Here is a 108582-nt window from a genome sequence, read left to right on the forward strand (position 1 = left end):
ACACACGACATCGCTTGGACAGTTATTGTAATTCATTTCATTTCTATTTTTGTCTTAATCCGAAAATTTCTCTATTCGTTTTCTTATTTGGTTATTTTACGACGCTTTATCAACTGCTCTGGTTAGCTAGCATCTTAGTTAGATGAATGTGATGATGCTAGAGAGATGAGTCCAGGGCCCAACGCCGAAAGTTACCCAGCATTTGTTCTTAAGGGGTAAGTACAGCTGACAGCAGTAAAATTTTGGAAATATTCAACATGAAAATTAGTACTGTCCTTCTGCTATATGATAAAAATATTTTGACGACTTAAAAACATATTTACATGTTTATTTTCAAAATTCATATTGGTGGCAGTTCACTGTGCAGTGATGAAGCGTTCTTCTCATAACTAAAAAACTATTCAACATTCTGTAATGAAATTTTTTGTGTGCATTTATGTATATCATATCTACTACATGATACGAAATCACTTGTCTACCTTTGATAGATCGATAAGAAATAAACTTAAAAATGATCAAATATCAGTATTTTTTTCTAACACAAAATAAAAAAAAAAATTATTAAGGAATGTAGTTGAAAGAGCATGATATTGTAAACATGAGTTTCAGCAATAAAATAAAATATCTTTTTTAAATCGTAAAAATACATTTTTCTTACAGCAGAAGGGCAGTCAGTGGTTTACACGTACCAATTTTCATTATTGTACAAGATACAGTAATGGAGGGAAAAAAAAATGTTGAATATTTCCAAAAATTTTACTGCTGTAAGCTGTACCTAATCCCTTAATGGGTTGTGGGAAAACCCCGAAAAAATTTCAACCAGGTAACTTGTCCCAACCATGAATTGAACCCGGACCCACGGTCAGACGTACTAACCGTTACTCCACAACGATAAACGAACTATTCTTGATAGTATATTAATATTTATATATATCGCTGTAAAATAGAATGGTGGTAAACGAAAAATAACCTACATAATTGAGCCGTTCAGAGCAGAAGTGGTGTAAGTCAATTTTGCTCTGAACGGCTCAAATAAATAATATACAAAATACAATTCCTACTCTCTCTTTGTTTTTTTTTTCTCTCTCAATCTCTCTGTTCTTCGTATATACATTTACGGGCAAAATATATATTCATGTCATTTAAATTTGTATGATAACGACCGAATCATTAGCCTAGTTTATATGAGCCGTTCAGAGCAAAAGTGGTGTAAGTCAAAATTGACTTACACCACTTCTGCTCTGAACGGCTCAATTAATAAAAAAGACTTTTCTCAAAAGTATCACAACACTGAACATTGTCGTCTGCGATCGAACACGTTAACACAGAGCTAACAGATTGCGAGGATAATAATTATCATGAATTGTATTCGGCTAGATATCCCCAATGCGATCAACTGTAATTCTGAACTAGACATTTTCAGTTCATTATTATTTGAATAGTATTACAGGAAGGTATTGTCGTAATCGGGGTTGTTGTATTGGTCATGTTTGTTACATAAAAACTTTCAGGTAATAAATTGATCTTATTTTCAGATTAATTTTGATCTTCTTGCATTAGTTGTGAAATATCTTCCTGTAATACTATTGAAATAATACTGAACTGAAAAAGTCTAGTTGTTCAGAATTACAGTTGTTCGCATTGGGGTTATCTAGCCGAATACATTTCGTGATAACAATATTATTATTCTCGAGTAATTTTCAGGTCCTAGATTTGTGCTCGTATTATTTTTTTCTTAACACTTTAGCTAAAATGAATGTTGATAGGAATATGTGGAATTTCTCTTCATAATATCGTTAGGCTACATGTTTAGAATAAGAAATCATTTATATAACTCAATTTCGTAAAAAAAAAAAAAAAATGGACATGTGGGGTTTCTCAATATTGTGATTCAATTATTTCTCGATCTCCGTTCTCGAAATAATTATCATAATTAGAGTCCGGATGTTTAGGCATTTATTTTGGTTAAAATAGGCAGGAATATAGGCACTAAAATAGTAAAAATAGGCAGTGAAATAGGCATTTATTAATCATGGAAACAGACAAAAATAGACAAATACTTAATAAACTATCCCATACGGTACTCACTTTCCTTTGTTACATGTCACAACAGGATGTTTTTTTAAGTTGTCAACTGTCATAGTGAGCCGCCTATCAGGAAGAACGTTTTTCATGGTGGAAAAAGATCTTTCTACTTCTACTGAAGTGATTGGAGCAAACTTAAAACAACTTATTTCAGAAGGACTGTCTCTACTTTCTTTTAGAGATCGAGAAAAACCGACTGTGTACTGTGTCAAAAAGAGGGGTGTGAGAAGGGATTAGAGACTTCAAAGTACGCGTGACTTGCGCGTGCAAGCGACAACAGTAACGGGACCTGGAGACTTGCTTTTAATACTTCCCTCATCTCCTTTTTTTGCTTGTAAACCCCGAAGTGACCTGAGCACTGAGGGTTATACTGTTCAAATATATATATTTTTTAAGGGGAGAGGATGGCATTTTTTTTAACTTTTTCCTTATTTGGTGTAAAATATTAATTTTTTTGTATGTAGAGAGCTCATAGCTGTGGCAACTGAACCAAATAAAAATATTTTGAAAAAAAAAATTATTGGGGGCGCAAATTTTAAAAAATTATACCCAATGCAGGATTGTACTAAAACCGATACATCTAAACCGTTTTTAAAGATACGAGTAGATTCAAACAGTTTTTTGCAATGTATTTGCAAAATCATGTTCTACAAACTGTCTGTAACAGAATTTTGATATTAGTCCCTTACTTACAAATGGCTTTTAAAGAACCCGAAGGTTCATTGCCGCCCTCACATAAGCCCTCCATCGGTCCCTGTCCTGTGCAAGATTAATCCAGTCTCTATCATCATATCCCACCTCCCTCAAATCCATTTTAATATTATCCTCCCATCTACGTCTCGGCCTCCCTAAAGCTCTTTTTCCCTCCGGTCTCCCAACTAACACTCTATATGTATTTCTGGATTCGCCCACACGTGCTACATGCCCTGCCCATCTCAAACGTTTGGATTTAATGTTCCTAATTATGTCAAGTGAAGAATACAATGCGTGCAGTTCTGCGTTGTGTAACTTTCTCCATTCTCCTGTAACTTCATCCCGCTTAGCCCCAAATATTTTCCTAAGCACCTTATTCTCAAACACCCTTAATCTCTGTTCCTCTCTCAAAGTGAGAGTCCACGTTTCACAGCCATACAGAAGAACCGGTAATATAACTGTTTTATAAATTCTAACTTTCAGATTTTTTGACAGCAGACTAGATGACAAAATCTTCTCAACCGAATAATAACACGAATTTCCCATATTTATTCTGCGTTTAATTTCCTCCCGAGTGTCATTTATATTTGTTACTGTTGCTCCAAGATATTTGATTTTTTCCAACTCTTCGAAGGATAAATCTCCAATTTTTATATTTCCATTTCATACAATATTCTGGTCACGAGACATAATCATATACTTTGTCTTTTCGGGATCGCTTTACTTGCTTCAAGTAAAATTTCCGTCTTTTCCCTAATCGTTTGTATATTTTCTCCTAACATATTCACGTCATCCGCATAGACAAGAAGCTGATGTAACCCGTTCAATTCCAAACCCTGCCTGTTATCCTGAACTTTCCTAATGGCATATGCTAAAGCGAAGTTAAAAAGTAAAGGTGATAGTGTATCTCCCTGCTTTAGCCCGCAGTGAATTGGAAAAGCATCAGGTAGAAACTGACCTATACGGACTTTGCTGTATGTTTCACTGAGACACATTTTAATTAATCGAACTAGTTTCTTGGGAATACCAAATTCAATAAGAATATCATATAATACTTCCCTCTTAACCGAGTCATATGCCTTTTTGAAATCTATGAATAACTGATGTACTGTACCTTTATTCTCCCATTTTTCTCCATTAGGCTATCTGTCGAATACAAAAAATCTGATCAATAGTCGATCTATTACGCGGAAAACAGCACTGATGATCCCCAATAATTTCATCTACGTACGGAGTTAATCTTCTCAGATATTAGTCCCTACGTTTGTAAAATAAACAATTAAAATTTAATAACAATTTTCTGTCTTCCTTTCTTGCAAACAAACGGACGTATTTTTTTAATGAAATCAATTTACAAAATTCTATTACAGAGAAAAGTTTCCTAATAGTCTAAAGATTGTGTGTTCTACATTTCATGCATGTATCTTTAATAGTTCAGAAATTATATCCATTTTTGTCTGGCAATGTAGCAAAAAAAAAATGGAGTTACTGGAAACCCGATAAAAGCGGGCGTGTGATTTAAAAAACCATAGCGCAGGAAGTTTAAAAATGACGTCTCGACATCCGATAAGGGCGCAAATATCCACAAAATATAATGCAAGGCATTCCATACATATCAAAGAGTATTTAAAAAAAATTCTTTTGAAAATTTAATTTACCGGAAACAACAATAAAAGTGGGCGAGTGATTTAAAAATCCATAACGTAGGAAGTTTAAAAATGGCGACTCAACATCCCATAAGGGCACAAGTACCCACAAAGTGTTATGCTATGCATTCCACACATATCACAGAGTATTTTAAAGAATTTTTTTGTTGGAAATTTACACGTTTTTCACCAAAAAATACCATCATCTCCCCTTAAGTGTCATAAAAGATGGAATCGGTAGGGGAGAAGAGTTTGCGACTTCTTGGAAACATATATATTGTTGGAGAATAAGATTCTCAGCAAATATTTGTGTGAGGTGAATATATATTTTTAATTTCTACAATTGTTCTTCGATATATAGTCCACATCTGTGGAGTAACTGTCAGCGCGTCTGGCCGCGAAACCAGGTGACCCGGGTTCGAATCCCGGTCGGGGCAAGTTACCTGGTTGAGGTTTTTCCCGGGGTTTTCCCTCAATCCAATACGAGCAAATGCTGGGTAACTTTCGGTGCTGGATCCCGGACTCTTTTCACCGGTATTATCACCTTCATTTCATTCAGACGCTAAATAACATAGATGTTGATAAAGCGTCATAAAATAACCGAATAAAATATAAAATAAAATAAAAATCTTCGATATAATTTATGTGCGGTTTATTTTAAATGCATTAAAAATATAGAAAATGTACAATAACGACGTAAAAAGGCTAAAAAAAAAAAAAGGCATTTAACCTTAAAATAGGCAACGAGAGCTAACATAGGCAAAAAAGGCAAAATGAAAATTTGGCCTATCGTCCACAAATGTGTGGAAACGTGTTTATCTCTAATAGATCTTTCAAACTATCAGCTCTCACTGTATTATAGAAGATAATTCAAGCAATATTTTCCTCTTTTAAATTTTATGTGGAAAGCTACATATCTTGTGAACAAAGCTCGTTTTCACAGTACAGTATTCACAAGTGAACAAACTTCTAAGGTGTTTTTCGTCTTGGTGTTGTGGTAAGTTCCCTAATGGCGTGTCAACCACTCGACCATTGTGAAAAGCTGAGAGTTGCTTATACCCGTTTCAAATTGAGAACTTGAGTTGCTTTTGCACTAACAGGTGTAGCTGCAACTCTCTGAACTTTGAATAACTATTCTAGTCGAAGTTTGCTCTCGTGCTTCTACAAGTTTCTTCTCACTTAACACACACAGCAGGCTTGTATTAAGGGTTGCATCTGCGACTACTTCAGCCCAGATAAACATCATTACAGCTTCTGTTTAGATCGGGTGCAGCGAGAGGTATACGATTGCATTCCTTGCAGCTCGCAGTTGCATGTAAGGACTATCTTAATTATTTCCGCTGCAGCTCAAGTGGTAGCAGTTCTAGATATATACCAGCAGATCGGAGTTCGAGTGCCGGAAGATAAGTGGAAATTAATTTCCCCTCTCATCCTGACAGGGAGTATGTCTTCACCCTGCGATATCTTGCGCTGAGGTCTGGCAGCATAAATTATGGTTAAACAATGGGAATGGTTGGAAGAAGCTAAGTTTGAGCCTGGGATCGAATCCCGCTGTTTACCTGTCGTCAGTAAAGGCTAGCTTAAAGAACGATATTACGTTACACAGCTGCTTTTCACTTGAATGCGCATGCGTGAAATGTAGTGGTGACACTGAGTTACGACACTATAAAGTTTCAGTTGCTTCCAACTTTTCGTTAAACGAAATTAGAGGAGAAAAATTCGCTCCGGTATGTATGTATATATGTATGTAGGCCTATGTATGTATGTATTTATGTGTAATTTATTTATTTATTTAATCTGGCAGAGCTAAGGCCAGTAGGCCTTCTCTTCCGCCCTGCCAGATTCTAGATGTATGTATATATGTGTGTATGTATGTATGTATGTATGTATGTATGTATGTATGTATGTATGTATAATTTATTTATTTATTTAATCTGGCAGAGCTAAGGCTAGTAGGCCTTCTCTTCCGCCCTGCCAGACTCTAGATGTATGTATGTATGTATGTATGTATGTATGTATGTATGTATGTATGTATGTATGTATGTATGTATGTATTATTTATTTATTTATTTATTTAATCTGGCAGAGCTAAGGCCAGTAGGCCTTCTCTTCCGCCCTGCCAGACTCTAGATGTATGTATGTATGTATGTATGTATGTATGTATGTATGTATGTATGTATGTATGTATGTATGTATGTATGTATAACTTATTTATTTATTTAATCTGGCAGAGCTAAGGCCAGTAGGCCTTCTCTTCCGCCCTGCCAGACTCTAGATGTGTGTATGTATGTATGTATATATGTATATATGTATGTATGTATGTGTATGCATGCATGTTTGTGCGTACGTATGTAAACGTATACGTGTATACGTAAATATAGCCTATATGTAGACTATATACGGCATGTTTTTGTGAATCCACGCGTAATTCCCCTGTTTTTTCCTGGCAATTTTTTTCTCTGTATTTGTGTAAAATGGCGGAAATATAACCTATATAAAAGAATACAACGTTTCTTCTTTATAATCCAAAAGCTAACCACGATTTCCTTCATTATACGTAAAACTTCCTTTCTCAGTAAGAATTTCATCATCGGCGTCTATTGTGTTTTACGTAGTGCTGCTCTCCAACAGTTACATTTATACTATTTGTTTAAGCGTGCAGATACTGTTTCAGGAATTTTATAAGTGTGAGCATCTTTGTGATAATAATTTTATCTGTAACCATATACTGTAAGTGTTACCAGTAAACAGATACATTAAATTCTCTATTCTTCTTTCAAACTAGTTTTCCAGTGCGTCAGAGTAAATGTCGTGACGTCATGTAGTTAATCTTACAGCGTACTCTTCGCTGAAGTGTGTATAACCAAGTAAATTGAAGTTCTAGTGTTTTCTATACCTCGGAGGTGCATGAAAATAATGAGGGCGGATTCACTCTTCGTCCAACTTTTACTCTTGAGAATGAATTAGTCCTTTAGAAGACTGAGTGGTTCTCTCAGACTTTATTGGAGTTAAGGATTAATGAGAGAAATAATAATAATTATTATTATTATGTGGTTAGAAACCTAATTAATTCTTGTGTTACAGTTTATGTACGGAGCTCAGTTTGGTGTATCTTTAATAGTATGGAAGGAGATTCAGCATGGATGAGAAGGAAAGGAAATAGCTTTTCTGAAGATTCAGATATAGGTAATTATAAAACAGATTAATTAGAAATTGAAATAACTGAAATTCAGATATATAGATATATATATATATATATATATATATATATATATATATATATATATATATATATATATATATGCATACATACAGACATAAGTGTTCCACCCAAGGGCAGGTCTTTCACTGCAAACCCAGCATTATCCAATCCTCCTATTCTCTGCCTTACTTTTAGTCTCCGCATATGATGCATGTATCTTAATGTGTTTCATTTGATATCTTCTTTTACCTCTGAACTCTTCTCCCGTTCACCATTCCTTCCAGTGTATCCTTCGGTACGCAGTTACAATAATTATACGAATTTAATACATTTAGTATTATAATTTTAGTAGGACGGACATTAAGCCAATCAGTCAGTGTATTTATTACTGTTGTAACATGTTATTAAGAGACAATGGGACTGAGATTTGAAACTTCTTAAGTTTTTTATCAATTGCTTTAAAATTCGGTGGACTTGTTGTATCTTTACATTTAAATAATAGCACCAAATTTAATGAAATTTCATGCATTAGTTCCTTAGATATTAATTTTCACTTATTTTAATGACAGTAAATTATGCATAAATTCAAAATATCCCTGACAGCATCAGAATTGTTATTGTGTATTAAAATGTTTTGTGTAGGACTTATATTTAATTATTAAAAAAACTAAATTCGAGCATTGGTTAATAAGATTTGTTATAGAAATCCTAAATATACGTGATAGTTTTATTTCATTTTTAAAAGTTAAAAATTCATATTATGAAAAGTTTTCATATACAGCTCATTTCATATACAGGCTTGTGTATTTGAATATGCTGAGTATTCGTGTAAAGTTTCATTCAAATCGGAACAAATGTAAGCCGCTGGGGACCATTTTATTGAGCAAAAACGTAGTTTTGAGAAAACGCAATTTTTAGTGGGTGTGTCAAGTTTAAAAGAGCTGCGCGTAGCATTTTAAAATTTCCCGCCAGTTCTCTCAAAATGGAGGGCGGAGGCTAAATATAGGAGAAATGTTAAATAAATTTATAAGGTAACTATTTACTTAAAAAGAAGAAACATATTTATTTCCGCTATTTTGGCCAAAATCTCAGTCCTAATGTTCCTTAAAAGTCACTCTGACCGTATTCTGGACAAACATTTTTCCGCTGAAGAAGATTTCAATATAGTAAATGTATTCTTTCTACGTTACAATAAATTGCCATTAACTCTTCTGGGCTACTTCGTATGTCTAGTTCACTTAAGCATGAACTGAGACCAAAGGAATGCGATTTTCTTTCCTCAGATAATCGTCACTGAAAAACAATATATCGCCTCCTTAAAAACTTCGAATTCAAATGAACAGAAATATAAAAAGAAGTGCAAAGACATACATGTCGGACAATTCTAAATTATAGACTATGTGCTTCACCACACTCTCAAAATCATGTACGGTAATGTTATCGAGAAAAGGAATAATCTACAAATTAGAGCACTACATCATTATTTCAACTGCTGGTCTCTTATCAAAAATCGATTAGTCTTTTTTGGTATTATTTGTGCTATTATTTGTAATACCAATGTTATAATACTCCTTGCATAAAATGTTTTATAAAAAACAGATTTCAATGGCCAATAACTCGGAACAGGTTTTTGGCGCTTGGTCTCTTATTGCGTAACTCCGTCCAAATGTCTGTCAAATTTAAGTATTTAAATATTTCAATGAAAAATATAATATACAAATAACGAGATTATAACGGAAAAAATGTTAAATACATAATAATGGTAATATATGCAAAGTATTTTTGAATTTAGAGAGCGAAGAGTGTGTTATTCATCTCATTTTAAGCCACTTAACCTAGCCCTTAGTGAGGCGCTCTATATTTTGTAACTCAAATGGTAGCGCGTCGGTCTTTTTGCCGCCTTTATGCCAAAAATCTTTGTTATAACTTACCCAAGCTTAAATGAATCATAGAAATAAGCGAACTGTATTTAGGCAACCTAAATGTAATATTTATCTAGCAAGGAAAAAATTTTCAATGTTCTGTACGAATATGAGAAACTACGTTGCAGCTTCTGGTTTTGACCTTTTCATTCAACGGTATATTCGTCTAAGTAGTCAGTTTATATTTACATAAAATATGGTCTCTGTCAGCATGTGAAAAATAATTCGATGTAATCACTTTCTCATGAGAAATATTATTTTATAAGTACGTGTCATGGTCCGGTTCACCAAAACATCTTACTCTCCCGTTTTATCTCTACCAATTTCATATTCGTCAATTACTTCATTAACTCTTACAATTTGTTGCCGATTGGTAAGATAAAATAGCTCACCGATCCATAAACAAAATTTATGTTGTACATTTTGGAATTGCAATAATAATTTATGAATTGCTACAAAAATCCCACTTAATTGAAAGATTAGCTACGGTCTAAAAGACCGACTGTAAATTGTTGAGCGCTTAACAGAAAAAAAATATATTATAGATATATTAATTTGTCCTACAGAATGTATCTGTAATATTGACACTTAATATTTTAGGAGAAAAATTCGCTCCGACGCCGGGGATCGAACCCGGGTCCTTGGTTCTACGTACCAAGAGCTCTGACCACTGAGCTACGCCGAATTCAATCCACATCACCGGATCGAACCTTTCTCCTTCGATGTTTCCCTTTGTGGCCTGACTCCAAGTTAGGCGTATATATGTTGTCGTGTATCCGATGTCAACATATTATACAATGAATTCTACGATTTTCATCAAACAGCATTTAACATGCTATTTTATGTCTTACAGGAAGTCCGATGGACTCCTTTCATTCTGCTTGGTGAGTACTGTATGTGATAATTTTGAAAGTAGGTGTTAACATATTTGATGAACATTAAGTTAGTTTCAGTTTCTATTTGCTGGAAAGAACGCAAACAATATTTAAATATATATTTCTCAGCAATATATATATATATATATAATGTATATTTTATTGCAATTATCATTATTATTATTATTATTATTATTATTATTATTACTTACTTACTTACTTAAAAATGGCTTTTAAGGAACACGCAGGTTCGTTGTCGCCCTCAAATAAGCCCGCCATCGGTCCCTATCCTGTGCAAGATTAATCCAGTCTCTATCATCACATCCCACTTCTCTCAAATCCATTTTAATATTATCCTCCCATCTACGTCTTGGCTTCCCCAAAGGTATTTTTCCCTCCGGTCACTCAACTAACACACTATATGCATTTCTGGATTCGCCCATTATTATTATTATTATTATTATTATTATTATTATTATTATTATTATTATTATTATTATTATCATCATTATTATTATTGTTACTATTTTTATTATTATCATCATCATCATCATGGTTATTCATATCATAGCAACATCGCCCTATTCAAACTCAATATTCCATCCTCTCATTAGTCTTCCGGGTTCTCATCTTCTTATATCGTGGCTGTCTGTTATTGTCCATAAGTAGAACATGATTTCATTTTTTCTTGTGTACATTTATTTTGTCTAAGATTGCGGTACTTTTCATTTTCTATCTTATTATTATTTCATCTTCATTTCTGTCTTATTTTGTACATCCCTTGGTAGCTTTCAGTAACTTTATTTCAGCCGTGAGTCCTAGGCAGGATACTTTAGACCACGACGTCACGGCGCGGGATAATACATACATGTACTAATGCGATTTAAATATATTTATTTCGTAATATTAAGATATATTTTGAAAAATGTGTGCTATAGAATAACATTTCTTGCTTATATTTCCTTCAAAAGAAACAGTTTCATCTACTTTGACACCATTCCAATAATTTTGCAGTTTTTGTAATTTCGTAACAATAATAATTTTGGTGTGAAGATCGTTATTAGTGGCATCTGTTGGCTAATATGGGAAACTATTAAGGAGCATTATGCGGGGATCGCGAAAGAATATGATGATATTAATAAGGAAGTAACTTACATTTTTCATTATTATAGAAGTGAACTAAAATAAATAACATTGCAGGGTTACAAAATTCATAGACTCTAGAAATCTTTGCTGCATAACCTACCCTAAAATACATTAGGATGAAAGAGACAAACATAACCTAATTCGGTGAAAGACTAAGATAACCAGCTGCTTCATGTTATAACATAGTACAGTGGAAGCTCTTAAGTTCGACATCCTATAGCTCGACTGCTTACGTAGGAGAATTAGACACGCCCCTATATGGGCACTAAGAAATGAGTTTGCCATTTGAATGGGAATTGATTCTGTGTCTTTTTTTCCCTGGGTTATTTTACGACGCTGTATCAACATCTAGGTTATTTAGCGTCTGAATGATATGAAGATGATAATGCCGGTGAAATGAGTCCGGGGTCCAGCACCGAAAGTTAACCAGCATTTGCCCGTATTGGGTTGAGGGAAAACCCCGGAAAAAACCTCAACCAGGTAACTTGCCCCGACCGGGATTCGAGCCCGGGCCACCTGGTTTCGCGGCCAGACGCGCTGACCGTTACTCCACAGGTGTGGACTTCTGTGTCTTGTAGTGATATTTTTGTTGAAGGAAAACAGAATATCTTATTTATTAGGACATCCATATTTAATCACTCATTTTAAATTAACGAACTCTTCTTCTTCTATTTGATCATTTTGCCTTTTGTGAGACAGAACTGTTGAAACCCACTGTGGTACTAGAAGAGCATACACAAGTCTCGGGGTGGGCAGGAAATGCAAGTACAGTACTGTATTCGTTGATGGATAACCAATACGAATTTGTATTCATTTCACCTGAGACATCCACTATCCTTATAGGACTGAACTTTCAATTCTGTTCAGTCCAACTTAAGAGAGTCCACTGTATCTTTATTCGTGGCTAACGTTGTTTATTGATATGACGACAATAGTAGCGATTCATTGGTAATGTACAACATATTTTAATTCTTTCGTAAAACAGAAAGATACAACTCCATACTTCATAAATCTTTCATCAGTAATTTGTAATGTACAACATCATACCTTTGTGAAATAGGCTCCTGGATATCATATGCATCTAAAGTTGGTTGGAGTTGAAGGAAAAAAAAAATTCCATTTCATTGATTTGTAAATATTCATATGTTTTCAATTGCAGTTTGACTCATCCTGAATCCACTGCAGATCAACCTGGAGTCCCGCCTAATTTTCTCAGCGAAGCTGACCACGGCAGTGTCCCTTTGCAATCAAAAACTTCCTCCAGCAATTTCCCTTTGTTATCACGTTGGAGATCACAAGAACAGAAAGGACCTAAGGGAAATAAAACTTTTAAAGAGAAATTTTACAATTTCAAGACTGAAGAATCTCAGAAAATGAGAGTGGATAACACTGAGAGACAACCCCAGGACCTCAGGAGGAACACAATGTCTGTCTGGAAGAAGGAACGACATCGCAATCAAAGCCACTGTGATCATAACCACAGCTATCAAGTTGTGGACAGTTCTGAAAGTGAGAGTGATGATGAATCAAATTCGTCCTCTGCAGACTCTTCAGATTATCAAAATACTAGTGACCTGTAGCAGCAAAAGCTGCTTGTCTCTTAGGTGACAATTACAAAAATTAAAACAAAATCATTACACCTAAGAAGTAATAATAATAACTTTTGTTTGCCTTATAAAAAACTAAGACAATGAATCTTGTTACAACGGTATGTCTTAATAAAGAATGGTGTTTTGTAATAAAATTAACTTTTTTTAATTATTTGTATTTTTCAACCATTTTCACTTAAGAGGTTAGGTACAGCTTACAACAGTAAAATTTTGTAAATATTCAACATTTTTTTCCTCCATTACTGTATCATGTACAAATAATGAAAATTAGTACGTGCAAAACTCTGTCCTTCTGCTATATGAAAAAATATTTTTACAATTAAAAGAATTGTTTACATTTTTTTTTCAAAATTCAGTTCACTGTGCAGTGATGAAGCGTTTTCCACATAACTAAAAAACTGTCCAATATTCTGTGATGAAATTTTTTGTGTGTATTTATGCATGTCATATCTACAATATGATGCAAGGTCACTTCTCTATATTTGACAAAATTGTCTGATAAAAATAAATTCTTTAAAAAATTGGTCAAATACTAGTATTTTCTTCTAACAAAAAATAAAATAAATATATTATTCCTTAAGGAATGTAGCTGAAAGTGCATGATATAGTTCAAATTTTCATTTTTTTATTTCAAATTTCAAATTTATTCACAATTTACATTTGAAATAATACATATGAATAGATAACCGAAATGAGCATATGCTCGTGCTCGGGTACAGTCCAGTAGTCTACATAAATTTTACAGAGATCAATAATAATGTTGATGATATAAATAATAGTAATAATAATAATAATAATAATAATAATAATAGTAATAAATTGTAAAGATGAGTTTCAGCAATAAAATAAAAGAGAGAGATCATGAAGAAGTTAACAAGTTTATGAGTTATGAGGGAAACACTTCATCACTGCATAGTAAACTGCTACCGTTTTGAATTTTGAAAAAAAAAATACAAATAACTTCTTTTAAATCATAAATTATTTTCCATATAGCAGAAGGACAGTGTTTTACACATACCGATTTTCATTGCTGTACAAGATACAGTAGGCCTAATGAAGGAAAAAAATATTGGATATTTCCAAGAATTTTACTGCTTTAAGCTGTACTTAATCCCTTAATAACGAATCGAATAAGACATTTGGTATATCATTAAGCTCCCATTGTGTCATAGTTGTACAACAATTCTGCGTAAGCAACGAGATTATGTACAGTATGTACACACAGATCTATTTCTCGTAGTAAATTTTTTTTGCATATTAAACACATTACATCGCCTCCACGTTTTATGTATAAGAAATCAGCAGCCCAATCGGACTAGAATTAACTGTACGAATTTTTGCTTGCCTCTATCGTGACTGTATGTTATGAATGTGTTCAACCCTTACTTTCCTCATTCTCCAATCTCCACTACAAATGGCGTACTCCACGTGCGATTTAAACGCAAGGCGTGTTGTCAGGCACGTATGCACGGTGAATGACATCCATATTCTAGAAGAAATAGTACAGGGTTACCGAGAATGAATGGTGGGTTTTACGAGTTCATTGTTAAACATGTATTATGTGTAATAGATTAAAAGTGCTTGTAATTAGTTCAGTAACTTAAACAGTTTGCTTTCACGTCATTGTTGTATTGGAGGATTTATAATAATTCTGCATTCAGAGTCCTCAGAAGTCCGTTCCGGTCTACAGTTAGGTGGTCTTAAGTCAACATGCACGACGTCATGCGGAAGAGATTGAAATTACATCCCTATAAAATTCGACTCTTGCATGAAATAAAACCACAGAATAAGTTTCTTAGGGCTGAATTCGCTGCTACCTTGCTACAAAGAATTGATGATGCACTAGAATTTCTAGAGAATAGCCTCTTCTCCGATGAGACCACGTTTCATGTAAATGGTTGTGTTAATCGGCACAATTCTGTAATTTGGGGCTCGGAAAGCCACATGTGATACACGAACACAATCGAGATTCTCCTGAGGTCAGCGTTTGGTGCGGCCTAATGCACAATAAGATTTTTGGTCCATTCTTTTTTGTTGAAAATACATTAGCTCCATTTCATACATGGACATGTTACAGAATTTCCTATTTTCTCAAATCGAGCAAATGCAAATGGAGTTGCAAATAATCCTTCAACACCGTCCCATTTCGCAAACCATGTCCGAGAAGAGTTAAATCATCGATTTCCAGATCGATGGATTGGCAGAGATGGACCCATTCTATGGCCAGCTAGGAGTCCGGATCTTACTCCATTGGACTTCTATCTTTGGGACTATGTCAAGAATGTAGTCTACAGTGAAAGAATTGAGAATCTTAATCACCTGAAACGAAGAATCAGACAAGTAATCACAAGCATTACGCCAGATGTTCTTGTCAGAGTGTGGGCTGAAATTGAATTTTGCTTAGACGTCTGTCGTACTGGTAATAGTAACCATATTGAAATTTGCTAATGTATTTGGAAACTGTTTGAGTTACTGAACTAATTACAAGCACTTTCAATCCATTACACATTATACATGCTTCACAGAGATATCGTAAAACCACACCATTCATTCTCGGAAGTCCTGTATTATTCCATTGAATGGTCCCGCGCCGTGGCGTCGTAGTCTAAGGAATCCTGCCTAGGACTCGCGTTACGGAATGCGCGCTGGTTCGAGTCATCATGAGGGAAGAAATTTTCTCATGAAATTTTGGCCAGTGTAAGGGACCGGTGCCTCGTGATGCACTTCAGGAGCTACGATAGATAGACAAATTCGGTTACGAAAACCAGCTATAACGGCTGGAGAGAACATCGTGCTAACCACACGATACCTCCATTATGGTTGGATGATCGTACATCTCTGCTGCGGCATGTGGACTGAGGCCAGCAGCTGGTTGGTTGGTCATGGTCCTTCATGGGCTGTCGTGGCTCGCATTATTGTTATTATTATTATTATTATTATTATTATTATTATTATTATTATTATTATTCCATTTAATGACGCATGCAACTGTGGTATTCATTCAACGTCGAAGTTCAAGATGGGCGAATAATTTCAGACAAATTTTGTCCAAAGCCTTCTGTCAGAGACAGGGTTCTTCAAGGTGCTGTAAATATATGACAATGGACCCGCAACTTTGCTTAATTTCCAATGACAGCCATGATAAAGTTTTAAACTTCTTTGGTCACGTTTAAGCCCAAGAATCTCAATTACAAAATTATTTATAGCGTAATATACGCTAGAGCGCAAGATCACTGACAAGGGAAGGGTTTCGGCTCGAACAGGAATTTTTGGGTTAAAAATGTGTACAGAAGCTTACCACACAATGGTGATGAAGACCGTAAAAGCATTCATTTGTCTAACTCTCCGTTTGGTTGGTATTGGTCAATACACTTCTTTACAAATGTACATGAGGATTCTCTATAAAATGCATGAAACAGCATGGAGCAGAGCAATAAGCACAACACGCAAAAGCAACACCTGAACAATCTTCTGAACCACACTCCAGTGCTGAAAAATCAAATGCCACCTGAATTACATTTTTGAAGTCCGAGACTTGTTCAAGATTCACGTGAGCTGACTGCCAGGAATACTGAAGCATAGGACGGTATACTGGAGCAGAAAACTGGTTATAAATGAAAAACAGAGCGCATTTTCATTATAAACACTCGATTTCCCAAATTAAGTTCTGGATTCTCAACAAGAGTCCTTATGTAATATGTTATCTTCCGAGCATATATTTTGTATTGTCTAAGGAAATAGATATTCAGAGACTGGATATATTTAATTTTTTTAGGTGGAATGATCATACATTTTATGTCCTAGCCTTGGAATGATTCATTTATTAAGGTTGCGTCCTTGTGCGCATTCAATGACTCACACAACAGTATATACTTTTGATTAGCTGCAATATTTGCAGACAGAACGTTGGAGAAAAATGTTCTTAAATGGGCTCTAGACATTTTACCACTCGCACTAGCTTCTAGGCTAGGCTAGGCTTACGGGTAAGGTGTCCCATCCCCTTAACTTGTGCAGTGCTCTCCCCACCCCTCAACTTGTACAGTGCTCTAACAGACAAACCATACATTACACAAACGAATGCTTTTGGGAGCTTTACAGAGATGTAATGATGGGCCTGTATACAAATTTTGAAGGTTAGTTTATAGTTCTAATTAAAATTATTAAAATCTATAAATCTACAAATTTTGTTCCCTAGTAGGTACAGTACATAGGTGTGGATATGCAGCATCTTTAATGTGGATAATTTTACTATGTACCACTGACTGGGGGAAAAAATTAACAAAAATTACAACATTGCACCTTATAAGAGACGCGTCGATGCCACCCGCAATGCATTGCAGTTTAAGAACCTAATTAGTTCGTTCATGATCTACGTCATGTTTCTACTACAGTATTGAATAAATGGAATGCTCTATATATATTTCTAAATTATAGACATCAGCTCAAAGAATTTGAGTGGCCACAAGGGTCCTGAATACAATAAACATGTACAATATAATGTGATGTGATGCATTAAAGAAAAGAGAAAGTTAATTGTTGAAGGCAAATATAAGTGGATTAATTGAAATAGAGATGATGATGTAATATTTGAAGAGAATCCTTGATAATATTTATAAGAATAGACATTACATAATCAAAAGGAATGTGAAGTTCCTTAAGATAATTCCATGTGAATTTTGTAATTGAACCTCTACTGCCAAACAGCAAACCAATGACAGACCATTGTTTAAGAGGGACGTTGTACTTTTGAGAAAGATAAGGCAGATAAGGTTCATATATAGACTTCTTCTCGATATCAACTTCGGTGGCCTGATTTATGTTTCTTTCGAAACGGATAGTAGGGTCAAGAACAAGAGTCAGTTTTAATCGTCCGTTAATAGCAACAATGTCTGCCCGTCTAAAAGAACCACCTGATGTTACATAATGTAGGAGAGACTGTTGTACCTTTAGCATAGTGTACCTTTGAACATTTTTTGTTTTTTGTTTTTTGCTACTACCTAGAGGGCTCAAACTGAAGTAGATTGTAGGGAAAGCCACTAAGTAGCTCTGATCGTAGTTATGGTTTGACTTATTGCAAAGTGTGAGTTCTGTGAACGAAAGAATATTTTTAGTACCAAAAGTAAACATTTCGTTCATTGATATATGTTATCTAACATAAAACCAGATTGTATTTGTTACCATCCATTAAGTAAAATGTGTTCCGTATCATCTGGTGAGTAATAACACATTTTAATTTCCATGATTTATTCGAATCTCTAGTTTTGGTAGTCCCATTTGTTTAAACGTGCATCCTCTTGTACCTCTGAACACAAAACATATTGTACCACGGAACATGTTCCAAAGTACATAATACTATTGGTTTTTGTTTTTCTTTTATTTTAAGATCATGTCACGAAGTAAGTCTGGAGTTAAGATGCCCCCAATTGATCCGGATGCCTTGAAGAAAGCTGTTGAAGCAGTTATTGCTTCTCCAGGAAATAAAATCTCAATCAGAGCAGCCTTCTCTGGTTTATGATTGCGAATACATTTTAAAAATGATTGTCAGTTCTTACAACTATATTCCCACTTATATTACATGTGTTCCAACTTAAAAGAGGGTATGTTCTCAGGTACATGAACCTGTTGTACCTTTGACCATATTACATTTAATTTTTTCCATCCTTAATAGACGTGTAGAACAGCAAAATATATACACGAAGTTGTAAAGAAATCTTCAATAATTATTTAAAGTATTTTTTAATTTAAAAAATATCATTTCCCAAAATTAAAAAAAAAATAAAATGTGAAAAGTGTTTAAAGGTACAACAGTCTTCCCTACTTCTTCATGAATCTCCCAATTTAAAGTTTTTAACGATGTCGCCAAAGCATGTCGTACACGATGATGTCTAGCATTGATCAGCAGCTCGCCTTTAGGGCATTGTCCAAGCACGTGTCCAAGTGTTTCAAGCTCACTACAGTCTGGTTGACGGCAGCGGGTTTTGCTTAGAGTTCTGCCCGGTATTGCGCCAACCGCCGAAATATTGCTTGACATTTTTAAAGCATTGGTCCATTCTGAGGAAGATAGGCCCTTTCGATTGCTTACCCATGAGTTAGCCTTGGGGAGATCCTCATTTATTTTTATGTGTTTAGGAAATTACGTGCATCACAGCACATCCTGAAAGAAGCCACCCAGCCATCCGGGATGTCGTCTGTTTATAACGCCGATTTCAACAATAACAATGACGTATTAATTTAAAAATAATGTTTCTTAATGCGTCTTTATTTCGGCTATCCATCTCTATACAAGGGAGAAAGTGTTAAACTAGTGGATCTCAATTCCAGTATGAAATGGACTTGGGAAAAGATTCCCGTTTAAAAATTTTTTAACTTGTAGAATCTTAACGAAATATTTAACTTAATTTTAATTTAATAAAAATAATTCGCGGGTGCTCGTGTAAAGGGGGTTAAGTCAAATTGCAAGGTATGTAAACTTCTCTCCTTTGGTACTGAACAAAACCCCTTTGTCACAAAATATGGAGCACTGTAACTGCGTCATAGATGGAAGAATGACTTAACCCCTTTAACACAAGAGAAAAGTAATAGTGGATAGTTCAAATCTGTACTTATTCCAGTGTAGCCAAATCAACTTAACCCCCTTTACACGAGCACCCGCGAATTATTTGTACAATAAATGAAGTGATTAATAAATTCGGGGTGTATGAGGACCGAATGAGTTAACTTAATACAGTCTAATTCTAAAATACTTAACTGTGATATTAATTTCCAAATGAATCTAATTTTTGTAATGAAATATTATTGTTTATTACAATATCTTCTTTCACAATAGCCCTGCCCTGCCCTGCCAAGACTCTGGAATTCGCTACCTGCTAGCATCAGGGACTGTCGAAATAAAATTGAATTCAAACGAAAACTTACTAGGCACTTGGTCAGTAATTGATTACTTGTAAATAGTTTCTTTAATCTATCACAAAATATTTCAATATTCAGTAATTTCATCACTATACAATTTTGTTATTCTAGATTTAATTTGTAATTCAGTAAATATAAAATATTCTTTGTTTCTCTATGATAAATTATCTAGCTTTAATTATTCAGGTAATCTTTTCGTACTTTGATTTTATTGTAATTGTAAATTTAATACTAATTGTAATATTATTTGTAATTGTAATTGTAAATTTAATACTAATTGTAATTTTATTGTTGATATTGTAGTTGGAATCTCCTGGTAGAGGGGCAGAGAAGGCCTGACGGCCTTATCTCTACCAGGTTAAATAAATAAATACTAAATACTAAATACTAAATATCAAACAACCCATTGGTGTCAATTTATGTGTGAATCGTTCCGACTATCAATTCCACTGTTGTCGCGAGACTAGGCCTCAAGGTAATTAGAAAGCAATTATAAAGTAATTAATTAAATTAAAATGAGGGGAGTATGAAGACAAAAATAAAAAAATAGCACACTTTTATTTCAGAAGCAAAATATCATTGCAATTCCAACCATGCTCACAGTAACAGTCAACAGCAGCATAAATGTTTCAAGCAATTCTGTATAGAGATTCTATATTATGCTCTGTTACTTTTTTTAATTTCCTGCAATATGGAAATCAGAGGTAAATGTTCTCCATCTGTGTCACTCATTTTTATAATGTTGCAAAAAATATACCAGAAAATGGAGAATAACTATCTACAATCTTCATAGCGACCTTTTACCATAACTAATGTAAATTCAGTTGTTATTATCGCATTATAAACAAAATACTGTCGTCTTTCTCCATTGTAGATTGTCATATCTAACAAAACGTTTAACCAGAGTCTAGTACATAGAGTCACGAAGCTCAATACGTAGTAAATATGCATCCATAGATAGCTGCTAACCACTAGGATCGCTAATATCGCTTCATTACAGACAATGCGAAATAGTACCGGCACAGCGTATTGTTCCTAGCACCCTCACAACTCAAGCTTCGTGACTGTGTATACTAGACTATGGTTTAACTTCGGATTAACAGTAGTGACATTTCAAGGTGGATAATAGTTATTTATGCAACAGATCGAGAATCTTGATGATTATGGCACGACTGAATGTTTGTCGCATGACGATAGTGAATGCTACAATATTCACGAGTGTCATAATATTATCCATGACATTTTATGCCATCTTAGCATTATAACTTGCAGGGAAACTATTAAAGAAACTCGGGTTCATAGGAGTTGACAATTTGCGTTCATAAGTTAGTATCGATTAATTGCTCCTGGACATTGAGTAAAGAAGAATGAATGACTTGGAGGTTATGTTACAAAATGTTCCTTTATTTTGTTAATTTGGTTTCTCTGAAGCACAAAACTGTTTTATGTGATACAAAATTGTTGAAGATTGGAAATAATTAATGATATGTTACCTTGTATCCTGCATTTCATTTCTTGTTACACGGCGCGTAGAAGATATTCAGACGAGATGCATGCATCGCGAATCAAGCGTTGCGGTATTAGACCAACGTCATAGTACACACGTCATTGTTATTATGGCACGCGTGTCATAATAAGCTAATTATGAACGATATCCGATGTAGTAACAACCTGTTTACAATGCTAGCATGGCAGAAAACATTTTACAACTTGCGCATCGTAACATCATATTATTAACTCAATGGGTTATACAATCCTTTCCTTTGGCCTCGTTTGACGATTTTCATTTTCCCACCTCGTATTGTAATATGATACATTACGATACATACTAACAGAATATTACGATACAAGGTTGGGAAGTGATTTTTACTAAATCCAGAAAAAGTTAGAAAAATAGCACAACGAGTTTTTGAATTTCCGAGATTTTGTAATGCACTTCACAAACATATATTGTACAGGAGTGGCAAAAGAAACCGGACCGAACCTTGTAGTTGATACAAAAGAATCCTGTGCTGTGTATTGTGTCGAACTGTGGTAATTTCAATATGGATAGTGAAGCCAGAGATATGTACTGCTATTTAATGTAAAAATACGCAGTTATCTTTGCCGAATAGAGGTAGAAATGTAATATTGATGCCAGATGAAAATAAAACTCTCAAAGTATTTTTCGTCTATAAGTTTGAGGCACTGAAGGGAACAAAAGACGGTAAGAATCGAACAAATGCAATAAATTTCATTGTTACAATTAATTATACAAGATGGATGTGTTTTGTGACAAGCAAAATTTGAATCTGTTACTCTAAAATCAGCTACAAGGGTCGGTCCGGTTTTTATTTGCCACTACTGCACAACATTTTTGGGGGATCCAATTTTTAAAATTGCAAATACAATATATTTTGAACTGAAAATTTAGAGCAATATTATTCCAAAGCCTTCGGAAAACTGCACTACAATAATAATAATAATAATAATAATAATAATAATAATAATAATAATAATAATAATAATAATAACAATAATAATTTATTTTAGCCGGCAGAGTTAAGGCCGTAAGGCCTTCTCTTCCACTCAACCAGCAAAAAGTATACATACTATGTATCAACTTACAAAGAATTCAACAATTTGATTTAGATAAGAGCTACATGTATACAAGAGTTATTTACGAATTAAACAACAAAATACTATTAACTATTAATTAAACACTGAAATACAAACTATGTAGCAGAATTAAGCTAAAATACATAGATTGTTAATATATTTCAAATAATGTTAGACAATAGAAAGAGATTATTATGAGACAATTTTGAAAATACAGCACTATCAGGATGCATGTCTAAAGGAAGGAGTAACAATGTAGACAGTGATAGTTTAAGTCAGTATGATTGGAGTGAAATGCTAATAAGGTTATCTTTTAAGCTGTTTTTAAAAGTGTTTATTGTCTCGCAGCCCTAATACTTTGTGACAGGGAATTCCATTGTAGCGAGGTGGATAATGTAAAAGATGATGAATAACGAGATGCTCTATGAAGAGGTATACTTAGCGCGCCACAGATAAGTGATCTGGTATTTACGTCGTGATTAGAGTATAGATAAGAGAAACGAGACGAAACGTAATTTGGTGTTGAAGTGTGCAGAATTCGATAGAGCAATGACAAGGAGTGTAAAGTTCTACGTTATTTAAGTCGGAGCCACGAAAGGCTTGCGAAGGACGGTGATATGTGATCATATCGTCGGATGTTGCACACGTATCTGACGCACATATTCTGAACTCACTGTAACTTGACTGACAGTTCAGAACTTAGGTCACTTAACAAACGTCACAATAAATGGTAACTAAGTAACAATGGGCCTAAGTCTGGGTTTATTTCAGTATAGTTTTATGTTACGAAGAATTGTTTCCCTAGCAACAAGTTTCTGTGTGGGAATTCTAACTTTCAGTGTCTAACAGCAACAGCTGTAAATACAGAAAAAAATGACGATTGTGGAAAAAAGTAAATACCATCACCTAATTTATACAATATTCATGCAACACACTTTATTTCTTCGCACATTACACAAGTTACATTAGTTTGTATATTTTATTATGTTAAACTCTGTCTTCTACCGGATAGAACAATTATCATCACAGAAAATGATCGTTATACACGAACTGACGTAACTAGAACATGTTTAAAGAAAAACTAGTGTATGTAGGCTAGATGGAATTCCGTCTACTGTTAACTGTTGTTTCACCTCTCATATTTTGTACACATTGCGGGGTCAGAATGACAAGGTTCTATCTGACATTTTTAACAAAATTGAGATTTTTGTTGCATTTAATTCTGCTAATTCACAGCTATCTACCATACAAATATATGTTGATATCTCACTTATTGTTCGTGATAAAGTTAGTTTGAAAAGGTTCTTATCTGCATTGATTTTATTAACAACCAAACTTTTAAAATGCTCTCCTGTAAAATTTACGAAACACTAGATAGAACCTTGTCATTCTGAACCCTCGACATATTGAATTTATTGAGTATAATTACAGTCACTGAGCACAAATATTTGCAATCGATAAAGTCAATAGGAAACATAATACAATAAAAATATAAAATAAACAAGCAAAAGCCATAAAAGACGGTAAAATGTTATCAAAATACTAAACAACATTAGCATTGTAAAACTCATTAATATCATAAAAAGGTTTATGCTCGACCATGCCGAAATATAGTAATTATACACCTGGTAGCAGTCCTTTAATGCATGTAATTAAAGTACAGCTACTCATTAAAGTTCAGGTGATCAGCCAATGACAAGTCAGCTTTGTACCGTTATATCGATTATTCTCGGATATGCAATCGAAAGACAATTAGCGAAAAGTCACGGAGGCTGGAAATCCAATACTGTCGCAGAAGGGTATGTTCTGTTACTATAATAATTAGCGTTAATTGTAAATAATATTCAAACAAATTCAATTTGTCATCTCGTTTTTCAATTCTAAATCAATTTCCAGGTTATATCAGAGTAATCTTCATCTTATTCTCTGCCAAGGTCAATGACATTCGGCCTCGGAAAAAATCAATACTTTCGCGTCTGCGCACATCTCACAATTCAGGTCAGTTCGCACATAACCATAAGAAGACCTAATTTTAAATAATTTCAAGTTAGAAATATGGTTGAGCATAAAAAGTCGTATGAAACTTGCGTCTCAATTACTACCATTATAGGATCGTTGCATAATGTACTATTTTTCATCAACCAATCAGAGACAAGTCTGTTAAAAGCCTCCTATACAGATTGAAGACATAAGACGGAAATTTATTTGTATATTTTAAGGACATAATAAAATAATTATTCATTGTTTTGATTAGCCTACATTTAGTTATGCTAAAAAGGTCACGGTTTCTGGTGCCCTATAGATGTGGTACATTATTCCTGTGTCAAAATGTGTGAATTATCTTTGACAATATTTAGGGCTTGATAATATACTTTCATGTTATAATCATTAGTTTTTTATTCACGGATAGCGGTGTGCATTATGCGTCGTTGATAAATTTTTTATAATTCTAATAGCCTTTTTTGTAACATAAGAACGTAATTAATAGGAATACCGTACTATTGTCTCATAAAAGTAGTCCATCAGGAAACATGCTATGAAAATGAGAAAAATAGGCAACTCTAATATATTATTTCGGAACATACATTTTTTTGTATTCCAATGGATACCATCCCATTGTGGAATCCTGAGAAACGAGAATACGGATGCTTTAGCAAAGAAGGGCAACACTGCTACTTACAGACCTGTTACTAAATCTACGTATTACTCTGTGAAAAGATTTATTAAATCTACATACTTAGACTTCAACAAACAAAATTTGATAACACAATCTCAAGGGAAAAAATGGAACTCTCTACATCATAATCCACAGTTAATTCGCGATTTACCGCGAAAATCGCCTGTAGCTGCATTTAGATTGGCAACAGGCCATGATTGTTTGGCCAAACACCTGCAAAGAATTGGAATATATCAGTCCCCTAACTGCCCATTGTGCAACTCGAACCGAGAAATGGATTCAGAACACCTCAAAATCTGTGCGTCAGTGGCTGGCCATGATAATATCTTTGAAAAATATTGGAGTGCAAGAGGTCAAATGACTTTATTGTCAAACGCCTGGCATTAGAAAACAACAACATTTTTTAATTACGCAGAAGATGTATTATTCTTGACAATTTTTTGAAAACAAAATGAATAGGTAAGTATCTCCTAGCGTTCCGGACCAGTCCTATGTTTTATGAAGAAGCCGGTAATAACTGTAAAGACGATCCAGTTGCTATGAGTTGTGTGGGCAAAAGGAGATTTTAAATGAAAATTACTGGTACGTAATTCGGTTTGTATAATTAAATAAGTTCAATAAAGGTTATATTTGTGGGATTGTCAACATTAATGCTAGCATTACAGCAGGGAAAATTGAAGGCAATTAAAATAATGGTTGTTAAAATAACTTAAATACAGCAAACAAATAAATTCTCAATTTACTCAAAAAAGGAAAAAAAAACACAGAATTTTCCTCTTAAAATGGGCAGCAAGAACTTAAATAAGCAAAATAAAAATTGGTCTTATCGCTCATAAATAATACGAAATGCATTTATGTCAAACCAGTAATAATAGTAATATGCGTTACAAGAGCGGTATGTTGAAGTTTTCATGTTCGAGGAAAAGTTTGAAAAAGCGAAACGTAGTTGAGCTTTTTTAATTTCCGAGAATTGAAAGAAAACATACCGCTCGTGTATCGTACATTATTTTATGCGAAGATCGTTTATTACATACCTGAAAGAGGAATTTCTAACTAGTTGCAATGAAATCTCCATCTTGGTTTCTGTTCAATGACGGCAAATTTGCAAAACAAAAATATCTATCTTCAACATTGTTGCTTTAAAATGTTTTCTGTGTTTACTATACTCCAGCAGGCCGTGATATACGTCTGTCTTTTTTTCCCCCAGTCTATGATGAGTCTTGATTTTTTTCACGGGTTCTTTAATGTTACTTGCATCACGAATTCAGTAACTTTAGTGGAGTTGTAGAGTTTACTTAATTTTTGCAAATATTTAAAAACAATAATTAACAGTCCAATTTAGGTGAAATTGCAGTGGTAAGTTTCGAATTTATAATTATTACTATATTGAACGTCTCTAAAAATAATATGTTAAAAGCCTAAAGCAGTAAAATCAATATGTCACTTAGGCGGTAAGAAGAGGGAAATTGTTATGTGTGTTAGGTTGGGAATACTGAATATGGAATTTAAGACTTTCCGCGGATTGGTTTTGTGCGGAAACCAGCAAATACGCACGATCTCGCACAAAATATATTTCGCAATGCATCGGGGATCTAATGATGACAACGATAAGAAGACAGAGATTTGTGAATTAATTCCACGAAAAGTTGAGGAAAAAGCGTATATTATTTAAAAAGTTATATAATACCACGTAATGTATAATATTTAAAGTTATATCACGCCACGTTTTAAAATAAATGGAACACATACGTAACGATGGAAATATTTCTCTTTACGTCATATTGTGCAAACAATTAATTGAGTTCATATTCATATACACAACGATTAATAAGGGGAAATTTTTAAGATAAGCGCCTAACATACCACATCTGTACATATGCGGCTTCCTGATTGTTAACAGCAATGAAACATTGCACCACTTTCCTTGTACTCGTGACCACATCATTCTATTAGTCACGTTACGTTTGCAATTTTAAAACCCCGATACCAAATCAGAATCTGACCAAATTGTAGTGTGCAAGGCTGAGTCAAACATCTCCTCTTCATCTACTGACGGAAATTCAGTAAGTACGATTAGATTATTAGAAAAATGATTGTCACAATATTGGTTAAAATATTCAGATTTTGTACACACATTTGTTAGAGATTTTTACTACAAAAAGTACTATTTATATCACGGTTTCTTTTACTAGAAGGATAAAAAAGTATATTTATATTTGAAGGACGTATTTATGTTTGTACGAGAAAGCATGTTAAAAGCAGGATTTATTTTAGTAAATTACATACTAACAACAAGATATTTAAATCAATACAAAATACGTCCGATCTAGAATTACTACAAATTGATATCAACAATATTTATCAATGGCTTTTAAATAATGGGTTAAACTTTAATACAAAAAAAATGTTGTTATGTGACTTATACAAGGACTACATCTTATTTAAGAGGTAATTATACATTGAACGATGAACCATTACAACGAATATATTGTGTAAAAGATCTCGGTGTAACTATTAATCATAATTTGACTTTTCATAATCACATATTTAATATAACAAATAATGCTTTCAAAAATCTGGGTTTTATTATAAGAAATTCAAAAACTTTACAGAACACTTCGACTTTGACACTTCTTTTTAATTGTCATGTTCGCGCTAAATTGGAATATGCCTCTGTAATTTGGTCACCCACTTGCAAATCACATAGTAATCAAATTGAAAAGATTCAAAAACGATTCTCTAGATATCTGTATTTTAGAAGATATCATTGTTCAGCCCTCCATAACAAAATTTCGTACAACAATCTACTTGCTGAATTTAATATAATGTCTCTTGCCAGTCGTAGATTACTTTCTGAACAACTTTTATTATATAAAATATTCAACGGTCTACTGAATAATAGCGAAATATTATCACAAATTCAGATTAACGCTAGAACATCACATTTTAGAAATCGTCAATTGTTGTATTATAAAAAATCAAACACTTCAGCACATAAAAATTCACCAGTGTTAAAAATGTGTTCAAATTTCAATGAAATATGTAAAACATGAGATATAGATTTCTGCATTTCTTACATGGAATACAAACATTTTCTTATTAATATACTGAAGGTAGTTGATTTTACATAATATTGCTATTTGTTACTCTGCAATTTGTCAATTATAGCTACATTTTACATTTTTGGCTATGATATCTATATTTAACTATTTTTCATTTAATTTATTTTGTATTTTTCATTTATATCTATATCTGTATCTCTTATTTAGGTAGTATCTATTTGTCTGTTCTTTTTTGTTCTTTCCTTTTCTCATTTTCCATTTTAATTTGTATTTACACTTGTATCTGTTTCATCTCTTTTTTTCATGTTATCTATGTTTTTTTTTTTTGTAAACGAATATCTGTACTGTCTATTATAATTGGGGCTTGCCCTGGTATACGCATAAATAAATAAATAAATAAATAAATAAATAAATAAAAATAAAAACGTCTGTCCCCTGTATGTCTGCAGCTAATTCAGACATATTCTGAATATGAGTAAATATTCCGCATAATAGATTAGATTATTTTCTACATTTCATTACATGAGGTAATTGTATTTCATATTGTAATAGAACATATAAGAATAACAATAATATACAACTCCTAGTTCTTTCTAAAGCGCATAATATATATATATATATTTGCCTAGAATTTATGAACTATCTACAGAAAAGTGCTACTACTTAATAAAAAAAATACGTTTACAGGATAAAGTATGTGAACATACATGTTCTAAAGAACAGATTTAAACTGATTTTTATTATCTTTTAATTATTTTATTTCTAAGGAATGAAGACTTAAAAACTTTCATTGAGTCATACAATGATTGATTTATTCATTCATTTATTCATTAATTCACTCATCATTAATTCATTAATTAACTCATTCATTCACTATTCACTCATTCATTAACTCACTGACTCATTCACTAACTCAATCAATAATTCGTTAACTCACTCCATTTATTCATTCACCCACTCATCCACTCGCTCACTCTCATTCACTCTCTCACTCGCTCATACACTCTCTCACTCGCTCATTCACTCTCACTCACTCGCTCATTTATTCTCATTCACTCACTCACGCATTCATTCACTCACTCACGCATTCATTCACTCACTCACTCACACATTCACTCACTCATCCACTCGCTTACTCATGCATTCATTAATTTATTCACTCACATTCATTCACTGACTCATATATTCACTCTTTCATTAATTCACTCATTAATTCACTCAACAACTGAGTTACTCATTCATTCTTTAATTCACACATTCATTCACTCAACAACTCATTTATTTATTCATTCTTTAATTCACACATTCATTCACTCAACAACTCATTTACTCATTCATTCTTTAACTCACACATTCATTCACTCAACAACTCATTTACTCATTCATTCTTTAATCCACACATCCATTCACTCAACAACTGAGTTATTCATTCATTCTTTAATTCACACATTCATTCACTCAACAACTCATTTACTCATTCATTCTTTAATTCACACATTCATTCACTCAACATCTCATTTACTCATTCATTCTTTAATTCACACATTCATTCACTCAACAACTCATTTACTCATTCATTCTTTAATTCACACATTCATTCCCCCAACAACTCATTTACTCATTCATTAATTCACACATTCATTCACTCAACAACTCATTTACTCATTCATTCATTCATTCATTCACATCTTCATTTGCTCAACAACTCATTTACTCATTCATTCTTTAATCCACACATTCATTCACTCAACAACTCATTTACTCATTCATTCATTCACTCAACAACTCATTTACTCATTCATCCATTCACACATTCATTCACTCAACAACTCATTTACTCATTCATTCTTTAATTCACACATTCATTCACTCAACAACTCATTTACTCATTCATTCTTTAATCCACACATTCATTCACTCAACAACTCATTAGTCATTCATTCATTCACTCAACAACTCATTTACTCATTCATTCATTCACACAACAACTCATTTACTCATTCATTCATTCACTCAACAACTCACTCATTCATTCATTCATTCACTCAACAACTCATTTACTCATTCATTCATTCACACATTCATTCACTCAACAACTCATTTACTCATTCATTCTTTAATCCACACATTCATTCACTCAACAACTCATTTACTCATTCATTCTTTAATCCACACATTCATTCACTCAACAACTGAGTTATTCATTCATTCTTTAATTCACACATTCATTCACTCAACAACTCATTTACTCATTCATTCTTTAATCCACACATTCATTCACTCAACAACTGAGTTATTCATTCATTCTTTAATTCACACATTCATTCACTCAACAACTCATTTACTCATTCATTCTTTAATTCACACATTCATTCACTCAACATCTCATTTAATCATTCATTCTTCAATTCACACATTCATTCACCCAACAACTCATTTACTCATTCATTCTTTAATTCACACATTCATTCCCCCAACAACTCATTTACTCATTCATTCATTAATTCACACATTCATTCACTCAACAACTCATTTACTCATTCATTCATTCATTAATTCACACATTCATTCCCTCAACAACTCATTTACTCATTCATTCTTTAATCCACACATTCATTCACTCAACAACTCATTTACTCATTCATTCATTCACTCAACAACTCATTTACTCATTCATCCATTCACACATTCATTCACTCAACAACTCATTTACTCATTCATTCTTTAATCCACACATTCATTCACTCAACAACTCATTTACTCATTCATTCTTTAATTCACACGTTCATTCACTCAACAACTCATTTACTCATTCATTCTTTAATCCACACATTCATTCACTCAACAACTCATTTACTCATTCATTCATTCACTCAACAACTCATTTACTCATTCATTCATTCACACAACTCATTTACTCATTCATTCATTCACTCAACAACTCATTTACTCATTCATTCATTCACACATTCATTCACTCAACAACTCATTTACTCATTCATTCTTTAATCCACACATTCATTCACTCAACAACTCATTTACTCATTCATTCTTTAATCCACACATTCATTCACTCAACAACTCATTTACTCATTCATTCTTTAATTCACACATTCATTCACTCAACAACTCATTTACTCATTCATTCTTTCATCCACACATTCATTCACTCAACAACTCATTTACTCATTCATTCATTCACTCAACAACTCATTTACTCATTCATTCATTCACACATTCATTCACTCAACAACTCATTTACTCATTCATTCATTCATTCATACATTCATTCACTCAACAACTCATTTACTCATTGATTCATTAATTCACACATTCAATCACGCTCCCCGCCGGTGCAAGTACGACACGCAGGAAAGTGTACGCTGGGGTTCCTCTGTAATCTAGTTTCCTCGTAAAATGATAGCACTGTAGTGTAACACGTAGAAAATCTAACAAAGTCACTCAGCGCGTTATATAAATAGTCGTACTATCAGTGATGCTATGGCCAATACAGAACCGGGTCTCATAGGCGGTCGAATTAACTTCGACGCTGGATGATAGCATACTTACCGACGGTCGATCTTATTTCGACTCTGGCATGATAGACCTTATTTCGACACAGGCTAATAGTAGACCTCTCACACAGGACAAAGACCACAAGTAGAAAACATAAAATCGTCAGAAATTCAAAAGAATCAATGAAGTAGCCTGTGGCAGCTAACCTCGAAACTCCGAAAGAACCAAGAATCAAAGCCCTGCGCTCTAGCGAGCGGGAAAAGCGTTGGCGTAAGTCTCGAGCCCCTCGATAAAGTGAAGAGGACCACGTATACCGCTGTGGAGTAACGGTTAGTGCGTCTGGCCGTGAAAATATGGTTGAGACAAGTTTGGGGGTTTTTCGGGGTATTCCTTCTAGCAATCGAAACAAAATTACTGGATAACTTCCGGCGTTGGACCTCGGACTCATTTCGCCATCATTAATTCACATATTATCATCCATACAATAGTCCAGGTTAAGTTCACGGTGCGGCGCGCTGTACTTGTACAAGAGCGCGGTCGATCGCCTACTTAATTATTCACAGAATAGGAATGGTAAGCACAATAAGCCTCAGGCTGCAGTACAAACTTTCGTATCCCTCCTCAGTACAAGGTAATAAAAAGGATTACAACTGTCCTCTCTTGAGGAAATAAAAATAAATGAAAGCAGAAATAAATTAAGATATTCATGATCCTTTTGAATAAAAGTCTTCAATTGTTGAGCAATCTTTTTCAAACTTGTACTGATTCATTGATGGACCAATACAAGTTTCTGTGAGGGAAATTAAAAAAAAAAAAGAATATATGTATTTGGAGAGCAGGACAAAAATAATTTTACAAAATAAATTTACATTTTTTCAGAAAATTCCAACTTCTTAATAATACTTTAAATTAATTTTCTTTGATACATAACATTCCTAAAAATGTGTTGAATTTGCAATATACAAATGTATGTAATATACATTTTAAAATCTGAATTTTTTTTCCTTTCTTTTAGCGAAGGTGAAATTTTTTCAATATTTCTTATTTGTTTCACAACATTTTTGATTATGCAGTTTTCTAAATTTTATTCGTTTCAGAGCACAGAGTATTTAATTCCCTTATTGATGGATGTTATTATTTTTGGAAATTAAACAAATGTATATAAATCAATAAATGAGAAAACGAGAAACGAACTTTGAATAGATAAAGGACATTGCCATCTAGTGTAAGAAATAATAACTTTATAGTATGAAAAATATTTCTTCCAAATAAATAGCACCAAATTTAACTTATTTGTCACAGAAAAAACCTGAAAATGACAATCGTGCACTTGCAGACAGTTATTTCCGATCGAAGGAATGACTGATTTATTTATTTAAATATTTAACTATTTATTTAACTATTTATTCAATTATTTATTTAACTATTTAACTATTTATTTAACAATTTATTTAACTATGTAACTATTTATTTCACTATTTAACTATTTATTTATTTATTTATTTATTTATTTATTTATTTATTTAAGGAGAAATAACAAGGAATACCAAAATTGAAAAATCCAAAATTTTGACCAAAAAAGTAATTTAAAGAGCCATGAATACCTTAAAATAAATGAAAGTAAATAAAAAATAAAGAAATAAATAAAACTGAAATAGAAGAAAAGGATGAAAGAAAAACGAGAAAAGAAAACCTGGCCGGAGAAGCAAACGCCACAACGTTTACAAATTTAGCAATATAAACTTTATATAAGGTAAAAGGTAAAAGGTAAAGGTATCCCCGTAACATGCCATGAAGGCACTTGGGGAGCATGGAGGTAGAGCCCCATGCTTTCCATGACCCCGGCACTAGAATGAGGTGGTGTGGTCGGCACCACTCTCTGACCGCCTTTTACCCCCGGGAAAGACCCGGTACTCAATTTTATAGGAGGCTGAGTGAACCTCGGGGCCGTTCTGAAAGTTTGGCAACGAGAAAAAAATCCTGTCACCACCTGGGATCGAACCCCGGACCTTCCAGTCCGTAGCCAGCTACTAAGGAACAACATTTTTAACGATGCTGAACTCATAGCTCGTGTCTTGACAGCCCCAAGTCTGCATAAAACGAGAGGAAAAACGTTCTTTACATAGCACAAACGCCCACTACTACAGTAACATACTTAGCCCCGGACGTAGGCCTACTGTCTAGACTAGACTCACCCAAAATTCACTGTACGTGTTTTAGGGAATTCACCCCAAACGTTCTACGTCCGGGAAGGCGTATTATTATTGAGGAAAATAGGAGCTATGCTTGCAAATTGGGTGTCAAGGACAAATTAATGTCAATAATGGTGACACTAGCGATACGCGACACTCATGCAAGCGCAGTAGTGGTGTTGATACAGACGCAAGTACATTAAGAAATGTGCTGTAAGCATCGCTTTTGACTACAATAACACTAGGTACGTAAGTAGAAGTGAACGTAACCAGACTATAAACGTGTTTCAGAGCTGTCAAAGCATAGCTATTTTTTATAGATTACAATAGTCCCAACTCCTTGATAGTTCGAAATCGGAGCCGTGATCATACTGCGGCATCCGACCCTATTACATAGTTCAGGTCTGCTGTTCAGTGAATATGCGGGAAAAAAAAAGGTGGTGCTTCTAGATCAGTGCTCTGATAGAAGAATTTGGTAGCCAGCACTTCATTAGAAAAGAGGAAAATTTATTTTATCAGAATGAAAGAGAAATTTTCCATTTGAAACACTATCTTAAATTAATGTGTATATCGTAATGTGTAGAGACAAGTAAAGCACGCACTTTCAATATTTGTGCTGACATTTAGTAGTAGTAGTATTTAGTAGTAGTATTTATTTATTTAACCTGGTAGAGATAAGGCCGTCAGGCCTTCTCTGCCCCTCTACCAGGAGATTCCAACTACAATATCAACAATAAAATTACAATTAGTATTAAATTTACATTTACAATTACAAATAATATTACAGTTAGTATTAAATTTACAATTACAATAAAATCAAAGTACGAAAAGATTACCTGAATAATTAAAACTAGATAATTTATCATAGAGAAACAAAGAATATTTTATATTTACTGAATTACAAATTAAATCTAGAATAACAAAATTGCATAGTGATGAAATTACTGAATATTGAAATATTTTGTGATAGATTAAAGAAACTATTTACAAGTAATCAATTACTGACCAAGTGCCTAGTAAGTTTTCGTTTGAATTCAATTTTATTTCGACAGTCAGCACATTTATGTTCTTGCATTTGTTAATTCCAACCTTTAATTAGATCTGAAGTACCTTAATGTATTTTATTTATTGTAAAAATCAGGGGTAAACAAATTATGGACTGCATGTCGCCATGGAGAATAAAAATTTTTATGCGAGATCGTGCGTATTTGCTTGCTTTCCGCACAAAACCAATACGCGGTAAGTGTGAAATACCACATTCGGTATTCCCAACGTAACACATAACAATTTCCCTCTTCTTACCGCTTAAGCGCCATATTCATTTTACTGCTTTAGGCTTTTAACATATTATTTTTAGAGACGTTTTTATCATAGTAATAATTATAAATTGGAAACTTACTACTGCAATTTCACCTAAATTGCACTGTTAATTATTGTTTTTAAATATTTGCAAAAATTAAGTAAACTCTACAACACCACAAAAGTTACTGCATTTGTAATGCAAGTAACATTAAGGAAGCCGTGAAAAAATCAACAAGATTCCAGATGCCGATGTTATTATTGCAATATGTTATATAAATAATATTGTTAAAATATTAAAATGAAAAATAAATCATTACATAACCTTACCGTTTGTTTTAAGTTCGCATTTATAGACTGGGGGAAAAAAAGACAGACGTATATCACGGCCTGCTGGAATATAGTAAACACAGAAAACATTTTATAGCAACAATGTTGAAGATAGATATTTTAGTTTTTAAAAGTTGCCGTCATTGAACAGAAACCAAGATGGAGATTTCATTGCAACTAATTAGAAATTCCTCTTTCAGGTATGTAATAAACGATCTTCGCACAAAATAATGTACGATACACGAGCGGTATGTTTATTTTCTTGTTCTCGGAAATTAAAAAAGCTCAACTACGTTTCGCTTTTTCAATCTTTTCCTCGAACATTAAAACATCAACATACCGCTCTTGTAACGCATATTACTATTATGTGATGCCTTAGTTGTTTATTGAATTAATTTTTTTAAGACTTCAATTTATTATATGTCACTATGACTAATACCTACATAGTGTTAACAAAAGCAGTTGTAGAAACAAAATTCCAATGTACTTTTCAGATTAATATTGTTACATCGTTGCGCATCTCAAGATTTTGTCACTACACAGCTTCAGTGGAGAGCACAGAGCGCCTCTCAGAGAAATAATAATAATAAATTATGGTTTATTTAACGACGCTCGCAACTGCAGAGGTTATAGGCCTATCAGCGTCGCCGGTGTGCCGGAATTTTGTCCCGCAGGAGTTCTTTTACATGCCAGTAAATCTACTGACATGAGCCTGTCGCATTTAAACACACTTCAATGCCATCGACCTGGGCCGGGATCGAACCTGCAACCTCGAGCATAGAAGGCCAGCGCTATACCAAGTACACTACCGGGGCCGACTCTCAGAGAATGTGTTTGCATTGCATAGATATTTAATATTGTTTAATATATTTCAGTAATGTTAAATGTTATGTTTTATTTAACGACGCAACTGCAGAGGTCATATCAGCGTCGCTATATTTCAGTAAATGCATCAACTTAGCTCGAATGGTTTTCTCATTGTATGTGTGGGAAAAATGTGGTGGCTCCTGAAAATTTTTAGTTTTGTCTAACTGTGGTAAAAAATATCTTTTATTGCATATAAGCTGCCTTTAAATAAATACTTTTTATGGTATTTTCTACAGAGTACTATTCCTGTGTATCACCGACTTATAGACACAAGTATACGAATAAATGTAAACACACAGTACCGGAGCGTGTGAGGAGAGATCGTCAACTGTCGGCTCGCTTTCCGTACCAATCGAAGGTAATATGATCGACGTACAAATAACTTGTATTCAAATAACCAAACTCAAGACTCTAGTTATGAGATATGGTCTTCCATCGTTAATCATTATGAAGACTCCACGCTTCGTCATTTTATAAATACTGTTGACTCTTAAATCGCCGTCTGCATTAAGAAATTTGTAATGTGAATTTGTTTTAAAGAGGAGTACTAAAACTATATTTATTAAATATATGGTAAATATTCCTCAGTATAAAAACCATATCATTTTCAAAATGCAATAAACAATAATCTGTTTCATATGTTAGAAACAAAATTACGAATTACCTAAGTGACACTGTGAATTAAGAATGTAATTTTTCTCATATCATTAGTCTATGTATTACCGATGGAGCATTCAAATTCCAAATTTTGAAGGCTCTTAATATTTTCTTTCCTATGTCCTTTATCTTAGGTTTTCTTATTAAGAATAGCTCACGTCAGCGCCATATTAAGAGAGCCAACGTTCTGTAAAATTGATGTTGTTTTTTTTTTATTTTTGTATCTCGTATCTTAAATTTTTCTTAATCGTCATGCTAATAAAAGTAATCTTAGTTACTATGTTTCATTGTTCTTTCTAATGAGTGAACAATCTGTAACATTCTAAAATAATTTGATTAGATAGCCTAATTTTTCAATTGTTATTATATATTTCTGTTCTCTTTAGGAGTTAAGTAATCTTCTATAGCCTATTACATTTTTACAATATTTATTACATACAATCTTCAGTGTTTTCGATCACTGGATAAACCATATTAAACATGTCTGATTTATAATTGCAGGTTATTTGAAGAACATCATATTTCGTTCTCCACAAATAGAGAACGCAACAGAACCAAACTGCCGTATCAATATAAGAAGTTCACCATGAGACAGATATCACTAGGTAATGTAAAGCATAAACATAAGTTTGTAAGTATTTTAACTCATAAAATTATTAGATTCTGCCCATCACTAATACAAAGCTCGATGAAAATCTGTTAGATAGGAGAAAAGTTGATAATTTTGTCTCAATTCACACCTTGTAATGGAGTAGTTTCTTTTGCACAATCACAAAGAGAGTTTCTATACAAAACAAATATGCTACCTGTAACTATTGTACAAAGTTTTATAAAAAATGTTAGATAGGAAAGGAGTTATTAATTTTGTCCCGCTAGATTTACATTTTGGACCACTGTGCACTGAGCCATAATGTGACCGTAAGAATTACATCAATTGAGACAATCCATGACCCCCCCCCCATCCGGAATCGAATCCGCGACCTTCTGGCTTCGCAGCGTTACGCCTTAACTGTGACGCTACCGTGCTCTCAGTTGCGTAGTATAACAGATAAAAAATGTTGAAGGGATGTCAAAGGTAGAGATCAGTACAAAGTCACTTCTTTTCAGTGCAGTCGAATTTAGTTCGTGGCAATAATACAGAGTGATCCGTTCGGGAAGACATAAAATAAAAACGCGATAAAATCAGAACTGATGCTATTTATTGTTAAATAATGTGTAACATTACGAACACGACACACTTCATATCTTGAAGCTAATTCTTCCCATCTGTGGTTTAACATATCAGGGGCAACTTTCTCGTAAGCTGAGGAAATTTTTGCTCTGACTCATGAATATCCGTGGGTCGCTGTGCATACTCATCGTTCTTCACGAAACCCCAGAGAAAGAAATCGGGTGGTGTCAGGTCTGAGATTTGGAGGCCATATAATTAGTCCTCTTCGACCAAACCAGTTGTTACCAAATGTGTCATCCAGATGATCAGGAACGTCTGTTGCCCAAAGAGGTAGTACACCATCCTGTTTGAATACGATACCCATTTTGTTTCCCTGTTCGAAAAGTTTTTCAACATGTTCAGGTATGGTCTTTAACGAACAGTTTCCTCTGCGAAGATAAACGGTTCATACAGATTATAGCGACTTACCGCACACCAAACATTAACTTCAGGACTAGACCGTTCCAGTTCATATGAGACATGCGGATTTTTAGATATCCATGTGATTACATTATGGGTATTCACTCGCCCACTGACATGAAAGGTTGCTTCGCCAGAAAATCTTCATCTATTCAAGAAGCATTTTGTTTATTCGGTAGTTGCTGAGTAACTTTTATTTCTTATGCGGTAACAATGATGATACAAAAATTCCCGTGCTTCAGTATCACACTGGGCTGAAATGAATTCTACAGCACTCCCATTATAAATTTTATGCTCGACCATGCCGAAATGCAGTAATTATACACCTTGTAGCAGTCCTTTAATGCATGTCATTAAAGTACATCTACTCATTAAAGTACAGGTGTTCAGCCAATAACAAGTCAGCTTTGTACCGTTATAAAACCTCAGCCAATGACAAGTCAGCTTTGTACCGTTATAAAACCGCAAGTATCGATTATTCTCGTATATGCAATCGAAAGAGAATTAGCGAAAAGTCACGGAGGCTGGAAATCCAATACTGTCGCAGAAGGTTATGTTCTGTTACTATAATAATTAGCGTTAATTGTAAATAATGTTCAAATAAATTCAATTTGTCATCTCGTTTTTTAATGTCTAATTTAATTTCAATGTTATATCAAAGTTAATATTTAGTTTACTCTGTAGGTTCTTATAGGCTATCAAGGTCAATGTGGACATCTGTTCCTCGGAAAAAATCAATACTTTCGCGTCTGCGCACATCTCACAATTTACTAGGTATTGCTCAAGGTCAGTTAGATACAAATAAAATGAATAATTTCAAGTTAGAAATACGGTCGAGCATAAAAAGTCATATGAAACTCGTCTATAATGGTAATTAAGAAGCTCGTATGAAAATTATGAAATTCGCTTGCGCTAGTTTCATAAACATCCATACTGGCTTCTTAATTACTATCATTATAGGCTCATTGCATAATGTACTATTATAGTCATTTTATTTTATATCTTCCGAAACGGATCAAACTGCAGTAGGCCTATATTACGAAGAAATTATATAAAAAGTGTCATGTTATATTTCTACAGAAATAGTCTGATAATATGATTCAACAATGCTGAATTTAGGAAAAAACAGCTCATTTTGAAATAAAGAAGACGCATATATCTTATTCTAACTGAAGAAAATCTCGATGAGATTGGGTATAAACTAGTAAAATCTCCAGAGAAATCGTTAAGAAAGCTAGCTCAACAGCCATTTCTATCCAAGACAGCAGCTTGAAAAGCGACGAAATGTTACAACAAGAATCTTATAAGACAACAATAGTTCATGAATTGATTCAAACAGATCATGTGTGTAGTGTTCAGTTTCGTCGGTAGATGCGAAATCCATTGTGTTTCTGGATATTATCTTTTTAGAAGAAGTGAAATGATCATTAAAGAGGATGGTGAACAGTTTCAGCACACAACGTTGTTGTACTAAGCGAAACCCGTTTTCTAGGCGTACACCCGTTATACAAAAATTAATTTCTGCGTCTCTATCTCAAGAAGTTTTTCTGCAACATTCCCCCTTTCAGCGAATAAGAAATTTGAAGACTACTGACCTAATGGATAGGAAAATAAATAATAGCAATTGATAAGAGCACTACCGTGTTATGTAATTAGTAGGTATTGGTAATATTAGAGCAATATAAGCAGTTGAAGTATTGAAACGACTATCGTAGAATAATAACGTAATTATAAAAGAAGAAAAATTAGTTAAACTTATCTAAGGAGGAAAACCAAAAGGAAAAACGTAATATATCCAAGTTCAACGAACTAGCTGTTACGTGATTTATATACCTCTTATTGCCTACTTAACAGGGATTGGTAGTTAACTGGTAGAAATTGTAATATATTTTTTTTATTTAACTTAAATAAATTTCTTTGTGAACAATTTCATAAGTTGGTTATGTAATTTATATAGTAGGCCTATATATTCCGAGAATATTATTTTGTATTCAACATATGTTTATTCAAATCGTGGCGACATGATAACCAATAATAAATATATTTAACTTCAAACGTTGCTTACCGAAACCTACATGTTCCAAGTTTAAAAAGTATAGAAAAACTATTTGAGTATACATATGACATTTGCAGGCTATCTTACAAGATGTATGATAATGCCATCCTTTGGAATATTTTTAAGTTATTCTGATCTACATTTTATTATACGAGAGAATTTCCTTTTAAATTATTAAATCATTCAGATATGCCCAAAGATATATTTAAATAAATACTATTCTATCTGCCAAGAGTGCCTTCTATTATTTCTAAGTTTATGTGATTTTTTTTATCTGAAATGTAGGAGAAGAGAAAATTGTACCAATACATGTGCATGTACAGAATAATTAAAACTTAATCATGTTATTAATTTTTTCCCGAGAGTAAAAAGAATATGTATAAACAAATTGTAAATCATGCAGTTGTGAGTACTAGAACCTAAGCTATGACAAATAAATTATTATATTTACAATTTTTGCATGGCTTAACAACGAACTTCCTTTAATATTTTCGTACTAATAATATATTAGTGCATTATTCTCAATTGAATTTATTCGTAGAAAAGTGTAATAGTTTTTTATTTGTTACTTTACGACGCTTTACCAGCTGCTATGGTTATCTAGAGTCTGAATAAAATGAAAGTGATAAATGAGTCCAGACATGTAAACAATATGGAATAATATAAAATATTACGTAAATAAGAATATTTTAAAATATTAATTAATTTGAAAAGTAAAAATGATTAATTTCGCGCTGTTTTCTCCATCTTCAGATTTATAATGAGGTCTTGCGCTTGTTTATTGTTTCTTCTTGCTGGTGTCTTGTGAGGCTGTGTTTATGATTGGTAATTGAATCGAAAATTATGTGCAGTCTGAAATTATGTTGAGTGTTGTGGGTGCGTTGCATATGTTTTATATGTATACATATTTCGTATTTTTCTAGTTTTTTTTTAATTTCTTGCTTTCCGAGTCAATCTGTAGAATTTCCATGTCTGTTTCTATATTACTGTAGTTATGGTTGGTGTTTGTGACATGTTCAGTAGGTTGAAAGTATTATGTGATTTGATTATGGTTCCTTGTACACCATGTAATGTATTTGTTGTGTTTTTGTGCTTGTGTTTCTTATAATATTATGTCTTGTCTGTTTTAGGATATTATATTATATTACGTTGGAATTGCATCTATTCTCTTATGCTATTTATTTGAAGTGTGCATTTCTTCAGTTTAGTCTTGCTCGTTCAATGTTATGTTGATTAAATTTATTTTAATACATGTTTTCATTTCTTTGCAGTGTTGGAATATTTGATGCTGTGCTACATTTTCCATAATGTTCTTGCCAAATCAAATTCGCCTAGAAATTCGGAAGTTCACGTATTTGGTAATTTTATGCCGTCTATACACTCATTTATATTGAAATTGAATTTTTTGAAGTTACAAAATATATATATTAAACTCAAAAGAGCAAATGCTGGTCCTTGTGGAAGTTCCATTTACATAATATAATTCTAGAAGTTACGTGATAATCAATATATAAATTTAAATTGAGAAAAAAAAATACTAGTTGAAAAAGAGGAAAAATATCTACCAGTATAATAAAACAGTCAAATAATAAATAGTTTTAGTTTAAGTGAAAGTGTTATTATTAAGATTACTTCATTCTGGTTTGTTTAATAACGTGATCGTATAATTTTTGTCCATTATGTAATGAATTAATTTTCCCACATTTTTGTATTCAGTTTGGGTTCAAGTAAATGAGGCATCAAATTTCGCCTAGTATTATGAAATTTGTCTATAGCATCTTTACACTTATAGCCTATAGATTTTTATGAAAAAAAGTTCAACAGTGTTAAATTATAAATCTGTTCAATATTAACAACACTAAATTCTGAAAAAATTAAGTGTGTTGGGTAACCAATAGATTCTGACAAAAAAATTCAAATATCGTTAATATTCGTACCCTAATAATATTTATTTGATGTAGGCACGTATCAGGCGTGTATGACTTGTATAATGTCAGAGGAGCCAATTTTATGGACTACGACAGTTGTGAACACATCAAATTTATCTTCTTATCCTACGCACTTCTTTCCACAAATTAATCCCACCTGCCCACAATGTTGTTCTGCAGTAAATATTGATGCAGTTCCTGAAAACAGTAGTTAAAACTGGCAGAATATATTGAATTGCAGTTGCAAAAATATAATGTGCTCAAAAAACTGTAGTCTTTCATTATTCAAATGTTTATGCAACTTGAAACCTTCACTACGGCTCAAAGCGTCTTCAGCGTATAATTGTACATTTTCATAATTTCGGTTTCTGTTTTAACCTAACTTCTGGCAAAATTGTATATTTGCACGCTGTTCAAACATTAATGTAATGAACGTTGCCACTGAAATTCTAAAGTCCACACCTGTGGAGTAACGGTCAGCGCGTCTGACCACGAAACCAGGTGGCCCGGGTTCGAATCCCGGTCGGGGCAAGTTACCTGGTTGAGGTTTTTTCCGGGGTTTTCCCTCAACCCAATACGAGCAAATGCTGGGTAACTTTCGGTGCTAGACCCCGGACTCATTTCACCGGCATTATCACCTTCATTTCATTCAGACGCTAAACAACCTAGAAGTTGATACAGCGTCGTAAAATAACCCAATAAAATAAAATAAACAAATTCTAAATCGCGCACGGACATCAGCTATCTATCGTCAATGAATATATCATATATATAAAGTCTAAAAAAATCAATACACATGCTGGGAGAGGTAGTTAGAGAGGAAAAGACAAACATTTTTTATCAGGTCAGTAGCATACTGTATCGTACATTCTGTCTTGAACAGGAAAGTTTTGTCTCTAACCCGTTCGATGTGATGGTGATTACACACACTGTTATGAGTTTGCAGCATACTGCTTCGGACAATCGTACCGGATCATTCGTCCGATGCAGTATGCTCCAGCCTCATAAGAATGCGTGCAATCATCTTAACATCGAACAGTCCGAGACAAAACCGTTCTGTCCGACACGGAATGTCCGATGCACTATACTTTCGGCCTCAAGGAAGATAATTTCTACGACTATTCTTTCAACTTTATGAATATTATTCCAAAATACGTTGGAATTTATAGAAAATTCGAAAAATCGTACGATGAAGCAGTACCAATAACGAAGGCATAGTGGGATATTCAGTGGTTTCCCGTTAAAACACATACATTAAGACAACGTGCATGGTGTGAAACTCGATTACTCAAACTTTCCTTCATTGGCTAAGTGCCCTAACCAACTGAGCTAGATTGTCAGGCACGCTATTGCATTTCGTATCTTGTCTTTCCGGGAGTATTGAAATGTGTGAGAATTTCTATTATTACGAAGAAGGTCTAGGTGATTCGATAGATAGGCCTATGGCCTGGAAGCAATTTTTATTCTTTCGCCCAATCTTGTCACGATTATTGCACATTATAAGGATTTTACTCCCTGTCATGTACAAGTACTGTATGTGACATCATCTTAATGCTACGTGCCTACTCCATCACCAAGAGAGGCAAGAAAAGGAAACTAAACAATATCTCTTACGTGTTATCGAATCCAAAAACAGTAGACCTATACCTTCTCCTCGCCTTCCTGATGATAAACCTACGAGTATAGGAAGCTCCGACACTTGGAATATATTTGTATTTCGCATTACATGGAACACCACGAAACTCTCAAATAATTACTGTTATTTTTTACCGATTTCTAAATTTATTTTTTATTATTCTTTCAGACGACTTCATAATGGATTCCTCAGAATCACATTTAAGGATGAGTCCACCGCCGTAAGTATTAATTTTATTATTATACTGTAAACTGTGATAAACTTGACCGCTGGGATAATCTTGAACACAAAAAGAAAATATTTAAATGGCATCAGTTGCACTGAATATATTTAAAAAAATCATTATTTCTCCATTCCCTAAATATTGTTTTTATAATTATAAGACACAATTGGGGCTGATATAATGATTTAAATCTTTCTTTTTGTGGTCAAGTTTACCCCAGCGATCAAGTTCATCCCAGTTTACGGTACTAGAATGTTGGCCCTCTGTACCTCCTATTACCCATCTCAAAATATTTAGTCTGTACCAGTTGAGCGTTGTAAATTGCTATTTGGACACATTGAAGACTGAATTTGTTAAGCTGACATTAAGACTATAGGCCAGGAAAACGACCAGCAGATTTGAACTTAAAATATATTTGAAATAATATTTCTCTCTAAATTACCTACCATAAAAAATTTCAAATAATTAACAATAATTTAAAACAATTTCAAATGAGAAATACACAACAACAAAAAAGGATCACCAGTGTCGTGCTTTCGACATTACTCCTTATGTGCTAGCTATTAGATGAAGTGTATGGTTGATTTCGTAAAATCTGAACAGAATATTTTATTATTTCTGCAGCAATATTTTTCATAATTTTTAAAGGAGTTCCAAAAGACTTAAAACATTCCACTGATACTTTTGGAATAATATTGTTCTCAAAACAAAGTTAGTATCATTTATAGTACCAAAGGGTATTTTGAAGGGAATGGAAATGGAATATTTACGGGTTTTCACCACATTATCATTTTAATCATCATTTCCATTTAACAATGTCAACTGTGTTATACTTTAGATATTTTTTGGTATAAATATCCTTTGTCATAGCCACATAGTGTTATAAAATTAATTTTATATATGCGTCCATTGCTATTTAACGATATATATGGATATACACACAAATGTATACAGAGTGATTCAAAAGTAGTTATCGCCACTTGCGGAACTTATTTCCGAAAACTTTCTGAGCAACAACTGTCATATAAACACGGGTTATATTCTCATTACGAGTATTTTCTGAGTTACACTAATTTGGAGCTGTTTAAAAAAGTACTTTTTTTTCTTTAGTCTTGAGGGTAAAAGAATGTTGCAAATAGAGAATGAACTATTTAGAAATAAACTTTCTTTAATTGGCTAGTGTTCTGAAGCTAAAACTGTGTTGTTAATTCGTTAATTGATTTGTACAGATTTTTTTCAATTTTCTTTATTAAAATTTACTTTATTCTTACACACTTATCACTCTTACACACTTATCACAACAATTGTTACAGATTACATGACTTGTAGCAACATGATTATTCATAGTTTAATTTTGCATCCTAATGTACAGTCTTAAAGAGTTTACAAGAATAACGTGATTTATAACAATTGTTGTGGTAAGTGTGTAAGAAAAATGTAATATTGTAGTAATTTGAAAAAAAAAAATCTGTATCAAGCCACTATGGAATTAACAGCACATTTTTAGCTTCAGAATACTTGCCAAATAAAGAAATTATACTTCTGAATAATAATTCATTCTCTAATTTATTGTAATATTCTTTTAGCCTTAAAACTAAATATAAAAAATGTATTTTTAATAACTTCAAATTAGTGCAACTCTGAAAATATTGAGCGGAGGACCCATGTTTATGTGATATGTTTTGCTCAAAATGTCTTCGGAAATAAGCTCCGTGGTAACTCCTTGCGAATCACCCTGTATATGTTATTGCGAAACATTTCTTTCCTTAAATGTCGAATTTTTATTTTATTGTATATATATTATGCAATGTTTATATTAATATTCATGTTGCAGGTTGCCAACTGTACCAACTGGTCACTATCCATTCCTGAAATATGGAGGAATTGCCGCATATTTTGGAAATTTTTATGATCAAAACCAAATTGTTAGGCATAAAAGAATTCCAGCAAATCAGGATACTTCCTCACTGATCACGACCAAATCTTCTCTTGACTACGACAAACACAAGAGAAGAAACATGAACACCAAATCTAGAGTCGACCGAGATTTCAACAAAAAAATTGTAACAGCCTTAAAAAACTCCCGATGATTGAGTGAATACATTTTTGTTCTATTGTGTTTCATGTTATTGTTATTACATGCAGATAACGCTAGTTGCTTATTAGCTAAAGCACGTCGCATATTCTCTTGCATGTAGGTGCCCCACACTACGATATTTGGCAGCAAGCGAACGCTTTAGGATATGTAGCATCTAGCGGAGATTCCTTGAACTTCATATTAATGCTCTCTCATGAATTGGACAGAGTTACGCAATAATAGACCAACCGACAATTTGAAAAAACAAAAGAGAGAGAGAGATATTTGCACAAACCTGTTGATGGCAGGCTAATTTAACTTGGAAAAAAATCAAGAATGCGAAATCTGAATTTTGCTGCTATTTATAAGCAATAATTCGTTTATTGCATAAAATTTATTTATTTATTTTGCTTTGAAATATTAATTCAACTACTGGTCTCTTATCAAAAATCGGTTACCCTTTTTTGATATTATTTGTGTTAATTTTTTGTAATAGTATGAATGTTATAATACTTACTTCTTGCATGAAATGTTTTGTAAAAAAAAAAAAAAAGATTTATTTCAGTGGCCAATATCTCGAAACAGGTTTTTGGCGCTTGGTCTCTTATTGCGTAACTCCGTCCAATTGTACCCCGAACAAACATGTGTTCACGTCAAAACGACAGTATATGGATAAGACATGAGACCTGGTTTCTTTCAATCAATATTGTTATTAAGATAATCTACTGAGCAGGGAAACTGTGTTTTAAGAGATTTCAATCTTAAGTATGAAAGCTGATCTTTAAGTAAGGTTCCAACTGCAATAGTACCCTGTTTGTTATGAGAAATTAATTATTTTCCTTTGTGTAGACACTCTCCATGATCAAAAATTTTCCGATAGTACGACCTAGCGAATATAGGAACATTTTCAGTTCTTTGACTACAATATTATGGAGTATCTCCTCACAGCCCGGATTTGGTTTCATACCATTTTAATTTGTTTGGACCACTGAATAAACGTAGTGCAGGAAGACGATTTCTGGATGATGCAACTGTACAGGATGCTGTGCATGATTGGTTGGGACATCAAGGACCGGATTTCTGCACAAGTTGATGCTCCGATGGGAGTCGAGAACACTATGTAGAAAAATAGTAGGGTAAAGGTTGGTAATATTGTGATATGATTAATATTGTGACAGTTCTTTTTGAGAGTTTATTAACATTTTAATGAGCGAGAGGAAGATCAGTTTTTTGTGTCAACGTATTAAGGGAATGTTCGTTGACAAGTTTCTGCACAAAACCGATCCTTCTCTCGCTCAGTAAAATTGTAATAAATTCTCAAAAAGAACTATCACAATATTAGTCGTATCACAATATTATCAACCTTTACTCTATGCAGTTCAACATTGTAAATATAAATTTGTGCATATTTTATGCAAAGAAACCTCAGCAAAACAGAAAACCTTACTTAATGATCGACCTTCGTATATGATGAAGAAGTAATAGCATAGTCTACTATATACAGTCACGAAGCTTGAGTTTCGAGGGTGCTAGAAACAATAGACTGTGACGGTACTATTTTGCATTGCCTGTAATGAGGCGATATTAGCGATCCTAGTGGTGAGCAACTATCTAATGTTTGCATAATTTATTACGTATTGAGCTTCGCGACTGTATATACTAGACTGTGGTAATAGTTCTCTTCTTCTGTCCGAACAAAAGTTACTGTTCTAAGACTTCTTCCTACATTACAGAAAAGTTTTTAAAAATATTTATGATTCTTTTGATATATCCGTTTGTGTGTACATACATAATTTGAAGAATAAATAATGCTATTAATTTTTATTTCTGAGCATAATCATCACTGTTGAAAATAACATGCCAACAAACCTTTATATTCCTCACAAAAGAATTCGTCCCAGGACCAAGACATTCAAATGGGTACCTTTCTAGCTGCTGCATCCGAGATTCGCGCGTTTGAACTCGGACAAGGTATATTAAAAGTCCTATTACGCACTTTCGACCAGTCGCCGAATACTAGGTCGTCCGCAACCATTTGGGTCATCATTTAAGCTCTTGCACATATGACCGTAGCAACCAGCGAGTTTCTGACGATTATAGAAACATTAGCAATACGCGGGAGATGAGCAGATTTCGACGACAAACAAGATTCAAATGTACACGTTCAGACTGCGAGAATATTTGTGGAGACCAGCAGCGCAATGAGTTTCAACATTGAAACATTTACTTCAAATATTTTTCTGCTTTGATGATATACTTGTTGCGTGGTAATGTTATTTAACAGAAAATTATATATTTTCTGCTGCTTCTGGCTGAAATGATAAGAAAACGGTCTACTTTTGCATTAGGATATTAAAAAGAAGCTCATTGGCTTCAATCGACGTTCTCGTATTTTATTAAACAGTCACAGTGCTGAGAGCCACTGTATGACCGAATAAGGATTAATTTTCCATTTCATTTAATTTCACGTATTAATTATTTTCATTTAATCACTGATGTTTGAATGTTCTACTTGTATCAAGGTGAGTGAATATATAACTTACCTCAAAGCAAGAAATACTTTTCCTTCGGAAGGAATGCAAGGGCGCATATTCGTATCCGTTCTCAGTGCATTTAACAGATCATTGAAAGACTTCAGACATCTTTGCAAAGTCAAAAAATTATTGTCAAATTTTCTTGCGCATTTGCAAAATGCAATAATCGTACCTTTGTCACAGCGTTCTTGCAGTAAAGGATGTAGGCTATCCAGCACTATATTTTTATTTTTATTTTTCTGCAGACAAATCATTATGGCAATCTATGCCATGTTCATAATTCTTCTTGATGGTCGCAGCAGAGTGTCACATGTTGGTCTCCTAGTTCGGTCACTCGATTTCTGGTCTGTTGTCGACCAAGTCACTGGCGACTGGTCGACAGTGCGTAATAACCCTAAAGGACAAATAATCCTGAGAATGTTTTCCTCTCGTGGAGGGGAGATAAAAGCAGGGGTATTTTCTTTTAAGATTTACGCAAGAATACAGAATAAATGGTATTTGCATTTTTTATTCACTTGTGCCTATATTTGTTTCTTTTTGTATTTGTATTTTTTTCTCAGATTAAATAAATAAGTTATTTAACTATATGTATGAGCTCTTCTATTATCATAGTTCTAATATTATCAGCAATTAATCATGATTATCCCAACATTATTGTCACAAAAATTCAACTGAAAGCCTTGAAAAAAGATCAGTCTTTTAATGTGGTTTTGATCCTACAAGAACATATAGATTAATCGATATTTGCAGTGTCAAAATACAGTCTATACGAGGGCTGGGCATCGGGAGCGAAACCAGTCTCTAAACGGGGACGCTTAATATTCATCCGTCACTGGATCAACGGTGCGCGGTGTTCAGCGGGGAAGAAAGGGGATGAAGAGAAATCATATGGCTCCCCGTGAGAGAGTAGAATCCGCTCTTGCTGCCCAGCCCTGGTCTATACTTTAATGACACTGAAACTCCGTGTAGCTCATCCTCACTAATATTGCGTATTATCTGTGTTCAACGCTTCTTTCTGCCCATCCGTCTGTGTACTGTGAATTATACTAAGTTAATGAGCGGGATAATTGCATATTCCCTTTTCTCTAGTTCCTTCCTCATTCAGGAACAATGAAGATGAAAGATAATTTGTAGTAAAATCTGATAATTTTTCGTTTTAAATAGTAAAATAACTAACTCTAAATTCTACCGTAAAAAGTTTTTCTTGTGTCTCGAGTAACATGGGACACAAAATTCATTTTTTTGCGATAGTGCGTAAAGCTGCACTTTACCCACTGTTATCAGTGCGTAAAGTGAGCCTTTAAAATAGTACTTAGTAAAAAATTAATTAATCATTTTATAAGCTCTGCTATTCATTTTATGCACTTACTTACTTACAAATGGCTTTTAAGGAACCCGAAGGTTCATAGCCGCCCTCACATAAGCCCGCCATCGGTCCCTATCCTGTGCAAGATTAATCCAGTCTCTATCATCATATCCCACCTCCCTCAAATCCATTTTAATATTATCCTCCCATCTACGTCTCGGCCTCCCTAAAGGTCTTTTTCCCTCGGGTCTCCCAACTAACACTCTATATGCATTTCTGGATTCGCCCATAGACTGCCAACGTAAATATTACACGTAACACAAATAAATAACAAGTTTAACATTATTTTATATTTACACTGTAGCTCGTATTATTTTGAAGTTACTTTTGTAGTACCACTACTCACTACAACATGATATAGTACTCAACTTTTCATAAACGCTTTGTTGATTAGAACCGGTTTAGACGGCTATGAAATCGTGATCATTAATAAAATAAGCTGTCATTCCAAGGATACTTACCTATTTCTTCATGTTTCTCAGTTTCGACGGCCATGATATTGTGATCTTGTAGCCTCTCCAACTTGAAATATTTATTTAATGTAAAACTGAGTAACGTAGAAAAAACATTATATGATACACATTCGTAAAGTCATCTTTTTGGCCCTCGTGTGTTTGTGAAACTAGACTTCGTCTCATTTCACAAACTTTACACTCCTGTCAAAAAGAGAACATTTACGAACTTGTATCATAAATAATGATGAAACCTGTCCTTCCATGGACACGAGATGTAAAAAAGAGCATGTTTTAGACATACAGACAAAGTGTACTTCGGTGGAACATAAACGTTGCACACTGCCTGTTCTAAAAATTGAGAGTGAAATATAACCAATGCAAACTTGCTACTCTTGGTAGTCCTCTATGGAGTATACAATTCAACTAAAGCCTACATATATTAGAATGACTTCATATAGCACTACAGATTAGAAATTAACTCGCTCATTTACTATCGTACTGGACACGAAGCATCACCTTTCCTCTGACGTCATGTACAGTAGTGGAAAAAAAAAAAACCGGACCGACCCTTGTAGCTGATTTCAGAGCCTTGTTCACTCCAGAGCACGATACATTGGTAACTAAGACATTCGTGGTTTGAATCCTGCCTGGGAAGGAAACTTTTTTTTGTTCCTTATTCAAATTTATCCCCAATACGTTTCGATTGCAGCGATATTTTACTACTTAATTAATTAATTATTCCCAGAACATGAATTTTACCAGCAATAAAATTCTACAATTTGGAATTCCTCGTTAGAGGTCATTGAAAATTTAGAAAAGGTGTTAGTAATTTATTTTGATGTTAATTATGGACATTAACAGACAATGTCTTAGTAAAAATGTATTATATTTGGCTTTTTTTTGTACTCAATTTGTGTCTAAAACTTAGTTTAGTTTATGTATAACTAGTCAGATATTTGTTGTTCTTGTACTTTTAGTAGTAGTGGTGGTAACGGTATATAACCATTTAAAATTATTAAATTCTAGAAGTGAATTCCTGATGATTTGGAACATGTTTTTAAACAAAACGTTATTTTTTCTTAGACCCTATTTTCAATTCTTTAGAGACAATATCCTACACTTTTAAGCCTATTTTAGGCACCTAAAATTACATTTTAACGACTTAAAAATCCGTACCCTAATTATAATATAAATATTTTTAAGTTGAGGTTAAAAGATTTATATTATACAGGGACATCATTTTATTTTCACTTCAATTTTTATTGTACCTGAGTTTTTGAATGTACTTCACTCCCACCCCTTCTACTAGTAAACTTTCAACCATCCTCCACACAAAACCAAGGCAGCATATGCAGTCAAAGTCGCCTTACGGTCATAGTAAACAGTACTGAGTTAGTAGGCATAGCACTTTCGAGAAATATGTTCGCGTTTTCCAGTATCGAAAGAGTTTTCAATATTGAATCATATTTTCGCACAGGTACTGTCGTTCGTTTGCCTACGTTGCACCTCGGTTTCCCCCACCAGCTACTGCTCCCCCCTCTGTAAACTGTAACGTCTAATGGCTGGGCTGTCTTAGATCTTTTCTGAAAACATCAATTTCTATTAGGAATTGGACGTCTACATAATATTATACAAATGTTTAAAAGAACTTAAATAAAGTAAATTAAGTAATTAATTGTCACGTGATTTCTCCCTTTCTACGACTCAGCGACGTAACTACTTGGATGGACAGTAGATTAGCATGTCTGAGTAATTTTATCTGTGCGGGTCGGGTAGAAGTGAATATTGAATTTACAGTACGTAAGGTACTCTTTTATAGACTAGGTACAGAATTATTTCAACATAAGTTACTAGTACGAAGGACGAAACTGGTAATTGGAATTAGATGCAATAGTCTATAGTGGGATAATATGCACAAAAACTGAAGCCTGTATCGAAATGAACGGCCACCGTTTTCAAAAATGTATTTAAATATCCATATTATGATTATTTTTCAATTTAACTTCATTCTCTATATTGTATGCTAATGTGCTGTAGACAGTATAATATATACTGCATAATGAATACGTCTACATGGATAGCTTAGTTCGTGAGTAAAAACACTTATTGTTAATACTGTACTGTATTTTGATTAAACAAAAACCTAATGAAAATTATCAAACTCAAAATCGCGATATTTCCTAGTTTACATAAATCGATGAACTACTTTTTTTTCCTCCTATATCTAATAAAGTGATTTGTTTGTATTTTACGCCAGTATCATCGAACTCAAGTCGTGGGACGGGGTAGCAAACGGTGTTTCCGGTTCTCAACCGTTAATCCAAAGGTATAGCCAGGTTAATATTAGAAATGCTAGTAAAAATAAAATGATATCCCAATACATCTGTAATTAAAATCAGGATGAATTCTAGAGACAAGTTTTTGGACAGGATTCGTTCATTTTCCTTATCCCTTCCAAACGGAATTTCCGACAATGATAGTACTCATTTGATTGAAGCGAAGATCTGTGGTATATATTCTGATAAACTCATCCGTTTGCAGCGTTTCCTTCCAAGAATAGGAAGAGTAAAACTTTCATCAAAATAAGGAGTGTCAATATATTGAGGGGCTGGCAACGAAGTGCTGGCTGGATATCTGCATAAAGGTAAGAAGATGCTTACTTATTTTTATTCACTAACCTACTAAAGCACATTGTTACAAACCTTAATTTACTACAAATTTCATATAATAAATAGGCTATTATTATTAAGTAAACTTAATAAACAATGATCACAAAAGTAACACATGCTTGCTCATACGTTTTATGCGTTTCGTAAAAATTTTGTCGTACTACGTATGTTGTTATCGCTTATGGTTTATTTTCTTAGACTACGGTATTATTAAATTAAATAAATATTAATAAATTAAATATTACTAGAAATTACTAAAAATATGAACCGCAGAATAGATTTCAACTTTCTGGTTGCAAACACAATTTATTCCTGTATATCCCCACAATTAAGTAATTTGATTTCATTTATCAATTAAAATTACACAAAGCTATTTAAGAATACTTAAAATAGATATAAGTAGGCCTACATATTGTACATAACATAACCATTTTTGTTATTATTTATTTACGAAAATCGGCTTTTGAGAGCGACGGAAATTTTGAAGTATATTAGTTTCTGCTTCAATTTATTCATGTGGAACAAATGGGTTTTTATAAAAAGAATTAGGCCTACTAATCGTATTACAATTAAAATTTTCTTCATTGAAAGTATCGATTATACGTTGTCTCGCTCTGGAAGCTACTGGAACACAGAATATTCATAAGCAACAGCAAAATAATTGTATTTATTTTTAATATACTTTTTAATCACACATATTTTACGAGTATATTACGGTGAACTGTTACTTTTTCTGTATTTCTGTTGACTACAATTCTGTTTGTCCATCATCTACATGTTTAAAGTCTTACCTTCGAAATAATATTATTGTCAACCTTATAATTTAACCGTTGTACATATTGTTATCTCTCCTATTCATTAACTATCCTACTATTTTACTGCAATATTTCTTCAACTATTACAATCACTTCACTAAAAATCTTACACATTAAATTTGTTTTAACAGCTTTGTTCCTACTCTTCGTCTTTTCTTTTATCACAGCCATCCTAGCTACTCTCTCTTAATACTTTTAATAATGTCTACCTTATCTTACACATCGTCCTACATCTTTCTATCTATCCTTATTCAATAACTATCCTACATTTTTACAACAACGTCTTTACAGCTAATACCACCACTTCACTATAAAACCAACGCATTTTTTCTTAATAGTTTTGTTCCTTCTTTTTGTCACTTCATTCATCATAGTTCACCCTAGCTACAATCTCATATCTTCATCTTGCTTTCACACTTATTTGCTTGAGATCCTATCCGTCCTTCTTGTTATCATGCGTTTTTCCTTATATTAGGGCTGGGCACCAAGAGCGAATCCTACTCTCTCAAGGGAAACCATACGACTATTCTTCAACCCCTTTCTTTCCCGCCGAACACCGCGCAGAGTTGATGCCGTTACGGATGAATATTAAGAGTCCTAGTTTAGAGTTTAAAATCGCTCCCGGTGCCCAGCCCTGCCTTACATCATTATTTTCCGTCGTTACTATCACAACCACTTTTATTTCACTATTCAACTTCAGATGAAGTTTCTTTTTTGTTTCCTTTGTTTTGCAGGACACTTTCCAAACTCTACTTCTTAGACTTAGTTCATTCACAGTGTGATATACTTTCGCATATAATAATTAATTTCTCTATAAAAGCATTGATCTGAGTGCATCCTAGGTAACTGAATTATATGACTTCCACATTATGAAAGAAAAAAATTAAAAATTATCATTTTAAGCTTATTTCTAGTTCACTGCCATAATTTATTTTACATTTAAAATGAAAACTTAAACTTTTACGAAAAATATTTTATTTCGTATGCATCACTCCCGGATAAACTGAGTCATGGACGAAATCCATTCAATACTTCAAAAGAAATTGTTGCTTGCAGACAAACAGACATATAGCGCTCCCAGAAACATTAATAATATTAATAATAATATTAATAATAATAATAATAATAATAACTACACTTTTTACTAGGAATTCTCCACAATACAAATATTTTCTTTCGAACAGAACAGTTGATTTTACAACTCCATAAATTTATATTATGATTCCTTTTGGTACGCAACACTCTACTGAATTCCACCCATTCACTCCCCTTTCTAGGACCTACGTACTTACTCTGCTTCTAATTATATTATTTTTCTTTGGATTCTATTCGTATGGACTCTTTTTATATATAGTGCATTTTTTTGTCTTTTTATCTTTATTTAAAGTAATTTCCAAGCAGCATATTTCCGTTGAACAGATGTAATTAACACAGATATTTGGAAAGGTTTATTTTGCATATTTCTGTTATATAATTTCAGAAAAATTACGTCAGCGCATCGATATCATTCGCTGATGCTTCCACGATTGAGAGGAAATTGATTTGGATTCGAAAAGAACGCAACACTGTAAGATCATAAAATGGCCAACACATCACTAGGTAAAATATTAAATAATATTTCACTTATATAATATATGCTGCCAAGCACTACGCGACAATGTCTGAAGAATAAGAAGAAATGCTTTGAAAATCTTAATTGAAAACCAATGGAAAGGGATCGGAGGCAGAACCAAATTATGAGAGTCCGAGTGTAGAATATAAGAAATTGGCTTTGAGTGAAAGAATGTAAAAGTAAAACGGTGTAATACCTTCGGGGAGGCCGAGACGTAGATGGGAAGATAATATTAAAATGGATTTGAGGGAGGTAGGATATGATGGTAGAGACTGGATTAATCTTGCTCAGGATAGGGACCAATGGCGGGCTTATGTGAGGGCGACAATGAACCTATGGGTTCCTTAAAAGCCAGTAAGTAAGTAAGTAAGTAAGTAAGTAAGTAAGTAAGTAAGTAAATAAGTAATAGAACGAAATTGAATATGGTAGAAATAAAACTATTTTGTGATTAAAGGTAAATAGTAGGTTAATTTAAACTTGAAGGAATTTCTACGTTAAGAAAGGTAACTTTTAGTCTAAAACACAGAATGCAAGTAGGCCTAATTATTATACATGCACTATACTGATTCGTCCTCAAATTATGTACGCAGTTTGATTAATATTATAAGTTTGTGACTAGGATCAGCCCCATGGGCTAGTGGTCAGAACGTCTGATTACAATTCATGTACTGGAATGGAATCCCGGTTAGAACACAGGAATTTTTCCTTAAAGGGGAATATTCCTGTGTTCGTACATGGTCTGGAAATTAGGTTAGGCTTAGGTTTAAAATCTCTCTTGGCACTTAATAATCATCCTATCATAATATCATCGGGGCAGCATAACTCTGACTTCTAGGCGCCCCAACCTCAGAAGTGCGTTATAAATAAGCCATTGCCAGGAGAGACCAGAAATGTCAAATGACAACTTGGTGGCATTGGGAAGAAGAAGTAGTTTGTGACTAATTTACCACATTATACGTATGTATTGTAACATATAAAAGTCAAAAGAACTAAAATAACCTGTATAATTATTTGTCGTCTACATTTTGTCTCTCTAATCTAATAACATTGCTGAATATGTGTTCCTTAACAAGTTTAATGAAAAATATTCCCAAATCTCTGTAACGTCTCTGCACAGTATGGTAAAGGTTACTGAATGTTAATGATATTATCATTTTTAATAATATTTCAGTTTCGTTCTAATCTTTTAAATACTATTTTAAGCTGTGGTACGTAATGTTTACAGTTATATAAAATACATTTTCCAGTTTGAAATTTATTTATTAAATTATGACTATCAATGTAACAGATGTTTTATTATTATTATTATTATTATTATTATTATTATTATTATTATTATTATTAACGAAAATATTGCTTACTAAAAAAGGTAATAACTTCAATCCATAACATCATAATATTTAGAATCTTACTGTTTTATGCTACCTATTGCATTTTTATACTGACTGTACTTCTGTAGTGGAGAACCATCATTATGATAATTAAAAATATATTGCTAACTCATTACATTACATATTACATAACCAGATCATTTTTCCGTGCATATTAAAGCAATATAAAACAAGGGGTCAAAATGGCTCCCTCAGTCTTTCTACGTATATCACCATATCCAGTCTTCGTAGTGTTAACAAATACCTTACTATAATAATAGTACCGGACATCTGTATACTAGCAGCAGTCCACACCTGTGGAGTAACGGTTAGTGCGTCTGACCGTCAAAGCAGGTAGCCCGGGTTCGATTCCCGGTCGGGGCAAGTTACCTGGTTGAGGTTTTTTCCGGGGTTTTCCCTCAACCCAATATGAGCAAATGCTGGATAACTTTCGGTGCTGGACCCCGACTCATTTCACCGGCATTATCACCTTCATCTCATTCAGACGCTAAATAACCTAAGATGTTGATAAAGCGTCGTACAAATAACCTACTAAAATAAAATATACTAGCAGCATTGACGTCAGTAGGAAATATCGCGGACTTGACATCTAGCGGAGCGGCGCGGAATTACGTCCACAAATACAAATATTAACATAGCGGAAATCGGAGTATTGTTTAAAACGTGAGGTACTAATGTGGAATAATGTACGAAACACTTGAGAAATGTTGAATAGTGCCTATTCAATGTAACATTATTTTATATCAGAGCTGCATATTATGGGAAATATTAAATGCTTCATATTATTTTCAATGAATTGTTGCGTGTTGTTTCTTTGCTTTAGTGAGACAAAATTAATTCTGACATGGAGAATGAACTTACAATAACGCTTTACGGTATAAACCCATTGCTGACAACTGCAAAGATAAAAATGGCAGTAAAGGCATGTAGACAACAATAAAACTTAATTTGCTAAAACCTTAAAATTTCCAATATATTTAACTTCTATTCATTTATTAGGCCTAAATAAAATGATAATTTTATTGTTCTATCAACACAGAGACAAAGACATTAGGCCTAATAAAGAATTTTGTTGACTTACGTTTTATGAACTGTCGGAAAACGAAAGTACGATTTGGAGCAATTTGTAATGCTGTAATTGTAGCAATTATAAACAGCACATATACATCCTGACATTTTAACACAGCACTAATTAATAAAACTATTAACTAGCCCAGCAACAATATACATTGCAGTTGATTACAGCTTGTTTCGCGAGTATCTCCACACCGGCAGCCTAGGTAGCAGCACCAGCGTCGTTCGTGCGCAGAACTGCTAGCTGTCCGGTATTATTATTATTATTATTATTATTATTATTATTATTATTATTATTATTATTATTATTATTATTATTATAGTAAGGTATTTGGTGTTAATGTAATCTCAATGTTTTTATTTTCTGTTACAGAATAAACTTACAGGTAAACTAAAATATTTCCAATCATAATCTTAGTAAATCATTTCATTTTCCAGTGTTGTTTTGTTTCCTGCTGTCGTATATGGCTGTAGACATTCAGGCCGAGTACAAGGATGACAGCGATTATGACAGTTCGGAGGACGTCAGCTTAAATGGTATGTCAGCAATCACTGCACTACTATTATTACAATTCTTTATGAATTAAACATGACCACTTCATCAGAAGGATATATTAAATCAGAAGTGTTTAAATAATACTGTCAGGAGACAATAAACAAAGGCATACAGTGAGTTATTTCTGATGTAAGGAGAGTATAATAATGCGTACTTGGATTCTATCTGAAAGAAAATACAGAAGGGAATGAAGTCCAAACTTAAATATAGTCGACATTTTATTAAAAAAATTATCTTGTTGTTGTTGTTAAATAATGCTGAATTCTTGGCAACAACCCATTAACTCTCTTGCTCTTCATTGTGATGTAGTAAAAATTATGGCTAGGCCTAAAGCCTATATTACACTATCAAATTTCTATGTCACAGAATATGATAAAATTTTTGATCAAATATATACGATCAAATGTCTGATTTTGGATATATTACACTATATCAAAGCTTTTATCACATCTTTCATCTCAGTTCTAATAATCAATCCACGACAGTTCTATGCATGTTGCAACTGCAAGTGCAGTAATGGTTATTGCATTAATCCTGGAGAAGAAATAAAAGAAAAAAACATATTTGGGTTAGAGATTGGGCAGGGAGAAGAGATACAAAAGGAATCCATCAAACTCTATTGAGAGAACTTCAGTGTGAAGATGTAAAATCCTATACTCAGTATTTAAGAATGGATGAGGTAACATTTCATGTGACTCATAATGTGATGTTAAAAGTCATGTGGTTTCACAGACCATGATATGATATATATGATATAATCTATGATTTATTGTCATTAGGTACAGCATCCCAAGTGGCTGATGGCCTTCACATTTGTCACACAGACCATATGTACTTAATGTCCGTCATTTTCTTTCTTCTTAGTCAAAGATTTTATCAAAGTTATGATGATGACCATAACTTTTATCACAGAACTATGTCGCAACTAGATGTGATCAAAGATGCTATATTACACTGTAAAAAAATTTATCATATATATTTTATCAAACTTCTGTGACACAGAAATTTGATAGTGTAATATAGGCCTAACTGTTTTAATGTAGGCACCACATTACTTTATGTTAAGGCGCAATCCCTAACCCGTTTAAAGCGGTATGGCATAGTTGCGCCACGCGGTCAATTGGGAGACCTAGGCATGGCATAATTGCACTCCGAAGAAACCAGGTAGCAGAAGGGATATGGCATAGTTGCGCCCCAAAGAAATCAGGTAGCAGAATGGACATGGCATAGTTGCGCTTCGATGGGCATAGTACACACGAAAGTGGTTGTCATAAAATAAATAAATTACTTAAAAATATTACAGTGATAGCTGCATTGAAATCAGGTAGGCCTAGCATATGATCAATTTTGCTATTTAAAATAACACTTTTTTATTGATCACACACAATAAATGAACTACATTTTTTGTTTGTACATCGATATCTTAACCCTACGGTACAGGGTTTCGAAAATTGAAACTTTGAACCATTGTGAATTATTAACTCTTTACCCTTTTCACTAAACTTAACATTCATTTTTAATTAACCTCACTATACGCCACAGACGGTGTGAAAATCACTAATAAAATCTCAAGACTGCTAAGGCCCCTATTCCAACGGCTCACTCATTTGAGTATATCAGTTAATAAAATACTGCCAACTTCATGGTGTTCATTTTAACGGTAGGCTATTGATAATCACTGTAAAAACAGTAGAAAAACAGTTAATAAAGTACTGCCAACTTCATTGTGTTCATTTTAATAAATATTTAAATCGAATAAGAAATCAATAAAGTTGGTTGATTATGAGACTCGAGTTTCCGTAGTGTCTTTTTCTCTACCTATTTCATCGGGGCGCAACTATTCCATGCCCCTTTCTCTACCTGATGGAAAGGGGCGCAACTATGCCCACAAAACAGGGACCCTTTTTTATCTGCTGCATCTTATCTGACCGTGGGACGCAACTATGCGCTGCCCGTTTAAAGAACCACACCTGCCGTTGGTTAACGGTCCATATGACATAGCCGGAAGAAATGTCAGACAACTCTGGCGACCATATCCCCTGTTCGTCACTTAGGGGTGGCTTATGCATACAATGGCAGGTCACCACGCTGTAACGGCATTTTCTTCATTTTTTGGATGAAGCAGTTATACCGCTGCGACTCGGTCCCAAGAGCCTCGTTTGTTAAAAACAGGTTGCACCACGGGAAGGTGAGGATGGGATTTGAGTAGGAGAGGTTATGGAATGCACTTCACTACTCCTTGCAACCCTGCCAAAAATATAAAGCAACGGAAATGGTAGATCATCAAAATTATAGTCAGAAAACTTCGAACTAAGTATTTGTTAAAAACAATGAACAATGACAACTACACTGAAGAACTAAACATAGTAAAATATATAGCACAAGACAATGGATATAACCCTAACGTGATAGACACACTAATAAAAAAGGCAAAACAAAAACAGAACAAACCAACACGAACACCACGTGAGAATAAATACATAACGTTAACATATCACAATACCAATTCTCACAAAATTGCAACTTCATTCAAAAAACTAAAATACAAGATGGCATACAAAACAAATAATACAACACAGAAATATCTAAATAATCACATCAAACATTCAAATAAATATAATTCAACTGGAGTTTATAACTAAAATGTAATAGTTGCCCACATTTTTACATGGGACAGACAGGAAGATCCTTTCACAAAAGATACAGTATATGAACATATTAAAACTATAACCAAACCCTACATTACATCAAATTACGCAGAACACATTATCAACAATAATCATGACTACAATAATATAGAAACAGATATGGAAATTTTACATATCACACCAAAAAGTTCACAGTTAAACATCTTTGAACAATACGATATATATAAACATACAATAACATACCCACAACATATACTTAATACACAATTACAGTTCAATACCCACACATTATTCGATGTCATGATACGTCATAACACACAAACAACCAGCCCCCACCATAAGAGCAACACACCCCACCCCTACAACTGACGAATGCACATCGCAGAATTCAAGACCACCAGTAGTTCAGGAGACACTGAGGAAGACGCAACACCGCGTCGAAACGGGCCGTCTGTCCAAGGTAGGCCTATATACCTTTTATAAAAATTTTTACAATTTTTAACGTGTGACTAATAGTACATTATGCAACGAGCCTATAATGGTAGTAATTAAGACGCAAGTATGTTTATGAAACGAGCGCAAGCGAGTTTCATAATTTTCATACGGACGTCTTAATTACCATTATAGGCAAGTTTCATACGACTTTTTATGCTCGACCATATTTCGAACTTGAAATTATTCAAAATTAGGTCATGTTATGGTTATGTAAATGAGTAGCGAACTGACCTGAATTGTGAGATGTGCGCAGACGCGAAAGTATTGATTTTTTCCGAGACCGAATGTCATTGACCTTGATATAACGTAGAGAATAAGGTGAACATTAGTCTTGATATAACCTGGAAATTGATTTAGAATTGAAAAACGAGATGACAAATTGAATTTAATTGAATATTATTTACAATTAACGCTAATTATTATAGTAACAGAACATAACCTTCTGCTACAGTATTGGATTTCCAGCCTCCGTGACTTTTCGCTAATTGTCTTTCGATTGTATATCCGAGAATAATCGATACTTGCGGTTTTATAATGGTACAAAGGTGATTTGTCATTGGCTGAACACCTGAACTTTAATGAATAAGTGTACTTTAATAAGGTGCATTAAAAGGCTACTACCAGGTGTATAATTACTACATTTCGGCATGGTCGATTATAAACAATTTTATGTTTTTAACAAACAAAGTGTTAGCGTGAACTAGAATCAATAAGTATTTCTATTTAGTGATTAGTATATAAGCAGTGATTTCATTGCTCTATATTTCTAAAATACCGTAATTTCTTCAATACAGCGTCTGAATATTGATTCTAAACCATTATATCTTTTATTTTTGTGTTGTTAAGCTATTAATATGGTCTAATAGCTGTGGCCTTCTAAATTGTCTACGTGGGAAAGAACAATTGAGGTGTTGCCTGGAATAACAACTAAACGTACGTTACGCTTTTTTTCCTTTCCAGCATATACTGAATCCTTAATAACACATCTCCCTCCTGACAAAGTACTATTTCCGTACACCAAACATGGCACCCTCTCGCTGTGAAATGCTGTTTGATGCTCTGTATATCAAATTGAGCCACAGACGCGGCTGTTCGAGAACATTCGGCACGGTTCGGCAATGACCGCTGGCAGATTAGCCAGCTAGTAAATAGAATCGTATTGCGAATGGTACCATGCCGAACCGTTACGATTCTTAAGATTCTTTTGACAGACGATTCATTCATACTACGAATTGATTATTACGATTCTTTATCACTAACCATTCGAATGAACGATCCTCTCACTAATCGACCACACTCTTACAGCCTATTATACTAGCGTTGGTAATTGCTATAGGCCATTCGTCATCTAGTGAAACTAAATTCATGCGTGCGCCGTAGCACATAGTAAGAACCAGAGGTCTGCATCGGACGTTTTCGCTCGGGCGCCAAGTAGTTCATAGCATAATCCGATAGGTAGCGTAGATGCATGAAGGGTAAAATTGTAACGAGCGATAAATCCTCGAACGGTATAAGCCGAGCGTTAGACATTCGTTCTTGTTACAGTGATGAACTGTGTAGTAACATCATAGATGTTTATCATTTCAAAACTTTGCAGTGTTGAACTAACCTCTCCATAGTACAACTACAAAACTTGCTTTAAAATGTAATATAAATGTTGTAGGTAAATGTTCCCCCCCCCCCCCCCACAAAGGACTGATTTTGTTTTTGCCACATCTGATAGATGTTATTGGATGTAAATGTAATTATTATAAACGGAGAACACAATCACGATAATGCAAGACCTGTATCAAGTTTTATAATAATAATAATAATAATAATAATAATAATAATAATAATAATAATAATCTCTAATAATAATCTCTAATAATTAGTGTATCAATCTTTGCGTCTGTAACAGTTGTGCAGCATGATTATTCGTTTTATTATATTTTCTGTGGCGTTATCTCTGTACTAACATTGTTATTAATCTACTGCTATAGACCTATCAATAATATTTTGTAAAACGTTTCTACATTGTCGCAGTATATAGGCGGAACACTATGTATGGACCTATCATATTATATATGTGGTAAATCAAATATTGAATAATTATTAATTACCAATAATAACTGTATATCGAAGTTTTTCATACTATTTTATTTATAACTTCATGTTCCTGTTTTGGTACGTTCCATTGACTGTTCCATTAAACGTTTGTCATAAATGCAGAAAATAAAGCCTTATTTTTCCCGTGTGAGCAAAACCTATGTGCATCTTATCTGTTGCCTTCCATACAAGATAAGACATGTCGGTGAGATGACCTTGTACTGTGCTTCTATTTATTACGAGCGTATCACGACCGATTGTATCTCACTCGAGGGTGCGACACTCGACCGAGTTCAAGCGAGCGATTTAACTCCAATGCAGCACTCTGGTAAGAACATTATGGAGGTACAGCTAGCTAGCTACAAGTGGGAGCGTAGTGAGGGACAGTCGTTTCCCCGTCCACCACTCATGCGCAAGTAGGTTTACGACATAATGAATGGCCTATACTGAATTTATAACCATATTGTAGTCATTTGTAGAAACAAGAACTTTTCCCTGTAAAAAAAAAAAAGAAAACGCAAAATTGGAAAGGAAAATTATGTTACATTTATCTTAAGAATGAACTCTGTGAAGTTACTGTCATTGAACATCTTTCACAGAGTATTACTGAATGAATGAATTTCAATTGGTTATTTTACGACGTTTTATCAACTGCTATCGTTATCTAGCTTCTGTATGAGATAAGGTGATTGTGCAAGCGAAATGCGTCCAGGTCCAATGCCGAAAGTTATCAGGCATTTGCTATTAATGGGTTTAGGGAAAACCCAGGAAAAAACCGCAACCTGGTAATGTGTCCCAACCAGAATTTTAACCCGGGCCCGCTCATTTCACAGTCAGGCATGCTAACTGTTACTCCACAGTGGTGTAATGAATGAATAAATGTATCAATGAATGAATGTCTATGTAGGTATGAATGAATTAATGAATGAATATTCATAAAAATGTAACACAATTGTATATAAATTTGGACATCAGACTTACTGTAATTATAATCACTAAAAGTTAAGAAGTTAATCACATTTTTTAATTTTTTTTCTTCAGATCTTTTCGTCATAGATTCATCGGAATCTGAACGTGATTTCTCCCCGCCTGTGTGAGTATTAAACTGTAAAATTATTTATACAACATATATTTATAGAGGGAGAGCCAATTAAGTGTGAACCAGCGAGTGCGCGGTGTTTGTGCTATCGTCGAGCGTCGTTGCTGTGTCCGGGTACAGTGATTGTATGTATGCAGCGTTGCCAAGGCTACACAGCCGCCATGTTTTTACCGATCAGACAATCATCTGTTCGGTGTCAGATGGGGAAATGATTGCAAACGGGAGTGAGGAACATTTTAAGATATGCTAATAATTATCATTATATGTCAACTAGCAAGAGAGAAGGATTTGATTAAATCATCAGCCCTCCAGTGAGGGTAACCACAAGGATCCTGAATGCGGAACAATTATGTTTTTTTAAGTCCATTAATTAAAAAAAAATACTACATTTTGGATTTGGGATTCGCTTGATGCCAAAATGTCATATTGACAAAATATACTTATAAACGACAGTAAAGTTCCTTGTAACATTATTCAAATCTCTGCTATAACGAAAATAGATATTCCTCAAATAAGATTTCTGTAAAGATTGTGTAGGTCTAATTCTCAATGAGATTTGAACCTGACTAATTTGGAAGGTTCTCTTTTCAGTGACATGTGGAAGGGATAAACATTTAGGTGAAATGTCAGATTAGTGATAGGAGAACTTAATGTACCCCGAGAACCTGTATCGGAGAAGGAATTTTTAACAAAAATGTAGGTAATTTCTATATGATTTGTAGCTAATCTCTAATGTTGTGAAAAATGATCAGTTAATTTATGATCTATAGCAGAGATTTTGTTATTGAATTTTGTGAAAATAAATTTTATCGACTTGAATTTATTATTATTTTCTTTTTTTCTTATGTTCTAGCTTTGGAAGTGTATATCGGGGTTCGATTCCAGGTTATAGAGGACTAGTTCATACAAATTATGGAGGATCGTTTCTTGAGAAAAAGACGAGCTCGCAAGCCTGAACAACTACTCATATAGAAAATATAAATAGAAAAGCAGAAGCAAGAATTTTGTAAATTCTACAATATGAAGATGCAATAAGACAACGACATTAATACTTTTTTGTACAAGTTCTAAGAAGTCTTTCAAGTGTAAGCAAGGGAAACAATAAAAATAGTGATTTATTTTAGTATCAAGATATTTTGGTCGCAAAATGTGACACTATCAGTTCCTTCATACCAGAACAATTTACAAAACATTTAAATAACGATAAAAATCTCTTAAACACTGAACACAGAAGTAAGAGATATAGGACAAACCCGACTAATTTCGTGATATTTTTATTCACCGTCTGCTCGAACGCATCCATGCATCTGTTGGCTGCTTATATTGTCTGCCCATGGTCAAACATGTAACATGACTTATATATTATGCCTCTAACCACAAGTGACTTCACTGACTGTTAAGAGCTGCCATCTAGCGACATTTTTTCTATTCAATGAGTTGCTCAATTACAAAAGCTGCTATATGACAGAATTAAAAACAGTTTCCAAGTTAAAAATGGCAAATTAACTACTAGTAGAACATTTTATGGAACTTGTAAGATTAAGTTATTACTTTTGTTCTTAAAAAACTGACGAATACCACAGTATATTTGGTGTTCCCACTTAGCACTGCAGCGAAAGCATTGTTAGAATGGTCTTAAAAGCAGGCAGTATAAGCAGCCATCAGATGCGTTGAAGTAGGCGGTATTTTTATCTAATTATATCACGAATTCATACCAGGGACAAATGTAATTCTGACGGTACAGTATAAATTGCAGAAGATGTATAATAACAGATTTCGTCCAGTGAGGTCTTGGAGTGACGTGAGCAGATTTTTTTTGGAAAATACTAGAAGACTTGTGAGATCTATAGCTTTGGATTTGTGAGTGAATACACCAACAGATTTCCTTCGTCAAAAGAAGGGTTTTGCAGTGCTTGCAGTTCTAAGTACTGACACTGTAAATTTCTTGGTGAAAAATACAGTGTGTCCCAAATTGATGTATACAGATTTTGAAACATTATTTCTCAGCAACTAGATGACACACAAATATGATTATTGCGGATTTGTATTCCTTAAGCCCGTACATATACAAAAGGGCCCCCTTCCGCCACAGTACACTCCCAACAACGACATACAACAGAGCGACATACTGATTGTTGCTAATGCAATATCATTACAGCCATGTACAATTTGAACTTTCAGTTCTTCCAGTGTTTGTGGCTTTTTGCCGTACGCTGTATCCTTCAGATATCCCCATAGGTAGAAGTCCGCAGAGGTTAAATCCGAAGATCGAGGCGGTAACTCCGCAGCACTTCCTCTTCGTCCTGTTCATCTCTGATTGAGTGTGCGATCGAGAAAATTCCTCACATTGACATGAAAGTGAGCTGGAGTCCCATCTTGTTGAAAGTAAAACCCATTTTCATTCTCAAAGAGGTTATTAAGACATGGAATCGTGGGTTTCCAACATTTACAGATATTTCTCACCTGTGACAGTCCCTTTGAAGAAGTACGGCTCAGTTGTTCCTTTGAAAGACAGACCACATAATACTGTTACTCCTAGAAGATTGACGGTCTTTTCTTGGAAGATGTGTGGGTTTTCGTTAGCCCAGCACACACAATTGTGCCGGTTAATTCTCCCATTAAGTTAAAATGTGGCTTCATCTGACCAAACAATTAAGTCTTTAAAATCTTCCATTTCATCACACATGTTAAGAACCACTCACAAAACTCCAGTCGCCTATCTGGGTTGTCCTCGTTTAGTGTTTGGAGAAGTCTCGGAATGTAAGGCATCCATTTTTGAGCTCGCAAAATTCGATGAACACTGGATTTGCTGATACCAATCTCACAAGAATATTGCGTCATTGACTTCTTTGAGGATTTTGCAAAAGCCTGCATGACTGCATCAACACTTTTGTTATCGGTGGAACTTTTCTTTCTTCCGCACCGCCCTTTCAACACATCTTGCACCGTTCCGTCGACTTCAAACTTATCTCAGATTCTTGTGATAGTTAACCTTGTTGGTGGTTGTGTTCCTAATTCTACCGTCCGACCCGTCGTTGGATCTCAACAACATTCTCTACTTTCCAATAACATTTCAGTATCCACTGACGTTCATCGAACGATAATTGCACCACTATGTTTGTTTATAAACAGATGAACATGTTTCCAAGCTTTCCAATGGTTTCTGAATCATAAACTGCAAAAATCGTAATTCTGTCTCATTCTTTGCTGCGAAATAGTATTTCAAAGAGTGTATACATCAATTTGGGACACTCCATATAAACTTATCAATCCACTGATTATGTCACACAGCCTTATCTTGGGAGGTTATTTTCTTGGCGTTTTTCTCAATCCACGAGGCCATTTTTTATTTTTTTCTATGGTATAAGAACATTATCTGGTGGAAGTAATATCAATTGCATGAAACTAAAATATTTGTTTGTGTGTTCATAGCATCTCTGGTAATTGTACATGTCAGGTATGTTGCAGATAACAGATAATTGCAGGGTAAAATGTGAAAAAAAATACAATATAAGTGATATGAAAGAGGCAATTGATTGTGTATAAAACAAAGGAAAACTGTCGCAGAAAAACTTCGTCTTTTTCTTGGAAAGTTGATCAGCACCAGTAAGCGACCAAAGCAGCAGTCAAGGTGACATTTCCAATCTCTCAAGTGAGTTAAAAGAGGTAGACAACGAAACAGCATCATCTTCAGGAGCCAAACAAAGAAGATCTGTGCTTAAAGAAAAGTCGAATGATAAGCTTAATGATTTTTGAGCGGATCTTGCTCAGGAAATTTCGAGGATGAAAACCATAGTGAAAGATGAATTCAATGTGTCAGCAGTCATCAAGGTTTCATGATACATATCAATACCTTTCAAAATTAGGAAAGAATTTTAATTGTTTGGGTTGTAGGTACTGATCTAATTGTAGAATTTAAAATTGGACTGAATATGTCTAAATACTTTGAATTTATGGATTACCACGAAAATACCCTTGTACTATCACGAAATTATACCAGCCCTTCTAAGAGTGCTATATTTTTGTATATTTGTATTCCTTGTTTGTAATTATTGTATAAATTTATTCGAGATAAAAATGTTGTCATGTAACTTACTAAAACCTAATATTGTACGTACATTCAATATATATATATATATATATATATATATATATATATATACATATATATATATATATATATTAATTTGAACCTTATTTTTGCACTAAAACCTTAGTAGCATGAAATTAGCCGAGTCTACCCTACATTTCTAACAATGAGGTAATAATACACATGACTGTGAATCCGTGCAATGACATAGTCTGTACCCATATTTTGTACTAAAAATGTATATGCTTAAACTTTAATTTAAAAAAGGTGTGTTCCATTTTAGTGTTTATATACGATATCATTAATTCTCCATTAGGTTTTATTATTTTGTTTCCATTACATTGGTTCATCTTTTCTGAAACATTTGAAACCAGCGCTGTAGCCTACAATGTGTCCGACTTAACCCCCCGTTCAGTTTTGCTCAGGCAGTCCAAATTAGTGTTGCCAACCGTACGACCTGGCCGACCATCATTTAGACAGATTAAATGCATTTAGAATGTTACATCGGAGATCTTAGAGAAAAAGACCTATTGGGAGGGCGAGACTTAGATGGGAGGATAATATTAAAATGGATTTGAGGGAGGTGGGATATTATGGTAGGGACTGGATTGCTCAGGCTAGAGACCGATGTCGGGCTTATGTGAGGTGGCAATGATCCTCCGTGTCCTCTAAAAGACATTTGTAAGTAAATAAATTTAGACAGATTGGTTATTCTTCTTTCTGACAATATAATCACTCATCTAGTTGATCTAAACTTTCAGAGAATATTTAGTACTCAAAGAATGCGGGAAAATTGTGGTTTAGTTTCCAACATCCTCAACCGTTGTTTCCATTTCCGTTGAAGTTATTTATTTAACTTCCACTGAATCTAGTAGTGACATACAACTTTAGATACGGACATATTGCATAGAGATAACGGGTAAGTAAGACTAAAATATTATTGGAGTATTATGCCTTTCTCCCTTACTTATCATTGTTGTTTACATATTTCGTAAGTTGACAATACCGCACTTTCTGTGGTTGCCGTGTAAACTAAAGAGATTTCACAGTATATTGCGGTAAGTAGAAACAAATAAATGCAACTTCTGTGTAGAAAAATTGGTCAATCTAGAGCATCCAGCAGCCACTGAACGAATATTGCACACTTTTAACACTGTCAATGTGGTCCTATAAACTAATTTTCAATACTTTTATCACAACCACAACACATTTCAAATCTTATTGTACCATATACAGACAATTACTATTACTATATTAACACATTTAGTATATCACGAAACATGTACAATGTAATTATTATGAAAGTCGCCATTGCGAATTAGTACTACGATCCACTTCCACTAGATGGAAACCGACACGACTGGCGGAGCCGGCAATACATGAAAACGAAATGATACTAGGCCTAAATGTGAGGAATGTTACTACAGGTGTGTAGTATTATGTGACAAGTTAGGTTAGGTTTGATTAGATGTGTATTATGTGACAGGTTAGTTTAGGTTTGATTAGGTGTGTAGCATTATGAGAAAGGTTAGGTTAGGGTTGATTAAGTGTGTATATTATTACTATATTGGCAACTCTGAAACCCACTGTTACATTAAAGAAATATGGCGGTATCCTTCGTTCATGCACGACGATTTTCATATATAAGTAAGGTACGTATTTAGGGCGGGTTGGGTGGGCTTACAGCTCCCCCGGTGATCACATCAATTTCTACTACACAATACTTTAAATCCAAGGAATTTTCAAGGTATTCTATTTATTAGTGGCTGTGACATAACAAAGATTTACCGAAAAATTAAATGTGCTGTTGTAATTCGAACAATTATTAAACAGGTCCTTCACGCTTATTCAATCTCTTGATACACTAAGGCCGGTATTCATAGTCGAGATAAGTCATACTTATATATAGGTCGAACTTAAATCTCGTCTCAATTGCAGATTTCGGTCCAAATAAGTCGTACTTATTATAAGTCGTGCTTATTTTATAAGCTTTACTTTACAAAGTATGACTTCATGAAGTTGAACTTATTGCAATTCATAGTGACTCAAGTGCGACTTATGTTATGAAATAAGTTAAACTTTATCAAGTCAAGGGAACCCCTGACTTATGTCAGTTTTAACCTAAAAATTGATAACTTTTATAAAGAATTGGCCGAGGAAGTTATTGAAATGCAGGAAATTTGCGCCCAAAAGCGTTACTTGCGAAACATCATGGGTTGCTTTGAATTTTATAATGATCTTGAATTCAAAAGGAGGTTTCGTTTTCGCAAAAGATTTTGGAATCAATACTTCCGAAAGTGGAAAGAACTCTTACAAAACCGAGACAGGTTTACCAGTTCTTCTAGATTACTACTTCTTGTTCACTTGAGATTTTATGCCACGAAAAACTTTGAAATAAGTTTAATGTTCTTAAAATATAACCATAACCGTATTCTATAATATAAATGAGGTACGGTATTCAATATATTGGTAATGTTAGGTTTCTTTAATACGCATAAAATTTGAGTATTAGTAAGATTAAATTCTCTTATTCAGTCAATTTAAATTAAATTGTTATGTATTCATAAAATGAATGGAAAACAAATCCTTCTTGCTGTCAAACTTACAAATGAGAGAACCCGGAGGTTCATAGCCGGCCTCACATAAGCCCGCCATCAGTCCCTATCCTGAGAAAAATTAATGCAGTCCCTAGTAGCATATCCCAACTCCCTCAAATCCATTTTACTATTATCGGTCTCCTCAAAGGTTTTTTTCCCCTCAGGTCTTCCAACTAACATTCTATAGGCATTTCTGGATTCACCCATACGTGTTACATGCCCTGCTCATCTCTTTTTATGAATAAAGAATCCTCTTCCAAATTGGTGATAGGCCATTCTCATCTAACCTAACTCCCTGTACTCTCACAAAGTCTATTCCATAATTATCTAGCTAGTTCTTTTGCTACTAATATTACCCATCCTGATCTATAAAGACTCGTGACATTTCAAGCATCAAATGTCATAATCTTATTTCTTTGCTATAATCCCATTTCGAGGCTTATGTTGGGGTTTCGTAACAAGCTCTTTTTTACTGTGATGGATTGTTAGCCCTTCGCCCAATCCCCAAGCTAGAAGACTACTCCTTATCAGCTGTCCACAACCGGTTATTCAATATATTCGCAGCTATCCTTCCCACTGGTTCAGGGCTTCAAGGAGCGTAGACCTCACCGAACATGCAACCACAGTAACCAATTAAGTTTTCTGACTGTCATAATGAAAGTAAATAAATTGTGAAATGTAAGGAGTTGTGGAAATATCGGCTTGGCACTTTAAACTTTATAGGTACAATAGAGCCGAAAAAAGGACGAGAATTAATGTAGTGGAGAGAATGCTTGAGGTATAGAAGGTGAGATTTCTTTATCTCTCGGTTGGTATAAAAAACAAACTCGAGAATGTCCCAAATATAATTTATTGTTACCTGTGCATTGCTTCACAGTTCGAATTCGGAGAGAAATGACAATTTACCAGATGATGATCCAGATGTAACGACTCATCCATAAGAACCTGTGTCTGTTGCATCACCTGCACAGCAGGCTTTCAGGGAGAACTGATTAACAGAGTGTTTAGGAGGCATGATGACAAGATGTAAATGAATTTCACTGAAGTAAAATATTTATTCATTTATGTGACTTACCAAAACGTTTAAAATTGAGACAATTTGTAATGTTAACAACGAATACTATGAAGTTTTAAACAATAACCGATTGAAGTATTTGATAACTATAGTAGTCCTGTTTTCATTATGGACAAGCGGCATTTGTTTGTGGGTTTCCGATCTCAGTTCCATTGACTTGTAAAAAGTGATAATAATTACTCTAACCACCAGACCCACTTTAAACATGTGCGGCATTGCCACATTTAGTTTTTCTCCGTGGTATCTAAACCTAGAAAAATATTTAATATTCTAATTGTTGCTACTATTAACTAAGATCCGGCAACACAGTGAAGTGACAAAGAGCTAAATGGCAGTTAAAGCGCGTGCCGTTTCCATTTCAAAGACTTGAACAACAATATTGACGCGATAACGAAAATCTTTTACATGCACTTTGTCTATAATGAAATATAGTAGTCTGTACCATAATTATGCTTAGTTATGCCAACAAATGTCCAACCTTTGACCTTTTATATTTTTTGCTAGCTCAGTATCAATAAGTTGTTCGCGCAACACAATTTCCGCAACTTCTAATTCTAATTTTGCCTTCATTTTTTAAAACTGAAATAATGAATCACTATGTTCTTTCAAAACTACATTCCTGCGCTTTCTTGTGTAATCCACTGGTGCTGCTGGAGTTGCTGTTGCTGTTGTTTCAGCTGCAACTGAGTTGGATGGTCCAGCTGTAGAGGGGGATACGTCCTTGGAAGGATTTGGTGCAAGACGTGCTCCCTCTACTTCTACGAACACAACTGCAATGTAAACAATACGTAGGCTATGTCAACTGGCTAATTATGTTGTGTAAGCTTTATTCTTTTTCATTCTATCACTTGTTAGGTCTAGTTACCTATTACCTCGCTTCTTGTAAATATGATTTGATAATTTTCTTTATTAACAAATAATAGCTAATAGGCTGAGAAAAAAATTAAAAGTTCAAGAAAGAATACTGAATGTAACACTGCTTACCTTCTACTTCACTCGCAATCATATCGGAGTCAACCGCTCCTGGAACTTGGACCATTGTGCGAGGGATTATTTGTGCTACAGGTGGATCAATGTCCTTCACATTTTTACTGGAAGACCACCTCGTGTAGCCATCACTGTCTGGCGTTCTTTGGTCAAAACATTCCGTTGGTGGCATTTGATATTCGTCCATAATAACCTATACGTAGTTGTTTTCCAGTTCTCTGTAATCAATTCCAATTTCGCGTAAACGAACTTCATAATTTCTTTCTTTATGTTATAATATACACTTTTCAAAGAAAATATTGTATTAGGGTTACTTACATGTTCCACAATATGTATCGACGAATTGAATTCTTCTGCAATCTTTTGTCTTCAAAAAACTGCGTCGGTCTTCTTATTCTCTACAATCTTTGAATATTTTAGAATAATCTCCTTCAATACAATCATCCTTTTATACATAACTGAAATATTTTGTTTTCTTCTTTCCGTACATTACATCAATCAGAAGCTATGCAAACAAATTTAAAGACAAAAGAAAATCGACTGTCTGATTTACATTGTCGTGACAATGGCCTTGCAATTTCTCATACCAATAAGTTCGACTTATTTGTATACACATAAGTTACACTTATTGAATGAAACTTAACAAAGTACGACTTATTGGTCGACTATGAATACCGTAATCATATACGTTGAGATTTTCCAATAAGTATAACTTCACAAAGTCATACTTATTGAACAAATAAGTCACCGACTATGAATACCGGCCTAAATCCTCAACTACGAGTAATTCTTATGCCATAATCAATAAATGATTAGAAAACTTCTAATTAATCTTATATAAGCCTATTGATCATATTAATAGAAATTTAATTATCAGAAACAACTGTTTACACAAAGTAACCTACACACTGCCTTGGCAACGACGTTCAAAACTTTCTCACAGGAGACAATTTTACTTATCAAACAAGTTTATGCAATAGGCTATTCGAAATTAAAAGAAAATTTATTTACATCACGATTATATGCAATATGAATGCATGAAGTGCGTAACAGAATCTCTGAAATTGAAGAAACATTTCAGAAATTATTTTCTTGGTTCTGTTATAATGCACTTACCACACTTTTATCGTAATATACAGTAGTATAATGTAATGAAATGCATTTTTTATCACTCAACAGAATGTCTCGAACAATAAAATACATACACATAAATGTAGCCCTAAATTAAGAGCAAGGTCAATCAAAAGTCACATCAAAGTTCCAAAACATAAAAATGACGCAATATCTACATGAATGCACCCTTGAACGTCAATGCCATGCAGATGTTACAAGCTGTTTTCTCACACTTTTTTCAACACATTTCGGCAGGTTCGAAGTGTAAAGGCTCTTACAATTTTGATGCTATGAATATGACATTTTTACTGCATGTTCTATACACAGTGGTTAACAAATTAGATTATCAGATTTTTTATGTTAATTACTTTTTAAATTAAAAAAATGATGTGTATAACAATACGTACTAGAAAATTAAAAAAATAACCTTTGACAAAATAATATTTTTTTATACACCTTCATTGCACAACTTTTAACACTATATAACTTCGGAATATGTATCATATGTTTTTCTCGTGTTAAATTTTACCGTACCGGGTTAACATGTTTTGGCCTGTTGTTGGCCTCCTTTAGAACTGGTTGTTGCTGGTCTTGGTGTCTCAACACACAACTCAATTTCAGAACACACACACTCTTTGACTCCACATTACATTACAAAACACACCCCTACAGGAAACAAAACAAAAGGCGCCAAGACCAGCAACAACCAGTTCTGAAGAAGGCCAATAACAGGCGGATACATGTTAACCGGGTACAGTAAAATTTAACACGAGAAAGACATAATAGGCCTACATATTCCGAAGAAATATTTTTTTCTCTATTCTAAGGATATATTTCTAAAATGTGGATACTTATTGCTTTACTAGGTACATCAAAGATACTGTAACTTTTTTACATCATAGGCCTATACTTAAAATTTGTACAAGGAGATAGATTTTGAAAATATGCCCAATTTTTTTTTACAAAAAATGGCATAACTCAAAAAATATCTGGGTGACATGCATGAATATTTGTAGCATGTGTATATACCATATGCGGAATATGTGTGACAAATATGAACCAACTAGCTCAAAAACTACAGGAGTTAGAAATTTCACCCATCTCCTCCCTTAAATGTAATCTCTTCTAGCACAAATACAGACTATCCCAAAAGCATGTTACCATAGGCCAAATCAAATATTTTCTCATATTCTTTACAGTTTCCTAATTCTGAACCCAAAATGACCAGGAATGTTTGTTTGACCCGCAGTCACAGGGAAGTTTCTCTCGAATTTAATCGGTTGTACCCAGAACGGCAGTTACGTGGGAAATGTTATATCTGCACGTCTGTTGAAGTTCTCAATGGTCAACTGAGCAGTTTGTCTTCTAGGAATCTCGGAAGTTTTAACGAGACTTCCCACGCAACGGTGTGTCTACTACCTCTGAAGAAAAAATTATTTAAGATTTTTGGGTATGGTTCCAGGCTTATGGAATAGTCTGTAGAGAAAAATGGGTAATTACAGACTAAGATGATGTTTCCTTATATTTGTCCAACCTGTGCTATAACTCATTTTAAGATAGCTGGATACCTCAATAACACCTCAAATTCCATTATAATTATTTCTACTTATTCAATTAAGCCTACGTATCTGAAACACCTCAGCTACAGTGACATGATTTATTGGTTCTATGTTATTCCACGGTTTTTCTTATCAGCAATGGAACGAATTTCCTCAAATAATGTAGTTAAATCACCGCAATTACGTTACATGGGCCTTCTCTTAAATTCACCATCACTAGACGTCGAGAAAGACTCCTATTACTTTCATAATAGGATATTTTCAAGTTTATTTTAACTATGTTTGCGTAAAATTCGAATTTTTAATAATATTCGTATTTATACTCACAAATGATTTTAAGCAACCCGGAGATTCATTCCCGCCCTTACATAAGCCCGCCATCGGTTCCAATCCTGAGAAAGATTAATCCAGTCTACCATCATATTCCACCTCCCCAAAATCCATTTTTATATTATCCTCCCATCTACGTCTCGGCCTCCCCAAAGGTCTTTTTCCTTCTGGCCTCCCAACTAACACTCTATATACATTTCTGGATTCGCATACGTGCTACATGTCCTTCCCATCTCAAACATCTGGATTTAATGTTTCCCATTACGTCAGGTGAAGAATACAATGCGTGGAGTTCTGCGTTGTGTAACTTTCCGCATTCTCCTGTAACTTCATCCCTTTTAGCCCCAAATATTTTTCTAACAACCATATTCCCAAACACTCTTAACCTCTGTTCCTCTCTCAAAGTGAGAGTCTAAGTTTCACAACCATACTGAACAACCGGTAATATAACTGTTTTATAAATTCTAACTTTCAGCAATTTTGAGAGCAGACTGGATGAAAAAAGCTTCTCAACGGAATAATAACAGGAATTTCCATTTTTATTCTGCGCTTAATTTCTTCTCGAGTGTAATTTATATTTGTTACTCTTGCTCATAGGCACTAGAATTTTTTCATGTTTTAGAAGAATAAATTTTCAATTTTTATATTCACATTTTGTACTATGTTATGGTCACAAGACATAATCATATACTTTGTTTTTTTGAGGTTTACTTCCAAACTTATCTCCTTACTTGCTTCAAGTAATATTCCTGTGTTTCCCCTAATCGTTTGTGGGTTTTCTCCTAACTATTCACAACATCCCCATAAACAAACAGCGTTGAATAATAATATTAATAACAATAACAATAGCAACACTAATAATTTTACTAAGAATTCTCCACAGTAGCACAGTTGCCCTTACCCAGAATTATTAGTTTCATATCTCCAAAACTTTATATTATAAGTATCCTCTTCCTTTCCACTTCAGTGGAATAACGGTCAGCGCGTCTGGCTGCGAAACCAGGTGGCACGGGTTCGAATCCCGGTCGGGGAAAGTTACCTGGTTGAGGCTTTTTCCGGGGTTTTCCCTCAACTCAATACGAGCAAATGCTGGGTAACTTTCGGTGCTGGACCGCGGACTCATTTCACCGGCATTATCAGCTTCATATCATTCAGACGCTAAATAACCTAGATATTGATACAGCGTCGTAAAATAACCTAATATAATTAAAATTAAAATTTTCACTTCACTGGACCTCCAGCCATCCACTTCTCTTCCGCTCTTCCCATCCAACGCACTCTTCCTATTTCCCGCTCCATTATTTTTCTTGGAATCTATTTGTATGAATGTTCTTATGTCCAAACCAGCGAAGTCTTATTTCTGCTACTATATCATCTAAAAAAAATTTAACCTGTATTTAAGGGAATTCCAAGGCAGTAGTTTTCGTTGGGTTTCGTATCAAATGGTTTTCATAACAACGTGAATTCAAAAAATATTTATTTTGATAAATCTTCTGTTTATAATTTCAGAAAAAATACTTCAGCGCCTTGACATAACTCCCTGATGCTACTTCCATAAGGAGGAAACTGAAACGAATTCAAAAAGAAGAAAACGGTATAAAGAGTATAACATGAATAACACATCACTAGGTAAACTTACAATTTAAATGTATCACAAATTTTAAAACTTCAATTTGGAATGACTAAGCACTGATCCGAGGCACGATCAGGTATTAACGTGCTAGTTAATTTTTCCAAAATTATAGGAAAATTACTAGTGTTCTATTGTTACCAGTATTCATTCAGGCAGTGTAACTTTATTTTTTTTTTCTCTTTTCCGTGTAAAAAACTGAGGTATCTAGTTCTTGCATTCTGGTAAGGATTTGATGATGTTGACACACAGATATACAGATTTATATAGGATTTTACTTGGTAGCATATTAAACACAGACAAAACTATTATCGTACAAGATAATAATAATAATAATAATAATAATAATAATAATAATAATAATGTTTTATTTTCGCTGGCAGAGTTAAGGCCATAAGGCCTTCTCTTCCACTCAACCAGCCTTAATCAATACAATACATAAATTTAAATTACAAATATTTTCACTACACTTAAAAGGTTCTCCAGCAATAATCTTCACTACACATTTATTTAAATTTAGATAAATCTATAAGGTAAAGTAGTAACTTAATTTATGAGCTAATTTAATTCAATGAATTATAATTAATTTAATATTTGAGATAGCTAGGAAAATAATGAAAATTAATTTAATATAAGCTTACTAGGACTATGTTACAGAGAGAATATATATATTTCTATTTCTATAATGAGAATATTAATGTAATTGCCATTAGAGGTTTTGTAAATTTATTTAGAGAAATTAAAGATAATAATAATAATAAGAATGGACAGATGTTAGTTTCATTATAAGTAACAAATATTAATCAGCAATTCATCTGTTAAGTAAGAATTTATGTAATTTTGACCTAAATGAAGCTATTGTCCAACAACCCCTTATATCACTCGGAAGCGAGTTCCAATTTCTAGCAACTGAAACTGTATAGGATGAAGAATATAAAGATGTCTTGTGGTAGGGTATAATGAGTAAATTGTTATAATGAGATCTTGTACTTAGCTGATGATATGCGGATAAATTTTGAAAACGAGAAGCCAAATAGATTGGGGTAGCGGTGCGCAGAATTTGAAATAAGAGAACAAGAGAATGCAGGGCTCATCGATCGCTTAGCCTTAGCCAAGACAGAGTTTGGAAAGACGGGGAAATATGATTATACTTACGAATATTACAAATATAACGGACGCACGCATTATGCACACGTTGTAGCCTGTTGCTCAAATTTGCATTTAGGTTACTTAATATAATATCGCAGTAGTCAAAGTGTGGCATCACGAGTGTTTGTACAAGGATTAATTTTAATTTATCAGGAAGAAAGTTCTTCAGTCGCTTTAATGAGTGAATAATGGAAAATATTTTTTTGGAAGTGTAATTCACTTGTTCATTCCATTCCAGGTGACAATCCATATAAATACCAAGGTTCTTCACAGTCGTACTGTATGGAATAGTAGTATTATTTACAATTATCGGTGGCAAATTTTGTTTGTCACACTTCGATCTTTGATGTTGTATTAAGATTGCCTGCGATTTACTTGCATTTAAATTAAGTCCGTGCGTTTTCGACCATATGGATATAGAATTCAAGTCATCATTAACTTTAGTTATGGCGTCATTTATGTAATCGAGGAAAAAAATGTTTAATATTTCCAAAGTGTTACTGCTGAAGTTGCACCTAACCCCTTAATTCCATTTATTTTCGATAGGTTTTTACGTTTTTTTATAAGAATAAATGATACATGATCGATGCATCGAGATAAACTTTACCTTTAAGATTACTTTATATTCCACTGTATTGGGCACTAACATCCTCGAACTGATTTGAAGACAGAATTTGATCTGAAGATGGCTTTGTATCTCTTACAGGTATAATATAGTCTGATCCGTTAGGGAATACATAAATTAAAATCGCTATAGAAATTATATCAAAAGAGATATTAAAGTTATTTTAGTTGCAATATGAAGTTCAAACACGGGAGTTTTGTATCATTGTTTTTAGAAACAAAACAATCAGATGGTCACTTAGCAACAACTAAATAAACAAAAGACCGTTTAAAGGCAACTAGCTACCGACATCTGTATTGCTGTTTGCAAATTTGAAAGTGTAACAAAAGTCAAAGTTATTTTAACCACGAGTATGATGTCCGCAGAGCTACGAAATACAAATTCATGAGGTTATGGTACCGCATATCTGAAGAAAGTGGATCTTCAACATGCCAAATACTGATCTTGTTTGCACTGATAATATGATATCAAGTTCCAATAAGAAATCTTGGACGACTCTCCGTAGAGATAGCTATGTCATACACAAATTGATAACATCACCTGGAACTTTACCTCTACCGCATGCAACGTGTTCAGGCATTATACGTTGTAGATCTCCAAAAAAGGATCACATTGTTTGTTTTTCACGCCACAGCTGCAAGAAGAAAACAACATGGGTATGGTATTCGAGGGGACGGCTGAAGAAAAGAGGTCGTCAATAACATTCGACATCAAATTAGTGAGGTCATGGTGGTCAATTACATAGCATCCAAATTCTCCACAGTTGACGCCATCCGAATGATGATGACTATTCACGGCGATCCATGAATATTGATGATTTCAAAGCAAAGATTATCCTTGTTCCTGAAAAAGCTTCCTACCCCTGAGATGTTACACATGGGAGGAATAAGACGATATAAATTTAGTTGTGTAAGCAATGGTGGCAAATCGAGTTATAATGTGGGAAAAACCGCCATCTCTCTAGAATATACTTATACCTCCCTGAAAAACATGGAGCAGCAGTTCTGATGTTACAGTTTTTTTATTTTATGTGTTCCGAAAAGAATCAACCTGTATTTTTAAAGAATAAACTTAAATTGTAAACCAAATATTTCTAATCTTGAACTTAGTAAATCATTTTATTTTACAGTGCTTTTGTATTTCCTGATGTCATGTTTGGGTCTAAATATCCACGCTCAATTGAAGGATGACAGCGAGAACGATACTACGGAAGAAGACAGCATATATGGTAATAAACGTATTAAAATAAATTGTGTAATATATTCATAGTATGGTATATTATTATTATTATTATTATTATTATTATTATTATTATTATTATTATTATTACATTCTTCTTTTCACTCAGGGTTACCATTGTGCCTTTCCTGTGCTTATCCGACAATATCTTAATGTGTGGTCTAAAGCCACGCTAGCCTCGTGACCAGAGAATATGTTTACTTGTAAATAATGTTTCCTAATGTTCGAAATTCTCACTCGAGTGAGAAGAATCTACTGATGAGTCCAGTAATTTATGCTTATAATAATAACAATAATATTTATATCCCCGCCCTTACCGAGGAGTACAGTAAAAGTTCCAATTTGGCTTGGTCTAATACCTGGTTAGGTTCTTTCCCCCCCCCCCCCGCCAAGGTTTCTCTCAATTGTAAACAGTGTTAGATAATCCAAAAGTAGCGAACAGAGTGCTGCATTGGAGTTAAATCGTTCGCTTGAACTTGGTCGAGTGTCGCACCCTCGAGTGAGATACGATCGTTCATGATACGCTCGTAATAAATAGAAGCTCAGTACAAGGTCATCTCACCGACAAGTCTTATCTTGTATGGAAGGCGACAGGTAAGATACACATATGTTTTGCTCACATGGTAAAAATTAGGCTTTATTTTCTGCGTTTATGACAAACGTTTAATGGACAGTCAATGGAACGTACCAAAACAGGAACATGAAGTTATAAATAAAATAGTATGAAAAACTTCGATATATAGTTATTATTGCTAATTAAAAATTATTCAATACTTGATTTACCACATATATAATATGATAGGTCCATACATAGTGTTCCGCCTATATATTGCGACAATGTAGAAACGTTTTACAAAATATTATTGATAGGCCTATAGCAGTAGATTAATAACAATATTAGTACAGAAATAACGTCACAGAAAATATAATAAAACGAATAATCTTGCTGCGCAACTGTTACAGACGCAAAGATTGATACACTAATTATTAGAGATTATTATTATTATTATTATTATTATTATTATTACTAGAAAACTTGATACAGTTCTTGCATTATCGTGATTGTGTTCTCCGTTTATAATAATTACATTTACATCCAATAACATCTACCAGATGTGGCAAAAAGAAAATCACTCCTATGTGGAGAAAAAAAAAACCATTTACCTACAACATTTATATTTCATTTTAAAGCAAGTTTTGTAGTTGTACTATGGAAAGGTTAGTTAAACACTGCAAAGTTTTGAAATGATAAACATCTATGTTGTTACTACACAGTTCATCACTGTAACAAGAACGAATGTCTAAAGCTCGGCTTATACTGTTCGAGGATTTATCGCTCATGACAATTTTACCTATCATGCATGTGCGCTACCTATCGGATTATGCTATGAACTACTTGGCGCTCGAGCGAAAACGTCCGATGCAGACCTCTGGTAGCGAATATCGGAATCATTTCCCCAATTATCACCTTGCAGTCACCAACCACATCAACGCCAGATAACAAAACATTTGATGCAGTAGGCCTGTACTTAAATTACGTATTTAGAAAGACATATAATCAGCATTATCATCATTATCATCTTCCTAACAGGTGGTAGTCCTAGAAGGACTATTCTGGTCTACAAAAGTTTTCCTGCCATCTCTTCACAGAGCGACAAAGTGATCTATTCCCTGTTGGTCTATAGTTTAAGATCGCTCGAGGAATCCTTGTTCTAGGCATACGATTGACATGTTGGAGCCATTAATATTAGAGGAGAAAAATTCGCTCCGGCGCCGGGGATCGAACCCGGGACTTTGGTTCTACATACCAAGCGCTCTCACCATTGAGCTACACCGAAGTCCAATCCACAGCACCGGATCGAACTCCTCTCCTCCAGTGTTTTTTTTTTCCTTTGTAGCCTGACTCCAAGTTGGGCATATATGTTGACATTTTATTAAGTCAACTGTCATTATACAAGGAGCGCACTCAATTGAGTCACTTAGTAGCCGGGATTCCACAATAATGTGCACAGTAATCTGTAAAGAAATATTTTTCTCCTCTAATATTAATTGTTACCATAACAGATATATTCTGTAGGACCAAAAAATTATAATCTTTATTAAAATGGAATATTCTACTTTAAAGAAAGAAGCTATGATTGAAGAAGAATAAAGATTTTCTCTTCATCTACAATGAAATATATAACATTCATTACAGATAATATTAAAATGGATGTTGGAATTGTAATAAATTTACAATACTGTTATTGTTTAGTCAACTGTTACTTATTGTTTAGAGGTTTGAACCTCGTAACACCAATAAGGTATCACTCATGAGGCAACTAGGCCAGGAGATAATGGGATAAGGTGGCTAGTTCCTTTCCCCCTCCAATGCATGCATCGCCGATTAGTTACATATTCCACTATGAGACTTCAGATTTACAATAGGCCTACTAGCAGACAGAAATAATAAATGAGAGAATACACAAGAAAAATGCGGAATATAAAACCACATTGGAAAAAGTGAATTTCCAGATAGATAAAATGAATGGTAATTTAAATAACCATAAGAAAGAATAGGAAGATGAGAATAATAATATAAAGAATAAGCTAGTAAAGGGAGAAAAGATATGAAGTGAAAGATGGACATTGGTACCGAGTATTAGGAAAATAATGAAAAGGACAAGGGAGAATTAGAAGAGGAGAACAAAAGAAAAACAAAGGTGTATATAAAAATAAATATAAAGACAAATTAAATAAGAGTAAGATGGAGCGAGCGAGAAATGTAAATAGAATGGAGAGTACTACTGTATTACAGTGGAAGTGAAGCCACTGAAAAAAACGACAAGAAGAGGAAATAACAAGGAAAGAAATGATAAAAGAGCTCCTGTGGTATTTTTTTACTTGGTTATTTTACGGCGCTCTATCAACTACTTCAACTACTAGGTTATTTAGCGTCGATGGTATTGGTGATAACGAGATGAGGCCGAGAATTCGCCGTAGATTACCCGAATTTTGCCTTACTGTTGGAAAAACCTCGGAAAAAACCCAACCACGTAATGAGCCCAAGTATTACCCGTAAATTAGAGCATTAATCCCTTTACGCTTCTACAATGCTTTACAGTTAGGGGATACTCGGGTAGTATCGGACATCGGGTAGTATCGGACAGTGCGTTTCTTTCATCTACCACCATATGGTAGTACCTGAATGACATGGTTACGTTTCTCTATGAGACATCACAGAAACGTAACCAAGTCAATCAGGTACTATCATCGTGTGGTAGATGAAAGAAACTCACTGTCCGATATTACCCGATGTCCGATACTACCCGACTCTCCCCTACTTTCTATATCTATGAATTTTTTTCAGATGATTTCGTCATAGATTCATCGGAATCAAAAGACCAACCTGAGTTCGTAACACCACTGTGAGTATTTGCTGTGTCGTTATTTGTTTAAAATAAATCAATTTCTATTACCATAATTACTGTATGATTATTGTATTGCTGATAATTTATTATATTCATAAAAAGTGATAAGGATTTATGAAATCCCTTGGATTTTGTGAAGCATCTTCATCAGGGATGTCAAACGCAAATCTCAAGTGGGCCAAATGATCTAAATGTAATGTTGTGTGGGTCCCAAAAAAAATCATAATATTATGTAATGACTAAAGTGTTAGGGATTTATTTACAGAAATACATATTATTTGCTAGAGAGAGAAAAAACAACACAGTATCTTTTATTTCTTTCCTGTCACCAACCAACGTATAAGCTCAAAATCGCTAATCTGCTCAACATTTCATGTTTAATTTAGAAACACTGATTTCGGGCCTCATTTCATTTGTTTCCCCATAAAAACCTGGGGCCCCACTGATATGTCAGATGCCGCGAGTTTGACACGTGTGGTCTTCACTCCTGGTATGTAATTTTTAGGTTAGGCAACGATGAACTTAAGGATGAAGAAAATATACCCCAGGCGGGATGAATACATCCTTCCCAATAATAAAAAACCTTTGAGAATGACACAATGACACAATCAAAGGGGAGACGGGAGGAGAAATAATTAAATAGTACGCAATCGAACGCCCTTACAAGGGAATTTCAGGCCGTGAGGAAAAATCTGTGTGAGCTGCAAACGTGTTCATAACTTGGCTCTTTCCGTTTGTCACCGATTCATAAAAGGAAATTAAGAGAATTTTTATGGGGATTGGTCCAAAACATGGATCATATGCGGAGACAAAGAGGAAGGCGGAAAACTAGAAAAGATTGGAGAAAGCTGAGTTTGCAGTGAAAGACCTGCTCTTGGGCAGAACACTATGCATGAATGGTCGAAAATAGATCTAAAGTAAAAGATCTCTCATGAGGGGAAGGAATGCTGCAAGTACGATTAGCAGCGTTGTTTAATAGCATGGTAGGGTCGCCGATGATGTTAAAAGCCTAGACGTAACTAGAGGTGAGAGGCGGGCGTCGTTATCCTCGCTAGACTAGGGGTCCAAGCTCTTGGACTAGACGAATGACGATCGAGTTAGTTCGTCCATAAGTAGCTACTAAAGGCGGTACGTGAAAAAAGAGGATGTGAAGGCTTTAATTAGGAAAATGCCGAGATATATGTCACAGAGTATGTAGGTACGTCGGCCAATTCTTTAAGAACTCATCCCTTTGATTTAGCTCCTTATAAAAATCATAGCTGGATGAAATGTCTCAATTTAGGGGCTTAGTCAATTGAGTATTAAGTGAGTGACTATAATGAAATATGTCCCGATCGACCCTAAGGGCATAATGTGGGGGAAGGGTATGGTATTCCAACCAAGGCAGAAAAATAGAATGTGTTTTCCTGGTTTAGAGAGTGGTTATGATGAGGTACGACTTTATGGAGTTATTACAATGATTCCAGTGCGGAGAAACAAAAGGTACGCAATCTCTTTGTAGGCAAATTTTGGGCTGTGAGCCTGTATCATGTAGGCCACTTGCCTCGCTCAATTTTTCACCGATCAGGACAAGTAAAAGGAAGTTAAGAGTAACGCCAAAACATGGACGTGTGAGAAACATGAACCATGAATGAATGTATGAATGAAAGATGAAATGAATGAATGAATGAATGAATGAATGAATGAACAAGCGATGAGCAGATGTGCAGATGAGCGGATGAACGAATGAGCGGATAAGTAGATGTGCAGATGAACGGATGAGCGGATGAAGGAATGAGCGGATGAAGGAATGAGCGGATGAACGAATGAGCGGATAAGTAGATGTGCAGATGAACGGATGAGCGGATAAATAGATGTGCAGATGAACGGATTCGTTCGAATGAGCGGATAAGTAGATGTGCAGATGAACGGATGAACGAATGAGCGGAGAAGTAAATGTGCAGATGAACGGATGAGCGGATAAGTAGATGTGCAGATGAACGGATTCGTTCGAGTGAGCGGATAAGTAGATGTACGGATGAACGAATGAGCGGATAAGTAGATGTGCAGATGAACGGATGAGCGGATGAACGAATGAGCGGATAAGTAGATGTGCAGAAGAACGGATGAAGGAATGAGCGGATGAAGGAATGAGCGGATGAGCGGATGAACGAATGAGCGGATAAGTAGATGTGCAGATGAACGGATGAGCGGATAAGTAGATGTGCAGATGAACGGATTCGTTCGAATGAGCGGATAAGTAGATGTGCAGATGAACGGATGAACGAATGAGCGGATAAGTAGATGTGCAGATGAACGGATGAGGGGATGAACGAATGAGCGGATAGTAGATGTGCAGATGAACGGATGAGCGGATGAACGAATGAGCGGATAAGTAGATGTGCAGATGAACGGATGAGCGGATGAACGAATGAGCGGTAAGTAGATGTGCAGATGAACGGATGAGCGGATGAACGAATGAGCGGATAAGTAGATGTGCAGATGAACGGATGAACGAATGAGCGGATAAGTAGATGTGCAGATGAACGGATGAACGAATGAGTGGATAAGTAGATGTGCAGATGAACGGATGAACGAATGAGCGGATAAGTAGATGTGCAGATGAACGCATGAACGAATGAGCGGATAAGTAGATGTGCAGATGAACGGATGAACGGATGAGCGGATAAGTAGATGTGCAGATGAACGGATGAACGAATGAGCGGATAAGTAGATGTGCAGATGAACGGATGAACGAATGAGCGGATAAGTAGATGTTCAGATGGACGGATGAACGAATGAGCGGATAAGTAGATGTGAAGATGGACGGATGAACGGATGAGCGGATACGTAGATGTGCAGATGAACGGATGAACGGATGAGCGGATAAGTAGATATGCAGATATGCAGATGAACGGATGAGCGGATACGTAGATGTGCAGATGAACGGATGAACGGATGAGCGGATAAGTAGATGTGCAGATGGATGGATGACCGGAAGAACGAATGAGCGGTAACTCGTCTCCACTGTTAATAAATGTTCACTTTATTATCTAATCTATTACTAAAATTTCCGGATATAATTTTATGAAATAATTTATATTTTCTGGAATTTATTATTATTTCCTTCTATTTTTATGTTACAGCTTAGCAAAATTACTTCGGACTCCGTTTTCAGATTATAAAGGAACTGTCCAAGAAGGAAATATCTTGAGTTGACAACTTCAACAATAGCTTCCTGAACCACTGATAGTAAAAGTAGGCCTATACATATAGAAAAAGCAAAAGCAAGAATTTTGCAAACTTTACAATACTGAAGATGCAATGAAGAAACTAATAGTGTTTGTGTATAAATTCTAAGAACACTTTAAAATGTAATCAGAGAAGACAATAAAATTGCACTCGTTTATTATATAAATGCATATTTGATCGTTTTTTTTTTTTTCATTTTTATGCCCTTTAAATAATTTAATGTCCACTTGTCCAATTTTAAGTACCTAGCCTATGTTTTTCCCTAGTTATGAAGACCAAATGTGCAAACTTTGATACGTATCGGCCAAAGAGTATCGAGTTTTAGAGGCACACTCACGCACGCACGCGCTCTCTCTCTCTCTCTCTCTCTCTCTCTTTCACTTTTACATATTACTACTAGATAGTGGCATGATTAAATCTTTCAGTTCATTATTTTCTCTTGTGTTATAGTCCGGGAAAATTGCAGAAGAACCCATTTGCAAATTATCTATCAGGAGTTCACGGTTGGATAGAATCTCCAATTGCAAATGCACCTTGGAAGCAACAGAAATATGCGAAAACTGCAATTTATTATGACCTAAACTCACTCGAAAATTGAAATTCTAAGAGAGGAGTGAATAAGTTGTAAGTTTTGTAATACTGAGAATTTAACATTAAAATAATGACAAAATATAAATAATTTAAATGTTATATTATATTCCAAAACATGTATGCAACAATTAACACAAAACTTGAAAATAAAGACTGAAAAATTCACACATTTGTGTATTTCTTTTAATATTCAGACACTTAGTTCAAACAATCTTAGTAGTGTTTCCCAATACAAGGAACTTCCTGCCTTACATGCAAAGTTATTAAGAACTCTTAGGTAGTAGCTTTATTGCTTATCTATGACACTACCAGCTTCTTCACACAAACATCATATTGGGAATAAGAAAGTGAAAATATGACGTAAATGGTCGAATTTCCACTATATTTCCTATGTATGCATGTATGTATGTATGTATGTATGTATGTATGTATGTATGTATGTATGTATGTATGTATGTATGTATGTATGTATGTACAGGGACATCATTTTATTTTTACTAACATTTATGATATTAACCTGGCTATACTTTTGGATCAACGGTTGCTAACCCCTTCCACAACTGGAGTTCGATGGCGTAATCACTTTACTAGGTATAGGAGGGAAGAAAAGTAGTTCATCCATTTACGTAAACTATAAAATATCACGCTTTTGAGTTTCATAATTTTCATTAGGTTATTGTTTAATCAGAATACAGTACAGTATTAACAATGAGTGTTTTTACTCACGATCTGAGGTCCATACGGACGTATTCATTATGCAGTGTATATTATACTGTCTGCAGCACATTAGCGTACACTATAGAGAATGAAGTTAAATTGAAAAATAATCATAACATGGATACTTAAACACATTTTTCAAAATGGTGGCCGTTCATTTCGATACAGGCTTCAGTTCTAATGTGTGTAATTCCAATTACCAGTTTCGTCCTTCGCACTAGTAACTCATGTTGAAAAAATTCTGTACCTACTCTGTAAAAGATTACCTTACATTCTGTAAATTCAATCTTCACTTCTGCTCGGTCCGAAAAGATAAAATTACTCAGACATGCTATCTACTGTCCGTCCAAGTGGTTATGTCGCAGGATCGTAGAAAGGAGGGAAATCACGTGACAGTTAATTATTAACAAGGCCCTTTTATTTAAGTTATTATAAACAGTTGTATGGGTATAATATTACGTAGATGTCTAATTCTTAACAGAAATTAATGTTCTCAGAAAAGAGCTAAGGCAGCCCAGCCACTAGCCTTTACAGAGGGGCGAATAGAAGCTGGTGGGGAAAACCGGAATGCGACGTAGGCAAATGGACGACAGTACCTGTGCAAAAATGATGCAATATTGAAAGCTCTTTCGTCATTGGAAAACGCGAACATATTTTTGGAACGTACTATGACGGTAAGGCTACTATGACTGCATATGCGGTTTTGGATCTGTGTGGAGGACGGTTGAACTTCATTAGTAGAAGAGGTGGGAGTGAAGTACATTCAAAAACTCAGGTACAATAAAAATTGAAGTAAAAATAAAATGATGTCCCTGTATGTATGTATGTATGTATGTAATATTAATAATAATAATAATAATAATAATAATATTAATATTATTATTATTATTATATAATCATGATTCCTCGTCCGTGCAAGTGACTTTGGGGCTGAGAGAAAGTGTCTATGGGACCTCCAAGCCTGTTGACCATTCGTCTCACTCGGATTTTCGCCGTTCCGTTTGATGGCACTTAAGACAATTCTGGGAGGAAAAAGTCTAAAATGAACGTAATCTAATAAATACAGAGTAATGTTATAAGAGAATGAATGAATGAAAGGAGGAACGCATGAGACACGAAGAGTAATTATCATTAAAAAGTACACGAGATAATCGCGTTCTTACAAGCATTTTTGGGACTGACAGGAGTGTAGCTAGATTGAATTATAAACGTAGGCAGAGTAATTATCTTATGCTTAGGCCGTGTCTCAAAGCTACATTTTCAGCTGAAGTGAACTAGATTGTTGACTAAATAACCGGATGTGACGTCAGAAGTTATGATCCAAAGCTACTTAGTGCATAGCAATCAAGTCTGTAGTAGCTAGTAAACGAAAATGCTTGCTTGATTGTTAACTTGTTCACTAAACAAACATGGATACCTCATCAGCAAACGGGGGTTATGAAATTTGATGATGCTTTGAAAGTGAAATAATGTAAATATAATGTAGAATAACACGTTAACTTTGAACACTGACATTGTTAGTACCTTCTGTACAATGTTTTAAATATTACTGTAATATATTAAGTCCTTATTTTTTCCACATAATTCATAATGAAACTGCATTAGGACACTGCCTTCTTAATTCAGTGATGTCATGGTTTTTAGGAAATTAATCTATGGAGAAGGCCATGTTTCAAGCATACATGTCCAAAGCTCCCTAGTGTGTAGTGTACAAGTCACCTAGTTGCTAGTCACTAGTGTGTAGTATGGACTTGAGCTTTGAGACACGGCCTTATATGTTAATTATAGAATCATTAGACCCAGACAACCCGCTGATGAGATCGTTTATTTTACATCTTGATTACACAACTTTTAACACTGTATCACTTCGGAATATGTATGATAAGACTTTCTTGTCTTAATTTATTGCCCCTGTTATAAGAAAACATTCTTTATGGTTATTTTATGTTGAGGATGTAGGGTAAGGTTGCCTAATTCCGTGATATATTTAATAAAGTCTATATTTATACCAAAATTGTACTAAAAATTTCAAATAACACCTAAATGATTTTATTTGGACCGTTAGCTACAGTTTTTACAATATTCAGGGTCAACAGTTTCACAAGTTTGATATATAATATGTGATTCTTCATTGTTATGCAGTGGCTCCTAAATCCGTGACAGGGATCCAAATTCCGTGATAGTGGTTTCCTAATTCTGTGAGTGATATCCTAATTCCGTGATACTAAAACAATCCTCATTACTGCTCAGAAAACGAACACTTTAAAGTCATGATATATTGTTTTAATTTGGATTAAGCAAAAAATTTGAACATAGAAAAAGGACCTAAGTGACAAATTTCATAGAAAATACTTGTGTAACTAGAGGAATACATATTACATATTAATATATTATTAACAAAATAAACTGAAAGTTAAATTCAATACAAAATTAAATTTGAATAAATTTAATTATAACACAATTATTTCTCAGTATTTATATTCTTAACAACAGCAGTACTTATGTTAAATATATGCCCTATTATTTTATTACAATTGATGTTTACTAAATTGTATTTCTATTTTCTTTCATAGATATTAATTTTCACAATTTAGCGTTGGCATCACTGGTCGAGTGAGCTAGGAAGGAGAAATATGAAACTAAATCCGAAAATGGGAAAGCTCTTGCAGCATTGTTATTGTCTCACAATATTTAAATAATTATACACATTGATTCAGCTGACTATAATCTACAGTAATGTATCATTTTTATAATGCTATATTAATTCTTACCTCAAACATAAAATGTTTCTTCAGGAGCAGTCACAAGAGAAAGAAAACTTACTGGTCAACCATCTTTCACTGAACAAAAGCTTCTGCAGTCGACTGCTTCTATTCAAAAGGCGGGTAGTCAATAGAAATGAAAAGAAGACATCTCCTGGCATCTGTTAGGTATTTCGAAAACTCAAAAGTCAGAAACCACAACTCCATGGCAGTCAATTGAAATTTTATCACAGGATTAGGGGTATCAAGGAATTAGGCACATTTATCCTACAGATACGGAATTAATATTTGGAACGAGTCTTGATGGGAGTCCACCTGTATGTAGACAACAATTTCATACGACTGTCCACAAGTAACATATATACAAGGATTTTTTTTTACTGCACATGCGCGGTGTGTTGTAAGCGAAATTTATACAATAATAGAGCTCCAAATTTTATTTCCGCATCTGTCGTAGATAGCAATTCATTTTTAAATGATGTCACTTGTTTTCACAATTGAGGCGTTCAAAATAATGACGGCAGATCCCAACCGATCTCGAATTTTGAGACAGGTGTATGACTGAGTACTACAGCCATTTACCTTTCACACGGTGAAGTATTATATTAATTGGGATATGCCAAAGCTCTCATATTTCACATTAAAAATTAGTCGTTAGTGGGAAGGAAAGCTTTCTTAGTGAATAAATGGCATATATCCAACTATGTGGGCTTTCGTTTGCGTTCACTACAAGTTCACGGGGTTGTAGTCAATATGACGGCGTCCACTAACACTTTTACTTGACAGTCATATTGCTCCTTTAGGATTTATTTAGTAAAAATGAAAGTTTTCGTTACAATTATATATAGGCTAGATTAAACGTATAAGGACTTACAGATAAATAAAACTCATTATTATCCCATTTTTTTAATTTTCATATAGCCTAGGTAGGTACTTTGTAGGTACAGCAGAAAAACAGACGAACTACTAACAACAAAGGCTCAAGAATTTTCAGGTACACTGTAAGAAACATATGTAACAAATCCTAAAAAAAATTAAGTCTTAATGTTAAAAATTCGCAGAGTTTTTAAAACAAACATAAAATGTCATTTTTCTCAAAGTGAATTTTCTTTGGAATCTGCCGCTGTTATTCTTAGCTCCTCAATTTTGTAGTAAGTTAGTGCTACATATTAATTGAATACTTTCATTTGTCCCTTAAGGAATTAGATTAAGGTTTGTTCTTATGTACAATATTGTTTCGCTAACTGTCTGCACGTTATTTTTATGTATTATTGTATGTTTTACATTGCAAGTAGCCTAAGCTTTCAAATTGTACTATGTTACATCATTAATAGCTCTGTAACATGTTTCATAGCTAAAGACATTGAATATGGTAATTTTAATATGCTGTACGAATGACTTTCTACCTCTGGTTGATTTATGATGAAGTGGAAGACAAGGCCTAATGACCTTAACTTCACCCTAATAAATAATTCTAATTCTAAATTTGATTGGGCAAACGTAAGAGCGTGAAGAGAAAAGCGTATTCGACAATTAATTTAATTCGTGATTACGGGCATGAATTGGGTTAGAAATTAACTTATCATTTATTCCCTTGAAATTAACCGACACAAATATATACAGATCAGAAGCTTCAATAAAATATTTTATTGTACAAGATTCAGCATCATAAGCTGATGCAATGGGGGCACAAATACACGAGTTCGAAACCGATTGTTACTAAAAGTAGTCTTTATAATTTCAAAACAATGCTTATTCTATTATCAACAGTAATCTCACTAGAGGTTTTGATTTATCTAGAGAAAATCAAAACTCGAGTGGGATTTAACTAACTAACACGATTAGAAGAAAGTATATAAAGATTACAAGTAACGAAGTACTCCAATACAATAATATATTGACTTACGAAAATACAAAACTGTCTTCAAATTTGTACCATCTCAACATTATAAATATTACGCTAGTAGATGGCAGTAGTGTGTTATTATTAGCTCTTGTCTTGGTATCAGTTGTGCCAACTATGGAATCTTCATTGAAAAGGTTACTGGTCAAGAAGGCTTTGTTGATTCAGTTTCATTTTTATTAAAATAGTTGCATTCTACTTCAATTATCCCGATCCCAGTATACAACGTCACTTGACAGATGATTTTCAATAAATCTTAGTATTAAACAATCTCTGATAGTTGACTATTCATATTCTTGGACTCTCGTTAGGTGTATTTAGCGTGTCCCACTTTTTTCTTGAGACGGGTGACAATTGTCCATTATCGAAATATGTCATATGAAGAGGAGCAAGCACATATACAAAAGTTATTTTATCAGTATTTATTATACGACGGATTGTCGAGTTTCAGTGATGGATCATCTGATAATTAGGTTCCATCGTCACATAGCTCGTCTGAGTCAGGAAGTGACCGCCAACTTGTAAGAAAGAAGTACAAGAGTACAACCCAAAGGTAAGTATCGAATAGTTTGTCAGTATTTGTGGTGTATACCATATATGCAGTTATTGTATAAATGTATATATTCATAGTTTTCATAAAATTATATAGTATAGCCCTATATAGTACAAAGTCTCAAGTTTTTAGTCTATCTGTGGTTTTATTCTTTTTCCAGAACAGCACATCAGAACCAGGGTCTACCAGTTGAGGACAGTAATGCTGCTGGATCATCGATTGATACAGGACTATATAATTGATGGGGACAAAGGTGAAAATTATGGAAATGGCATGAACACTGACAATATAAACTGGGGAGTAGTATCAGAAGTCAATATGAAGTTATTACAGTGCAAAATGTTGGAGTTCATCCATAAGTCTCTCAGAACTATGCTGACAAAATGCCCATTGATTTCTTCTTGCTTTTCATTGACGATGAAATTATAAATATCTTGGTAACTGAAACAAACAGATATGCGTCTCAAAATTGAACGATCCTCTGTTAGCACCTAAACCCAGATTGCGCCAGTGAAAAGAGATCAATCTAGATGAAATGAAATTTATGGGCATTTTGAGTTGGATGGGGTTGGTGAGATAACCAAAACTCGAAAACTATCGGTCAAAAAGAAAGATTTATGACAATTATGTAAAAAGTTTATATCACGCAATAGGTTTCAACTTTTCTATGCATGTGGCATTTTCATGATAATGAAAATTTGGGGCAAATATCAAAGATTCGGAAATTGTCTCCGTTGTTGGAAAAATTGAAAGCAATATATCAAGCAATTATCGTACCAGATGAGGAAATATGTATGGATGAAACATTGGTCCCCTTCACAGGGCGTTTATCATTTCGACAGTATATAAAAACAAGAGGCACTAGTTTGGAATAAAGCTTTTCAAATTATGTACGAGTATAAAGTGTGGTTATACATATATTGTGGCAAAGAAACCAATAGTAGTGAACCATTACTTACATGTGTGGTGGAAAACTTAGTGGGAGATTTGTTCGGAAAAGGTTATATATTATTTACGGATAATTATTACATAAGTATTACTCTGGCTCACAAACTTCTTTCCCGCAATACTCATTTGACGAGTACTCTCCGAAAAAATCGAAAATGCAAGCCAAATGACGTATTCCATGCTCAATTGAACAAAGTAGACATTATTGCGAGAGAGTGGCACAGGTTCCATTGTTTCTAAGTGGAAAGACAAACTGGACGTCCTAATGCTCAGTAGCAAATATTTAGATGAAACAGTAACTGTGCAAAAAACATGGCAAAGAAATTACAAAGCCCAAGGTCATAATTGACTATAATAATTCTAAAGCATTTAGTGACATATCAAATCAACTGAAGGCCTGCAATACGTCGCTGAGACGTGGTATCAAGTGGTACCGTAAGCTGGCAATTGAAATGATTTTCGGTACAACAATTGTGAACGTCCATATCATATTTTCTACAGTAACGAAAAGTAGATTCAAAGAAATTCTGTGCGAAGAGCTGCTTGGAATGAAGAATGCTGAGAATGATGAGCAAATTCCAGAAGTAAATATTCCAGAAAACCATGTCTTGGAAGAAACTGATAAAAGAAAACGCTGTGAGGAGTGCTATAAAATGAAAGGTAATGTTTCTGGTAGAAAAGAAGCACAGAGAAAATTATCTAATTTAAGATATTTATGTATTTCCTGTGACAATCATTATTGCATTCCTTGCTTTTTCGTAGTAAATCAGTGTACTATGTAAATCACCACTTTTAATTTTTTGTGTGTTTTTATCTTGTAATTTCTTCCAATAAATTGCGGAGAAAATCTGACATATTTTACATGACACTAGCTCCTTTTCAGGTCGTGTACATTAGTGTACTATATAAATTACCAATTTTTTATTTGTTGCATGTGTTTTGTCATTGTATTCTTTATTATTAGTAAGTTCTTCCAATAAATTGTTGTGAAAATCCAACAAAATTTGCATGACCCTAGCACCTTTTCAGGTCGTGGAAGCTGAAGGCCAAGAACAGCGTCAGTTCCCTCAGGCCAATGCCTCGACATCTACATGTAACTCACATGGCTCTGTGCAACCGCTGCTATATCACGCGGCTCGAAGTAAAAATTTCCCTATGAGAAAATTGATGTCTCACAAGGACAAAATTGGTGTGAGACACACGGTTCTCACAAGGCAGTCAACGTGATAGAATTGAACAATTCACACACACAAATTTCACACGGTTCAGACGCAATTCCTGTCTCTCACTCTTTCCTTGTGTGTTATAAAGACAGGTCATTACTCATCAACCACTTCTGGGGGAAGTTCTGTGTAACCTCAAGTTCTAAAAGTATATCTTAACGTAACAATTAAAAAATTTTCTTTCTATTATAAAATTTCAGACATACGACTTGAGTCCTGTCTTTTTAAAAGGTAAGTCTTTGAAGTTAGGACATGCTTATGATATTTTAAAATTTAAAACCCATATAATATGGATCTAGCTTCAATTCTCAGTGAAGAAGGGATTTATTTTACACAGGAGTAATTGTATATGTTTGCATTGTGTTTCTTTTGTGTTGTCGTAAGCGGAAAACCAATATCATGCTGAAAATACGACCATGAAGTCAAGATATTTCTCTTTGAAATTGGATCATAATCAAAAGATTTAAATTGTAAGAGACCAAATGGATTTAATGCTAGAAAAAAGGTGCTAGTGATGACTGGTAATAATTGTGGTAATATTGATGCTGGTGATGGTGATTGTGGTAGTAATGATGATAAGGTGGTGAAGATGATGCTGGTTGTAAGAATTTTAATTTTTACGATGGCGTTATTATTATTAATAATCATACAATTATCATCATTATTATAGGCTATTTATTATTACAGACGTTGGCAAATTATTAGCAAATTGACAATTTTTATTATATATTTTTACAAAATTTGACTTTTCAATTTATTATACTGTTGATATTTTAGCATATTTCTATCAATGCAGTAGACAGAAATGTTAACTGTAGTCTAAATTGAAGAGTCAAATTTCGTAAAAATATGTTATAAAAATCTTCAATTTTGCTATTAATTTGTCCACGTCTGTAATGTCATTATCGTTGTCTTGGAAACATTATTTTTGCTAGTGTATACATTTAAAAAAGAGAGATAATTTAATTTGTTATTTTATTCTAATACTAGGGTGAGTGTATGTGTAAGTGTTCATGTAAATGTAGTGTAGGGTATGGGTGAGGATGATTATGAAGGTGAGGAAGGGAGAAGGGTAAACCTGGTGCCAGCACGTAGCCTACTCCTGTCGAATAGCACCAGGGGGGGCCGCCAGGCAAGGCCACTATCAACAGTGGCATAATTATGCCTTCTCTTCACATGTAGGCCTACTGCGGAGAGATTTGGGATTTAACCCAGGCATACTGGTGCAGAATTTAGTGATTAGAAGTTGTGTACCGCCTCCTCTCCTAGTCCCGAGATAGAAATTTTACACGAAAATCTCTGACCCCGCCAGAAATCGAACTCGGGCCGGCTAGTCTGGAGACAAACGTCTCTTGGTATAATGAAGGCTTTTCCTTCCAGAACGTCTTGAATTCCCCGTATCTCTTGATATCCAGGATCTTTTCTTAATCGTTAGCAAAATTTTATTTAAGCTGCAAACATAACATTGACATGAAAGTTAGTATCTGTTCCATTAAAAAAAAAAAAAAACATTCACCATCCGTTTACGTCAGTCATGTCAATTGATGCCCATAGGAGCAAGCGCGCGCTTTAGAGCTCAGGAGAGCCTGAGCGCTTTACAGCGGAAAGGAAAGACACAGACGAAAGAGGTGGTTTATGCCGCTTGGTCGTGCTATATTCAGGGATGGCCAGCACTGATTCAATGGATAAAGGAAGACAATTTATTAAAACTGTATCCATGTTAATTTTTAGATTTGTCTGGAAGTATAAGTGCATTATAAGAATGTAAGTTTTAATTTTAATGCTCATTTTCAACAAGTTTGGTGTTTTTTATTCAAAAGAAATATTTTATCAACTTTTCGTATAGAAAAGTGAAATTTTCAGGTATAGGCCTATTTATTTAGTAGCCTTTCAGAATGTTTTCGTAAATCTAATATACCATATATACGTATTACTGAAGATAGTGTATTGAAAATTTTGAAAATATTCGCATGGAAATTTTTTGTAAGAAAATGAATTAACAAAGCAACTACTGTTACATCATAAGCAAAAGATACGTGCCCATGTGTTGTAAAAATGTCAGCTCTATAGCTTCAGCAGATTTCGAGAAAATAATTTAATATTCTGAAGATAGGAAGTTGCTCACAAATATCACCTTAAAAGCATAATGCGATAAGAGTTTTGTTATGTAATATTAGTTACACTTAAAACAGATACAATACCTAGGTAACTGTAACCGGTACCTGATATGAATTTACAATTCATGGAATCCATAAGAAGGCCAACTTAGTAATTTGTCTTGTGTAATTATTTCATTTTGTTACCGAGTTTGTACTTAATTATGAAATAAACTTAAAGGAAGAACACAAGATACAGCATTTTGAATAATGTATCTCATCACAAGTTCTACAACGTAGAAATACGTCTAAAGTGAAGGAAAATTGTTTATGGGAAACCCTGTTTAAAAATAGATATTGGATAATGATTTGAATTTCATGTTGTATATGAATATTTATTTGATGGAAAATAATACGACTTATATTTGTATGTATATGTTATTATTATTAATATATCCATGAAATCATTATTAATGCATTTATTAAGACTTCTCACGGCATAAGATGCACGGTTTGATAATAAGAAGCAGGTTGGTTTATGTATTCACAAAAGCCTAAAGCATAATCTAACCACTCCTGCTGCTGAAGCTATAAGTTGACCAAACTTCGCTATAAACTCAAAACACTCCGGCCTGAAGAGGGCGGATAAGGCCTAAGACAGGCAGTATCCACAGCGAATGGGGACTATAAAGAATGGACACAGCGAATTTTCCTGTGTTTTGTTTCTCTGTGCGCCAGCGGTTAGTTCCACTTTCAAGCGCTAGCGCATACGCTAAGATAATAATTGAGAATAGAGTTGAGGCACAGGATCCAAACATCGCTTACCTTATTGCATAATCCAGTAACGCTTTGCTTCAAATAAATTCAATTTAACAGCTTTTCCTTATTTCTCAGTGACAAACTAGTTGTAATAATAATATTTTATACTAGCCGTACCCGTGCGCTCCGCTGCACCCGTTAGAAATAAATATAAAGTAATTACATAATTAAAATAGGACATTTGATCCAGGGAACATTCGTGTTTGATATAAGGATAAATCGTTTATTATGTTACTTAATTTAAATTGTATTTGCATAATTAAAATGCGATCATTTTGATCCAGAGACCACTTATTTGGTCATAAAAATTATTTTAGGAAATACAGGAAACTAGTGTACAGAATAGCCTATCAACTTTTCTGTGCATAAGAAGCTATTTTAATCTTACCTGTCCTCGATTCACTCAGAAGTTACTGTAATAACATTATAGCATTATGTCCATCTAGAGAAACTACACTTTCCAATGGTGAATTAATAATTAATTATACAAATCGGTTAATTTAGCTTAAGATATTACTTCATACAAACACAGAAACATTATCTGTAGGCTATCTTTCATAGCTTTCGATTGTTGCTGTCCAAGGCCCCTTATAGACGAAGTGATTTGTTTTTTAATTCATTACACGGCCTTAGATGGCAGTTATTTTAATTTTAAAACTCATTTATCTCATTAAATATCAGTCGTATACAACTTTTTCAAGGAATAAAACTTATCGGAAATTATTTTGAAATAAACTTTTGTTATGTAACATTTTTCACAAAAATCAATAATAAGCGAGATATTTCGATTTATTTAATTCAGGCCCCCTTATAACCCCCCTTTTAAATAATGTATTTTCAATGCCATATAGCCTAAAATCTAAGTTACAACGAACTTAATTTATATTCCAATTTTCATCGAAATCCGTTCAGCCATTATCGCGTGAAACATACAGACAGACAGACAGACAGACAGACAGACAGACAGACAGACATACAAACAAAAATTTCAAAAAAGCGATTTTCGGTTTCAGGGAGATTAATTATATATGTTAGGACCAATTATTTTTGGAAAATCGAAAATTACCAGAAAAATTTCGGCTACAGATTTATTATTAGTATAGATTTCGCTTATGCACCAAATCACCAAAGGGATGTAAACATAAGTTGATTTTCACCAAATATGAGCCATCTAGGTACCAGTAAAATATTATTGTCTCTGATGACTTGTACAGTAGAGTCTCAATTATACGGACTATATGGGCCCATGGCAATCTGGAAAAAATCCGTAGATCAAGTAAATCAAGTAGATTTAATATATATTTCAATGGTTCTTACTTTCATAATTGCGAGCACAATTACAATTTAAATTTATAAAACAAAAATGTTTCTAGCCACTACCGTAAGAGCCAGGCTCGTGTATAGTGCTGCTTATGATTAGGTTTTCTCCGGAGCAGTTGTTTGCGCGCTTTCAATCGGAGACCTCCGGATTACCTCCGATTGATGCCGCGCAGGTTGTATATGTGCTGTGGCGCAGACATACAATTTCCGCTGAGCATTCCTTTAATCGGATCAGGTAGTGATTCGAGTCCGCTGACGTCAGGGTGTCTTTTAAAATAAGTTGTAATTTGTTGTTATTTATTCTCTCTTTTTTGTTTATCTCTCTCTCTTTCTTCGGCTCTTTTTTCTTGTTTTGCTTGAAGTGCTACGTTAGCTGACAGATTTTTTTCTAGTTTTGAAATTCATAGTATATGTGGAAAGGCGTATTAGTTTTATGTCATTGATCAAATTAATAACATTCAAACTAACTGCAAAACTAACGGAGAAGTGAAGCTTTTCAGTAGCTAATGTAAACATTTATACTGTAGTTCTCCTAGAAACTCTCGTTTAATCGCAAACAGTGTTTGTCAATTATTATTCTAATCGGTTTAGTTTAACGTAAAATATATTAAGGGAGCTTCAGAATGGAACAAAAGAAACGTGGGCTATCAATGGGTTAAAGTTTACTGCCCAACATAATTTATTAAGATTCTTCACCAGACAGGATTGTGATCATTGTGTTAAAGGGTGTCAGTATTTGAACTGCCTCTTCTAAAACGCGCCACTATTTGTCTGTAATAAAAATATATGCGGATATCAACTTAAGGATAATTGTAATTATATTATTACCACATGTTTCTTTAGTTTCATTCAGAAACTCAATATTTTAATCCAAACAGTAAAATATAACTCAAGTTGTCTAAACAGCAAAATTAACTCAAGTCGTCTTTTAAATATTTCATATGTTTTTATTGCCTCGAAAGTTGCGTTTTAGAGAAATTTCAAGACTTTTTCCTATACTGTGAGCCTTTGGGAACAATAGCACTAAAAAAACTTAAAAAGAAATCGTATTAAAAGTTTTGCGTAATTGTTTTCATCAAGTTCGCGATTGTGCGATCGCTTCAAATGGTCTAACAAATTCGAAGTTCCACCACCCTTAGAGTAAATTCGCCCACAAGGTCACAGCATGCGACTTTATTATTAATTTCAACTAAATTAAAGAATTTCCATGCGACGGATATCCGATTTGGTGCCATTTTATTCCACTCACAACTACCGTCAGTCCGTACGCGTCGGTCGTCCTTGAACTGTCGCTTCGCTCCGAACCACCGCATCCCTCCGTATGTCCCCTGTTCCACCTACGGTAGTACCGGAGATCACCGGTGGAGAGCTTTATTCGTAATCTCCGATTCCTCCGCGGTAGTAGTCATTCCGATGAGCAGCACTGCTCGTGTACGGTGTGGTCTTAGCCAATAATATAACATAAAATTTACAAGTACAGTTTACTAAATACAGTAAGTAACTTAATTCAAGCCAATAAATAAAAGAAAAAAGAGAAAAAAATAGAAAAATGCATTTAATATAAATTGACAATCACACAGAAGCATGAATATAGTCGACAAAAATGAAAGGTAATATAATACACATAATTGTTAATATTATATATAATAAATAATTATGTAAATTTCTTTTTTAAAAGCTTCAATTTTAAAATATTTCAAATTTGGAAAACGATTTGTAATTATATTATTAAGTCTTGGGCCGAAACTAGCACCACGTTTAAGAGCTGCACTTGTATGACATTTAGGCTTAATATTAATGGGAAAGTAGACTTTTGTCTTCCAGTACGATATTCATGTTGATTAGATTTATGTTTTATTTGATTTCTGTGGTAATAAGTTAGTAAACTATATTTATAAATTTCTTCAATAGTTGATACTTTAAAATCTGTATAAATTAAATTTCTTGGCTAATTCATATTTTTGGTTACACAAATTTTTATTAATCACTGTGTAATAAAATTAATGGATTAAGTACAGATGATGCTACTCCACCCCAATTTATTATACAATATTGCATTAATCATTGCACTAAAGCTAAAAATATTCTTCTCATTGCCTCCTTAGTGATAAAAATTTCGAAGTATTATGAATTTATAAATTGTCTTTCTTATACTTGTACATACAAAATCAATTTGTTTATCCCAACGTAAATGCTGATCTATAATAATTCCTAAGTATTTGACTTGTGTAGAAGGTGTTAGATGTGAGCAGTTACAATAATTAATTGTTAATTCATTACACGAAATACTATAATTATTAATAGGTGGAGGTAAACCTTTCGTTGTTAAATAAAATGGAATATAAGTAGTTTTATTAGTATTTAAGGACAGAACATTAGAGTCAAGCCAATTTTTCACTACATTAATTCCATTATTAGCTTTTAAATAAGAGTTATCCCTATTTTCCCCATTAAATGTTAGTACAGAATCATCTGCAAAAGAAAATATATTACCACCAGATTTGGCTTCTTAAAACATACGTGGACATTGAGAGTGGGTTGTAAATTCCTTAGAAGAATAAGATATTGTGTACTATACCTATGAAAGATTTATTCGACTTAATCGTTACTTTCATAACAGCATATTGTTATCAAGCATATTTTTAACTACATTTGTTTGTGTAAAATTCTAATTTTTAATAATATTAATACATACTTACAAATGGCTTTTAAGGAACCCGGAGGTTCATTCCCACCCTACATAAGCCAGCCATCAGTCCCTATTCTGAGTAATATTAATCCAGTATCTACCATCATACCCCACCTCCTTCAAATCCAGTTTTATATTATCCTCCCATCTACGTCTATGCCTCCCCAAATGTCTTTTTCTCTCCGTTCTCCCAACTAACACTGTACAGTATATGCATTTCTGGATTCGCCCATACGTGCTACATGCCCTGCCCATATCAAACGTCTGGATTTAATGTTCCTAATTAGATATTAGGTGAAGAATACAAGCGTGCAGTTCTGCATTATGTAACTTTCTCCCATCTCCTGTAACTTCATCCCTCTTAGCCTCAAATAGTTTCCTAAACACCTTATTCTCAAACACCCTTAACCTCTGAATAATTTCGAGGGAAAAATTGTTCCGGGGCCGGGTATCGAACCCGGGACCTTTGGTTAAACATACCAACTGTCTCCCAACTGAGCTACCCGGGAACTCTACCAGACACTGATCCAATTTTTCCCTCTATATCCACAGACCTCAAAGTGGGCTGACAACCGTCAAGCAACCAACTTTGAGTGCACACTAACTCTGTGTGACTTAAATTGTGCTTTTCTGTTAACGAACAGTGACGTGTATTATGCAAATCAAGCTTTCAGATATAACTCCCTGTGAAGTTGATTTGAATAATTTCGAGGGAAAAATTGTTCCGGGCCGGGCATCGAACCCGGGACCTTTGGTCAAACGTACCAACGCTCTCCCAACTGAGCTACCCGGGACCTCTACCAGCCACCGATCCAAAAATTGGGATCAACTTCACAGGGAGTTATAGCTGAAAGCTTGATTTGCACCCTTAACCTCTGTTCCTCCCTCACAACCATATAGAACAACCGGTAATATAACTGTTTAATAAATTTTAACTTTCAGCTTTTTTGAGAGCAGACTGGATGACAAAAGCTTCTCAACCAAATAATAAAGGCATTTCCAGTTTATTCTGTGGTTAATTTCCTCTCGCGTGTCATTTATATTCGTTACTCTTGCTTCTAGGTACTCGAATTTGTTCACCTTTTCAAAAAATACATTTTCAATTTTTATACTGACATAAACATGTCCACATCGCCCGTCGCTCTCATTATTTATTAATTGAGATAAGCCGTTAACATAGCGGTTGTACCGACCAACCAGCAATTGTAACAGTGTACACACCCAAACTAGTACAACAAAGAAAAAATAGTAAACCCAATTCACCATTAAATTGTATTAGTACTATTCTGGGATTGTTCATTATTCCATTTCGTACTATGTTACGGTCACGAGACGTGTGGCGAAGTGCATCAACCTCGATTAAAAACGCAGTAATCATAGATTATGAAACGACGGTTAAACAGTAACCGTGATTAAAATGTAATTTCTGTGCACCATTCATAATCATCGATTACTTAAACATGATTATCTGACACCTCATTTAACCAGAATAATGTCTATGATGGTACATTGTTTCTACAAATTGACTAAAGGAAAGCATTCATACCTCTGCAAAGATAATAGTCAACGTCTAAAAACGACTGCGAAAATTCTGTTCTACATCGATATGAACGTGTCCTACATTTTCGCATTACATTTGTTTGCCTTTGGGCGCTCTTATATTTGCGAGTTGCATTTCTTTATTTTTCAGTGGTTAGGTTAAAATCGTACAAAATTGAAAATTTAATGCAAAAAAGATTATATCCCAATGTGAGGTTGAAGTATCGATATTCTTAATTACTAGATTTAAATATATTATAGGAGAAAGATGGAATATCAATAAAGGAAAAGGATGCAGAATATTAGTAGGAATGTGTATACGATGGGGTGAAGAAGGGATAGTGACGCGAAACATACAGCCTCTCCTATCCAAATGCCATCCTCACCTTCCCGTGGTCCACCCTGTTTCTACCAACGAGGAAATGGCGACCGAGTCACAGCGGTATAACTGTTTCATCAAATGCAGAGGAAATGCTGCATTACAAGCCTGTCCAGAGGCTAAAAGTGGCAGCCCCACTACTGGACTACCTAACGATAAGGCTAGTAACCTATCTTAGGGAAAACTACATTACTTTCAAGCCTCAAACAAGCAGTATAAGGATAGATAATTTGATGACAACCCAGAGCAAGTCAACGGTTAAACGAAATTGGAAAAAAACAAAATATGTTCACATACGCTACTTGGAATGTTAGAGGGATCAATCATAAAGAAGAAGAACTAGATGAAATATTGAATAAAAAGCAGATTAAAATAGCAGCAATAACAGAAACAAAAAAGAAACTAAAAGGTACAACTGAAACAAAAAACTACATAATCATATATAATGGTGTTAATAAGAAGACAAGAGCACAGGCCGGAGTAATGATTTGGATTCATAAATCAATAAAAAACAAAATAAACAATTATACATACTGGAATGAAAGAATATTAGAAGTACAACTCCAGATAGGAAGAGGCAAACTAACTTTCTTTAGTCTTTATGCTCCAGAGGAAGGAAGAGTTGAAGAAACTGAATTGTTTTATGCCCAGTTGCAAGAAATTTTGAATAAAGTAAATAAAAATAATTACATATTATTAGCCGGAGATTTAAACGGTAGAATAGGCAACATCGAAATAAAAAATACCATAGGAAAATTTGGAGAACCTACCATAAACAATAATGGAGAAAAAGTAAGAGATTTTGTATTATACAATGAAATGAAAATCATGAATTCATTTTACAACCATAAAGATATTCATATGTATACATGGTCAGCACGTGGCTCAAAATCTATCATAGATTATTTTATAGCAAATAGAAAATTATCCGAATTATTTTTAGATGTCAAGGTCTTCAGAGGAAGTGACATTGGATCAGATCATTACCTTGTATTAGCAAAAGTGAGATATACACCAAGATGGCTACATTTAACAAAGATAAATGCCCCCAAAAAAGAATTAATGCGTTACAAAATTAGATTAATCCATGACGACAATGTACGCTGACTTTATCAAAAAAGACTTGAACAAAAAATGTTAGAAATACCTAAAGATGAAGACATTCACAAAGAATGGGAAAATATTAAAACTCAAATATCACAGGCAGCCACGGAGAGCATCGGAAAATATAAGGCTTTCACACAAAAGAAAAAATTAAGATCTTGGGATGATGAAATTAAGGAGATCATAAAAAATAAAAATATAGCTTATAGAAAATACCTTCAAACAAAATCCGTTAATGATGAAATAGATTATAAACATAACAGGGCGATAGCTAACAGAGAAATTAGAAAACAACACAGGCAATCATGGAAAGAGTTTATATCTTTTTTAGAAACTGACATTTATAAAATGAAACCCAATACATATAAAATTTTAAAATACATGAACAGAGACATAAAGGAAGCCGCCAAGATAAACCCTTGCCCCAAAATAGAAACATTCCTAGACTTTTACAAAAACTTATGGAACAATCCTACTTTTGATTCAAAATTCTGGGACACAAAAAACCCAGATGAACAATGCATTACAAAAGAAGAACTACAAGAAGCATTAAAGAAGACGAAAAATAGTAAATCACCTGGAGAAGATAACCTAAATTCAGAATTGTATAAATATGCAGGAGATCTATTTCAAGAAAGATTACTAAGATTTCTAAACAGAATATATCTGACTGCCACTTTACCGGAAGAATGGAAAAATAGTGTAATTATTCCCATATATAAAACAGGAGATAAACAGAATGTTGAAAACTATAGAGGGATTAGTATCCTCAACACATGTTATAAGATATTTAGTAGGATTTTAAATGAAAAATTAAAAAAACATGCTGAAACTTTCCTTCTGGAGTGTCAAAATGGCTTTAGAAAAGGAAGATCATGTGTAGATCCATTATTTAGTATCAAACTATTGTTGGAAAAAAGAAGAGAATTTAATTTAGAAACCCATATAGCTTTTATTGATTTTGTGAAAGCTTTTGATAAAGTCCGAAGAGACCTTTTATTCGACATATTACAAGAAAAAAATATTCCAAATTTGCTATTCCAAAATATAATAGAAATCTACACGGACAGCAAAATAAGTGTCAAAATAAATAACTGTATATCCGAAAGAAAATTAGTTAATAATGGAGTTCGACAAGGTTGTCCACTATCACCAACTTTATTTAATATTTATATAAATGAAATTATTTTAAAATGGAACCAAATCTACACATCAGGAATCAAAATAACCAGTGCTCTTATTAAATACCTTACTCTATGCCGATGA

At 34.1% G+C, this 108582-nt stretch overlaps 4 protein-coding genes across 10 annotated transcripts; 3 read left to right on the top strand and 1 right to left on the bottom strand.

Moving 5' to 3' along the window:
- The first annotated feature begins 6132 nt into the window (after nt 1–6132).
- LOC138706456 (uncharacterized) lies at nt 6133–13324 on the top strand. Its single transcript, XM_069835776.1, has 4 exons — nt 6133–6151; nt 7509–7610; nt 10402–10432; nt 12729–13324. Exons 2-4 carry the CDS (start codon nt 7547–7549, stop codon nt 13147–13149), a joined length of 516 nt encoding a protein of 171 aa, XP_069691877.1. The 5' UTR covers nt 6133–6151; nt 7509–7546; the 3' UTR covers nt 13150–13324.
- A 13974-nt stretch (nt 13325–27298) lies between these two features.
- LOC138706457 (uncharacterized) lies at nt 27299–49957 on the top strand. Of its 5 annotated transcripts, none has more exons than XR_011333997.1 (6): nt 27329–27426; nt 36866–36987; nt 37788–37891; nt 42244–42330; nt 44705–44756; nt 46594–49957. XR_011333997.1 is itself a non-coding variant. In XM_069835780.1 (6 exons), exons 3-6 carry the CDS (start codon nt 37873–37875, stop codon nt 46847–46849), a joined length of 414 nt encoding a protein of 137 aa, XP_069691881.1. In that variant the 5' UTR covers nt 34274–34378; nt 36866–36987; nt 37788–37872; the 3' UTR covers nt 46850–49957. The 5 variants fall into 5 exon arrangements, 4 of the variants coding, with proteins under 4 accessions (XP_069691879.1, XP_069691878.1, XP_069691880.1 ...); XM_069835780.1 differs by lacking the exon at nt 27329–27426 and adding an exon at nt 34274–34378; XM_069835778.1 differs by lacking the exon at nt 36866–36987 and having other exon boundaries at nt 27299–27426.
- A 3737-nt stretch (nt 49958–53694) lies between these two features.
- On the top strand, nt 53695–89429 carry LOC138706460 (uncharacterized). 3 transcript variants are annotated; one of them, XM_069835785.1, is made up of 7 exons: nt 53695–53835; nt 56156–56274; nt 59191–59289; nt 78899–79018; nt 81923–82021; nt 85382–85439; nt 89124–89429. In XM_069835785.1, the coding sequence occupies exons 4-7, from the start codon at nt 79000–79002 to the stop codon at nt 89269–89271; spliced, it is 324 nt and encodes a 107-aa protein (XP_069691886.1). In that variant the 5' UTR covers nt 53695–53835; nt 56156–56274; nt 59191–59289; nt 78899–78999; the 3' UTR covers nt 89272–89429. The 3 variants fall into 3 exon arrangements, with proteins under 3 accessions (XP_069691886.1, XP_069691888.1, XP_069691887.1); XM_069835787.1 differs by lacking the exon at nt 89124–89429 and adding an exon at nt 88568–88843; XM_069835786.1 differs by lacking the exons at nt 78899–79018; nt 81923–82021; nt 85382–85439; nt 89124–89429 and adding exons at nt 65581–65632; nt 66492–69739.
- LOC138705716 (uncharacterized) lies at nt 73974–74748 on the bottom strand. Its single transcript, XM_069834288.1, has 2 exons — nt 74385–74748; nt 73974–74170 (listed from the first exon to the last, which is right to left on the bottom strand). The coding sequence occupies exons 1-2, from the start codon at nt 74572–74574 to the stop codon at nt 73974–73976; spliced, it is 387 nt and encodes a 128-aa protein (XP_069690389.1). The 5' UTR covers nt 74575–74748.
- Nucleotides 89430–108582: the final 19153 nt, after the last annotated feature.

This window comes from Periplaneta americana, chromosome 9 (assembly GCF_040183065.1).
Source record: "Periplaneta americana isolate PAMFEO1 chromosome 9, P.americana_PAMFEO1_priV1, whole genome shotgun sequence".
NCBI lineage: Eukaryota > Metazoa > Arthropoda > Insecta > Blattodea > Blattidae > Periplaneta > Periplaneta americana.

Coding starts and splice junctions, on each gene's coding strand:
- LOC138706456 (XM_069835776.1), top strand. CDS start 7,547: ATGGAAGGAGATTCAGCATGGATGAGAAGGAAAGGAAATAGCTTTTCT. Junction 7,611..10,401: donor TTCTGAAGATTCAGATATAG/GTAATTATAAAA, acceptor TATGTCTTACAG/GAAGTCCGATGGACTCCTTT. Junction 10,433..12,728: donor GACTCCTTTCATTCTGCTTG/GTGAGTACTGTA, acceptor TTTCAATTGCAG/TTTGACTCATCCTGAATCCA.
- LOC138706457 (XM_069835778.1), top strand. Junction 42,331..44,704: donor TTCGGAAGTTCACGTATTTG/GTAATTTTATGC, acceptor TTATTCTTTCAG/ACGACTTCATAATGGATTCC. Junction 44,757..46,593: donor TTAAGGATGAGTCCACCGCC/GTAAGTATTAAT, acceptor TTCATGTTGCAG/GTTGCCAACTGTACCAACTG.
- LOC138705716 (XM_069834288.1), bottom strand. CDS start 74,574: ATGGACGAATATCAAATGCCACCAACGGAATGTTTTGACCAAAGAACG. Junction 74,171..74,384: donor GATTGCGAGTGAAGTAGAAG/GTAAGCAGTGTT, acceptor TTTACATTGCAG/TTGTGTTCGTAGAAGTAGAG.
- LOC138706460 (XM_069835785.1), top strand. Junction 82,022..85,381: donor GGAAGAAGACAGCATATATG/GTAATAAACGTA, acceptor AATTTTTTTCAG/ATGATTTCGTCATAGATTCA. Junction 85,440..89,123: donor CCTGAGTTCGTAACACCACT/GTGAGTATTTGC, acceptor CTTGTGTTATAG/TCCGGGAAAATTGCAGAAGA.